This window comes from Silene latifolia, chromosome 2 (genome assembly GCF_048544455.1).
Source record: "Silene latifolia isolate original U9 population chromosome 2, ASM4854445v1, whole genome shotgun sequence".
Taxonomy (NCBI): Eukaryota; Viridiplantae; Streptophyta; class Magnoliopsida; order Caryophyllales; family Caryophyllaceae; genus Silene; species Silene latifolia.
This window is the reverse complement of record NC_133527.1, coordinates 65,503,990-65,648,168: the sequence shown is the minus strand read 5'-3', so window position 1 is coordinate 65,648,168 and position 144,179 is coordinate 65,503,990.

Here is a 144,179-nt window from a genome sequence, read left to right as displayed (position 1 = left end):
AAGAGATGTAAGCATCAAGTACTGCTCTTGTTCATAGTCTCTTGGCATGAAGCGTTTTTGCAAGTGCTTCTTCAACTTATTCCAAGTCTCAATCTTACTCTTTCTTTCACGCCTTCTTTGCTTCTTAAGGTTCTCATACCACAAGGATGCATACTTGGTCATTTTCAAGGTAGCAACCTTGAATTGCTTGTGTTCATCATAGCCTTTATATTCAAAGACTCTCTCCGCTTGTCTCACCCAATCTAGGAATTTTTCAGCATCAAGTTCCCCTTCAAACTCCGGGATATCAAGTTTTAATCCACGATCATCATCATTATTCCTCCTTGGTTCAGGAATGGAATGATGGCTCTCATCGGAATCTGAACTTTCAACGTGCCTCCTCCCCTTCTTTCTAAGAGTATGATTACAAAACTGATCAATCTTGTAATTCATTTGTGCCATTCGTTTTGTTAAGTCATCCATACGTTCCTCCCATGGTTCTTGATATGAACCATCATGAGACATCTTTTTTTTTTTTTCTCACGGGTGAACAGTACCAGACGTGAACAGTAAGTTTTTTTTTCACAGGTGAACAGTACAAGACGTGAACACTAAGTTTTTTTTTTTTTACACTAGCAATGGATCGTCTTGTTTATGGAAAATCAAGAGGCGAAGCTCTGATAACCAATTTGATGTAAAACCGGGTACCAAATCGGTGTGAATTTTAGACACGAAAAGGCCTGATTTGGTGAAGTATTGTGAGTGATATTTTTGGTGTTTTATGAGTTTAAATTGCAGCGGAAAATGTAAAGTAAAATGGATATGGATTAGCTAAGAAACCTCGCAAGATAACTCAACTAAAACTGAAATCTCCAACCAAGACCACACAGGAACAAGGAGGGAAACAAAGGATATTTCAACCAAGAACACACAGTAAACAAGGTTGAAATATGGCGCCGACCTCGCAAGGAAGACAAGAACACTCGCAAGCATTCAAAGTTTGAGAGAAAATCTCTACACTTGGGTTTTTTTTTTCTGAAAATTGGATGATTACAAATGTGGGAGGCTTGGTCCTTATATAGTAAAAGATGTGCTTGGGCTCCAAGGCAACATTAAATGCTAGGGGCAATTTCCTAAGCATGCTTGGGCTCCAAGGCATTATTTAAGACTATATAGAAAAAATATGCTAGATTTTTGTAAAAACTAGGTGAGGAAAACTAGGTGAGGAAGACTAAAATCATCCTCTAATTTGGGCGGCACTCTCCTTGGGCGGCACTCCTTGGACGGCACTTCTCGGATCAGCTAGAGCTCGATGTCCAACTTATCATTGTGACATAACTCGCATTTCTTTTAGCGCCAAAATAAGGACTCGGATCAGCGTTAAGTAAGAGTGCGCTAGAGCTCGACATTGCTCCCGCATCAGTTGTTGTTCTAACCATTTGTCCATGTTCATTAGTCCTTGTGACTTGTTGTGTAAACCATTTGTGCTTGTTCATTAGTCCTTGTGACTCGTTGTGTGAACCGTTTGTCCTTGTTCATTAATCCTTGTGTCTCGTTGTGTGAACCATTTGTCCTTGTTCATTATCCCTTGTGACTCATTGTGTGAACCATTTGTCCTTGTTCATTAATACTTGTGACTCGTTGTGTGAACCATTTGTCCTTGTTCATTAGTCCTTGTGACTCGTTGTGTAAACCATTTGTCCTTCTTCATTAGTCCTTATGACTCGTAGTGTGAACCATTTGTCCATGTTCTTTAGTCCTTGTGACTCGTTGTGTGAACCATTTGTGCTTGTTAATTAGTCCTTGTGATTCGTTGTGTGAAATATTTGTCCTTGTCAAGGTGACTTGTTGTTCTAACCATTTGTCCATATTCATTAGTCCTTATGACTCGTTGTGTAAAATATTTGTCCTTGTTCTTAGTCCTTGTGACTTGTTGTGTAAACCATTTGTCCTTGTTCGTTATTCCTTGTGACACGTTGTGTGAATAATTTTGCCCTTGTCATTGTGACTTGTTGTGCTAACCATTTATCCTTATTCATTAGTCATTGTGACTCGTTGTGTGAACCATTTGTCCTTGTTCATTAATCCTTGTGACTCGTTGTGTGAACCATTTGTCTTTGTTCATTATCCTTTGTGACTCATTGTGTGAACCATTTGTCATTGTTCTTTATTCCTTGTGACTCGTTGTGTGAACAATTTGTGCTTGTTAATTAGTTCTTGTGACTCGTTGTGTGAACCATTTATCCTTGTCATGGTGACTTATTGTTCTAACCATTTGTCCTTGTTAATTAGTCCTTGTGACTCATTGTGTGAACCATTTGTCCTTGTTCATTAGTCCTTGGTCCTTGTGACTCGTTGTGTAAACCATTTGTCCTTATTCATTAGTCCTTGTGACTCGTTGTGTGAACCATTTGTCCATGTTCTTTAATCTTTGTGACTCGTTGTGTGAACCATTTGTGCTTGTTAATTAGTCCTTGTGAGTCGTGTGAACTATTTGTCCTTGTCATGGAGACTTGTTGTTCTAACCATTTCTCAATGTTCATTAGTCCTTGTGACTCGTTGTGTAAAACATTTGTCCTTGTTCTTAGTCCTTGTGACTTGTTGTGTAAACCATTTGTGCTTGTTCATTAGTCCTTGTGACTCGTTGTGTGAACCATTTGTCCTTGATCTTTAGTCCTTGTGACTCGTTGTGTGAACCATTTGTGCTTGTTAATTACTCCTTGTGACTCGTTGTGTGATCCATTTGTCCTTGCAATGGTGACTTGTTGTTCTAACCATTTGTCCTTGTTCATTAGTCTTTGTGACTAACCGTTGTGTGAACCATTTGTCCTTGTTCATTAGTCCCTGTGACTCGTTGTGTAAACCATTTGTCCTTGTTCATTAGTCCTTGTAACTCGTTGTGTGAACCATTTGTCCATGTTCTTTAGTCCTTGTGACTCGTTGTGTGAACCATTTGTGCTGGTTAATTAGTCATTGTGATTCGTTGTGTGAACTATATGTCCTTGTCAGGTGACTTGTTGTTCTAACCATTTGTCCATATTCATTAGTCTTTATGACTCGTTGTGTAAAACATTTGTCCTTGTTCTTAGTCCTTGTGACTTGTTGTGTAAACCATTTGTCCTTGTTCATTAGTCCTTGTGACACGTTGTGTGAATAATTTTGTTCTTGTCATTGTGACTTGTTGTGCTAACCATTTATCCTTGTTCATTAGTCATTGTGACTTGTTGTGTGAACCATTTGTCCTTGTTCATTAATACTTGTGACTCGTTGTGTGAGCCATTTGTCCTTGTTCATTATCCCTTGTGACTCGTTGTGTGAACCATTTGTCCTTTTCATTAGTCCTTGTGACTCGTTGTGTGAACCATTTGTCCATGTTCTTTAGTCCTTGTAACTCGTTGTGTGAACCATTTGTGCTTGTTAATTAGTCCTTGTGATTCGTTGTGTGAACTATTTGTCCTTGTCATGGAGACTTGTTGTTCTAACCATTTCTCCATGTTCTTTAGTTCTTGTGACTCGTTGTGTAAAACATTTGTCCTTGTTCTTAGTCCTTGTGACTTGTTGTGTAAACCATTTGTGCTTGTTCATTAGTCCTTGTGACTCGTTGTGTGAACCGTTTGTCCTTGTTCATTAATCCTTGTGACTCGTTGTGTGAACCATTTGTCCTTGTTCATTATCCCTTGTGACTCATTGTGTGAACCATTTGTCCATGTTCTTTAGTCCTTGTGACTCGTTGTGTGAACCATTTGTGCTTGTTAATTAGTCCTTGTGATTCGTTGTGTGAACTATTTGTCCTTGTCCCTCCATGTTTATTAATCCTTGTGACTTGTTATGTAAAACATTTGTCCTTGTTCTTAGTCCTTGTGACTTGTTGTGTAAACCATTTGTGCTTGTTCATTAGTCCTTGTGACTCGTTGTGTGAACCGTTTGTTCTTGTTCATTAATCCTTGTAACTCGTTGTGTAAACCATTTGTCCTTATTCATTAGTCCTTGTGATTCGTTTTGTGACCTATTTATCCTTGTCATGGTGACTTGTTGTTCTAACCATTTCTCCATGTTCATTAGTCCTTGTGACTCGTTGTGTAAAATATTTGTCCTTGTTCTTAGTCCTTGTGACTTGTTGTGTAAACCATTTGTGCTTGTTCATTAGTCCTTGTGACTCGTTGTGTGAACCGTTTGTCCTTGTTCATTAATCCTTGTGTCTCGTTGTGTGAACCATTTGTCCTTGTTCATTATCCCTTGTGACTCATTGTGTGAACCATTTGTCCTTGTTCATTAATACTTGTGACTCGTTGTGTGAACCATTTGTCCTTCTTCATTAGTCCTTGTGACTCGTTGTGTAAACCATTTGTCCTTCTTCATTAGTCCTTGTGACTCGTAGTGTGAACCATTTGTCCTTCTTCATTAGTCCTTGTTCATTATCCCTTGTGACTCATTGTGTGAACCATTTGTCCTTGTTCATTAATACTTGTGACTCGTTGTGTGAACCATTTGTCCTTGTTCATTAGTCCTTGTGACTCGTTGTGTAAACCATTTGTCCTTCTTCATTAGTCCTTGTGACTCGTAGTGTGAACCATTTGTCCTTCTTCATTAGTCCTTGTTCATTATCCCTTGTGACTAATTGTGTGAACCAATTGTCCTTGTTCATTAATACTTGTTGGAATAAAACTCTAAGAACACAAAAATGGACAGAAAAACAAGTTAAAACCGTGACTCAAAATGCTAAGGATCGAGTGAATTGGATATGAAATAAACCAAGCACAAAGCCAAGGTTTAAGACTAAGAGCTTGTTCAAGCACCTAGCAAAGAACTCACTCAACCCCTAGCACTAAGCATAGGAGGATCTTCTAGCACAAAGCAAAGAATTTAAGAGGAAAAACTAGGTTTTCACTTGTATTAATGTTCATTCAAATCTGAAGTTCTCAAGTGTTTAGCTTGGTTTATATAGACCAAGGCTTACAATCTTGACCCTTGATTACTAGTTACATCTAAGGGCCACAAAAATAGCAGCTAAAGACCAAGAAAAACGGCAGCCAAGGACTATGACAAATCTGAAATGAAAAGGACATAAAGCAAAGAAAGTAAACTAATAGTCCAAACTTCCTTGTTTGTAGCTCAACTTCTTATTTATGATTATATGGACTGAAATGGGGCTTGAGGAACCGTGTAAGAGTCCTTGTTGCAGCCATAAAGTCCCTTGAGCTTTGTTGGTTCAAAAGAGGAAGGTTGATAGCGACATAATGCACAAAAAACTAAGCTTGTTCCAGCCATGGTCCTGATTGCGCGCGGTTCAAAAAGCTTGGCAAACTCTATGATAGGCACGGCTTTGGGATATAAGTTCCTACACAAAAACGTCCCAAACTCACCAAAGATTAATCCCATGCTGGAAAATGGCACGACTTCTTAGACGGAATTCATGTTAGACCTCAATCTAGTGCAAGGTCCAAAACCGGGTGAAATGTGGCCTTTCTCGGTTTGATTTGTTTCAATCTCCCCTTCTTGAAAAGGATTTGCCCTCAAATCCTCGAGCTTATCCTCCTCAATTTCTTCATAATAAGGACTTAAATCCCCAACATTGAAAGTTCCATGGACTCCATATTCTCCGGGAAGGTTTATCTTGTATGCATTGGACCCGAACTTCTCAAGTACTTTGAATGGACCATCAGCTCTAGGCATGAGCTTATTCTTCCTCTTTTCTGGAAATCTTTCCTTCCTCAAGTGTATCCAAACAAGATCTCCGGGTTCAAAGCTTTTGGTTCCCTTAACACCCTTGGATTTGGCCTTGTGAGCCTCATTAGCCTTCTCAATTTGCTTCTTGACTTGTTCATGGACATGGAGCATTTGTTCAACCCTTTTCTTAGCATCATAATCAATGGTATTTCTTTTGATGGGTGCCAAATCAGTAGGCATCATAGGATTCACGCCATAGACCACCTCAAATGGAGACTTGCCCGTGGTTGTGGAAGGGGCTCGGTTGAAGGCAAACTCGGCTTGAGCTAGTTTGAGGTCCCAATCTTTCAATGATCTTGCAACCGTGCACCTAAGGATCCTCCCCAAGGTCTTGTTGGTAACTTCCGTTTGCCCATCAGTTTGGGGGTGATGGGAGGTGCTAAACAAGAGCCTTGTTTTGAGTAGCTTCCATAAGGTTCTCCAAAAATGACTCATGAACTTGGAATCCCTATCCGAGACAATGGACTTAGGAATACCATGTAGCTTGACCACTTCTTTGAAATAGAGCTCGGCCACACTAGTTGCATCTTCGGTTTTCTTGCAAGCAATGAAATGAGCCATTTTGCTGAATCTATCCACAACCACCATGATTGAATCCTTCCCTCTTTGAGTTCTTGGTAAAGCAACAATGAAATCCATGCTTATGTCTTCCCATGGCTGATTTGGAACCGGCAAAGGAGTGTAGGGGCCTGTTTGGAAATAGGACTTTGATTGTTGACAAGGAGCACACCTCTTGATCACATCTTGGACATCCCCAAGCATCTTAGGCCAATAGAATTGCTCTTGGAGTATGTCATAGGTCTTTTGAATGCCAAAGTGCCCGGCAAGACCATTGGAGTGAACTTCCCTTATCAATAAGTTTCTATAAGGTCCCCTAGGCACACACAACTTGTTCCCAAAGAATAAGAACCCATTTTGAACCAAGTATTTGCTCTTGAGCTTGATTTGGCCAGATTGAAGAAGCTCCCATTCTCCCTTAAAATCCGGATCTTCCACATATAATTCTTTCATGTACTCAAACCCAAGGACTCTTTGCTCCATAAAACTCAACATAATGAACCTCCTTGACAATGCATCAGCCACTATGTTATCTTTCCCCTCTATGTACTTGCTTGAGAAGTTGAAGGATTGTAAGAACTCCACCCATTTAGCATGCCTATGATTGAGCTTGTGTTGACCATTAATGTATTTGAGAGCCTCATGATCAGAATGTAGGACGAATGGTCGTGGTTTCAAGTAGTGACTCCAATGGTTTAAGGCTCGAACAATAGCATAGAACTCCTTATCATAAGTTGAGTAATTGAGCTTGGCACCACTCAATTTCTCACTAAAGTAAGCAATTGGCTTGTGCTCTTGAACAAGGACAGCCCCAATGCCAATGCCACTAGCATCACACTCAACTTCAAATAACTTATTGAAATTTGGCAAAGTAAGAATAGGAGACTCACAAAGCTTCTCCTTGATGATATTGAAGGATGATTCAGCCTTGTCTCCCCATTTGAACTCCCCTTTCTTCATACATTCGGTTATAGGAGCCATAAGTGTGCTAAAATCTTTGATGAACCTCCTATAGAATGACGCCAACCCATGGAAACTCCTTACATCCGTGATATTCTTAGGTATAGGCCATGATTTGATTGCCTTAACCTTCTCTTGATCAACCAATATGCCACGGTCAGAAATGATAAAGCCCAAGAATTGGACTTCACTTTGCATAAAAGAACACTTCTCTAGCTTGCCATACAACTTGTGTTCCCTAAGAGTTTCAAACAACACTTGCAAATGCTTGAGGTGCTCTTCCTTGGAAGGACTATAAACCAAGATATCATCAAAGTAAACAACCACAAATCTGCCCAAATAAGGTCTAAGTACCTCGGTCATGAGCCTCATGAAGGTACTTGGTGCATTAGAAAGACCAAATGGCATGACAAGCCATTCATACAACCCATGCTTTGTTTTGAATGCGGTTTTCCACTCATCTCCTTCTTTGATTCTTACTTGGTGATAGCCTTGCCTTAAATCAATCTTTGAAAACAATTGAGCTCCACTAAGCTCATCCAAAATGTCATCAAGCCTAGGTATGGGAAACCTATACTTGATGGTAATGTTGTTGATAGCTCTACTATCCGTACACATCCTCCAAGACCCATCTTTCTTTGGCACTAATAGGGCCGGGACAAAGACACACGGACTAAGGGATTCTCTCACAAAGCCTTTGCTTACAAGTTCTCCAATTTGTTGTTGTAATTCTTGAGTAGCCTTAGGATCACTTCTATAGGCAGCCTTGTTTGGTAATGTAGCTCCCGGAATGAAATCAATTTGATGCTCAATGCCCCTAAGAGGAGGCAAGCCACTTGGGAGCTCATTTGGGAACACATCTTCATAGGATTGGAGGAGCTCTTGGACCTCCTTAGGAAGTGAAACATTCTGCCCAAAGACCACATCTTTTGCAATAAGAGCATAGACATCTTCATCACCCTTTAACTCTTGGAGCATCTCGGCCTCATTGATCAATAATACCTCTTTTGAAGGTTCAAGCATGGATGGTGGTGTAGTATGCTTAAGGACGGGTGGAAGTGGTGTTAGAATGACCTTTCTTGAGCCAAACTTGAAGGTGTAAGTGTTGTCTCTCCCATGGTGTACCGAATCCCTATCAAACTCCCAACGTCTCCCAAGAAGAAGATGACAAGCATCCATAGGTAGAACATCACAAAGGGCCTCATCCGAATAGTTCTTGCCAATGGAGAAGGTTACAAGGCATTGCTTATCCACTCTAACTTCTGCCCCCTTGTTAAGCCACCTTAATTTATAAGGACTAGGGTGGTCTTGTGTGGGTAAAGATAGCTTTTCAATGAGAGTATTAGAGGCTACATTGGTACAACTCCCTCCATCAATGATAAGATTGCAAACTCTTCCCTTAATGGTGCACCTAGACCTAAAGATTTGTTGTCTTTGGTCCATTTCCAAGGGTTGGGGTTGGGTGTGCATCACTCTCCAAGTAACCAAGCTAAGACCCGCATCCGGCATAACCACATCATCCTCTTCATGGTCCGTTCCTCCATTTCCTCATCACACACAAGAATCTCATCATCTCCCCAATGAACCACTTCAAAGCTACTAAGGGCTCTCTTGGTTGGGCATTCTTTGGCAAAGTGACCATAACCTTGGCATTGGTAACATTTTTTGAGAGGCATGGTCTTTTTTTGTGAGGTTTCGGCTGCTTTTCCTTTGTCAAGTATGGTGGTTTTGTTTTGAGAGGGTGGTTCATTAATTTTGAAACTGGTTGGGGGTCTAAAGGTGGCGGTTTTGGTGGTTGGCTTGGTGGTTGTAGCCTTCCCTTTACCCATTTTCTCAACCCTTAAAGCCAAATTAACGGCTTCATCAAAGGACCATACTTGTTGCATTCTAACCCTATGAGCAATCTTAGTATCTAACCCTTCAACAAATCTAGCAATTTTCTGTTCGGGCTTCTCATTAAGTTCACATTGCAAGGTAAGTTGTTCAAAGTCTCTAAGATATGACTCAAGTGGTTGTTGGTCTTGTTTAAGTTGTGTAAGCTTAATGAAAATGTCTTGAGTGTACTCTTTAGGTATAAACTTCTCATTAAGCTTCTTTTTCAGTTTTAACCAAGACTTAATAGGTTCCTTACCATCCCTTCTTCTCTGATTTTTTAAGTTCTCATACCAAAGGGAGGCATAGCCTTTGAGTTTCAAGATTGCAACTTTAAAAGCTTTGCCATCAGAATAACCTTTAAACTCAAAGACTCTTTCAATGGTCCTAAACCAATCTAACAAATCCTCGGGGTTTAAACTACCATGAAAATCAGGAATTTCTACCTTTAAGTCTTTGTTGGGCTCTCCATGAAAGGTCTCGGCCATGGACTCCTCCGAATCAGAATGCTCCTCTTCCTCATGGCCACCATGAGCTCGCCCTCTCCCCATGAGGCCACGGCCTCTACCCCTGCCTCTAGGTGGTCGTCCTCCTCTTGGTGGTGGTGTTGGAATATTAGCCATGATGACATTGAGAGATTCTAGCAACAAATCACATTTTTCAGAAAGTTGAGTAACTTGTGTTTCAATTCCAGCAATCCTTTCTTCACTCATGGTTGTTTTTTGTGTTTTTAATGTAGTTAGGGTATAATGAACTCACAAAGAAAGGATTTTTGTTGTTAACCAAAGCTCTGATAACCAATTTGGAATAAAACTCTAAGAACACAAAAATGGACAGAAAAACAAGTTAAAACCGTGACTCAAAATGCTAAGGATCGAGTGAATTGGATATGAAATAAACCAAGCACAAAGCCAAGGTTTAAGACTAAGAGCTTGTTCAAGCACCTAGCAAAGAACTCACTCAACCCCTAGCACTAAGCATAGGAGGATCTTCTAGCACAAAGCAAAGAATTTAAGAGGAAAAACTAGGTTTTCACTTGTATTAATGTTCATTCAAATCTGAAGTTCTCAAGTGTTTAGCTTGGTTTATATAGACCAAGGCTTACAATCTTGACCCTTGATTACTAGTTACATCTAAGGGCCACAAAAATAGCAGCTAAAGACCAAGAAAAACGGCAGCCAAGGACTATGACAAATCTGAAATGAAAAGGACATAAAGCAAAGAAAGTAAACTAATAGTCCAAACTTCCTTGTTTGTAGCTCAACTTCTTATTTATGATTATATGGACTGAAATGGGGCTTGAGGAACCGTGTAAGAGTCCTTGTTGCAGCCATAAAGTCCCTTGAGCTTTGTTGGTTCAAAAGAGGAAGGTTGATAGCGACATAATGCACAAAAAACTAAGCTTGTTCCAGCCATGGTCCTGATTGCGCGCGGTTCAAAAAGCTTGGCAAACTCTATGATAGGCACGGCTTTGGGATATAAGTTCCTACACAAAAACGTCCCAAACTCACCAAAGATTAATCCCATGCTGGAAAATGGCACGACTTCTTAGACGGAATTCATGTTAGACCTCAATCTAGTGCAAGGTCCAAAACCGGGTGAAATGTGGCCTTTCTCGGTTTGATTTGTTTCACTTGTGACTCGTTGTGTGAACCATTTGTCCTTGTTCATTAGTCCTTCTGACTCGTTGTGTAAACCATTTGTCCTTCTTCATTAGTCCTTGTGACTCGTAGTGTGAACCATTTGTCCATGTTCTTTAGACCTTGTGACTCGTTGTGTGAACCATTTGTGCTTGTTAATTAGTCCTTGTGATTCGTTGTGTGAAATATTTGTCCTTGTCATGGTGACTTTTTGTTCTAACCATTTGTCCATATTCATTAGTCCTTATGACTCGTTGTGTAAAATATTTGTCCTTGTTCTTAGTCCTTGTGAATTGTTGTGTAAATCATTTGTCCTTGTTCATTAGTCCTTGTGACACGTTGTGTGAATAATTTTGTCCTTGTCATTGTGACTTGTTGTGCTAACCATTTATCCTTATTCATTAGTCATTGTGACTCATTGTGTGAACCATTTGTCCTTGTTCATTAATCCTTGTGACTCGTTGTGTGAACCATTTGTCTTTGTTCATTATCCCTTGTGACTCGTTGTGTGAACTATTTGTGCTTGTTAATTAGTCCTTGTGACTCGTTGTGTGAACCATTTATCCTTGTCATGGTGACTTGTTGTTCTAACCATTTGTCCTTGTTCATTAGTCCTTGTTACTCATTGTGTGAACCATTTGTCCTTGTTCATTAGTCCTTGGTCCTTGTGACTCGTTGTGTAAACCATTTGTCCTTATTCATTAGTACTTGTGACTCGTTGTGTGAACCATTTGTCCATGTTCTTTAATCCTTGTGACTCGTTATGTGAACCATTTGTGCTTGTTAATTAGTCCTTGTGAGTCGTGTGAACTATTTGTCCTTGTCATGGAGACTTGTTGTTCTAACCATTTCTCAATGTTCGTTAGTCCTTGTGACTCGTTGTGTAAAACATTTGTCCTTGTTCTTAGTCCTTGTGACTTGTTGTGTAAACCATTTGTGCTTGTTCATTAGTCCTTGTGACTCGTTGTGTGAACCATTTGTCCTTGATCTTTAGTCCTTGTGACTCGTTGTGTGAACCATTTGTGCTTGTTAATTACTCCTTGTGACTCGTTGTGTGATCCATTTGTCCTTGCAATGGTGACTTGTTGTTCTAACCATTTGTCCTTGTTTATTAGTCTTTGTGACTCGTTGTGTGAACCATTTGTCCTTGTTCATTAGTCCTTGTGACTCGTATTGTAATCCATTTGTCCTTGTTCATTAGTCCTTGTAACTCAATGTGTGAACCATTTGTCCATGTTCTTTAGTCCTTGTGACTCGTTGTGTGAACCATTTGTGGTGGTTAATTAGTCATTGTGATTCGTTGTGTGAACTATTTGTCCTTGTCAGGTGACTTGTTAATCTAACCATTTGTCCATGTTCATTAGTCTTTATGACTCGTTGTGTAAATCATTTGTCCTTTTTCTTAGTCCTTGTGACTTGTTGTGTAAACCATTTGTCCTTGTTCATTAGTCCTTGTGACACGTTGTGTGAATAATTTTGTTCTTGTCATTGTGACTTGTTGTGCTAACCATTTATCCTTGTTTATTAGTCATTGTGACTTGTTGTGTGAACCATTTGTCCTTGTTCATTAATACTTGTGACTCGTTGTGTGAACCATTTGTCCTTGTTCATTATCCCTTGTGACTCGTTGTGTGAACCATTTGTCCTTATTCTTTAGTCCTTGTGACTCGTTGTTTGAACCATTTGTCCATGTTCTTTAGTCCTTGTGACTCGTTGTGTGAACCATTTGTGCTTGTTAATTAGTCCTTGTGATTCGTTGTGTGAACTATTTGTCCTTGTCATGGAGACTTGTTGTTCTAACCATTTCTCCATGTTCATTAGTCCTTGTGACTCGTTGTGTAAAACATTTGTCCTTGTTCTTAGTCCTTGTGATTTGTTGTGTAAACCATTTGTGCTTGTTCATTAGTCCTTGTGACTCGTTGTGTGAACCGTTTGTTCTTTTTCATTAATCCTTGTAACTCGTTGTGTAAACCATTTGTCCTTATTCATTAGTCCTTGTGATTGCAGTGTAAACCCCTAGGGTCTTTACGAATTGCAATGGAGCCACCATAGGGTATGCACGAATTTGGCATACTTAAAAAAAACAGTTTCTCCCTTTGTCAAATCCTTTAAAAACAGCGAAAAAAACAAGGTAAAAACAAGGTTCAAAAAAAACAACACGATTGCAACGTTGCAAGGGACCGTTGCAAACTAGTTAAATAACAACTCAAGTCGAGAAACAACACCAAAAACGACTCAAAACAGGCCGTTTACATTGAGGTTTGTCTCGGTTTTGGGCTGTTCAAATTGGGACTCTTATTTCCTTGTTTTGTTGAACATAAAAAGAAAGATATGAATGTGAAATTAATCCCCAAAGCAAGCACATGGTAGAGAAATTACACAAGCTCCTTGATTTGAAAAGTTAAACTAAGCAAGCACAAGTTTAACTCCCCAACTCAAGCACTCGATTTAGAAAGTTAAACTAAGCAAGCACAAGTTTAACTCCCTAAATCAAGCAAGATAAGAATTAAGAACTAAGCTAAGCAAGCACAAGATTAGCTCTTAATTCCGGACAGCAAGTTTAGTTTAATTTAAGCAAGCACAAAATTAAACTATCCTCACTAACAAGAGTAGCCCTTAGGCAAACTCTAAACATTGTGTTTTGACACAACAAACTTTGTTTTTCAATTCATCCAATCTGATTTGTTACAAGGGTTGGAGCTCTTTATATAGAGTCTCAAACTACATCTCAACCATCAATCTAAAAGCTACATCTAAGGGTTACAATTTAAAGAGGAAATGGACAAAATACAAAGTTGAAAATAATGCAAAAAGGAGGACAAAATGGCAGCTCTTGTAGCAGCATAGAGCACGGCTGGCAGCAGCATTTGGAGGGTCTTGGCAGCTTTCAAAAGCTGTCCAATGGTCCTTCAATTGCTTGGCATTTTGCTTGTAAGAAAGGGGGACCATATGAGGTCATTTGTCCTTTGGAATCTTGCATTTTTGAGCTCTTCTTTGCTTCTTGAATGGACCGGCTGCCAAGGATTAATTTCTGGCCAGTTATTGCAAAATGTTGTTGGTAATTGTTGTTGCATACAAAAAATGTGTCCATCCTTCGAGAAATGATAAGAATTGAAAACGGGAATTTGAACACTTTCACGGACTGTTTTTTCCAAGCTCAAAAAAATTGATAGACCCCCCTTATTATTCTACAACACTCCCCTTGTTAAAAGAAATTTGTCCTCAAATTTTGTTGTTCAAAAGAAAGGAAAAAAGGAACAAAACAATTTCAGAAAAATAAAAGTATGGGTGATGAAGAAGACAATAACAAGATCGATTCTAATCAAGCAAGCACAGATTTAGAACTCTCTTGCTAACTATCCTTATCCAAGGCACTAAGCAAGCACAAGCACCCTTAACAGGCATAAGGTAGTACCTACAAACCAAGCAAGCACAGGTTTGAAAGGAAGCTCCGTTGCACACCCACGATCTCTCGTTTTCCAAGACCGTCTTGATTTAAGAAAATGCAAGAGCCTAAGCTCTGATACCAGAATTTGCAGTGTAAACCCCTAGGGTCCTTACGAATTGCAATGGAGCCACCATAGGGTATGCACGAATTTGGCATACTTAAAAAAAACAGTTTCTCCCTTTGTCAAATCCTTTAAAAACAGCGAAAAAAACAAGGTAAAAACAAGGTTCAAAAAAAACAACACGATTGCAACGTTGCAAGGGACCGTTGCAAACTAGTTAAATAACAACTCAAGTCGAGAAACAACACCAAAAACGACTCAAAACAGGCCGTTTACATTGAGGTTTGTCTCGGTTTTGGGCTGTTCAAATTGGGACTCTTATTTCCTTGTTTTGTTGAACATAAAAAGAAAGATATGAATGTGAAATTAATCCCCAAAGCAAGCACATGGTAGAGAAATTACACAAGCTCCTTGATTTGAAAAGTTAAACTAAGCAAGCACAAGTTTAACTCCCCAACTCAAGCACTCGATTTAGAAAGTTAAACTAAGCAAGCACAAGTTTAACTCCCTAAATCAAGCAAGATAAGAATTAAGAACTAAGCTAAGCAAGCACAAGATTAGCTCTTAATTCCGGACAGCAAGTTTAGTTTAATTTAAGCAAGCACAAAATTAAACTATCCTCACTAACAAGAGTAGCCCTTAGGCAAACTCTAAACATTGTGTTTTGACACAACAAACTTTGTTTTTCAATTCATCCAATCTGATTTGTTACAAGGGTTGGAGCTCTTTATATAGAGTCTCAAACTACATCTCAACCATCAATCTAAAAGCTACATCTAAGGGTTACAATTTAAAGAGGAAATGGACAAAATACAAAGTTGAAAATAATGCAAAAAGGAGGACAAAATGGCAGCTCTTGTAGCAGCATAGAGCACGGCTGGCAGCAGCATTTGGAGGGTCTTGGCAGCTTTCAAAAGCTGTCCAATGGTCCTTCAATTGCTTGGCATTTTGCTTGTAAGAAAGGGGGACCATATGAGGTCATTTGTCCTTTGGAATCTTGCATTTTTGAGCTCTTCTTTGCTTCTTGAATGGACCGGCTGCCAAGGATTAATTTCTGGCCAGTTATTGCAAAATGTTGTTGGTAATTGTTGTTGCATACAAAAAATGTGTCCATCCTTCGAGAAATGATAAGAATTGAAAACGGGAATTTGAACACTTTCACGGACTGTTTTTTCCAAGCTCAAAAAAATTGATAGACCCCCCTTATTATTCTACAGTGATTCGTTGTAAGACCTATTTATCCTTGTCATGGTGACTTGTTGTTCTAACCATTTCTGCATGTTCATTAGTCCTTGTGACTTGTTGTGTGAACCATTTGTGCTTGTTAATTAGTCCTTGTGACTTGTTGTGTGATCCATTTGTCCTTGTCATGGTGACTTGTTGTTCTAATCATTTGTTCTTGTTCATTAGTCCTTGTGACTCATTGTGTGTACCATTTGTCCATGTTGTTTAGTCCTTGTGACTCGTTGTGTGAACCATTTGTGTTTGTTAATTAGTCCTTGTGATTAGTTGTGTGAACTATTTGTCCTTGTCATGGTGACTTGTTGTTCTAACCATTTCTCCATGTTCATTAGTGCTTGTGACTCGTTGTGTAAAACATTTGTCCTTGTTCTTAGTCCTTGTGACTTGTTGTGTAAACCATTTGTGCTTGTTCATTAGTCCTTGTGACTCGTTGTGTGAACCGTTTGTCCTTGTTCATTAATCCTTGTGACTCGTTGTGTGAACCATTTGTCCTTGTTCATTATCCCTTGTGACTCATTGTGTGAACCATTTGTCCTTGATCTTTAGTCCTTGTGACTCGTTGTGTGTACCATTTGTGCTTGTTAATTACTCCTTGTGACTCGTTGTGTGATCCATTTGTCCTTGCAATGGTGACTTGTTGTTCTAACCATTTGTCCTTGTTCATTAGTCCTTGTGACTCGTTGTGTGAACCATTTGTCCTTGTTCATTCGTCCTTGTGACCTGTTGTGTAAACCATTTGTCCTTGTTCATTTGTCCTTGTAACTCGTTGTGTGAACAATTTGTCCATGTTCTTTAGTCCTTGTGACTCGTTGTGTGAACCATTTGTGCTTGTTAATTAGTCCTTGTGATTCGTGTGTGAACTATTTGTCCTTGTCAGGTGACTTGTTGTTCTAACCATTTGTCCATGTTCATTAGTCTTTATGACTCGTTGTGTAAAACATTTGTCCTTGTTCTTAGTCCTTGTGACTTGTTGTGTAAACCATTTGTCCTTGTTCATTAGTCCTTGTGACACGTTGTGTGAATAATTTTGTCCTTGTCATTGTGACTTGTTGTGCTAACCATTTATCCTTGTTCATTAGTCATTGTGACTTGTTGTGTGAACCATTTGTCCTTGTTCATTAATACTTGTGACTCGTTGTGTGAACAGTTTGTCCTTGTTCATTATCCCTTGTGACTCGTTGTGTGAACCATTTGTCCTGCTTCTTTCGTCCTTGTGACTCGTTGTGTGAACCATTTGTCCATATTCTTTAGTTCTTGTGACTCGATGTGTGAACCATTTGTGCTTGTTAATTAGTCCTTTTGATTCGTTGTGTGAACTATTTGTCCTTGTCATGGAGACTTGTTGTTCTAACCATTTCTCCATGTTCATTAGTCCTTGTGACTCGTTGTGTAAAACATTTGTCCTTGTTCTTAGTCCTTGTGACTTGTTGTGTAAACCATTTGTGCTTGTTCATTAGCCTTGTGACTCGTTGTGTGAACCGTTTGTCCTTGTTCATTAATCCTTGTGACTCGTTGTGTGAACCATTTGTCCTTGTTCATTATCCCTTGTGACTCATTGTGTGAACCATTTGTCCATGTTCTTTAGTCCTTGTGACTCGTTGTGTGAACCATTTGTGCTTGTTAATTAGTCCTTGTGATTCGTTGTGTGAACTATTTGTCCTTGTCATGGAGACTTGTTGTTCTAACCATTTCTCCATGTTCATTAGTCCTTGTGACTCGTTGTGTAAAACATTTGTCCTTGTTCTTAGTCCTTGTGACTTGTTGTGTAAACCATTTGTGCTTGTACATTATTCCTTGTGACTCGTTGTGTGAACCGTTTGTTCTTGTTCATTAATCCTTGTAACTCGTTGTGTAAACCATTTGTCCTTATTCATTAGTCCTTGTGATTCGTTGTGTGACCTATTTATCCTTGTCATGGTGACTTGTTGTTCTAACCATTTCTCCATGTTCATTAGTCCTTGTGACTCGTTTTGTAAAATATTTGTCCTTGTTCTTAGTCCTTGTGACTTGTTGTGTAAACCATTTGTGCTTGTTCATTAGTCCTTGTGACTCGTTGTGTGAACCGTTTGTCCTTGTTCATTAATCCTTGTGACTCGTTGTGTGAACCATTTGTCCTTGTTCATTATCCCTTGTGACTCATTGTGTGAACCATTTGTCCTTGATCTTTAGTCCTTGTGACTCGTTGTGTGTACCATTTGTGCTTGTTAATTACTCCTTGTGACTCGTTGTGTGATCCATTTGTCCTTGCAATGGTGACTTGTTGTTCTAACCATTTGTCCTTGTTCATTAGTCCTTGTGACTCGTTGTGTGAACCATTTGTCCTTGTTCATTCGTCCTTGTGACCTGTTGTGTAAACCATTTGTCCTTGTTCATTTGTCCTTGTAACTCGTTGTGTGAACCATTTGTCCATGTTCTTTAATCCTTGTGACTCGTTGTGTGAACCATTTGTGCTTGTTAATTAGTCCTTGTGATTCGTTGTGTGAACTATTTGTCCTTGTCAGGTGACTTGTTGTTCTAACCATTTGTCCATGTTCATTAGTCTTTATGACTCGTTGTGTAAAACATTTGTCCTTGTTCTTAGTCCTTGTGACTTGTTGTGTAAACCATTTGTCCTTGTTCATTAGTCCTTGTGACACGTTGTGTGAATAATTTTGTCCTTGTCATTGTGACTTGTTGTGCTAACCATTTATCCTTGTTCATTAGTCATTGTGACTTGTTGTGTGAACCATTTGTCCTTGTTCATTAATACTTGTGACTCGTTGTGTGAACAGTTTGTCCTTGTTCATTATCCCTTGTGACTCGTTGTGTGAACCATTTGTCCTGCTTCTTTCGTCCTTGTGACTCGTTGTGTGAACCATTTGTCCATATTCTTTAGTCCTTGTGACTCGATGTGTGAACCATTTGTGCTTGTTAATTAGTCCTTTTGATTCGTTGTGTGAACTATTTGTCCTTGTCATGGAGACTTGTTGTTCTAACCATTTCTCCATGTTCATTAGTCCTTGTGACTCGTTGTGTAAAACATTTGTCCTTGTTCTTAGTCCTTGTGACTTGTTGTGTAAACCATTTGTGCTTGTTCATTAGCCTTGTGACTCGTTGTGTGAACCGTTTGTCCTTGTTCATTAATCCTTGTGACTCGTTGTGTGAACCATTTGTCCTTGTTCATTATCCCTTGTGACTCATTGTGTGAACCATTTGTCCATGTTCTTTAGTCCTTGTGACTCGTTGTGTGAACCATTTGTGCTTGTTAATTAGTCCTTGTGATTCGTTGTGTGAACTATTTGTCCTTGTCATGGAGACTTGTTGTTCTAACCATTTCTCCATGTTCATTAGTCCTTGTGACTCGTTGTGTAAAACATTTGTCCTTGTTCTTAGTCCTTGTGACTTGTTGTGTAAACCATTTGTGCTTGTTCATTATTCCTTGTGACTCGTTGTGTGAACCGTTTGTTCTTGTTCATTAATCCTTGTAACTCGTTGTGTAAACCATTTGTCCTTATTCATTAGTCCTTGTGATTCGTTGTGTGACCTATTTATCCTTGTCATGGTGACTTGTTGTTCTAACCATTTCTCCATGTTCATTAGTCCTTGTGACTCGTTTTGTAAAATATTTGTCCTTGTTCTTAGTCCTTGTGACTTGTTGTGTAAACCATTTGTGCTTGTTCATTAGTCCTTGTGACTCGTTGTGTGAACCGTTTGTCCTTGTTCATTAATCCTTGTGACTCGTTGTGTGAACCATTTGTCCTTGTTCATTATCCCTTGTGACTCATTGTGTGAACCATTTGTCCTTGATCTTTAGTCCTTGTGACTCGTTGTGTGTACCATTTGTGCTTGTTAATTACTCCTTGTGACTCGTTGTGTGATCCATTTGTCCTTGCAATAGTGACTTGTTGTTCTAACCATTTGTCCTTGTTCATTAGTCCTTGTGACTCGTTGTGTGAACCATTTATCCTTGTTCATTCGTCCTTTTGACCTGTTGTGTAAACCATTTGTCCTTGTTCATTTGTCCTTGTAACTCGTTGTGTGAACCATTTGTCCACGCTCTTTAGTCCTTGTGACTCGTTGTGTGAACCATTTGTGCTTGTTAATTAGTCCTTGTGATTCGTTGTGTGAACTATTTGTCCTTGTCAGGTGACTTGTTGTTCTAACCATTTGTCCATATTCATTAGTCTTTATGACTCGTTGTGTAAAACATTTGTCCTTGTTCTTAGTCCTTGTGACTTGTTGTGTAAACCATTTGTCCTTGTTCATTAGTCCTTGTGACACGTTGTGTGAATAATTTTGTCCTTGTCATTGTGACTGCAGCAGGAGCTGATAACCAGGCCAGCACCTTTTTTATGACAGGCACAATTCAAACCTGTGATTCCATTCAGGCAACCTCAACTGCCAGTCCAACTTCACCAGTCCACAAGAACAGCAGCCAGGCTAGCCACCATCAGCCACCTTGGCCAGCTGAATCCTTATTCAACTAGTCACAAATTAATCCTAGGGAGCCAGGCCAAATTCCTAAAGCATTGCACCAAAAATCAGACTGAAAAGATAAGTTGCAGGGGGGTAAAACAGATAAAGTAAAGTTGCCATTTTTGGCCAAACAAGAGAAAACTCTCAACAAAGAGGAACCTGGCCTATTCAGCATTCATTTTATAGAGCCTTGAGCCATATAAAATGCCTGCACCTAAGCCACTTGACCCACAACAACCAGCTAAAGATTTCAGCAACCAGACAACATGTCACTATCAACCTGCTGACTCTTTTGTTCTTGTTCGGTTTGCCTTAATTTCTTTTGTATCCGTTGTAATATAAGTCCACTACTCTTGTTTGCTTCCTAAGTTTAATCCTGGCCCTTAGATGGAGTTGTCTAGGGTTTATCATGTACTGAACTTCTCACAGAAAGGCCTATATAAGGACCCTTTCTCAGTCTGTTGTACTCAGACTTTGATTAATGAAAAACCTTGAGATTTCTCTCAAAATTTGCAAATCTTTTAACTTTGCTGAGTCTTAGTTATAAGTCAGACTTAATATCTTCTTGTGCTTGCTTAGAAGGTGATTAAGGATCTGTGGTGCTACTTGGAATAGGTCTGTGCTTGCTTGAGCTATTTTAAGTGCATTGTCTGGTTAAGCTTGAATTGGTTCTGTGCTTGCTTGAATAAATTCAATCTTAGTCTTCCTAAATTATCAAATTGATTTCCTGTGCTTGCTTGGGAATTAGTTTGTTAATTATATCCCATTTTCATTTACCAAAATTATCACAAAACAGTCACAGGAGTCTTACCAGGAAACTGTCTGAGATTTCTCTTATTTCAGTCTGGTTTTCTATTTATTAAAATACTTGGAGTGCATGTAAAATCCTGAGAATTGGCACAGTTTTAGTTTACTCTCTTAACTAAATTATCACCAAGTTTCATGATTTTTCAGGGTCATTTACTATTTTTATAAAAATTCCCAAGTTTATTGCATTCCCTGAAAATTACTCCTTTGCCTGTTTCAGGATTTATCCCATTTGTGCTTGTTCCCATAGTTTACACTGCAAATTCTGGTAATCAGAGCTTAGGTTCATAACACAATCCTACCTTGTGTTAGTCCTGAGTGTGAGAGAGGTCAGTTCTTTTCCCAGCTACATCAAAACTACAAAAAATAACCCAATGAGTGAGGAGAGGTTAGCAGGAATGGAAGCAAAGATGGATCAATTAACCAACCTGGTTAATGTGACCCTGGAAGCTGTGAACACTGTGATGGCAAACATTCCCACTCCAGAAAGAGGAAGGCCACCACCCTACAGAGGAAGAGGCAGGGGTAGAGGTATCCTTGGAGCAGGAAGAGGCCAACCACACCATCATAATGAAGAGGAACTCAACTCAGATTCAGAAGAATCCATGATGGAAGAAGGTAACTACTTGGATAGAGATAAGGATGTTAAGGTAGAAATCCCTGATTTCCATGGTAGTTTAAATCCTGAGGACTTGTTAGACTGGCTTAGATCTGTTGAGAGAGTCTTTGAGTTTAAAAATTATGATGACAGAAAAGCTTTTAAGGTTGCTATTTTAAAACTCAAGGGCTATGCATCTCTTTGGTATGAGAATATGAAACACCAAAGGATTAGAGATGGTAAGGAACCAGTTAGGTCTTGGCTTAAGTTAAGAAAAAAGTTGAAGGAGAAATTCATAGCTAAAGACTATACTCAGGATATTTTTATTAAGCTGACCCAGTTGAAACAAGAGCAGTTAACTGTTGAGGCCTACCTTAGGAGCTTTGAACAACTAACCCTACAATGTGAGGTCACTGAAAAACCTGAGCAAAAGATTGCTAGGTTCATTGAGGGTTTAGACCCTAAGATAGCTGGCAAATTGAGAATGCAACAAGTCTGGTCATTTGATGAGGCAATTAACCTAGCCTTAAGAATTGAGAAGCTAGGGAAGGTGAAGCCTGCAACACCCAAATTTCCCACAAGAACAACTTTCAAACCCTATCTTGGTGTCAAAATGACTGAGGTACCTAAACCAGCTACCCAACCAACAAGTAGACAGGGGAAGGCACCCATGTACCCCAGAACCAACCCACCTTTATCCAGGGATAAAATCAAGTGCTTCCAATGTCAGGGCTTTGGCCATTTTAAGAAGGACTGTCCTTCTAACAGAGCTCTCACAGCTATGGAGATTGAGGAATGGGAAAGAGAGGGTCTAGTTGAGTATGAAGAAGAAGAGACACTGGTTCCAACAGGGATGGAAAGCGAGAGGGAAAGCGATCAAGGACAAGTTGTGGCTCACCCCGACACAGGGCACAATTTGGTCCTATGGAGGGTTATGCACTCTCAACCAGCTCCTCTAGAAGCGATCGGAGATCCATGATATTCGGGAGTAGGTGCCTTTGTCCAAGGGAGAGTGTGTAATTTGATCATTGATGGAGGTAGCTGTACCAATGTAGCATCCACTATCATGGTTAGCAAGCTGAGCTTGCCTACTCAGGAGCACCCCAACCCATACAAGCTGAGATGGTTAAGCAAAGGATCTGAAGTTAAAGTTGACAAGCAATGTATTGTTCCCTTTTCAATTGGGAAGGTGTACAAGGATGAAGTGCTGTGTGATGTGGTCCCTATGGATGCCTGCCATCTACTACTAGGGAGACCATGGGAATTTGACAGGAATACCACTCACCAGGGGAAGGAAAATGTCTATGTTTTCAAGCATAATGGAAAGAGAGTCACTCTGACTCCCTTGCCACCAAACCAGAGGGGTTATGGAAGTCCTAACATGCCTGAAGAGGTTAATGGAGTACTATTTCTATCTGAGGCAGCTATGATCAAGGAGCTGAGGCAAGAACAACCTGTGTTGTTCCTCCTATCAAGGGAAACCAACACTGAATGGAACAAAGATGTACCTGCAGAGGTTCAACCCTTAGTTAAGAAGTACAAGGAGGTTTTTCCAGCAGAGTTGCCTAGTGGATTGCCACCCCTGAGAGGCATTGAGCATCACATAGACCTTGTACCTGGTTCTGTACTTCCTAACAGGCCAGCTTACAGGTGTGATCCCACAACAACTAAGGAGCTACAACATCAGATTGAAGAATTAATGACTAAGGGGTTTGTAAGGGAGTCATTGAGCCCCTGTGCAGTACCTGCCTTACTAGTGCCTAAGAAAGATGGAAGTTGGAGAATGTGTGCGATAGCGGGGCTATAAACAACATCACAGTCAAGTACAGATTCCCTATTCCAAGACTAGATGACATGTTGGATGAGCTCAGTGGGGCTCAGATCTTTTCAAAAATCGATCTCAGGCAAGGGTATCATCAGGTGAGAATAAGAGAAGGTGATGAGTGGAAAACAGCTTTCAAAACCAAACATGGCCTGTATGAGTGGCTTGTCATGCCATTTGGATTGTCTAATGCTCCAAGCACCTTCATGAGGCTCATGACTGAGGTTCTAAGACCCTGCCTTGGAAAGTTTGCTGTAGTATACTTTGATGACATACTCATTTACAGCAGAAGTCCATCTGAGCATGTATTACACTTGGAAGTGATTTTTAAAATACTCAGGGAACAGAAGTTGTATGGGAAGCTTGAGAAATGTACCTTCATGGTCAATGAGGTAGCATTTCTGGGATATATTATATCAGGAAGGGGATTTCGGTTGATCGGGAGAAGATTCAGGCTATGCAAACTTGGCGGTCCCACAAACAATCACGAAGTAAGGGGTTCCATGGCCTGGCATCTTTCTACGAAGGTTCATTAAGAATTTCAGCTCAATTGTTGCACCAATTACTGAGTGTATGAGGAAGGAGACTTCAATGGATGAAATCGCTCGTGAGTCCTTTGAGAGGATCAAAAAATTAATGTGTGAGACTCCCATTCTCAAGCTACCTGACTTTGAACAACTATTTGAGGTGGAGTGTGATGCTAGTGGGGTTGGAATAGGAGCTGTCCTAATCCAAGGCCAGAGACCAGTGGCCTATTTCAGTGAGAAGTTGAATGGAGCCAAGCTGAAATATTCAACTTATGACAAAGAGTTCTATGCAATCATAAGGGCTCTTACCCATTGGAGTCACTACTTGAAACCTAAGCCATTTGTGTTGCATTCTGATCATGAGGCCCTGAAATACATCAATGGCCAACACAAGCTGAGCCATAGACATGCTAAGTGGGTAGAATTCCTGCAAGCCTTTAACTTTTCAAGCAAATATAAAGAGGGGAAGCAGAATGTGGTAGCTGATGCCCTATCTAGAAGGCATTCTTTGTTGACTGTCATTAGTAACAAGGTCCTTGGGTTTGAATTCATGAAGGAGATGTATAAGGAGGACCCGACTTCTACGAGGAGTGGATTGTTCTCACAGAAGGAGGCTCAACTCGAGTAAGAAATATATGCTACGGGAAGGTTTTTGTTTCATGGTAACAAGTTGTGTGTACCAAGGGGATCCTACAGGATTTACTGATCGGGGAAGTCCATTCGGGAGGGTTAGGGGGACATTTTGGTGTTCAAAAAACCCTAGATATCTTACAAGACCAATTTTATTGGCCTAGGATGATGGGTGATGTTCAGGCAGTCCTTAGAAGGTGTTCAACATGTCAGAAAGCCAAGAGTTCCTTCCAAGCAGGACCCTACACCCCACTGCCTATCCCTGATAAGCCTTGGGAAGGTGTGAGCCTTGATTTCATTGTGGCATTACCAAGAACACAGAGAGGAAAAGATTCAATCATGGTGGTTGTGGACAGGTTCAGTAAGATGGCTCACTTCATAGCCTGCAAGAAGCGAGGATCTTTGCTAGTGTTCTTTGAGCTATACCTTAAAGAGATTGTGAGACTTCATGGGGTTCCTAAGACAATTGTATCGACGGGGATACAAAATTTATGAGCTACTTTTGGAAGACCCTATGGAAGCTGCTAAAGACAAAGCTTTTGTTCAGTACCTCTCATCACCCACAAACAGATGGCCAAACTGAGGTCACTAACAAAACTTTGGGGAGAATTTTAAGGTGCCTAGTTAGCAAAACCTTGAAGGATTGGGATTTAAAGCTAGCTGCAGCTGAATTTGCATTCAACAGAGCACCATCTCGCAATGGTTACAGTCCTTTTGAGATAGTCTATGGGGTTAATCCACTTATGCCCTTGGACTTATCTTCTGTCCCAAAGGAAGAGATCAATCCTGATGCCAAGAGAACAGCTGAACAACTGCTGAAGTTGCATGAAACCGTAAGAAAACAAATTGAAAGGTCCAATGAGCTGTATAAAAAACAATCCAAGAAGCCTAGGAAAAGGAAGGAGTTTGAGGCAGGAGATATGGTTTGGCTGCACCTTAGGAAGGAAAGATTCCCCTCCAAAAGAAAGAACAAGCTTATGCCTAGAGCAGATGGGCCATTTGAAGTCTTGGAAAGAATTGGTCCAAATGCTTATAAAATTGACTTGCCAGGGGAGTATGGGGTTCATGGCACATTCAATGTGGGTGATCTAAGTCCATTCTATGAAGATTCTGAGGGAGAGGAGGATCCAGGCTTGAGGGCAAGCCCTGTTCAACCAGGGGGATTGCGGCAGGAGCGATAACCAGGCCAAGCACCTTTTTTATGACAGGCACAATTCAAACCTGTGATTCCATTCAGGCAACCTCAACTGCCAGTCCAACTTCACCAGTCCACAAGAACAGCAGCCAGGCTAGCCACCATCAGCCACCTTGGCCAGCTGAATCCTTATTCAACTAGTCACAAATTAATCCTAGGGAGCCAGGCCAAATTCCTAAAGCATTGCACCAAAAATCAGACTGAAAAGATAAGTTGCAGGGGGGTAAAACAGATAAAGTAAAGTTGCCATTTTTGGCCAAACAAGAGAAAACTCTCAACAAAGAGGAACCTGGCCTATTCAGCATTCATTTTATAGAGCCTTGAGCCATATAAAATGCCTGCACCTAAGCCACTTGACCCACAACAACAACTTGACTAAAGATTTGCAACAGACAACATGTCACTATCAACTGCAGACTCTTTTGTTCTTGTTCGGTTTGCCTTAATTTCTTTTGTATCCGTTGTAATATAAGTCCACTACTCTTGTTTGCTTCCTAAGTTTAATCCTGGCCCTTAGATGGAGTTGTCTAGGGTTTATCATGTCTTGAACTTCTCACGAAAGGCCTATATAAGGACCCTTTCTCGTCTGTTGTACTCGGACTTTGATTAATGAAAAACCTTGAGATTTCTCTCAAAATTTGAAAATCTTTTAACTTTTCTTTGAGTCTTAGTTATAAGTCGGACTTAATATCTTCTTGTGCTTGCTTAGAAGGTGATTAAGGATCTGTGGTGCTACTTGGAATAGGTCTGTGCTTGCTTGAGCTATTTTAAGTGCATTGTGCAGTTAAGCTTGAATTGGTTCTGTGCTTGCTTGAATAAATTCAATCTTAGTCTTCCTAAATTATCAAATTGATTTCCTGTGCTTGCTTGGGAATTAGTTTGTTAATTATATCCCATTTTCATTTACCAAAATTATCACAAAACAGTCACAGGAGTCTTACCAGGAAACTGTCTGAGATTTCTCTTATTTCAGTCTGGTTTTCTATTTATTAAAATACTTGGAGTGCATGTAAAATCCTGAGAATTGGCACAGTTTTAGTTTACTCTCTTAACTAAATTATCACCAAGTTTCATGATTTTTCAGGGTCATTTACTATTTTTATAAAAATTCCCAAGTTTATTGCATTCCCTGAAAATTACTCCTTTGCCTGTTTCAGGATTTATCCCATTTGTGCTTGTTCCCATAGTTTACACTGCAGTGACTTGTTGTGCTAACCATTTATCCTTGTTCATTAGTCATTGTGACTTGTTGTGTGAACCATTTGTCCTTGTTCATTAATACTTGTGACTCGTTGTGTGAACAGTTTGTCCTTGTTCATTATCCCTTGTGACTCGTTGTGTGAACCATTTGTCCTGCTTCTTTGGTCCTTGTGACTCGTTGTGTGAACCATTTGTCCATGTTCTTTAGTCCTTGTGATTCGATGTGTGAACCATTTGTGCTTGTTAATTAGTCCTTGGGATTCGTTGTGTGAACTATTTGTCCGTGTCATGGAGACATGTTGTTCTAACCATTTCTCCATGTTCATTAGTCCTTGTGACTCGTTGTGTAAAACATTTGTCCTTGTTTTTAGTCCTTGTGACTTGTTGTGTAAACCATTTGTGCTTGTTCATTAGCCTTGTGACTCGTTGTGTGAACCGTTTGTCCTTGTTCATTAATCCTTGTGACTCGTTGTGTGAACCATTTGTCCTTGTTCATTATCCCTTGTGACTCATTGTGTGAACCATTTGTCCATGTTCTTTAGTCCTTGTGACTCGTTGTGTGAACCATTTGTGCTAGTTAATTAGTCCTTTTGATTCGTTGTGTGAACTATTTGTCCTTGTCATGGAGACTTGTTGTTCTAACCATTTCTCCATGTTCATTAGTCCTTCTGACTCGTTGTGTAAAACATTTGTCCTTGTTCTTAGTCCTTGTGACTTGTTGTGTAAACCATTTGTGCTTGTTCATTAGCCTTGTGACTCGTTGTGTGAACCGTTTGTCCTTGTTCATTAATCCTTGTGACTCGTTGTGTGAACCATTTGTCCTTGTTCATTATCCCTTGTGACTCATTGTGTGAACCATTTGTCCATGTTCTTTAGTCCTTGTGACTCGTTGTGTGAACCATTTGTGCTTGTTAATTAGTCCTTGTGATTCGTTGTGTGAACTATTTGTCCTTGTCATGGAGACTTGTTGTTCTAACCATTTCTCCATGTTCATTAGTCCTTGTGACTCGTTGTGTAAAACATTTGTCCTTGTTCTTAGTCCTTGTGACTTGTTGTGTAAACCATTTGTGCTTGTTCATTAGTCCTTGTGACTCGTTGTGTGAACCGTTTGTTCTTGTTCATTAATCCTTGTAACTCGTTGTGTAAACCATTTGTCCTTATTCATTAGTCCTTGTGATTCGTTGTGTGACCTATTTATCCTTGTCATGGTGACTTGTATTTCTAACCATTTCTCCATGTTCATTAGTCCTTCTGACTCGTTTTGTAAAACATTTGTCCTTGTTCTTAGTCCTTGTGACTTGTTGTGTAAACCATTTGTGCTTGTTCATTAGTCCTTGTGACTCGTTGTGTGAACCGTTTGTCCTTGTTCATTAATCCTTGTGTCTCATTGTGTGAACCATTTGTCCTTGTTCATTATCCCTTGTGACTCATTGTGTGAACCATTTGTCCTTGTTCTTTAGTCCTTGTGACTCGTTGTGTAAACCATTTGTGCTTGTTAATTAGTCCTTGTGACTTGTTGTGTGATCCATTTGTCCTTGTCATGGTGACTTGTTGTTCTAATCATTTGTCCTTGTTCATTAGTCCTTGTGACTAGTTGTGTGTACCATTTGTCCATGTTGTTTAGTCCTTGTGACTCGTTGTGTGAACCATTTGTGTTTGTTAATTAGTCCTTGTGATTCGTTGTGTGAACTATTTGTCCTTATCATGGTGACATGTTGTTCTAACCATTTCTCCATGTTCATTAGTGCTTGTGACTCGTTGTGTAAAACATTTGTCCTTGTTCTTAGTCCTTGTGACTTGTTGTGCAAACCATTTGTGCTTGTTCATTAGTCCTTGTGACTCGTTGTGTGAACCGTTTGTCCTTGTTCATTAATCCTTGTGACTCGTTGTGTGAACCATTTGTCCTTGTTCATTATCCCTTGTGACTCATTGTGTGAACCATTTGTCCTTGATCTTTAGTCCTTGTGACTCGTTGTGTGTACCATTTGTGCTTGTTAATTACTCCTTGTGACTCGTTGTGTGATCCATTTGTCCTTGCAATGGTGACTTGTTGTTCTAACCATTTGTCCTTGTTCATTAGTCCTTGTGACTCGTTGTGTGAACCATTTGTCCTTGTTCATTAGTCCTTGTGACCTGTTGTGTAAACCATTTGTCCTTGTTCATTATCCCTTGTGACTCATTGTGTGAACCATTTGTCCTTGATCTTTAGTCCTTGTGACTCGTTGTGTGTACCATTTGTGCTTGTTAATTACTCCTTGTGACTCGTTGTGTGATCCATTTGTCCTTGCAATGGTGACTTGTTGTTCTAACCATTTGTCCGTATTCATTAGTCTTTATGACTCGCTGTGTAAAACATTTGTCCTTGTTCTTAGTCCTTGTGACTTGTTGTGTAAACAATTTGTCCTTGTGCATTAGTCCTTGTGACACATTGTGTGAATAATTTTGTCCTTGTCATTGTGACTTGTTGTGTTAACCATTTATCCTTGTTCATTAGTCATTGTGACTTGTTGTGTGAACCATTTGTCCTTGTTCATTAATACTTGTGACTCGTTGTGTGAACCATTTGTCCTTGTTCATTATCCCTTGTGACTCGTTGTGTGAACCATTTGTCCTTCTTCTTTAGTCCTTGTGACTCGTTGTGTGAACCATTTGTCCATGTTCTTTAGTCCTTGTGACTCGTTTTGTGAACCATTTGTGCTTGTTAATTAGTCCTTGTGATTCGTTGTGTGAACTATTTGTCCCTGTCATGGAGACTTGTTGTTCTAACCATTTCTCCATGTTCATTAGTCCTTGTGACTCGTTGTGTAAAACATTTGTCCTTGTTATTAGTCCTTGTGACTTGTTGTGTAAACCATTTGTGCTTGTTCATTAGTCCCTGTGACTCGTTATGTGAACCGTTTGTTCTTGTTCATTAATCCTTGTGACTCGTTGTGTAAATCATTTGTCCTTTTCATTAGTCCTTGTGACTCGTTGTGTGAACCATTTGTCCATGTTCTTTAGTCCTTGTAACTCATTGTGTGAACCATTTGTACTTGTTAATTAGTCCTTGTGATTCGTTGTGTGAACTATTTGTCCTTGTCATGGAGGCTTGGTGTTCTAACCATTTCTCCATGTTCATTAGTTCTTGTGACTCGTTATGTAAAACATATGTCCTTGTTCTTAGTCCTTGTGACTTGTTGGGTAAACCATTTGTGCTTGTTCATTAGTCCTTGTGACTCGTTGTGTGAACCGTTTGTCCTTGTTCATTAATCCTTGTGACTCGTTGTGTGAACCATTTGTCCTTGTTCATTATCCCTTGTGACTCATTGTGTGAACCATTTGTCCTTGATCTTTAGTCCTTGTGACTCGTTGTGTGTACCATTTGTGCTTGTTAATTACTCCTTGTGACTCGTTGTGTGATCTATTTGTCCTTGCAATGGTGACTTGTTGTTCTAACCATTTGTCCTTGTTCATTAGTCCTTGTGATCAACAACTCGAGAATTTTAATTAGAATCGCGTCCTAATCAAAACCAGTTTTGTTTCTAAGCAATAAACGATTTTGTAAACACAAGTTTTTCTGGAATTTCTTAGATGTTTTATTCAAGCAAATGAAGGCATTATATAGCCCCCAAGTGAGCCGTGTAAAAGGCTAGCAAAGTGAAGAGTTGCTCATTCACTCATCACTTAATTACAATCATAAACCCTACTAGTTCATTGAACTTAGACAATCATAAATTAAGCTAACATTTTATTTGTAAAACATAATCTGAAAATGTTAAGCAAAAACGTCTTGTGGACCGTCCTCCTTGGAATGCGTGCCTCCCCCATCAGCTCCTATATTCCACACTTAGCAAATTAACAAAAGAAGGATAATTGTAGCTCCTAGGCTGAATATTACGAGCTAACATCAGACCTTCTCCTTGAGTGTTCATAACCAACTCGTCCAGCCCATCAACTAACTCCGAGTCATTAGCTTGGTCATTAGCTTGGTTCGCATCATTAGTCCTTGTGACTCGTTGTATGAACCATTTGTCCATGTTCATTAGTTCTTGTTACTCGTTGTGTAAACTATTTGTCCTTGTCCATTAGTCCTTGTGACTCGTTGTGTGAACCATTTGTCCTTGTTCTTTACTCCTTGTGACTCGTTGTGTGAACCATTTGTGCTTGTTAATTAGTCCTTGTGATTCGTTGTGTGAAATATTTGTCCTTGTCATGGTGACTTGTTGTTCTAACCATTTGTCCATATTCATTAGTCCTTATGACTCGTTGTGTAAAATATTTGTCCTTGTTTTTAGTCCTTGTGACTTGTTGTGTAAACCATTTGTCCTTGTTCATTAGTCCTTGTGACACGTTGTGTGAATAATTTTGTCCTTGTCATTGTAACTTGTTGTGCTAACCATTTATCCTTATTCATTAGTCATTGTGACTCGTTGTGTGAACCATTTGTCCTTGTTTATTAATCCTTGTGACTCGTTGTGTGAACCATTTACCCTTGTGACTCGTTGTGTGAACCATTTGTCCTTGTTCTTTAGTCCTTGTGACTTAGTCCTTGTGACTCGTTGTGTGAACTATTTGTGCTTGTTAATTAGTCCTTGTGACTCGTTGTGTGAACCATTTACCCTTGTGACTCGTTGTGTGAACCATTTGTCCTTGTTCTTTAGTCCTTGTTCTTTAGTCCTTGTGACTCGTTGTGTGAACTATTTGTGCTTGTTAATTAGTCCTTGTGACTCGTTGTGTGAACCATTTATCCTTGTCATGGTGACTTGTTGTTCTAACCATTTGTCCTTGTTCATTAGTCCTTGTGACTCGTTGTGTGAACCATTTGTCCTTGTTCATTAGTCTTTGGTCCTTGTGACTCGTTGTGTAAACCATTTGTGCTTGTTCATTAGTCCTTGTGACTCGTTGTGTGAACCGTTTGTTCTTGTTCATTAATCCTTGTGACTCGTTGTGTAAACCATTTGTCCTTATTCATTAGTCCTTGTGATTCGTTGTGTGAACTATTTATCCTTGTCATGGTGACTTGTTGTTCTAACCATTTCTCCATGTTCATAAGTCCTTGTGACTCGTTGTGTAAAATATTTGTCCTTGTTCTTAGTCCTTGTGACTTGTTGTGTAAACCATTTGTGCTTGATCATTAGTCCTTGTGACTCGTTGTGTGAACCGTTTGTCCTTGTTCATTAATCCTTGTGACTCGTTGTGTGAACCATTTGTCCTTGTTCATTATCCCTTGTGACTCATTGTGTGAACCATTTGTCCTTGTTCTTTAGTCCTTGTAACTCGTTGTGTGAACCATTTGTGCTTGTTAATTAGTCCTTGTGACTCGTTGTGTGATCCATTTGTCCTTGTCATGGTGACTTGTTGTTTTAATCATTTGTCCTTGTTCATTAGTCCTTGTGACTCGTTGTGTGTACGATTTTTCCATGTTCTTTAGTCCTTGTGACTCGTTGTGTGAACCATTTGTGTTTGTTAATTAGTCCTTGTGATTCATTGTGTGAACTATTTGTCCTTGTCATGGTGACTTGTTGTTCTAACCATTTCTCCATGTTCATTAGTGCTTGTGACTCGTTGTGTAAAACATCTGTCCTTGGTCTTAGTCCTTATGACTTGTTGTGTAAACCATTTGTGCTTGTTCATTAGTCCTTGTGACTCGTTGTGTGAACCATTTGTCCATGTTCTTTAGTCCTTGTGACTCGTTGTGTGAACCATTTGTCCTTGTTCATTAGTCCATGTGACCTGTTGTCTAAACCATTTGTCCTTGTTCATTAGTCCTTGTAACTCGTTGCGTGAACCATTTGTCCATGTTCTTTAGTCCTTGTGACTCGTTGTGTGAACCATTTGTGCTGGTTAATTAGTCCTTGTGATTCGTTGTGTGAACTATTTGTCCTTGTCAGGTGACTTGTTGTTCTAACCAATTGTCCATGTTCATTAGTCTTTATGACTCGTTGTGTAAAACATTTGTCCTTGTTCTTAGTCCTTGTGACTTGTTGTGTAAACCATTTGTCCTTGTTTATTAGTCCTTGTGACACGTTGTGTGAATACTTTTGTCCTTGTCATTATGACTTGTTGTGGTAACCATTTATCCTTGTTCATTAGTCATTGTGACTTGTTGTGTGAACCATTTGTCCTTGTTCATTAATACTTGTGACTCGTTGTGTGAACCATTTGTCCTTGTTCTTTATCCCTTGTGACTCGTTGTGTGAACCATTTGTCCTTCTTCTTTAGTCCTTGTGACTCGTTGTGTGAACCATTTGTCCATGTTCTTTAGTCCTTGTGACTCGTTGTGTGAACCATTTGTGCTTGTTAATTAGTCCTTGTGATTCGTTGTGTGAACTATTTGTCCTGGTCATGGAGACTTGTTGTTCTAACAATTTATCCATGTTCATTAGTCCTTGTGACTCGTTGTGTAAAACATTTGTCCTTGTTCTTAGTCCTTGTGACTTGTTGTGTAAACCATTTGTGCTTGTTCATTAGTCCTTGTGACTCGTTGTGTGAACCGTTTGTTCTTGTTCATTAAACCTTGTGACTCGTTGTGTAAACCATTTGTCCTTATTCATTAGTCCTTGTGATTCGTTGTGTGAACTATTTATCCTTGTCATGGTGACTTGTTGTTCTAACCATTCCTCCATGTTCATTAGTCCTTGTGACTCGTTGTGTAAAACATTTGTCCTTGTTCTTAGTCCTTGTGACTTGTGTAAACCATTTGTGCTTGTTCATTAGTCCTTGTGACTCGTTGTGTGAACCGTTTGTTCTTGTTCATTAAACCTTGTGACTCGTTGTGTAAACCATTTGTCCTTATTCATTAGTCCTTGTGATTCGTTGTGTGAACTATTTATCCTTGTCATGGTGACTTGTTGTTCTAACCATTTCTCCATGTTCATAAGTCCTTGTGACTCGTTGTGTAAAATATTTGTCCTTGTTCTTAGTCCTTGTGACTTGTTGTGTAAACCATTTGTGCTTGATCATTAGTCCTTGTGACTCGTTGTGTGAACCGTTTGTCCTTGTTCATTAATCCTTGTGACTCGTTGTGTGAACCATTTGTCCTTGTTCATTATCCCTTGTGACTCATTGTGTGAACCATTTGTCCTTGTTCTTTAGTCCTTGTAACTGGTTGTGTGAACCATTTGTGCTTGTTAATTAGTCCTTGTGACTCGTTGTGTGATCCATTTGTCCTTGTCATGGTGACTTGTTGTTCTAATCATTTGTCCTTGTTCATTAGTCCTTGTGACTCGTTGTGTGTACGATTTTTCCATGTTCTTTAGTCCTTGTGACTCGTTGTGTGAACCATTCGTGTTTGTTAATTAGTCCTTGTGATTCATTGTGTTAACTATTTGTCCTTGTCATGGTGACTTGTTGTTCTAACCATTTCTCCATGTTCATTAGTGCTTGTGACTCGTTGTGTAAAACATTTGTCCTTGGTCTTAGTCCTTGTGACTTGTTGTGTAAACCATTTGTGCTTGTTCATTAGTCCTTGTGACTCGTTGTGTGAACCATTTGTCCATGTTCTTTAGTCCTTGTGACTCGTTGTGTGAACCATTTGTCCTTGTTCATTAGTCCTTGTGACCTGTTGTCTAAACCATTTGTCCTTGTTCATTAGTCCTTGTAACTCGTTGCGTGAACCATTTGTCCATGTTCTTTAGTCCTTGTGACTCGTTGTGTGAACCATTTGTGCTGGTTAATTAGTCCTTGTGATTCGTTGTGTGAACTATTTGTCCTTGTCAGGTGACCTTTTGTTCTAACCAATTGTCCATGTTCATTAGTCTTTATGACTCGTTGTGTAAAACATTTATCCTTGTTCTTAGTCCTTGTGACTTGTTGTGTAAACCATTTGTCCTTGTTTATTAGTCCTTGTGACACGTTGTGTGAATAATTTTGTCCTTGTCATTATGACTTGTTGTGGTAACCATTTACCCTTGTTCATTAGTCATTGTGACTTGTTGTGTGAACCATTTGTCCTTGTTCATTAATACTTGTGACTCGTTGTGTGAACCATTTGTCCTTGTTCATTATCCCTTGTGACTCGTTGTGTGAACCATTTGTCCTTCTTCTTTAGTCCTCGTGACTCGTTGTGTGAACCATTTGTCCATGTTCTTTAGTCCTTGTGACTCGTTGTGTGAACCATTTGTGCTTGTTAATTAGTCCTTGTGATTCGTTGTGTGAACTATTTGTCCTGGTCATGGAGACTTGTTGTTCTAACAATTTATCCATGTTCATTAGTCCTTGTGACTCGTTGTGTAAAACATTTGTCCTTGTTCTTAGTCCTTGTGACTTGTTGTGTAAACCATTTGTGCTTGTTCATTAGTCCTTGTGACTCGTTGTGTGAACCGTTTGTTCTTGTTCATTAAACCTTGTGACTCGTTGTGTAAACCATTTGTCCTTATTCATTAGTCCTTGTGATTCGTTGTATGAACTATTTATCATTGTCATGGTGACTTGTTGTTCTAACCATTCCTCCATGTTCATTAGTCCTTGTGACTCGTTGTGTAAAACATTTGTCCTTGTTCTTAGTCCTTGTGACTTGTGTAAACCATTTGTGCTTGTTCATTAGTCCTTGTGACTCGTTGTGTGAACCGTTTGTCCTTGTTCATTAATCCTTGTGACTTGTTGTGTGAACCATATGTCCTTCTTCATTATTGAAACAAATCAAACCGAGAAAAGCCACAATTCACCCGGTTTTGGACCTTGCACTAGATTGAGGTCTAACATGAATTCCGTCTAAGAAGTCGTGCCATTTTCCAGCATGGGATTAATCTTTGGTGAGTTTGGGACGTTTTTGTGTAAGAACTTATATCCCAAAGCCGTTCCTATCATAGAGTTTGCCAAGCTTTTAAAACCGTGCGCATTCAGGACCATGGCTGGAACAAGCTTAGTTTTTTGTGCATTATGTCGCTATCAACCTTCCTCTTTTGAACCAACAAAGCTCAAGGGACTTTATGGCTGCAGCAAGGACTCTTACACGGTTTCCTCAAGCCCCATTTCAGTCCATATAATCATAAATAAGAAGTTGAGCTACAAACAAGGAAGTTTGGACTATTAGTTTACTTTCTTTGCTTTATGTCCTTTTCATTTCAGATTTGTCATAGCCTAGGCTGCCGTTTTCTTGGTTGTTAGCTGCTATTTTTGTGACCTTTAGATGTACTTAGTAATCAAGGGTCAAGATTGTAAGCCTTGGTCTATATAAACCAAGCTAAACACTTGAGAACTTCAGATTTGAATGAACATTAATACAAGTGAAAACCTAGTTTTCTCTCTTATCATTCTTTGCTTTGTGCTAGAAGAACCTCCTTTGCTTAGTGCTAGGGGCTGAGTAAGTTCATTGCTTTGTGCTTGAACCAACTCTTAGTCTTAAACCTTCGCTTTGTGCTTGGTTTAGGTCATATCCCCATACTCAATCCTTAGCATTTGGCAATCGTTTTTAGCACTCAAATTCTGTCCAAATTCGAGTTCTTAGAGTTTTATTCCAAATTGGTTATCAGAGCTTTGGTTAACAACAAAAATCCTTTCTTTGTGAGTTCATTATACCCTAACCACATTAAAAACACAAAAAACAACCATGAGTGAAGAAAGGATTGCTGGAATCGAAACACAAGTTACTCAACTTTCTGAAAAATGTGATTTGTTGCTAGAATCTCTCAATGTTATCATGGCTAATATTCCAACACCACCACCAAGAGGAGGACAACCACCTAGAGGCAGGGGTAGAGGCCGTGGCTTCATGGGTAGAGGACGAGCTCATGGTGGCCGTGAGGAGGAGGAGCTTTCTGATTCGGAGGAGTCCATGGCCGAGGCCTTTCATGGAGAGCCCAACAAAGACTTAAAGGTAGAAATTCCTGATTTTCATGGTAGTTTAAACCCTGAGGATTTGTTAGATTGGTTTAGGACCATTGAAAGAGTCTTTGAGTTTAAAGGTTATTCTGATGGCAAAGCTTTTAAAGTTGCAATCTTGAAACTCAAAGGCTATGCTTCCCTTTGGTATGAGAACTTAAAAATCAGAGAAGAAGGGATGGTAAGGAACCTATTAAGTCTTGGTTAAAACTGAAAAAGAAGCTTAATGAGAAGTTTATACCTAAAGAGTACACTCAAGACATTTTCATTAAGCTCACACAACTTAAACAAGACCAACAACCACTTGAGTCATATCTTAGAGACTTTGAACAACTTACTTTGCAATGTGAACTCAATGAGAAGCCCGAACAGAAAATTGCTAGATTTGTTGAAGGGTTAGATACTAAGATTGCTCATAGGGTTAGAATGCAACAAGTATGGTCCTTTGATGAAGCCGTTAATTTGGCTTTAAGGGTTGAGAAAATGGGTAAAGGGAAGGCTACAACCACCAAACCAACCACCAAAACCGCCACCTTTAGACCCCCAACCAGTTTCAAAATTAATGAACCACCCTCTCAAAACAAAACCACCATACTTGACAAGGGAAAAGCAGCCGAAACCTCACAAAAAAAGACCATGCCTCTCAAAAAATGTTACCAATGCCAAGGTTATGGTCACTTTGCCAAAGAATGCCCAACCAAGAGAGCCCTTAGTAGCTTTGAAGTGGTTCATTGGGGAGATGATGAGATTCTTGTGTGTGATGAGGAAATGGAGGGAACGGACCATGAAGAGGATGATGTGGTCATGCCGGATGCGGGTCTTAGCTTGGTTACTTGGAGAGTGATGCATACCCAACCCCAACCCTTGGAAATGGACCAAAGACAACAAATCTTTAGGTCTAGGTGCACCATTAAGGGAAGAGTTTGCAATCTTATCATTGATGGAGGGAGTTGTACCAATGTAGCCTCTAGTACTCTCATTGAAAAGCTATCTTTACCCACACAAGACCATCCTAGTCCTTATAAATTAAGGTGGCTTAACAAGGGGGCAGAAGTTAGAGTGGATAAGCAATGCCTTGTAACCTTCTCCATTGGCAAGAACTATTCGGATGAGGCCCTTTGTGATGTTCTACCTATGGATGCTTGTCATCTTCTTCTTGGGAGACCTTGGGAGTTTGATAGGGATTCGGTACACCATGGGAGAGACAACACTTACACCTTCAAGTTTGGCTCAAGAAAGGTCATTCTAACACCACTTCCACCCGTCCTTAAGCATACTACGCCACCATCCATGCTTGAGCCTTCAAAAGAGGTATTATTGATCAATGAGGCCGAGATGCTCCAAGAGTTAAAGGGTGATGAAGATGTCTATGCTCTTATTGCAAAAGATGTGGTTTTTGGGCAGAATGTTTCACTTCCTAAGGAGGTCCAAGAGCTCCTCCAATCCTATGAAGATGTGTTCCCAATTGAGCTCCCAAGTGGCTTGCCTCCTCTTAGGGGCATTGAGCATCAAATTGATTTCATTCTGGGGGCTACATTAGCAAACAAGGCTGCCTATAGAAGTGATCCTAAAGCTACTCAAGAATTACAACAACAAATTGGAGAACTTGTGAGCAAGGGCTTTGTGAGAGAGTCCCTTAGTCCGTGTGCTGTCCCGGCCCTCTTAGTGCCAAAGAAAGATGGGTCTTGGAGGATGTGTACGGATAGTAGAGCTATCAACAACATTACCATCAAGTATAGGTTTCCCATACCTAGGCTTGATGACATCTTGGATGAGCTTAGTGGAGCTCAATTGTTTTCAAAGATTGATTTAAGGCAAGGCTATCACCAAGTAAGAATCAAAGAAGGAGATGAGTGGAAAACCGCATTCAAAACAAAGCATGGGTTGTATGAATGGCTTGTCATGCCATTTGGTCTTTCTAATGCACCAAGTACCTTCATGAGGCTCATGACCGAGGTACTTAGACCTTATTTGGGCAGATTTGTGGTTTTTTACTTTGATGATATCTTGGTTTATAGTCCTTCCAAGGAAGAGCACCTCAAGCATTTGCAAGTGTTGTTTGAAACTCTTAGGGAACACAAGTTGTATGGCAAGCTAGAGAAGTGTTCTTTTATGCAAAATGAAGTCCAATTCTTGGGCTTTATCATTTCTGACCGTGGCATATTGGTTGATCAAGAGAAGGTTAAGGCAATCAAATCATGGCCTATACCTAAGAATATCACGGATGTAAGGAGTTTTCATGGGTTGGCATCATTCTATAGGAAGTTCATCAAAGATTTTAGCACACTTATGGCTCCTATAACCGAATGTATGAAGAAAGGGGAGTTCAAATGGGGAGATAAGGCTGAATCATCCTTCAATATCATCAAAGAGAAGCTTTATGAGTCTCCTATTCTTACTTTGCCAAATTTCAATAAGTTGTTTGAAGTTGAGTGTGATGCTAGTGGCATTGGCATTGGGGCTGTCCTTGTTCAAGAGCACAAGCCAATTGCTTACTTTAGTGAGAAATTGAGTGGTGCCAAGCTCAATTACTCAACTTATGATAAGGAGTTCTATGCTATTGTTCGAGCCTTAACCCATTGGAGTCACTACTTGAAACCACGACCATTCGTCCTACATTCTGATCATGAGGCTCTCAAATACATTAATGGTCAACACAAGCTCAATCATAGGCATGCTAAATGGGTGGAGTTCTTACAATCCTTCAACTTCTCAAGCAAGTACATAGAGGGGAAAGATAACATAGTGGCTGATGCATTGTCTAGGAGATTCATTATGTTGAGTTTCATGGAGCAAAGGGTCCTTGGGTTTGAGTATATGAAAGAATTATATGTGGAAGATCCGGATTTTAAAGGAGAATGAGAGCTCCTTCAATCTGGCCAAATCAAGCTCAAGAGCAAATACTTGGTTCAAAATGGGTTCTTATTCTTTGGAAACAAGTTGTGTGTGCCTAGGGGACCTTATAGAAACTTATTGATAAGGGAAGTTCACTCCAATGGTCTTGCCGGACACTTTGGCATTCAAAAGACCTATGACATACTCCAAGAGCAATTCTATTGGCCTAAGATGCTTGGGGATGTCCAAGATGTGATCAAGAGGTGTGCTCCTTGTCAACAATCAAAATCCTATTTCCAAACAGGCCCCTACACTCCTTTGCCGGTTCCAAATCAGCCATGGGAAGACATAAGCATGGATTTCATTGTTGCTTTACCAAGAACTCAAAGAGGGAAGGATTCAATCATGGTGGTTGTGGATAGATTCAGCTAAATGGCTCATTTCATTGCTTGCAAGAAAACCGAAGATGCAACTAGTGTGGCCGAGCTCTATTTCAAAGAAGTGGTCAAGCTACATGGTATTCCTAAGTCCATTGTCTCGGATAGGGATTCCAAGTTCATGAGTCATTTTTGGAGAACCTTATGGAAGCTACTCAAAACAAGGCTCTTGTTTAGCACCTCCCATCACCCCCAAACTGATGGGCAAACGGAAGTTACCAACAAGACCTTGGGGAGGATCCTTAGGTGCACGGTTGCAAGATCAATGAAAGATTGGGACCTCAAACTAGCTCAAGCCGAGTTTGCCTTCAACCGAGCCCCTTCCACAACCACGGGCAAGTCTCCATTTGAGGTGGTATATGGCGTGAATCCTATGATGCCTACTGATTTGGCACCCATCAAAAGAAATACCATTGATTATGATGCTAAGAAAAGGGTTGAACAAATGCTCCATGTCCATGAACAAGTCAAGAAGCAAATTGAGAAGGCTAATGAGGCTCACAAGGCCAAATCCAAGGGTGTTAAGGGAACCAAAAGCTTTGAACCCGGAGATCTTGTTTGGATACACTTGAGGAAAGAAAGATTTCCAGAAAAAAGGAAGAATAAGCTCATGCCTAGAGCTGATGGTCCATTCGAAGTACTTGAGAAGTTTGGGTCCAATGCATACAAGATAAATCTTCCCGGAGAATATGGAGTCCATGGAACTTTCAATGTTGGGGATTTAAGTCCTTATTATGAAGAGATTGAGGAGAATAAGCTCGAGGATTTGAGGGTAAATCCTTTTCAAGAAGGGGAGATTGAAACAAATCAAACCGAGAAAAGCCACAATTCACCCGGTTTTGGACCTTGCACTAGATTGAGGTCTAACATGAATTCCGTCTAAGAAGTCGTGCCATTTTCCAGCATGGGATTAATCTTTGGTGAGTTTGGGACGTTTTTGTGTAGGAACTTATATCCCAAAGCCGTTCCTATCATAGAGTTTGCCAAGCTTTTAAAACCGTGCGCATTCAGGACCATGGCTGGAACAAGCTTAGTTTTTTGTGCATTATGTCGCTATCAACCTTCCTCTTTTGAACCAACAAAGCTCAAGGGACTTTATGGCTGCAGCAAGGACTCTTACACGGTTTCCTCAAGCCCCATTTCAGTCCATATAATCATAAATAAGAAGTTGAGCTACAAACAAGGAAGTTTGGACTATTAGTTTACTTTCTTTGCTTTATGTCCTTTTCATTTCAGATTTGTCATAGCCTAGGCTGCCGTTTTCTTGGTTGTTAGCTGCTATTTTTGTGACCTTTAGATGTACTTAGTAATCAAGGGTCAAGATTGTAAGCCTTGGTCTATATAAACCAAGCTAAACACTTGAGAACTTCAGATTTGAATGAACATTAATACAAGTGAAAACCTAGTTTTCTCTCTTATCATTCTTTGTTTTGTGCTAGAAGAACCTCCTTTGCTTAGTGCTAGGGGCTGAGTAAGTTCATTGCTTTGTGCTTGAACCAACTCTTAGTCTTAAACCTTGGCTTTGTGCTTGGTTTAGGTCATATCCCCATACTCAATCCTTAGCATTTGGCAATCGTTTTTAGCACTCAAATTCTGTCCAAATTCGAGTTCTTAGAGTTTTATTCCAAATTGGTTATCAGAGCTTTGGTTAACAACAAAAATCCTTTCTTTGTGAGTTCATTATACCCTAACCACATTAAAAACACAAAAAACAACCATGAGTGAAGAAAGGATTGCTGGAATCGAAACACAAGTTACTCAACTTTCTGAAAAATGTGATTTGTTGCTAGAATCTCTCAATGTTATCATGGCTAATATTCCAACACCACCACCAAGAGGAGGACAACCACCTAGAGGCAGGGGTAGAGGCCGTGGCTTCATGGGTAGAGGACGAGCTCATGGTGGCCGTGAGGAGGAGGAGCTTTCTGATTCGGAGGAGTCCATGGCCGAGGCCTTTCATGGAGAGCCCAACAAAGACTTAAAGGTAGAAATTCCTGATTTTCATGGTAGTTTAAACCCCGAGGATTTGTTAGATTGGTTTAGGACCATTGAAAGAGTCTTTGAGTTTAAAGGTTATTCTGATGGCAAAGCTTTTAAAGCTTTGAGTTTAAAGTTGCAGTCCTTGTGACTCGTTGTGTGAACCATTTGTGTTTGTGATGCGTATAGAGGGGGGGTAAAAATTATAATAAATTTCAGCGGGAATCCCGAATAAATTCAGTCCAAATAAGCCCCAAAGATGATGCGGATATAGACCCAATAGAAGAGGTTGTGCTCAACTTAGAAGACCAAGCAAGACCAAGCCCAAGTAATACATTATTTATGCACGAAAATTGGATGGGCTCAAGTAAAGAAATGGAAATCTGCGCAATCGAAACCCGAGACCCGTGGGAACCATGAGAACCGTGTGGGAATGGGGAGAATGGCGGCATCAAGAAATGGGGAGGAATTCCTACTTAGTTTTTAGTATTTTCAAACTAGGTTGAATAAATAGTTGACAAAAGAGTCTAAGTTGTAAGTTCTATGCACCTAATCATCCTAGAACTTGCAAACTAGCATTTAATGTTTACTTGGAGGCCAAGGCTTTTTGTCCTATATAAGGACCTAGCCTCCCTCATTTGTAATCACCCAATTTTGAAGTAAAAACTTGAGAGTATTCTCTAAAACTTGTCTTGTCTTCTTGTGTTGTTACACGAGTAGTTTGGCTTAAGAGGTCGAAACGAGTATTTCGCACCTTGCTTGAACTAAGGACGCGCTCCGCGGTTTAAGTTGAATTACTTGACGCGTTTTCGAGTAATTCCCCATTGTTATCGCTATAGGTCTAGTGATAGCAAATATCCCATTGGTTCGATCTCTTCATAAGGAATCGAAACAAATATCCTTTATCTTTTGCACAACATAAACACAAAAAAACCAAACAAAAAGACTTCCGCTTCGCTAATATCACGCCAAGTGACACGAACTGGTCGGGTTGCACCTAGTGCATTCGGATCTTTCGCCTCACTTGATTTCACAATTAAGTCTTCCGCTCCGTATACGCTTCAAATGGTATCAGAGCTTCGGCTCTTGATCACCCCAAAAAAATCAAGACGGTCCTAAGGAGGTCCCAATCAGTTGATAGTTGAATATCCAACGCGCTTGGTATTCAAAGATTAAACTCGGCGAGGTAGTTGAGGTTTAATCGGTTGGATCTTGAAGGCACGGATTGAACAAAAAAAAAAACAAAAAAAAAATAATAAAAAAAAAAAATCACTGTTCACGACGGTACTGTTCACGGTACTGTTCATCCGCGAAAAAAAAAAAAAAAAGGGGGACAAAAGATGGAACAATACAAAGATGAAATTTTGTTCATCTTGAGACGGTCACGAGAAATTGAGTGTCTAAGGATTGGGAGAGAAGATTTGGCACGTTGTACTATGTGTCATGGATTTGGACATTCATATATCTCTTGCCCTAATGAGGAGTACATATCCTTTGAACAATATCGATGCTTGAAACGATTACGAATTCAAGAAAAGCATGGAGAGACGCCACAGAACAGTCCAGACGACTGTCAGATTGTAGAAATGCCTGATCTAGTTGAAACAAACGGTGGAGTAGACTGTCAGATAAGCGACTGTCAGTTTCAGGATGATGAACCAAAAGAAGAGGACAGGATTATCATAATAGAGCCATTAAGTGATGATGATCAGATTAAAGATGTGATTGAAGATGACATATTTTCTTTTGAAGATGGATCTCATACAAAAGATACTTCTTTATTTGATCTAAATCTACCAATTGTTTTTGATGAAGAATTTGAAGAAGTTTATGATGAAGCTCAAGTGGAAGAAAGTGATCACACAAGTTATGACGATACAAATCAAAATAAACTTAATCTTATACCAATCTTGGATGAGGAGTTTCTGGGCAATCACATTAAATCAGATTCTCATGCTAAAGAACCGTATCAATCACCAATTGATAAATATATTGATGAGAAGCTATATGGTGGGAACTCTAACTTCTTATTGCAGTCAATTTTTATGGAAGCTCATGATGATCTTGTTGTTTCGAGCAACGATTATTTGGATTTTAGTAGAATTGTGCACGGAGGATGGAGGGGAGGAAATCACAAGCAAAGATGGCACAAAATGGTTTTAATTTACAATACACATTACAAATTCAATTCACTGGAGATGGATAAACATGAAGACTATATTGAAGATGATGAGTTGAAGAAGAGATCAACGATGTGTGCAAATAGCTCCATGTTCATAATCAAGTTGAATCTAACTTCAAGATTTGTTTTTGACCCCGGTGGCATCAAGTATTTCCTAGAATCGGATCGATTCTTCTGGAAGATGGGGAGTGTTGATTTCGATTCTCAACAATCATCGAAGGTGTTCAAACCAGGCATTGGGTAGCAAAGGATGAACACAAGGCAGCATCTCTCCTCGACACTTAAAGGTACAAGAATCGGGGCGATTCTTTTTGAAGAAAGGGAGAGTTGATGCGTATAGAGGGGGGGTAAAAATTATAATAAATTTCAGCGGGAATCCCGAATAAATTCAGTCCAAATAAGCCCCAAAGATGATGCGGATATAGACCCAATAGAAGAGGTTGTGCTCAACTTAGAAGACCAAGCAAGACCAAGCCCAAGTAATACATTATTTATTCACGAAAATTGGATGGGCTCAAGCAAAGAAATGGAAATCTGCGCAATCGAAACCCGAGACCCGTGGGAACCATGAGAACCGTGTGGGAATGGGGAGAATGGCGGCATCAAGAAAGGGGGAGGAATTCCTACTTAGTTTTTAGTATTTTCAAACTAGGTTGAATAAATAGTTGACAAAAGAGTCTAAGTTGTAAGTTCTATGCACCTAATCATCCTAGAACTTGCAAACTAGCATTTAATGTTTACTTGGAGGCCAAGGCTTTTTGTCCTATATAAGGACCTAGCCTCCCTCATTTGTAATCACCCAATTTTGAAGTAAAAACTTGAGAGTATTCTCTAAAACTTGTCTTGTCTTCTTGTGTTGTTACACGAGTAGTTTGGCTTAAGAGGTCGAAACGAGTATTTCGCACCTTGCTTGAACTAAGGACGCGCTCCGAGGTTTAAGTTGAATTACTTGACGCGTTTTCGAGTAATTCCCCATTGTTATCGCTATAGGTCTAGTGATAGCAAATATCCCATTGGTTCGATCTCTTCATAAGGAATCGAAACAAATATCCTTTATCTTTTGCACAACATAAACACAAAAAAACCAAACAAAAAGACTTCCGCTTCGCTAATATCACGCCAAGTGACACGAACTGGTCGGGTTGCACCTAGTGCATTCGGATCTTTCGCCTCACTTGATTTCACAATTAAGTCTTCCGCTCCGTATACGCTGCAGTTTGTTAATTAGTCCTTGTGATTCGTTGTGTGAACTATTTGTCCTTGTCATGGTGACTTGTTGTTCTAACCATTTCTCCATGTTCATTAAAGCTTGTGACTCGTTGTGTAAAATATTTGTCCTTATTCTTAGTCCTTGTGACTTGTTGTGTAAACCATTTGGGCTTGTTCATTAGTCCTTGTGAGTCGTTGTGTGAACCGTTTGTCCATGTTCTTTAGTCCTTGTGACTCGTTGTGTGAACCATTTGTGCTTGTTAATTAGTCCTTGTGATTCGTTGTGTAGTCCATTTGTCCTTGTCATGGTGACTTGTTGTTCTAACCATTTGTCCTTGTTCATTAGTCCTTGTGACTCGTTGTGTGAACCATTTGTCCTTGTTCATTAGTCCTTGTGACTCATTGTGTAAACCATTTGTCCTTCTTCATTAGTCCTTGTGACTCGTTGTGTGAACCATTTGTCCATGTTCTTTAGTCCTTGTGACTCGTTGTGTGAACCATTTGTGCTTGTTAATTAGTCCTTGTGATTCGTTGTGTGAAATATTTGTCCTTGTCATGGTGACTTGTTGTTCTAACCATTTGTCCATATTCATTTGTCCTTATGACTCGTTGTGTAAAATATTTGTCCTTGTTTTTAGTCCTTGTGACTTGTTGTGTAAACCATTTGTCCTTGTGACACGTTGTGTGAATAATTTTGTCCTTGTCGTTGTAACTTGTTGTGCTAACCATTTATCCTTATTCATTAGTCATTGTGACTCGTTGTGTGAACCATTTGTCCTTGTTTATTAATCCTTGTGACTCGTTGTGTGAACCATTTGTCTTTGTTCATTATCCCTTGTGACTCGTTGTGTGAACCATTTGTCCTTGTTCTTTAGTCCTTGTGACTCGTTGTGTGAACTATTTGTGCTTGTTAATTAGTCCTTGTGACTCGTTGTGTGAACCATTTACCCTTGTGAATCGTTGTGTGAACCATTTGTCCTTGTTCTTTAGTCCTTGTGACTCGTTGTGTGAACTATTTGTGCTTGTTAATTAGTCCTTGTGACTCGTTGTGTGAACCATTTATCCTTGTGATGGTGACTTGTTGTTCTAACCATTTGTCCTTGTTCATTAGTCCTTGTGACTCGTTGTGTGAACCATTTGTCCTTGTTCATTAGTCTTTGGTCCTTGTGACTCGTTGTGTAAACCATTTGTGCTTGTTCATTAAGTCATTGTGACTCGTTGTGTGAACCATTTGTCCTTGTTTATTAATCCTTGTGACTCGTTGTGTGAACCGTTTGTTCTTGTTCATTAATCGTTGTGACTCGTTGTGTAAACCATTTGTCCTTATTCATTAGTCCTTGTGATTCGTTGTGTGAACTATTTATCCTTGTCATGGTGACTTGTTGTTCTAACCATTTCCCCATGTTCATTAGTCCTTGTGACTAGTTGTGTAAAATATTTGTCCTTGTTCTTAGTCCTTGTGACTTGTTGTGTAAACCATTTGTGCTTGATCATTAGTCCTTGTGACTAGTTGTGTGAACCGTTTGTCCTTGTTCATTAATCCTTGTGACTCGTTGTGTGAACCATTTGTCCTTGTTCATTATCCCTTGTGACTCATTGTGTGAACCATTTGTCCTTGTTCTTTAGTCCTTGTGACTCGTTGTGTGAATCATTTGTGCTTGTTAATTAGTCCTTGTGACTCGTTGTGTGATCCATTTGTCCTTGTCATGGTGACTTATTGTTCTAATCATTTGTCCTTGTTCATTAGTCCTTGTGACTCGTTGTGTGTATGATTTTTCCATGTTCTTTAGTCCTTGTGACTCGTTGTGTGAACCATTTGTGTTTGTTAATTAGTCCTTGTGATTCATTGTGTGAACTATTTGTCCTTGTCATGGTGACTTGTTGTTCTAACCATTTCTCCATGTTCATTAGTGCTAGTGACTCGTTGTGTAAAACATTTGTCCTTGTTCTTAGTCCTTGTGACTTGTTGTGTAAACCATTTGTGCTTGTTCATTAGTCCTTGTGACTCGTTGTGTGAACCATTTGTCCTTGTTCATTAATCCTTGTGACTCGTTGTGTGAACCATTTGTCCTTGTTCATTATCCCTTGTGACTCATTGTGTGAACCATTTGTCCTTGATCTTTAGTTCTTGTGACTCGTTGTGTGAACCATTCGTGCTTGTTAATTACTCATTGTGACTCGTTGTGTGATCCATTTGTCCTTGCAACGGTGACTTGTTGTTCTAACCATTTGTCCTTGTTCATTAGTCCTTGTGACTCGTTGTGTGAACCATTTGTCCTTGTTCATTAGTCCTTGTGACCTGTTGTGTAAACCATTTGTCCTTGTTCATTAGTCCTTGTAACTCATTGTGTGAACCATTTGTCCATGTTCTTTAGTCCTTGTGACTCGTTGTGCGAACCATTTGTGCTGGTTAATTAGTCCTTGTGATTCGTTGTGTGAACTATTTGTCCTTGTCAGGTGACTTGTTGTTCTAACCATTTGTCCATGTTCATTAGTCTTTATGACTCGTTGTGTACAACATTTGTCCTTGTTCTTAGTCCTTGTGACTTGTTGTGTAAACCATTTGTCCTTGTTCATTAGTCCTTGGGACACGTTATGTGAATAATTTTGTCCTTGTCATTGTGACTCGTTCTGTGAACCATTTGTCCTTCTTCTTTAGTCCTTGTGACTCGTTGTGTGAACCATTTGTCCATGTTCTTTAGTCCTTGTGACTCGTTGTGTGAACCATTTGTGCTTGTTAATTAGTCCTTGTGATTCGTTGTGTGAACTATTTGTCCTTGTCTTGGAGACTTGTTGTTCTAACCATTTCTCCATGTTCATTAGTCCTTGTGACTCGTTGTGTAAAACATTTGTCCTAGTTCTTAGTCCTTGTGACTTGTTGTGTAAACCATTTGTGCTTGTTCATTAGTCCTTGTGACTCGTTGTGTGAACCGTTTGTTCTTGTTCATTAATCCTTGTGACTCGTTGTGTAAACCATTTGTCTTTAATCATTAGTCCTTGTGACTCGTTGTGTGAACCATTTGTCCATGTTCTTTAATCCTTGTGACTCGTTGTGTGAACCTTTTGTGCTTGTTAATTAGTCCTTGTGACGCGTTGTGTGATCCATTTGTCCTTGTCATGGTGACTTGTTGTTCTAACCATTTGTCTTTGTTCATTAGTCCTTGTGACTCATTGTGTGAACCATTTGTCCTTGTTCATTAGTCCTTGTGACTCGTTGTGTAAACCATTTGTCCTTCTTCATTAGTTCTTGTGACTCGTTGTGTGAACCATTTGTCCATGTTCTTTAGTCCTTGTGACTCGTTGTGTAAAACATTTGTCCTTGTTCTTAGTCCTTGTGACTTGTTGTGTATACCATTTATGCTTGTTCATTAGTCCTTGTGACTCGTTGTGTGAACCGTTTGTCCTTGTTTATTAATCCTTGTGACTCATTGTGTGAACCATTTGTCCTTGTTCATTATCCCTTGTCTCATTGTGTGAAACATTTGTCCTTGTTCTTTAGTCCTTGTGACTCATTGTGTGAACCATTTGTGCTTGTTAATTAGTCCTTGTGACGCGTTGTGTGATCCATTTGTCCTTGTCATGGTGACTTGTTGTTCCAACCATTTGTCCTTGTTCATTAGTCCTTGTGACTCGTTGTGTGAACCATTTGTCCTTGTTCATTAGTCCTTGTGACTCATTGTGTAAACCATTTGTCCTTCTTCATTAGTTCTTGTGACTCGTTGTGTGAACCATTTGCCCATGTTCTTTAGTCCTTGTGACTCCTTGTGTGAACCATTTGTGCTTGTTAATAAGTCCTTGTGATTCGTTGTGTGAAATATTTGTCCTTGTTTTTAGTCCTTGTGACTTGTTGTGTAAACCATTTGTCCTTGTTCATTAGTCCTTGTGACACGTTGTGTGAATAATTTTGTCCTTGTCATTGTAACTTGTTGTGCTAACCATTTATCCTTATTCATTAGTCATTGTGACTCGTTGTGTGAACCATTTGTCCTTGTTCATTAATCCTTGTGACTCGTTGTGTGAACCATTTGTCTTTGTTCATTATCCCTTGTGACTCGTTGTGTGAACCATTTGTCCTTGTTCTTTAGTCCTTGTTACTCGTTGTGTCAACTATTTGTGCTTGTTAATTAGTCCTTGTGACTCGTTGTGTGAACCATTTGTCCTTGTTCATTAGTCTTTGGTCCTTGTGACTCGTTGTGTAAACCATTTGTGCTGTTTCATTAGTCCTTGTGACTCGTTGTGTGAACCGTTGGTCCTTGTTCATTAATCCTTGTGACTCATTGTGTGAACCATTTGTCCTTGTTCATTATCCCTTGTGACTCATTGTGTTAACCATTTGTCCTTGTTCTTTAGTCCTTGTGACTCGTTGTGTGAACCATTTGTGTTTGTTAATTAGTCCTTGTGACTCATTGTGTGATCCATTTGTCTTTGTCATGGTGACTTGTTGTTCTAACCATTTCTCCATGTTCATTAGTCCTTGTGAATCGTTGTGTAAAACATTTGTCCTTGTTCTTAGTCCTTGTGACTTGTTTTGTAAACCATTTGTGCTTGTTCATTAGTCCTTGTGACTCGTTGTGTGAACCATTTGTCTTTTTTATTAGTCCTTGTGACTCGTTGTGTGAACCATTTGTCCTTGTTCATTATCCCTTGTGACTCATTCTGTGAACCATTTGTCCATGTTCTTTAGTCCTTGTTACTCATTTTGTGAACCATTTGTGCTTGTTAATTAGTCCTTGTGATTCGTTGTGTGAACTATTTGTCCTTGTCATGGAGACATGTTGTTCTAACCATTTCTACATGTTCATTAGTCCTTGTGACTCGTTGTGTAAAACATTTGTCCTTGTTTTAAGTCCTTGTGACTTGTTGTGTAAACCATTTGTGCTTGTTCATTAGTCCTTGTGACTCGTTGTGTGAACCGTTTGTTCTTGTTCATTAATCCTTGTGACTCGTTGTGTAAACCATTTGTCCTTATTCATTAGTCATTGTGATTCGTTGTGTGAACTATTTATCCTTGTCATGGTGACTTGTTGTTCTAACCATTTCTCCATGTTCATTAGTCCTTGTGACTCATTGTGTAAAACATTTGTCCTTGTTCTTAGTCCTTGTGACTTGTTGTGTAAACCATTTGTGCTTGATCATTAGTCCTTGTGACTCGTTGTGTGAACCGTTTGTCCTTGTTCATTAATCCTTGTGACTCGTTGTGTGAACCATTTGTCCTTGTTCATTATCCCTTGTGACTCATTGTGTGAACCATTTGTCCTTGTTATTCAGTCCTTGTGACTCGTTGTGTGAACCATTTGTGCTTGTTAATTAGTCCTTGTGACTCATTGTGTGATCCATTTGTCCTTGTCATGGTACCTTGTTGTTCTAATCATTTGTCCTTGTTCATTAGTCCTTGTGACTCGTTGTGTGTACGATTTGTCCATGTTCTTTAGTCCTTGTGACTCGTTGTGTGAACCATTTGTGTTTGTTAATTAGTCTTTGTGATTCGTTGTGTGAACTATTTGTCCTTGTCATGGTGACTTGTTGTTCTAACCATTTCTCCATGTTCATTAGTGCTTGTGACTCGTTGTGTAAAACATATGTCCTTGTTCTTAGTCCTTGTGACTTGTTGTGTAAACCATTTGTGCTTGTTCATTAGTCCTTGTGACTCGTTGTGTGAACCGTTTGTCCTTGTTCATTAGTCCTTGTGACTCGTTGTGCGAACCATTTGTCCTTGTTCATTAGTCCTTGTGACCTGTTGTGTAAACCATATGTCCTTGTTCATTAGTCCTTGTAACTCGTTGTGTGAACCATTTGTCCATGTTCTTTAGTCCTTGTAACTCGTTGTGTGAACCATTTGTGCTGGTTAATTAGTCCTTGTGATTCGTTGTGTGAACTATTTTTCCTTGTCAGGTGACTTGTTGTTCTAACCATTTGTCCATGTTCATTAGTCTTTATGACTCGTTGTGTAAAACATTTGTTCTTGTTCTTAGTCCTTGTGACTTGTTGTGTAAACCATTTGTCCTTGTTCATTAGTCCTTGTGACACGTTGTGTGAACAATTTTGTCCTTGTCATTATGACTTGTTTTGCTAACCAATTATCCTTGTTCATTAGTCATTGTGACTTGTTGTGTGAACCATTTGTCCTTGTTCATTAATACTTGTGACTCGTTGTGTGAACCATTTGTCCTTGTTAATTAGTCATTGTGACTCGTTGTGTAAACCATTTGTCTTTCTTCATTAGTCCTTGTGACTCGTTGTGTGAACCATTTGTTCATGTTCTTTAGTCCTTGTGACTCGTTGTGTGAACCATTTGTGCTTGTTAATTAGTCTTTGTGATTCGTTGTGTGAAATATTTGTCCTTGTCATGGTGACTTGTTGTTCTAACCATTTGTCCATATTCATTAGTCCTTATGACTCGTTGTGTAAAATATTTGTCCTTGTTCTTAGTCTTGTGACTTGTTGTGTAAACCATTTGTCCTTGTTCATTAGTCCTTGTGACACGTTGTGTGAATAATTTTGTCCTTGTCATTGTGAATTGTTGTGCTAACCATTTATCCTTATTCATTAGTCATTGTGACTCGTTGTGTGAACCATTTGTCTTTGTTCATTATCCCTTGTGACTCGTTGTGTGAACAATTTGTCATTGTTCTTTAGTCCTTGTGACTCGTTGTGTGAACTATTTGTGCTTGTTAATTAGTCCTTGTGACTCGTTGTGTGAACCATTTGTCTTTGTTCATTATCCCTTGTGACTCGTTGTGTGAACAATTTGTCATTGTTCTTTAGTCCTTGTGACTCGTTGTGTGAACTATTTGTGCTTGTTAATTAGTCCTTGTGACTCATTGTGTGAACCATTTATCCTTGTCATGGTGACTTGTTGTTCTAACCATTTGTCCTTGTTCATTAGTCCTTGTGACTCGTTGAGTGAACCATTTGTCCTTGTTCATTATTCCTTGTGACTCGTTGTGTAAACCATTTGTCCTTGTTCATTAGTCATTGTGACTCGTTGTGTGAACCATTTGTCCATGTTCTTTTGTCCATGTGACTCGTTGTGTGAACCATTTGTGTTTGTTAATTAGTCCTTGTGATTCGTTGTGTGAACTATTTGTCCTTGTCATGGTGACTTGTTGTTCTAACCATTTCTCCATGTTCATTAGTGCTTGTGACTCGTTGTGTAAAACATATGTCCTTGTTCTTAGTCCTTGTGACTTGTTGTGTAAACCATTTGTGCTTGTTCATTAGTCCTTGTGACTCGTTGTGTGAACCGTTTGTCCTTGTTCATTAGTCCTTGTGACTCGTTGTGCGAACCATTTGTCCTTGTTCATTAGTCCTTGTGACCTGTTGTGTAAACCATATGTCCTTGTTCATTAGTCCTTGTAACTCGTTGTGTGAACCATTTGTCCATGTTCTTTAGTCCTTGTAACTCGTTGTGTGAACCATTTGTGCTGGTTAATTAGTCCTTGTGATTCGTTGTGTGAACTATTTTTCCTTGTCAGGTGACTTGTTGTTCTAACCATTTGTCCATGTTCATTAGTCTTTATGACTCGTTGTGTAAAACATTTGTTCTTGTTCTTAGTCCTTGTGACTTGTTGTGTAAACCATTTGTCCTTGTTCATTAGTCCTTGTGACACGTTGTGTGAACAATTTTGTCCTTGTCATTATGACTTGTTTTGCTAACCAATTGAAGCAAATATGGTAGGCCGACATTTTGTGTTAAAACAGCCAGTTTTCTCAAGAGAAATGAAGAGCACAATTGCAAGATTCCATGGACAAAATGACATCATATGGTCCCCTTTTTGTACAAGCAAAAGGCCAAAGCAATTGAAGAAGCAAAAACAACAAAATGGACAGCATTTTGTCACGCCTAAACAGGCTGCCAAGCTTGTTTATTTGGTCCCATTTGTTGTGCTTTTTTGTGTAAAATATCTACTTGTACTTTTGTCCATTTATGCTTTCAATTGTAGCCTTTAGATTTACTTTTAGATGGATGGTTTAGATTCATTTTGAGCCTCTATTTAAAGAGCACCTATCCCATGTAAACATTCAGATTTGAAGTTTAAGAGAAATGAAAATGAGAGGTTTTGAAAACCCTTTGTTTAGTTCTTTGCTTAGTGCTAGAACAACCTCCTTTGCTTAGTGCTTGGAGATGACTCTTTCCATTTGCTTAGTGCTTTGGAAGAGTATTATCCTAGGCTTAAACATGCTTTGTGATCTTGTTTAAGTCATATCTTTCATTTTATATTTCAAATAAAACCTTACAAAACAACCCAAAACCGAGAGCAAGCAAACTCCCAAAAACAGCCTGTTTTGTGTCTCTTAAACAGTCCGTTGGACTGTTAATTCTCGTTTTTATCCCTTGTTGTGTCGTTTAAACAGTCCTTCGGTCTGTTGTTTTCATGGTTATTTCAAGTTCTTGTAATGTTATTTTCTTGTTTTAAGTTGTTGAATGCAACGGTCCATTGCATTGTTGCATTCCGTGCGTTTTTAAACCTTGTTCTAGCTTGCTTTTTGTTGGTGTTCTTGCTGCGTTTTTGAAACTGTTTTGGGCTGATTATGGACCACCTCACCGTTTCAGTGCAAAGTGGTATCAGAGCTTCGGCTCTTGCGTTTTCTTAAACCAAGACGATCTTGGGAAATGGTGGTCCTTGGTGTTCTAGGGTGTGACACCGCAAATCTGTGCGTGGCTTGATTTGTGGGTGTTGGCTTTGGTTCGAGCACTTGTGTGTTGCTCGGGTCGAGTTGGCTAACAAGAGGGTTCGGTCTTTGCTAAGTGCTTGACTAGAATGGGCTCTTGTTGTTTCCCTCTTTAACATCTATACTACATTTTTCTGAAATTGTATTTGTTTTTGAAATTGTCTTTTGTTATACCATGTTCTTAACCGCGAAAGTTTGAGGACAAACTTTTCTCAACAAAGGGAGTTTGAAGCAAATATGGTAGGCCGACATTTTGTGTTAAAACAGCCAGTTTTCTCAAGAGAAATGAAGAGCACAATTGCAAGATTCCATGGACAAAATGACATCATATGGTCCCCTTTTTGTACAAGCAAAAGGCCAAAGCAATTGAAGAAGCAAAAACAACAAAATGGACAGCATTTTGTCACGCCTAAACAGGCTGCCAAGCTTGTTTATTTGGTCCCATTTGTTGTGCTTTTTTGTGTAAAATATCTACTTGTACTTTTGTCCATTTATGCTTTCAATTGTAGCCTTTAGATTTACTTTTAGATGGATGGTTTAGATTCATTTTGAGCCTCTATTTAAAGAGCACCTATCCCATGTAAACATTCAGATTTGAAGTTTAAGAGAAATGAAAATGAGAGGTTTTGAAAACCCTTTGTTTAGTTCTTTGCTTAGTGCTAGAACAACCTCCTTTGCTTAGTGCTTGGAGATGACTCTTTCCATTTGCTTAGTGCTTTGGAAGAGTATTATCCTAGGCTTAAACATGCTTTGTGATCTTGTTTAAGTCATATCTTTCATTTTATATTTCAAATAAAACCTTACAAAACAACCCAAAACCGAGAGCAAGCAAACTCCCAAAAACAGCCTGTTTTGTGTCTCTTAAACAGTCCGTTGGACTGTTAATTCTCGTTTTTATCCCTTGTTGTGTCGTTTAAACAGTCCTTCGGTCTGTTGTTTTCATGGTTATTTCAAGTTCTTGTAATGTTATTTTCTTGTTTTAAGTTGTTGAATGCAACGGTCCATTGCATTGTTGCATTCCGTGCGTTTTTAAACCTTGTTCTAGCTTGCTTTTTGTTGGTGTTCTTGCTGCGTTTTTGAAACTGTTTTGGGCTGATTATGGACCACCTCACCGTTTCAGTGCACCAATTATCCTTGTTCATTAGTCATTGTGACTTGTTGTGTGAACCATTTGTCCTTGTTCATTAATACTTGTGACTCGTTGTGTGAACCATTTGTCCTTGTTAATTAGTCATTGTGACTCGTTGTGTAAACCATTTGTTTTTCTTCATTAGTCCTTGTGACTCGTTGTGTGAACCATTTGTTCATGTTCTTTAGTCCTTGTGACTCGTTGTGTGAACCATTTGTGCTTGTTAATTAGTCCTTGTGATTCGTTGTGTGAAATATTTGTCCTTGTCATGGTGACTTGTTGTTCTAACCATTTGTCCATATTCATTAGTCCTTATGACTCGTTGTGTAAAATATTTGTCCTTGTTCTTAGTCTTGTGACTTGTTGTGTAAACCATTTGTCCTTGTTCATTAGTCCTTGTGACACGTTGTGTGAATAATTTTGTCCTTGTCATTGTGAATTGTTGTGCTAACCATTTATCCTTATTCATTAGTCATTGTGACTCGTTGTGTGAACCATTTGTCTTCGTTCATTATCCCTTGTGACTCGTTGTGTGAACAATTTGTCATTGTTCTTTAGTCCTTGTGACTCGTTGTGTGAACTATTTGTGCTTGTTAATTAGTCCTTGTGACTCGTTGTGTGAACCATTTGTCTTTGTTCATTATCCCTTGTGACTCGTTGTGTGAACAATTTGTCATTGTTCTTTAGTCCTTGTGACTCGTTGTGTGAACTATTTGTGCTTGTTAATTAGTCCTTGTGACTCATTGTGTGAACCATTTATCCTTGTCATGGTGACTTGTTGTTCTAACCATTTGTCCTTGTTCATTAGTCCTTGTGACTCGTTGAGTGAACCATTTGTCCTTGTTCATTATTCCTTGTGACTCGTTGTGTAAACCATTTGTCCTTGTTCATTAGTCATTGTGACTCGTTGTGTGAACCATTTGTCCATGTTCTTTTGTCCATGTGACTCGTTGTGTGAACCATTTGTGTTTGTTAATTAGTCCTTGTGATTCGTTGTGTGAACTATTTGTCCTTGTCATGGTGACTTGTTGTTCTAACCATTTCTCCATGTTCATTAGTGCTTGTGACTCGTTGTGTAAAACATATGTCCTTGTTCTTAGTCCTTGTGACTTGTTGTGTAAACCATTTGTGCTTGTTCATTAGTCCTTGTGACTCGTTGTGTGAACCGTTTGTCCTTGTTCATTAGTCCTTGTGACTCGTTGTGCGAACCATTTGTCCTTGTTCATTAGTCCTTGTGACCTGTTGTGTAAACCATATGTCCTTGTTCATTAGTCCTTGTAACTCGTTGTGTGAACCATTTGTCCATGTTCTTTAGTCCTTGTAACTCGTTGTGTGAACCATTTGTCTTTGTTAATTAGTCCTTGTGACTCGTTGTGTGAACCATTTTTCCTTGTCGGGTGACTTGTTGTTCTAGCCATTTGTCCATGTTCATTAGTCTTTATGACTCGTTGTGTAAAACATTTGTTCTTGTTCTTAGTCCTTGTGACTTGTTGTGTAAACCATTTGTCCTTGTTCATTAGTCCTTGTGACACGTTGTGTGAACAATTTTGTCCTTGTCATTATGACTTGTTTTGCTAACCAATTATCCTTGTTCATTAGTCATTGTGACTTGTTGTGTGAACCATTTGTCCTTGTTCATTAATACTTGTGACTCGTTGTGTGAACCATTTGTCCTTGTTAATTAGTCATTGTGACTCGTTGTGTAAACCATTTGTCTTTCTTCATTAGTCCTTGTGACTCGTTGTGTGAACCATTTGTTCATGTTCTTTAGTCCTTGTGACTCGTTGTGTGAACCATTTGTGCTGGTTAATTAGTCCTTGTGATTCGTTGTGTGAACTATTTTTCCTTGTCAGGTGACTTGTTGTTCTAACCATTTGTCCATATTCATTAGTCCTTATGACTCGTTGTGTAAAATATTTGTCCTTGTTCTTAGTCTTGTGACTTGTTGTGTAAACCATTTGTCCTTGTTCATTAGTCCTTGTGACACGTTGTGTGAATAATTTTGTCCTTGTCATTGTGAATTGTTGTGCTAACCATTTATCCTTATTCATTAGTCATTGTGACTCGTTGTGTGAACCATTTGTCTTTGTTCATTATCCCTTGTGACTCGTTGTGTGAACAATTTGTCATTGTTCTTTAGTCCTTGTGACTCGTTCTGTGAACTATTTGTGCTTGTTAATTAGTCCTTGTGACTCGTTGTGTGAACCATTTGTCTTTGTTCATTATCCCTTGTGACTCGTTGTGTGAACAATTTGTCATTGTTCTTTAGTCCTTGTGACTCGTTGTGTGAACTATTTGTGCTTGTTAATTAGTCCTTGTGACTCATTGTGTGAACCATTTATCCTTGTCATGGTGACTTGTTGTTCTAACCATTTGTCCTTGTTCATTAGTCCTTGTGACTCGTTGAGTGAACCATTTGTCCTTGTTCATTATTCCTTGTGACTCGTTGTGTAAACCATTTGTCCTTCTTCATTAGTCCTTGTGACTCGTTGTGTGAACCATTTGTCCGTGTTCTTTAGTCCTTGTGACTCGTTGTGTAAAACATTTGTCCTTGTTCTTAGTCCTTGTGACTTGTTGTGTAAACCGTTTGTCCTTGCTCATTAATCCTTGTGACTCGTTGTGTGAACCATTTGTCCTTGTTCATTATCCCTTGTCTCATTGTGTGAAACATTTGTCCTTGTTCTTTAGTCCTTGTGACTCGTTGTGTGAACCATTTGTGCTTGTTAATTAGTCCTTGTGACGCGTTGTGTGATCCATTTGTCCTTGTCATGGTGACTTGTTGTTCCAACCATTTGTCCTTGTTCATTAGTCCTTGTGACTCGTTGTGTGAACCATTTGTCCTTGTTCATTAGTCCTTGTGACTCGTTGTGTGAACCATTTGTCCTTGTTCATTAGTCCTTGTGACTCATTGTGTAAACCATTTGTCCTTCTTCATTAGTCCTTCTGACTCATTGTGTGAACCATTTGTCCATGTTCTTTAGTCCTTGTGACTCGTTGTATGAACCATTTGTGCTTGTTAACTAGTCCTTATGATTCGTTGTGTGAAATATTTGTCCTTGTCATGGTGACATGTTTTTCTAACCATTTGTCCATATTCATTAGTCCTTATGACTCGTTGTGTAAAATATTTGTCCTTGTTTTTAGTCCTTGTGACTTGTTGTGTAAACCATTTGTCCTTGTTCATTAGTCCTTGTGACACGTTGTGGGAATAATTTTGTCCTTGTCATTGTAACTTGTTGTGCTAACCATTTATCCTTATTCATTAGTCATTGTGACTCGTTGTGTGAACCATTTGTCCTTGTTCATTAATCCTTGTGACTCGTTGTGTGAACCATTTGTCTTTGTTCATTATCCCTTGTGACTCGTTGTGTGAACCATTTGTCCTTGTTCTTTAGTCCTTGTGACTCGTTGTGTCAACTATTTGTGCTTGTTAATTAGTCCTTGTGACTCGTTGTGTGAACCATTTATCCTTGTCATGGTGACTTGTTATTCTAACCATTTGTCCTTGTTCATTAGTCCTTGTGACTCGTTGTGTGAACCATTTGTCCTTGTTCATTAGTCTTTGGTCCTTGTGACTCGTTGTGTAAACCATTTGTGCTTGTTCATTAGTCCTTGTGACTCGTTGTGTGAACCGTTGGTCCTTGTTCATTAGTCCTTGTGACTCGTTGTGTGAACCGTTGGTCCTTGTTCATTATCCCTTGTGACTCATTGTGTGAACCATTTGTCCTTGTTATTTAGTCCTTGTGACTCGTTGTGTGAACCATTTGTGCTTGTTAATTACTACTTGTGACTCGTTGTGTGATCCATTTGTCCTTGTCATGGTGACTTGTTGTTCTAACCATTTCTCCATGTTCATTAGTCCTTGTGACTCGTTGTGTATGACATTTGTCCTTGTTCTTAGTCCTTGTGACTTGTTTTGTTAACCATTAGTGCTTGTTCATTAGTCCTTGTGACTCGTTGTGTGAACTATTTGTCCTTGTTCATTAATCCTTGTGACTCGTTGTGTGAACCATTTGTCCTTGTTCATTATCCCTTGTGACTCATTGTGTGAACCATTTGTCCATGTTCTTTAGTCCTTGTGACTCATTGTGTGAACCATTTGTGCTTGCTAATTAGTCCTTGTGATTCGTTGTGTGAACTATTTGTCCTTGTCATGGAGAGTTGTTGTTCTAACCATTTCTACATGTTCATTAGTCCTTGTGACTCGTTGTGTAAAACATTTGTCCTTGTTCTGAGTCCTTGTGACTTGTTGTGTCAACCATTTGTGCTTGTTCATTAGTCCTTGTGACTCGTTGTGTGAACCGTTTGTTCTTGTTCATTAATCCTTGTGACTCGTTGTGTAAACCATTTGTCCTTATTCATTTGTCCTTGTGATTCGTTGTGTGAACTATTTATCCTTGTCATGGTGACTTGTTGTTCTAACCATTTCTCCATGTTCATTAGTCCTTGTGACTCGTTGTGTAAAACATCATTAGTCCTTGTGACTCGTTGTGTGAACCATTTGTCCTTGTTCATTAATCCTTGTGACTCGTTGTGTGAACCATTTGTCCTTGTTCATTATCCCTTGTGACTCATTGTGTGAACCATTTGTCCTTGATCTTTAGTCCTTGTGACTCGTTCTGTGAACCATTTGTGCTTGTTAATTACTACTTGTGACTCGTTGTGTGATCCATTTGTCCTTGCAATGGTGACTTGTTGTTCTAACCATTGGTCCTTGTTCATTAGTCCTTGTGACTCGTTGTGTGAACCATTTGTCCTTGTTTATTAGTCCTTTTGCCCTGTTGTGTAAACCATTTGTCCTTGTTCATTAGTCATTGTAACTCGTTGTGTGAACCATTTGTCCATGTTCTTTAGTCCTTGTGACTCGTTGTGTGAACCATTTGTGCTTGTTAATTAGCCCTTGTGATTTGTTGTGTGAACTATTTGTCCTTGTCATGGAGACTTGTTGTTCTAACCATTTCTCCATGTTCATTAGTCCTTGTGACTTGCTGTGTAAACCATTTGTCCTTGTTCATTAGTCCTTGTGACTCGTTGTGTAAATCATTTGTCCTTCTTCATTAGTCCTTGTGACTCGTTGTGTGAAACATTTGTCCATGTTCTTTAGTCCTTGTGACTCTATGTGTGAACCATTTGTCCATGTTCTTTAATCCTTGTGACTCGTTGTGTGAACCATTTGTGCTTGTTAATTAGTCCTTGTGAGGCGTTGTGTGATCCATTTGTCCTTTTCATGGTGACTTATTGTTCTAACCATTTGTCCTTGTTCATTAGTCCTTGTGACTCGTTGTGTGAACCATTTGTCCTTGTTCATTAGTCCTTGTGACTCGTTGTGTAAATCATTTGTCCTTCTTCATTAGTCCTTGTGACTTGTTGTGTGAAACATTTGTCCATGTTCTTTAGTCCTTGTGACTCGTTGTGTAAAACATTTGTCCTTGTTCTTAGTCCTTGTGACTTGTTGTGTAAACCATTTGTGCTTGTTCATTAGTCCTTGTGACTCGTTGTGTGAACCGTTTGTCCTTGTTCATTAATCCTTGTGACTCATTGTGTGAACCATTTGTCCTTGTTCATTATCCCTTGTCTCATTGTGTGAAACATTTATCCTTGTTCTTTAGTCCTTGTGACTCGTTGTGTGAACCATTTGTGCTTGTTAATTTGTCCTTGTGACGCGTTGTGTGATCCATTTGTCGTTGTCATGGTGACTTGTTGTTCTAACCATTTGTCCTTATTCATTAGTCCTTGTGACTCGTGTGAACCATTTGTCCTTGTTCATTAGTCCTTGTGACTCGTTGTGTAAACCATTTGTCGTTCTTCATTAGTCCTTGTGACTCGTTGTGTGAACCATTTGTCCATGTTCTTTAGTCCTTGTGACTCGTTGTGTGAACCATTTGTGCTTGTTATTTAGTCGTTGTGATTCGTTGTGTGAAATATTTGTCTTTGTCATGGTGACTTGTTGTTCTAACCATTTGTCCATATTCATTAGTCCTTATGACTCGTTGTGTAAAATATTTGTCCTTGTTTTTAGACCTTGTGACTTGTTGTGTAAACCATTTGTCCTTGTTCATTAGTCCTTGTGACACGTTGTGTGAATAATTTTGTCCTTGTCATTGTAACTTGTTGTGCTAACCCTTTATCCTTATTCATTAGTCATTGTGACTCGTTGTGTGAACCATTTGTCCTTGTTCATTAATCCTTGTGACTCGTTGTGTTAATCATTAATCCTTGTGACTCGTTGTGTGAACCATTTGTCTTTGTTCATTATCCCTTGTGACTCGTTGTGTGAACCATTTGTCCTTGTTCTTTAGTCCTTGTGACTCGTTGTGTCAACTATTTGTGCTTGTTAATTAGTCCTTGTGACTCGTTGTGTGAACCATTTATCCTTGTCATGGTGACTTGTTGTTCTAACCATTTGTCCTTGTTCATTAGTCCTTGTGACTCGTTGTGTGAACCATTTGTCCTTGTTCATTAGTGTTTGGTCCTTGTGACTCGTTGTGTAAACCATTTGTGCTTGTTCATTAGTCCTTGTGACTCGTTGTGTGAGCCGTTTGTCCTTGTTCATTAATCCTTGTGACTCGTTGTGTGAACCATTTGTCCTTGTTCATTATCCCTTGTGACTCATTGTGTGAACCATTTGTCCTTGATCTTTAGTCCTTGTGACTCGTTGTGTGAACCATTTGTGTTTGTTAATTACTACTTGTGACTCGTTGTGTGATCCATTTGTCCTTGCAATGGTGACTTGTTGTTCTAACCATTGGTCCTTGTTCATTAGTCCTTGTGACTCGTTGTGTGAACCATTTGTCCTTGTTTATTAGTCCTTGTGCCCTGTTGTGTAAACCATTTGTCCTTGTTCATTAGTCCTTGTAACTCGTTGAGTGAACCATTTGTCCATGTTCTTTAGTCCTTGTGACTCGTTGTGTGAACCATTTGTGCTGGTTAATTAGTCCTTGTGATTCATTGTGTGAACTATGTGTCTTTGTCAGGTGACTTGTTGTTCTAACCATTTGTCCATGTTCATTAGTCTTTATGACTCGTTGTGTAAAACATTTGTCCTTGTTCGTAGTCCTTGTGACTTGTTGTGTAAACCATTTGTCCTTGTTCATTAGTCCTTGTGACACGTTGTGTGAGTAATTTTGTCCTTGTCATTGTGACTTGTTGTGCTAACCATTTATCCTTGTTCATTAGTCATTGTGACTTGTTGTGTGAACCATTTGTCCTTGTTCATTAATACTTGTGACTCGTTGTGTGAACCATTTGTCCTTGTTCATTATCCCTTGTGACTCGTTGTGTGAACCATTTGTCCTTCTTCTTTAGTCCTTGTGACTCGTTGTGTGAACCATTTGTCCATGTTCTTTAGTCCTTGTGACTCGTTGTGTGAACCATTTGTGCTTGTTAATTAGCCCTTGTGATTCGTTGTGTGAACTATTTGTCCTTGTCATGGAGACTTGTTGTTCTAACCATTTCTCCATGTTCATTAGTCCTTGTGACTTGCTGTGTAAACAATTTGTCCTTTTTCATTAGTCCTTGTGACTCGTTGTGTGAACCATTTGTCCTTGTTCATTAGTCCTTGTGACTCGTTGTGTAAATCATTTGTCCTTCTTCATTAGTCCTTGTGACTCGTTGTGTGAAACATTTGTCCATGTTCTTTAGTCCTTGTGACTCGTTGTGTAAAACATTTGTCCTTGTTCTTAGTCCTTGTGACTTGTTGTGTAAACCATTTGTGCTTGTTCATTAGTCCTTGTGACTCGTTGTGTGAACCGTTTGTCCTTGTTCATTAATCCTTGTGACTCATTGTGTGAACCATTTGTCCTTGTTCATTATCCCTTGTCTCATTGTGTGAAACATTTATCCTTGTTCTTTAGTCCTTGTGACTCGTTGTGTGAATCATTTGTGCTTGTTAATTAGTCCTTGTGACGCGTTGTGTGATCCATTTGTCGTTGTCATGGTGACTTGTTGTTCTAACCATTTGTCCTTATTCATTAGTCCTTGTGACTCGTGTGAACCATTTGTCCTTGTTCATTAGTCTTTGTGACTCGTTGTGTAAACCATTTGTCGTTCTTCATTAGTCCTTGTGACTCGTTGTGTGAACCATTTGTGCTTGTTATTTAGTCCTTGTGATTCGTTGTGTGAAATATTTGTCTTTTTATGGTGACTTGTTGTTCTAACCATTTGTCCATATTCATTAGTCCTTATGACTCGTTGCGTAAAATATTTGTCCTTGTTTTTAGTCCTTGAAACAAATCAAACCGAGAAAAGCCACAATTCACCCGGTTTTGGACCTTGCACTAGATTGAGGTCTAACATGAATTCCGTCTAAGAAGTCGTGCCATTTTCCAGCATGGGATTAATCTTTGGTGAGTTTGGGACGTTTTTGTGTAGGAACTTATATCCCAAAGCCGTTCCTATCATAGAGTTTGCCAAGCTTTTAAAACCGTGCGCATTCAGGACCATGGCTGGACCAAGCTTAGTTTTTTGTGCATTATGTCGCTATCAACCTTCCTCTTTTGAACCAACAAAGCTCAAGGGACTTTATGGCTGCAGCAAGGACTCTTACACGGTTTCCTCAAGCCCCATTTCAGTCCATATAATCATAAATAAGAAGTTGAGCTACAAACAAGGAAGTTTGGACTATTAGTTTACTTTCTTTGCTTTATGTCCTTTTCATTTCAGATTTGTCATAGCCTAGGCTGCCGTTTTCTTGGTTGTTAGCTGCTATTTTTGTGACCTTTAGATGTACTTAGTAATCAAGGGTCAAGATTGTAAGCCTTGGTCTATATAAACCAAGCTAAACACTTGAGAACTTCAGATTTGAATGAACATTAATACAAGTGAAAACCTAGTTTTCTCTCTTATCATTCTTTGCTTTGTGCTAGAAGAACCTCCTTTGCTTAGTGCTAGGGGCTGAGTAAGTTCATTGCTTTGTGCTTGAACCAACTCTTAGTCTTAAACCTTGGCTTTGTGCTTGGTTTAGGTCATATCCCCATACTCAATCCTTAGCATTTGGCAATCGTTTTTAGCACTCAAATTCTGTCCAAATTCGAGTTCTTAGAGTTTTATTCCAAATTGGTTATCAGAGCTTTGGTTAACAACAAAAATCCTTTCTTTGTGAGTTCATTATACCCTAACCACATTAAAAACACAAGAAACAACCATGAGTGAAGAAAGGATTGCTGGAATCGAAACACAAGTTACTCAACTTTCTGAAAAATGTGATTTGTTGCTAGAATCTCTCAATGTTATCATGGCTAATATTCCAACACCACCACCAAGAGGAGGACAACCACCTAGAGGCAGGGGTAGAGGCCGTGGCTTCATGGGTAGAGGACGAGCTCATGGTGGCTGTGAGGAGGAGGAGCTTTCTGATTCGGAGGAGTCCATGGCCGAGGCCTTTCATGGAGAGCCCAACAAAGACTTAAAGGTAGAAATTCCTGATTTTCATGGTAGTTTAAACCCCGAGGATTTGTTAGATTGGTTTAGGACCATTGAAAGAGTCTTTGAGTTTAAAGGTTATTCTGATGGCAAAGCTTTTAAAGTTGCAATCTTGAAACTCAAAGGCTATGCTTCCCTTTGGTATGAGAACTTAAAAAATCAGAGAAGAAGGGATGGTAAGGAACCTATTAAGTCTTGGTTAAAACTGAAAAAGAAGCTTAATGAGAAGTTTATACCTAAAGAGTACACTCAAGACATTTTCATTAAGCTCACACAACTTAAACAAGACCAACAACCACTTGAGTCATATCTTAGAGACTTTGAACAACTTACTTTGCAATGTGAACTCAATGAGAAGCCCGAACAGAAAATTGCTAGATTTGTTGAAGGGTTAGATACTAAGATTGCTCATAGGGTTAGAATGCAACAAGTATGGTCCTTTGAGAAGCCGTTAATTTGGCTTTAAGGGTTGAGAAAATGGGTAAAGGGAAGGCTACAACCACCAAACCAACCACCAAAACCGCCACCTTTAGACCCCCAACCAGTTTCAAAATTAATGAACCACCCTCTCAAAACAAAACCACCATACTTGACAAGGGAAAAGCAGCCGAAACCTCACAAAAAAAAGACCATGCCTCTCAAAAAATGTTACCAATGCCAAGGTTATGGTCACTTTGCCAAAGAATGCCCAACCAAGAGAGCCCTTAGTAGCTTTGAAGTGGTTCATTGGGGAGATGATGAGATTCTTGTGTGTGATGAGGAAATGGAGGGAACGGACCATGAAGAGGATGATGTGGTCATGCCGGATGCGGGTCTTAGCTTGGTTACTTGGAGAGTGATGCATACCCAACCCCAACCCTTGGAAATGGACCAAAGACAACAAATCTTTAGGTCTAGGTGCACCATTAAGGGAAGAGTTTGCAATCTTATCATTGATGGAGGGAGTTGTACCAATGTAGCCTCTAGTACTCTCATTGAAAAGCTATCTTTACCCACACAAGATCATCCTAGTCCTTATAAATTAAGGTGGCTTAACAAGGGGGCAGAAGTTAGAGTGGATAAGCAATGCCTTGTAACCTTCTCCATTGGCAAGAACTATTCGGATGAGGCCCTTTGTGATGTTCTACCTATGGATGCTTGTCATCTTCTTCTTGGGAGACCTTGGGAGTTTGATAGGGATTCGGTAAACCATGGGAGAGACAACACTTACACCTTCAAGTTTGGCTCAAGAAAGGTCATTCTAACACCACTTCCACCCGTCCTTAAGCATACTACACCACCATCCATGCTTGAGCCTTCAAAAGAGGTATTATTGATCAATGAGGCCGAGATGCTCCAAGAGTTAAAGGGTGATGAAGATGTCTATGCTCTTATTGCAAAAGATGTGGTTTTTGGGCAGAATGTTTCACTTCCTAAGGAGGTCCAAGAGCTCCTCCAATCCTATGAAGATGTGTTCCCAAATGAGCTCCCAAGTGGCTTGCCTCCTCTTAGGGGCATTGAGCATCAAATTGATTTCATTCCGGGGGCTACATTACCAAACAAGGCTGCCTATAGAAGTGATCCTAAAGCTACTCAAGAATTACAACAACAAATTGGAGAACTTGTGAGCAAGGGCTTTGTGAGAGAGTCCCTTAGTCCGTGTGCTGTCCCGGCCCTCTTAGTGCCAAAGAAAGATGGGTCTTGGAGGATGTGTACGGATAGTAGAGCTATCAACAACATTACCATCAAGTATAGGTTTCCCATACCTAGGCTTGATGACATCTTGGATGAGCTTAGTGGAGCTCAATTGTTTTCAAAGATTGATTTAAGGCAAGGCTATCACCAAGTAAGAATCAAAGAAGGAGATGAGTGGAAAACCGCATTCAAAACAAAGCATGGGTTGTATGAATGGCTTGTCATGCCATTTGGTCTTTCTAATGCACCAAGTACCTTCATGAGGCTCATGACCGAGGTACTTAGACCTTATTTGGGCAGATTTGTGGTTTTTTACTTTGATGATATCTTGGTTTATAGTCCTTCCAAGGAAGAGCACCTCAAGCATTTGCAAGTGTTGTTTGAAACTCTTAGGGAACACAAGTTGTATGGCAAGCTAGAGAAGTGTTCTTTTATGCAAAATGAAGTCCAATTCTTGGGCTTTATCATTTCTGACCGTGGCATATTGGTTGATCAAGAGGAGTTTTATGCTATTGTTCGAGCCTTAACCCATTGGAGTCACTACTTGAAACCACGACCATTCGTCCTACATTCTGATCATGAGGCTCTCAAATACATTAATGGTCAACACAAGCTCAATCATAGGCATGCTAAATGGGTGGAGTTCTTACAATCCTTCAACTTCTCAAGCAAGTACATAGAGGGGAAAGATAACATAGTGGCTGATGCATTGTCTAGGAGATTCATTATGTTGAGTTTCATGGAGCAAAGGGTCCTTGGGTTTGAGTACATGAAAGAATTATATGTGGAAGATCCGGATTTTAAAGGAGAATGGGAGCTCCTTCAATCTGGCCAAATCAAGCTCAAGAGCAAATACTTGGTTCAAAATGGGTTCTTATTCTTTGGAAACAAGTTGTGTGTGCCTAGGGGACTTTATAGAAACTTATTGATAAGGGAAGTTCACTCCAATGGTCTTGCCGGACACTTTGGCATTCAAAAGACCTATGACATACTCCAAGAGCAATTCTATTGGCCTAAGATGCTTGGGGATGTCCAAGATGTGATCAAGAGGTGTGCTCCTTGTCAACAATCAAAATCCTATTTCCAAACAGGCCCCTACACTCCTTTGCCGGTTCCAAATCAGCCATGGGAAGACATAAGCATGGATTTCATTGTTGCTTTACCAAGAACTCAAAGAGGGAAGGATTCAATCATGGTGGTTGTGGATAGATTCAGCAAAATGGCTCATTTCATTGCTTGCAAGAAAACCGAAGATGCAACTAGTGTGGCCGAGCTCTATTTCAAAGAAGTGGTCAAGCTACATGGTATTCCTAAGTCCATTGTCTCGGATAGGGATTCCAAGTTCATGAGTCATTTTTGGAGAACCTTATGGAAGCTACTCAAAACAAGGCTCTTGTTTAGCACCTCCCATCACCCCCAAACTGATGGGCAAACGGAAGTTACCAACAAGACCTTGGGAAGGATCCTTAGGTGCACGGTTGCAAGATCATTGAAAGATTGGGACCTCAAACTAGCTCAAGCCGAGTTTGCCTTCAACCGAGCCCCTTCCACAACCACGGGCAAGTCTCCATTTGAGGTGGTATATGGCGTGAATCCTATGATGCCTACTGATTTGGCACCCATCAAAAGAAATACCATTGATTATGATGCTAAGAAAAGGGTTGAACAAATGCTCCATGTCCATGAACAAGTCAAGAAGCAAATTGAGAAGGCTAATGAGGCTCACAAGGCCAAATCCAAGGGTGTTAAGGGAACCAAAAGCTTTGAACCCGGAGATCTTGTTTGGATACACTTGAGGAAAGAAAGATTTCCAGAAAAAAGGAAGAATAAGCTCATGCCTAGAGCTGATGGTCCATTCAAAGTACTTGAGAAGTTTGGGTCCAATGCATACAAGATAAATCTTCCCGGAGAATATGGAGTCCATGGAACTTTCAATGTTGGGGATTTAAGTCCTTATTATGAAGAGATTGAGGAGGATAAGCTCGAGGATTTGAGGGCAAATCCTTTTCAAGAAGGGGAGATTGAAACAAATCAAACCGAGAAAAGCCACAATTCACCCGGTTTTGGACCTTGCACTAGATTGAGGTCTAACATGAATTCCGTCTAAGAAGTCGTGCCATTTTCCAGCATGGGATTAATCTTTGGTGAGTTTGGGACGTTTTTGTGTAGGAACTTATATCCCAAAGCCGTTCCTATCATAGAGTTTGCCAAGCTTTTAAAACCGTGCGCATTCAGGACCATGGCTGGAACAAGCTTAGTTTTTTGTGCATTATGTCGCTATCAACCTTCCTCTTTTGAACCAACAAAGCTCAAGAGACTTTATGGCTGCAGCAAGGACTCTTACACGGTTTCCCCAAGCCCCATTTCAGTCCATATAATCATAAATAAGAAGTTGAGCTACAAACAAGGAAGTTTGGACTATTAGTTTACTTTCTTTGCTTTATGTCCTTTTCATTTCAGATTTGTCATAGCCTAGGCTGCCGTTTTCTTGGTTGTTAGCTGCTATTTTTGTGACCTTTAGATGTACTTAGTAATCAAGGGTCAAGATTGTAAGCCTTGGTCTATATAAACCAAGCTAAACACTTGAGAACTTCAGATTTGAATGAACATTAATACAAGTGAAAACCTAGTTTTCTCTCTTATCATTCTTTGCTTTGTGCTAGAAGAACCTCCTTTGCTTAGTGCTAGGGGCTGAGTAAGTTCATTGCTTTGTGCTTGAACCAACTCTTAGTCTTAAACCTTGGCTTTGTGCTTGGTTTAGGTCATATCCCCATACTCAATCCTTAGCATTTGGCAATCGTTTTTAGCACTCAAATTCTGTCCAAATTCGAGTTCTTAGAGTTTTATTCCAGTCCTTGTGACTTGTTGTGTAAACCATTTGTCCTTGTTCATTAGTCCTTGTGACACGTTGTGTGAATAATTTTGTCCTTGTCATTGTAACTTGTTGTGCTAACCATTTATCCTTATTCATTAGTCATTGTGACTCGTTGTGTGAACCATTTGTCCTTGTTCATTAATCCTTGTGACTCGTTGTGTTAATCATTAATCCTTGTGACTCGTTGTGTGAACCATTTGTCTTTGTTCATTATCCCATGTGACTCGTTGTGTGAACCATTTGTCCTTGTTCTTTAGTCCTTGTGACTCGTTGTGTCAACTATTTGTGCTTGTTAATTAGTCCTTGTGACTCGTTGTGTGAACCATTTATCGTTGTCATGGTGACTTGTTGTTCTAACCATTTGTCCTTGTTCATTAGTCCTTGTGACTCGTTGTGTGAACCATTTGTCCTTGTTCATTAGTCTTTGGTCCTTGTGACTTGTTGTGTAAACCATTTGTGCTTGTTCATTAGTCCTTGTGACTCGTTGTGTGAGCCGTTTGTCCTTGTTCATTAATCCTTGTGACTCGTTGTGTGAACCATTTGTCCTTGTTCATTATCCCTTGTCTCATTGTGTGAAACATTTATCCTTGTTCTTTAGTCCTTGTGACTCGTTGTGTGAATCATTTGTGCTTGTTAATTAGTCCATGTGACGCGTTGTGTGATCCATTTGTCGTTGTCATGGTGACTTGTTGTGCTAACCATTTGTCCTTATTCATTAGTCCTTGTGACTCGTGTGAACCATTTGTCCTTGTTCATTAGTCCTTGTGACTCGTTGTGTAAACCATTTGTCGTTCTTCATTAGTCCTTGTGACTCGTTGTGTGAACCATTTGTCAATGTTCTTTAGTCCTTGTGACTCGTTGTGTGAACCATTTGTGCTTGTTATTTATTCCTTGTGATTCGTTGTGTGATATATTTGTCTTTGATATGGTGACTTGTTGTTCTAACCATTTGTCCATATTCATTAGTCCTTATGACTCGTTGCGTAAAATATTTGTCCTTGTTTTTAGTCCTTGTGACTTGTTGTGTAAACCATTTGTCCTTGTTCATTAGTCCTTGTGACACGTTGTGTGAATAATTTTGTCCTTGTCATTGTAACTTGTTGTGCTAACCATTTATCCTTATTCATTAGTCATTGTGACTCGTTGTGTGAACCATTTGTCCTTGTTCATTAATCCTTGTGACTCGTTGTGTTAATCATTAATCCTTGTGACTCGTTGTGTGAACCATTTGTCTTTGTTCATTATCCCTTGTGACTCGTTGTGTGAACCATTTGTCCTTGTTCTTTAGTCCTTGTGAGTCGTTGTGTCAACTATTTGTGCTTGTTAATTAGTCCTTGTGACTCGTTGTGTGAACCATTTATCCTTGTCATGGTGACTTGTTGTTCTAACCATTTGTCCTTGTTCATTAGTCCTTGTGACTCGTTGTGTGAACCATTTGTCCTTGTTCATTAGTCTTTGGTCCTTGTGACTTGTTGTGTAAACCATTTGTGCTTGTTCATTAGTCCTTGTGACTCGTTGTGTGAGCCGTTTGTCCTTGTTCATTAATCCTTGTGACTCGTTGTGTGAACCATTTGTCCTTGTTCATTATCCCTTGTGACTCATTGTGTGAACCATTTGTCCTTGATCTTTAGTCCTTGTGACTCGTTGTGTGAACCATTTGTGCTTGTTAATTACTACTTGTGACTCGTTGTGTGATCCATTTGTCCTTGCAATGGTGACTTGTTGTTCTAACCATTGGTCCTTGTTCATTAGTCCTTGTGACTCGTTGTGTGAACCATTTGTCCTTGTTTATTAATCCTTGTGCCCTGTTGTGTAAACCATTTGTCCTTGTTCATTAGTCCTTGTAACTCTTTGAGTGAACCATTTGTCCATGTTCTTTAGTCCTTGGGACTCGTTGTGTGAACCATTTGTGCTGGTTAATTAGTCCTTGTGATTCATTGTGTGGACTATTTGTCTTTGTCAGGTGACTTGTTGTTCTAACCATTTGTCCATGTTCATTAGTCTTTATGACTCGTTGTGTAAAACATTTGTCCTTGTTCGTAGTCCTTGTGACTTGTTGTGTAAACCATTTGTCCTTGTTCATTAGTCCTTGTGACACGTTGTGTGAGTAATTTTGTCCTTGTCATTGTGACTTGTTGTGCTAACCATTTATCCTTGTTCATTAGTCATTGTGACTTGTTGTGTGAACCATTTGTCCTTGTTCATTAATACTTGTGACTCGTTGTGTGAACCATTTGTCCTTGTTCATTATCCCTTGTGACTCGTTGTGTGAACCATTTGTCCTTCTTCTTTAGTCCTTGTGACTCGTTGTGTGAACCATTTGTCCATGTTCTTTAGTCCTTGTGACTCGTTGTGTGAACCATTTGTGCTTGTTAATTAGCCCTTGTGATTCGTTTTGTGAACCATTTGTCCTTGTCATGGTGACTTGTTGTTCTAACCATTTCTCCATGTTCATTAGTCCTTGTGACTCGTTGTGTAAAACATTTATCCTTGTTCTTAGTCCTTGTGACTTGTTGTGTAAACCATTTGTGCTTGTTCATTAGTCCATGTGACTCGTTGTGTGAACCGTTTGTTCTTGTTCATTAATCCTTGTGACTCGTTGTGTAATCCATTTGTCCTTATTCATTAGTCCTTGTGACTCTATGTGTGAACCATTTGTCCATGTTATTTAATCCTTGTGACTCGTTGTGTGAACCATTTGTGATTGTTAATTAGTCCTTGTGACGCGTTGTGTGATCCATTTGTCCTTGTCATGGTGACTTGTTGTTCTAACCATTTGTCCTTGTTCATTAGTCCTTGTGACTCGTTGTGTGAACCATTTGTCCTTGTTCATTAGTCCTTGTGACTCGTTGTGTAAATCATTTTTCCTTCTTCATTAGTCCTTGTGACTCGTTGTGTGAAACATTTGTCCATGTTCTTTAGTCATTGTGACTCGTTGTGTAAAACATTTGTCCTTGTTCTTAGTCCTTGTGACTTGTTGTGTAAACCATTTGTGCTTGTTCATTAGTCCTTGTGACTCGTTGTGTGAACCGTTTGTCCTTGTTCATTAATCCTTGTGACTCATTGTGTGAACCATTTGTCCTTGTTCATTATCCCTTGTCTCATTGTGTGAAACATTTATCCTTGTTCTTTAGTCCTTGTGACTCGTTGTGTGAACCATTTGTGCTTGTTAATTAGTCCTTGTGACGCGTTGTGTGATCCATTTGTCGTTGTCATGGTGACTTGTTGTTCTAACCATTTGTCCTTATTCATTAGTCCTTGTGACTCGTGTGAACCATTTGTCCTTGTTCATTAGTCCTTGTGACTCGTTGTTTAAACCATTTGTCGTTCTTCATTAGTCCTTGTGACTCGTTGTGTGAACCATTTGTCCATGTTCTTTAGTCCTTGTGACTCGTTGTGTGAACCATTTGTGCTTGTTATTTAGTCCTTGTGATTCGTTGTGTGAAATATTTGTCTTTGTCATGGTGACTTGTTGTTCTAACCATTTGTCCATATTCATTAGTCCTTATGACTCGTTGTGTAAAATATTTGTCCTTGTTTTTAGTCCTTGTGACTTGTTGTGTAAACCATTTGTCCTTGTTCATTAGTCCTTGTGACACGTTGTGTGAATAATTTTGTCCTTGTCATTGTAACTTATTGTGCAAACCATTTATCCTTATTCATTAGTCATTGTGACTCGTTGTGTGAACCATTTGTCCTTGTTCATTAATACTTGTGACTCGTTGTGTGAACCATTTGTCCTTGTTCATTATCCCTTGTGACTCGTTGTGTGAACCATTTGTCCTTCTTCTTTAGTCCTTGTGACTCGTTGTGTGAACCATTTGTCCATGTTCTTTAGTCCTTGTGACTCGTTGTGTGAACCATTTGTGCTTGTTAATTAGCCCTTGTGATTCGTTGTGTGAACTATTTGTCCTTGTCATGGAGACTTGTTGTTCTAACCATTTCTCCATGTTCATTAGTCCTTGTGACTTGCTGTGTAAACCATTTGTCCTTGTTCATTAGTCCTTGTGACTCGTTGTGTGAACCATTTGTCCTTGTTCATTAGTCCTTGTGACTCGTTGTGTAAATCATTTGTCCTTCTTCATTAGTCCTTGTGACTCGTTGTGTGAAACATTTGTCCATGTTCTTTAGTCCTTGTGACTCGTTGTGTAAAACATTTGTCCTTGTTCTTAGTCCTTGTGACTTGTTGTGTAAACCATTTGTGCTTGTTCATTAGTCCTTGTGACTCGTTGTGTGAACCGTTTGTCCTTGTTCATTAATCCTTGTGACTCATTGTGTGAACCATTTGTCCTTGTTCATTATCCCTTGTCTCATTGTGTAAAATATTTATCCTTGTTCTTTAGTCCTTGTGACTCGTTGTGTGAATCATTTGTGCTTGTTAATTAGTCCTTGTGACGCGTTGTGTGATCCATTTGTCGTTGTCATGGTGACTTTCTGTTCTAACCATTTGTCCTTGTTCATTAATCCTTGTGACTCGTGTGAACCATTTGTCCTTGTTCATTAGTCCTTGTGACTCGTTGTGTAAACCATTTGTCGTTCTTCATTAGTCCTTGTGACTCGTTATGTGAACCATTTGTCAATGTTCTTTAGTCCTTGTGACTCGTTGTGTGAACCATTTGTGCTTGTTATTTAGTCCTTGTGATTCGTTGTGTGAAATATTTGTCTTTGTTATGGTGACTTGTTGTTCTAACCATTTGTCCATATTCATTAGTCCTTATGACTCGTTGCGTAAAATATTTGTCCTTGTTTTTAGTCCTTGTGACTTGTTGTGTAAACCATTTGTCCTTGTTCATTAGTCCTTGTGACACGTTGTGTGAATAATTTTGTCCTTGTCATTGTAACTTGTTGTGCTAACCATTTATCCTTATTCATTAGTCATTGTGACTCGTTGTGTGAACCATTTGTCCTTGTTCATTAATCCTTGTGACTCGTTGTGTTAATCATTAATCCTTGTGACTCGTTGTGTGAACCATTTGTCTTTGTTCATTATCCCTTGTGACTCGTTGTGTGAACCATTTGTCCTTGTTCTTTAGTCCTTGTGAGTCGTTGTGTCAACTATTTGTGCTTGTTAATTAGTCCTTTTGACTCGTTGTGTGAACCATTTATCCTTGTCATGGTGACTTGTTGTTCTAACCATTTGTCCTTGTTCATTAGTCCTTGTGACTCGTTGTGTGAACCATTTGTCCTTGTTCATTAGTCTTTGGTCCTTGTGACTTGTTGTGTAAACCATTTGTGCTTGTTCATTAGTCCTTGTGACTCGTTGTGAGAGCCGTTTGTCCTTGTTCATTAATCCTTGTGACTCGTTGTGTGAACCATTTGTCCTTGTTCATTATCCCTTGTGACTCATTGTGTGAACCATTTGTCCTTGATCTTTAGTCCTTGTGACTCGTTGTGTGAACCATTTGTGCTTGTTAATTACTACTTGTGACTCGTTGTGTGATCCATTTGTCCTTGCAATGGTGACTTGTTGTTCTAACCATTGGTCCTTGTTCATTAGTCCTTGTGACTCGTTGTGTGAACCATTTGTCCTTGTTTATTAGTCCTTGTGCCCTGTTGTGTAAACCATTTGTCCTTGGTCATTAGTCCTTGTAACTCGTTGAGTGAACCATTTGTCCATGTTCTTTAGTCCTTGTGACTCGTTGTGTGAACCATTTTGTCTTTGGTTAATTAGTCCTTGTGATTCATTGTGTGGACTATTTGTCTTTGTCAGGTGACTTGTTGTTCTAAACATTTGTCCATGTTCATTAGTCTTTATGACTCGTTGTGTAAAACATTTGTCCTTGTTCGTAGTCCTTGTGACTTGTTGTGTAAACCATTTGTCCTTGTTCATTAGTCCTTGTGACACGTTGTGTGAGTAATTTTGTCCTTGTCATTGTGACTTGTTGTGCTAACCATTTATCCTTGTTCATTAGTCATTGTGACTTGTTGTGTGAACCATTTGTCCTTGTTCATTAATACTTGTGACTCGTTGTGTGAACCATTTGTCCTTGTTCATTATCCCTTGTGACTCGTTGTGTGAACCATTTGTCCTTCTTCTTTAGTCCTTGTGACTCGTTGTGTGAACCATTTGTCCATGTTCTTTAGTCCTTGTGACTCGTTGTGTGAACCATTTGTGCTTGTTAATTAGCCCTTGTGATTCGTTGTGTGAACTATTTGTCCTTGTCATGAAGACTTGTTGTTCTAACCATTGCTCCATGTTCATTAGTCCTTGTGACTCGTTGTGTAAAACATTTGTCCTTGTTCTTAGTCCTTGTGACTTGTTGTGTAAACCATTTGTGCTTGTTCATTAGTCCATGTGACTCGTTGTGTGAACCGTTTGTTCTTGTTCATTAATCCTTGTGACTCGTTGTGTAATCCATTTGTCCTTATTCATTAGTCCTTGTGACTCTATGTGTGAACCATTTGTCCATGTTCTTTAATCCTTGTGACTCGTTGTGTGAACCATTTGTGCTTGTTAATTAATCCTTGTGACGCGTTGTGTGATCCATTTGTCCTTGTCATGGTGACTTGTTGTTCTAACCATTTGTCCTTGTTCATTAGTCCTTGTGACTCGTTGTGTGAACCATTTGTCCTTGTTCATTAGTCCTTGTGACTCGTTGTGTAAATCATTTGTCCTTCTTCATTAGTCCTTGTGACTCGTTGTGTGAAACATTTGTCCATGTTCTTTAGTCCTTGTGACTCGTTGTGTAAAACATTTGTCCTTGTTCTTAGTCCTTGTGACTTGTTGTGTAAACCATTTGTGCTTGTTCATTAGTCCTTGTGACTCGTTGTGTGAACCGTTTGTCCTTGTTCATTAATCCTTGTGACTCATTGTGTGAACCATTTGTCCTTGTTCATTATCCCTTGTCTCATTGTGTAAAACATTTATCCTTGTTCTTTAGTCCTTGTGACTCGTTGTGTGAATCATTTGTGCTTGTTAATTAGTCCTTGTGACGCGTTGTGTGATCCATTTGTCGTTGTCATGGTGACTTTCTGTTCTAACCATTTGTCCTTGTTCATTAATCCTTGTGACTCGTGTGAACCATTTGTCCTTGTTCATTAGTCCTTGTGACTCGTTGTGTAAACCATTTGTCGTTCTTCATTAGTCCTTGTGACTCGTTATGTGAACCATTTGTCAATGTTCTTTAGTCCTTGTGACTCGTTGTGTGAACCATTTGTGCTTGTTATTTAGTCCTTGTGATTCGTTGTGTGAAATATTTGTCTTTGTTATGGTGACTTGTTGTTCTAACAATTTGTCCATATTCATTAGTCCTTATGACTCGTTGCGTAAAATATTTGTCCTTGTTTTTAGTCCTTGTGACTTGTTGTGTAAACCATTTGTCCTTGTTCATTAGTCCTTGTGACACGTTGTGTGAATAATTTTGTCCTTGTCATTGTAACTTGTTGTGCTAACCATTTATCCTTATTCATTAGTCATTGTGACTCGTTGTGTGAACCATTTGTCCTTGTTCATTAATCCTTGTGACTCGTTGTGTTAATCATTAATCCTTGTGACTCGTTGTGTGAACCATTTGTCTTTGTTCATTATCCCTTGTGACTCGTTGTGTGAACCATTTGTCCTTGTTCTTTAGTCCTTGTGAGTCGTTGTGTCAACTATTTGTGCTTGTTAATTAGTCCTTTTGACTCGTTGTGTGAACCATTTATCCTTGTCATGGTGACTTGTTGTTCTAACCATTTGTCCTTGTTCATTAGTCCTTGTGACTCGTTGTGTGAACCATTTGTCCTTGTTCATTAGTCTTTGGTCCTTGTGACTTGTTGTGTAAACCATTTGTGCTTGTTCATTAGTCCTTGTGACTCGTTGTGTGAGCCGTTTGTCCTTGTTCATTAATCCTTGTGACTCGTTGTGTGAACCATTTGTCCTTGTTCATTATCCCTTGTGACTCATTGTGTGAACCATTTGTCCTTGATCTTTAGTCCTTGTGACTCGTTGTGTGAACCATTTGTGCTTGTTAATTACTACTTGTGACTCGTTGTGTGATCCATTTGTCCTTGCAATGGTGACTTGTTGTTCTAACCATTGGTCCTTGTTCATTAGTCCTTGTGACTCGTTGTGTGAACCATTTGTCCTTGTTTATTAGTCCTTGTGCCCTGTTGTGTAAACCATTTGTCCTTGGTCATTAGTCCTTGTAACTCGTTGAGTGAACCATTTGTCCATGTTCTTTAGTCCTTGTGACTCGTTGTGTGAACCATTTGTGCTGGTTAATTAGTCCTTGTGATTCATTGTGTGGACTATTTGTCTTTGTCAGGTGACTTGTTGTTCTAAACATTTGTCCATGTTCATTAGTCTTTATGACTCGTTGTGTAAAACATTTGTCCTTGTTCGTAGTCCTTGTGACTTGTTGTGTAAACCATTTGTCCTTGTTCATTAGTCCTTGTGACACGTTGTGTGAGTAATTTTGTCCTTGTCATTGTGACTTGTTGTGCTAACCATTTATCCTTGTTCATTAGTCATTGTGACTTGTTGTGTGAACCATTTGTCCTTGTTCATTAATACTTGTGACTCGTTGTGTGAACCATTTGTCCTTGTTCATTATCCCTTGTGACTCGTTGTGTGAACCATTTGTCCTTCTTCTTTAGTCCTTGTGACTCGTTGTGTGAACCATTTGTCCATGTTCTTTAGTCCTTGTGACTCGTTGTGTGAACCATTTGTGCTTGTTAATTAGCCCTTGTGATTCGTTGTGTGAACTATTTGTCCTTGTCATGAAGACTTGTTGTTCTAACCATTGCTCCATGTTCATTAGTCCTTGTGACTCGTTGTGTAAAACATTTGTCCTTGTTCTTAGTCCTTGTGACTTGTTGTGTAAACCATTTGTGCTTGTTCATTAGTCCATGTGACTCGTTGTGTGAACCGTTTGTTCTTGTTCATTAATCCTTGTGACTCGTTGTGTAATCCATTTGTCCTTATTCATTAGTCCTTGTGACTCTATGTGTGAACCATTTGTCCATGTTCTTTAATCCTTGTGACTCGTTGTGTGAACCATTTGTGCTTGTTAATTAATCCTTGTGACGCGTTTTGTGATCCATTTGTCCTTGTCATGGTGACTTGTTGTTCTAACCATTTGTCCTTGTTCATTAGTCCTTGTGACTCGTTGTGTGAACCATTTGTCCTTGTTCATTAGTCCTTGTGACTCGTTGTGTAAATCATTTGTCCTTCTTCATTAGTCCTTGTGACTCGTTGTGTGAAACATTTGTCCATGTTCTTTAGTCCTTGTGACTCGTTGTGTAAAACATTTGTCCTTGTTCTTAGTCCTTGTGACTTGTTGTGTAAACCATTTGTGCTTGTTCATTAGTCCTTGTGACTCGTTGTGTGAACCGTTTGTCCTTGTTCATTAATCCTTGTGACTCATTGTGTGAACCATTTGTCCTTGTTCATTATCCCTTGTCTCATTGTGTGAAACATTTATCCTTGTTCTTTAGTCCTTGTGACTCGTTGTTTGAACCATTTGTGCTTGTTAATTAGTCCTTGTGACGCGTTGTGTGATCCATTTGTCGTTGTCATGGTGACTTGTTGTTCTAACCATTTGTCCTTATTCATTAGTCCTTGTGACTCGTGTGAACCATTTGTCCTTGTTCATTAGTCCTTGTGACTCGTTGTTTAAACCATTTGTCGTTCTTCATTAGTCCTTGTGACTCGTTATGTGAACCATTTGTCCATGTTCTTTAGTCCTTGTGACTCGTTGTGTGAACCATTTGTGCTTGTTATTTAGTCCTTGTGATTCGTTGTGTGAAATATTTGTCTTTGTCATGGTGACTTGTTGTTCTAACCATTTGTCCATATTCATTAGTCCTTATGATTCGTTGTGTAAAATATTTGTCCTTGTTTTTAGTCCTTGTGACTTGTTGTGTAAACCATTTGTCCTTGTTCATTAGTCCTTGTGACACGTTGTGTGAATAATTTTGTCCTTGTCATTGTAACTTGTTGTGCTAACCATTTATCCTTATTCATTAGTCATTGTGACTCGTTGTGTGAACCATTTGTCCTTGTTCATTAATCCTTGTGACTCGTTGTGTTAATCAATAATCCTTGTGACTCGTTGTGTGAACCATTTGTCTTTGTTCATTATCCCTTGTGACTCGTTGTGTGAACCATTTGTCCTTGTTCTTTAGTCCTTGTGACTCGTTGTGTCACACAATGAGTCACACAATGAGTCACAAGGGATAATGAACAAGGACAAATGGTTCACACAACGAGTCACAAGGATTAATGATTAACACAACGAGTCATAAGGATTAATGAACAAGGACAAATGGTTCACACAACGAGTCACAAGGGATAATGAACAAGGACAAATGGTTCACACAACGAGACACAAGGATTAATGAACAAGGACAAACGGTTCACACAACGAGTCACAAGGACTAATGAACAAGCACAAATGGTTTACACAACAAGTCACAAGGACTAAGAACAAGGACAAATGTTTTACACAACGACTCACAAGGACTAATGAACATGGAGAAATGGTTAGAACAACAAATCACCATGACAAGGATAAATAGGTCAAAAAATGAATCACAAGGACTAATGAACAAGGACAAATGGTTTACACAACGAGTTACAAGGATTAATGAACAAGAACAAACGGTTCACACAACGAGTCACAAGGACTAATGAACAAGCACTAATGGTTTACACAACAAGTCACAAGGACTAAGAACAAGGACAAATGCTTTACACAACGAGTCACAAGGACTAATGAACATGGAGAAATGGTTAGAACAACAAGTCTCCATGACAAGGACAAATAGTTCACACAACGAATCACAAGGACTAATTAACAAGCACAAATGGTTCACACAACGAGTTACAAGGACTAAAGAACATGGACAAATCGTTCACACAACGAGTCACAAGGACTAATGAAAAGGACAAATGGTTTACACAACGAGTCACAAGGATTAATGAACAAGAACAAACGGTTCACACAATGAGTCACAAGGACTAATGAACAAGCACAAATGGTTTACACAACAAGTCACAAGGACTAAGAACAAGGACAAATGTTTTACACAACGAGTCATAAGGACTAATGAACAAGGAGAAATGGTTAGAACAACAAGTCTCCATGACAAGGACAAATATTTCACACGACTCACAAGGACTAATTAACAAGTACAAATGGTTCACACAACGAGTCACAAGGATTAAAGAACATGGACAAATGGTTCACACAACGAGTCACAAGGACTAATGAATAAGGACAAATGGTTTACACAACGAGTCACAAGGACCAAGGACTAATGAACAAGGACAAATGGTTCACACAATGAGTCACAAGGACTAATGAACAAGGACAAATGGTTAGAACAACAAGTCACCATGACAAGGATAAATGGTTCACACAACGAGTCACAAGGACTAATTAACAAGCACAAATAGTTCACACAACGAGTCACAAGGAATAAAGAACAATGACAAATGGTTCACACAACGAGTCACAAGGGATAATGAACAAAGACAAATGGTTCACACAACGAGTCACAAGGATTAATGAACAAGGACAAATGGTTCACACAACGAGTCATAATGACTAATGAATAAGGATAAATGGTTAGCACAACAAGTCACAATGACAAGGACAAAATTATTCACACAACGAGTCACAAGGACTAATGAACAAGCACAAATGGTTTACACAACAAGTCACAAGGACTAAGAACAAGGACAAATGTTTTACACAACAAGTCACAAGGACTAATGAACATGGAGAAATGGTTAGAACAACAAGTCACCATGACAAGGATAAATAGGTCACACAACGAATCACAAGGACTAATGAATAAGGACAAATGGTTTACACAACGAGTTACAAGGATTAATGAACAAGAACAAACGGTTCACACAACGAGTCACAAGGACTAATGAAGAAGGACATATGGTTTACACAACGAGTCACAAAGACTAATGAACAAGGACAAATGGTTCACACAACGAGTCACAAGTATTAATGAACAAGGACAAATGGTTCACACAATGAGTCACAAGGGATAATGAACAAGGACAAATGGTTCACACAACGAGACACAAGGATTAATGAACAAGGACAAACGTTTCACACAACGAGTCACAAGGACTAATGAACAAGCACAAATGGTTTACACAACAAGTAACAAGGACTAAGAACAAGGACAAATGTTTTACACAACGAGTCACAAGGACTAATGAACATGGAGAAATGGTTAGAACAACAAGTCACCATGACAAGGATAAATAGGTCACACAACGAATCACAAGGACTAATGAATAAGGACAAATGGTGATATAGAATTAGTAGGTTTTAGGCGAATTCTATAGGTTAGAAATTATGCAGCGGAATTGTTATGATCTGACTATGGAATTGACGTAAAAACAGCGAACTAAATAGGCAAACAGAAGGTAAAACCGTGAATTGACAAAAGAACAAGATAGATAAGTGAATCTCGCTCAATACCTCGCAAGGTAATCACTCGAAGCACTCAGGGTAACCTCGCAAGGCCTGGTTCGTGTATCTCGCAAGAATGACGAATAAAGCATAAAACTGGAAGTTTTATTGTATTTCTGTAATCTGAATATTATTAGGTTACAAGGCTTTAATTTATAGTAACCTAAAACCTAATCATACTTGGACAACAAGCAAACTAGTTTCCTTAACTAATTAGGAAACAAATAATCTGAAAAGAACAACTAAGACTTCAGCTAGGATTAGGAAATATTAGGCTTTCCTAATTTTATTTGTAATAGATTAATTAGCTAAATAATACTAATAATTTGGACCAGCTAGTACACCTACACGGTTGGATTAACCGTGCACTTCTGGGCCTTTATCCACCCAAGTGAGCATCGTCAAATAACTTGACCCAATCTTGAAGCCTTCGACCAAATGAGTTGCATTTCGACTAAGTAGCACTTCATTTTCAGTTTCCATCAATGCTCCTGCATCATTCTCTCCCTCTTTTTGAGAATTTGACCTCAAATTGTCGTCGTCGAGATATGGGGACAGGTCACCAACATTAAACGTTGCACTCACACCACCGTACTCACTTGGTAATTCCAACTTGTAAGCATTCGAACCGTAGCATTCTATGACCTTGAATGGGCCATCTGCTCGCGGCATCAACTTGTTCTTTCGCTTAGCTGGAAAACGCTCCTTCCTTAAATGAAGCCACACGAGATCCACTACTTTGAACACGGGCTGTTTTCGATGCTTATTGTCCTTCTCTTTGTATTTAGCATTCGATTTCTCAATTTGGGCTCTCACTTGCTCACAAGTCCTTAGAAATGTAGCCTGCCTCTCCTTTGCTTCAAAGCTCATAAGGTCTTTCTTCGGAATTGGAACTAGATCAATAGGCAAAAATGGATTAATGCCATACACAATTTCGAATGGAGCACGCCCTGTAGTCACTGATGGAGTCCGGTTATACGCAAATTCAGCATGTGCAAGTTTAGTATCCCAATCCTTCGTAGTCTTGCTCACTAGGCCACGCAATAAACTCCCCAAAGTACGATTAGTGACCTCCGTCTGCCCATCTGTTTGAGGATGGTGCGAAGTACTGAACAGCAACTTTGTACCCATCAAACGCCATAAAGTCTTCCAAAAATAACTAAGGAACTTCACATCACGGTCTGAGACAATAGTAAGGGGAATACCGTGTAAACGAACTACCTCCTTATAGTACAAATCAGCAACATTCGTAGCATCATCCGTCTTGTGACAAGGAATAAAATGAGCCATCTTTGAAAACCGATCAACAACAACCATGATCGAGTCTTTACCCCTTTGTGTTCGTGGCAAACCAAGTATGAAATCCATGCTCACTTCGCTCCAAGGCTGTTTTGGCACGAGTAAAGGCGTGTCTGACCCTTTGACAAACGAGCTCTTTGCTTTTCGACACACAACGCACTTGCCCACAATTTCTTGGACATCCTTACTCATCTTGGGCCAATAGAAATGTTCACTTACAATGTCATAAGTCTTATTCGAACCGAAATGACCAGCCAAAGCTCCTCCGTGAGCTTCTCTAATAATCAACTCCTGAATGGACCCTTGTGGAATGCAAAGGCGATTTCCCTTAAACAAAAATCCGTCTTGCATTGTATAAAGTCCAGTAGGTTCAATCACCTCTTTAGCAAACGCCGGATCAGCCTTATATAATTCTTTAATATGCTCAAAACCCAACAATCTTGCATCTAATTCAACCAACAAACAGTGTCTTCTGGATAACGCATCAGCTACAATATTAGAATTACCTGTTTTGTACTTGGATGAAAACGTGAATGATTGTAAAAACTCGACCCACTTCGCGTGCCTTATGTTCAATTTTTGCTGTCCATGAATATGTTTAAGAGCTTCGTGATCAGAATGTAGCACGAATGGTTTCGGACGCAAATAATGACTCCAATGCTCCAATGCTCGTACAATAGCATAAAACTCTTTGTCATAGGTTGAATAGTTCAGCCTTGCACCTCCAAGTTTCTCACTGAAATAAGCAATGGGTCGTTTCTCTTGGATCAACACGGCACCAATCCCAACGCCACTCGCATCACACTCGACTTCAAATAATTTCTCAAAGTTGGGCAGCGCTAAAACAGGTCCAGAACACAACTTTGTCTTCACTTCTTCAAATGCCTTTTGAGCACTCGGAGTCCAAACAAACTCCCCTTTCTTGGTTAGCTCGGTAATTGGAGCCATAATTGAGCTAAACCCCTGGATAAAACGTCTATAAAACGATGCCAAACCATGAAAACTACGGACTTCAGTCGTGGATTTAGGCACTGGTCAGGCTTGAATAGCTTCGACCTTGGATGGGTCCATGCTTACTCCTTCTTTTCCTACAATGTAACCAAGAAAAACAACACTTGACACCATAAAAGTGCACTTTTCGAGCTTTCCATACAGCTTCTGCGTTCTCATGACTTCAAATACAGCTCTAAGATGGAACTTGTGCTCTTCTTCACTCTTGCTATAGATGAGAATGTCATCAAGATAGACAACAACAAACTTGTTAAGGAACGGCCTTAACACTTCATTCATGAGTCTCATAAACGAACTAGGTGCATTACACAATCCAAACGGCATGACAAGCCACTCATACAACCCCTGTTTCGTTTTGAAAGCGGTCTTCCACTCATCCCCTTCACGAATCCGCATTTGGTGGTTGCCACTCCTCAAATCCAGTTTAGAAAACACACATGAACCGGATAGCTCATCTAGCATATCATCAAGTCTTGGCATAGGAAAACGGTATTTAATAGTGATGTTATTCACGGCTCTGCTATCTATACACATTCGCCAAGTTCCCTCTTTTTTTGGTACCAAAAGAGCTGGTACAGCACACGGACTCAAGCTTTCTTTCACATATCCTCTGTCTATCAGTTCTTGCACTTGTCTCTCTAATTCCTTAGCCTCTTCAGGATTACATCGATAGGCTGGTTTATTAGGTAACGCAGCCCCGGGAAGTAAGTCAATTTGGTGCTCAATCCCTCTCTTCGGTGGTAACCCATCAGGTAACTCGTCGGGAAACACATCACTGAACTCAACTAATAACTCCCGAATCCTCGCATCATTACTCTCCATTTTTGTCACCTCTCGAACAACCAGTAGGTATGCTAGTTCCCCTCGCGCCACAACCTCCTCGGCCTCGTTTGCATCTAAAAACAAACTGTCTTTTGCAATAGGTTTGTTATATTTGGTTGGTGACAATGGTTTCAAATGATACTTAGCTTTCCCTTTAGAAACAACATAAACATTACTTCGTCCGTCATGTTCCACCTTCCTATCATATTGCCACGGTCTGCCCAGCAAAATATGGCAGGCATTCATCGGGATTACGTCACATAATATCTCATCTTTATACGGTCCCAATTGCAAAGAAATTAAAGCCTGTTTCTTTACCATAACCCCATTATTCCCATCAAGCCAATGTAGTTTATATGGTTTAGGATGGTTCTTAGTAGGCAATTTCAGTTTAGCAACGACATCCTTAGCTATAACATTGGTACAAGAGCCACTATCAATAATAAGAGTGCAAATCTGGCTGTTTACCTTACAACGGGAATGAAACAATTGCTCCCTTTGCTCGTGCTCGATTTGAGCAGCCTCGGTGTGGAGGTTTCTAAGCACCAATGCTCCTTTTCTCCTCGTCTTTGTAAGGCTCCACCTCATGTACTTCTTCCCCACCACTCTCATCTTCGACATCAATAGGCCCCGATTCAGAATCTGGGACAACGAAATTTGGAATTAAGTTAATCAATTCTTGAATTGTCAGAGCTTTCTTTTGCGGACATTCATTGGCAATGTGCCCATATCCCTGGCACTTGAAGCAACGCCTCAACCGTGTCTCCTTAGCTTCCACCACCGTGCCTTTTCCTTTATCTTTAGGATCCTCATGTCGTGGTTCCTTGCTACTAGATGTGGTAGCTGCTGATTTCGAGTATGTGCTCGAATTCTTTGCATAGTCACGAGTATAGGACTTCTTGCTCTTATCCTGCTTCTCAAATTTAAGAGCCAATCTGCAAGCATCATCAAAGTTATCATAATGTTGAATTTCCACCCTTTGCGCCAAATTAGTGTTAAGACCACGAATAAATCGTGCAGTCCTCAACTCTTGCTTTTCCTCTAGATCACATACGATACTCATCTTTTCAAACTCATTTATGTAATCAGAGACACTTGAACTCTCTTGTGACAGAGATGTTAGTTTCAGATAATTGTCCTGCTCATAGTCTCTAGGAAGGAATCTCTTTGTGAGGTGCTTCTTGAGTTTCTCCCATGTTTCAATTTTTGGCTTCCTATCCTTCTTACGCCGCCTCTTCATGTTTTCGTACCACAAAGATGCGTATTTGGTCAATTTTAAGGTAGCCACCTTGAATTGCTTGTTTTCATCATAATTTTTGTACTCAAAGATCCTCTCTGCCTGACGAATCCAATCCAAGAATTTTTCAGCATCTCCATCTCCGTTAAACTCGGGAATGTCGAGTTTCAGGCCTCTATCATCATCATTCCTTTTTTTGGTTGATTTTGGCTGTCCGTCATCTTCAGATTCAGATTGGGTGTCTGACTCTGACCCGTTCAATTTCTTCTTCTTTTTTCTGGCTAAATCCGTAGCTATGCTCTTTACTACGTAAGAAATCTGGCCAATCTCTGCCCTAATTGCATCCATATCTTCCTTCCATGGTTTATCTCCTTCTCCATTCACCATCTTCTCCCAAGACTGATTTATTAAGCAATAAATCGAAAACCTCAGCTCTGGTAACACTTTGATATAGAATTAGTAGGTTTTAGGCGAATTCTATAGGTTAGAAATTATGCAGCGGAATTGTTATGATCTGACTGTGGAATTGACGTAAAAACAGCGAACTAAATAGGCAAACAGAAGGTAAAAACGTGAATTGACAAAAGAACAAGATAGATAAGTGAATCTCGCTCAATACCTCGCAAGGTAATCACTCGAAGCACTCAGGGTAACCTCGCAAGGCCTGGTTCGTGTATCTCGCAAGAATGACGAATAAAGCATAAAACTGGAAGTTTTATTGTATTTCTGTAATCTGAATATTATTAGGTTACAAGGCTTTAATTTATAGTAACCTAAAACCTAATCATACTTGGACAACAAGCAAACTAGTTTCCTTAACTAATTAGGAAACAAATAATCTGAAAAGAACAACTAAGACTTCAGCTAGGATTAGGAAATATTAGGCTTTCCTAATTTTATTTGTAATAGATTAATTAGCTAAATAATACTAATAATTTGGACCAGCTAGTACACCTACACGGTTGGATTAACCGTGCACTTCTGGGCCTTTATCCACCCAAGTGAGCATCGTCAAATAACTTGACCCAATCTTGAAGCCTTCGACCAAATGAGTTGCATTTCGACTAAGTAGCACTTCATTTTCAGTTTCCATCAATGCTCCTGCATCAAATGGTTTACACAACGAGTTACAAGGATTAATGAACAAGAACAAACGGTTCACACAACGAGTCACAAGGACTAATGAACAAGCACAAATGGTTTACACAACAAGTCACAAGGACTAAGAACAAGGACAAATATTTTACACAACGAGTCAAAAGGACTAATGAATATGGACAAATGGTTAGAAAAACAAGTCACCATGACAAGGATAAATAGGGCACACAACGAATCACAAGGACTAATGAATAAGGACAAATGGTTTACACAACGAGTTACAGGGATTAATGAACAAGAACAAACGGTTCACACAACGAGTCACAAGGACTAATGAACAAGCACAAATGGTTTACACAACAAGTCACAAGGACTAAGAACAAGGACAAATATTTTACACAACGAGTCATAAGGACTAATGAATATGGACAAATGGTTAGAACAACAAGTCACCATGACAAGGATAAATATTTCACACAACGAATCACAAAGACTAATTAACAAGCATAAATGGTTCACACAACGAGTCACAAGGACTAAAGAACATGGACAAATGGTTCACACTCCGAGTCACAAGGACTAATGAAGAAGGACAAATGGTTTACACAACGAGTCACAAAGACTAATGAACAAGGACAAATGGTTCACACAACGAGTCACAAGTATTAATGAACAAGGACAAATGGTTCACACAACGAGTCACAAGGACTAATGAACAAGCACTAATGGTTTACACAACAAGTCACAAGGACTAAGAACAAGGACAAATGTTTTACACAACGAGTCACAAGGACTAATGAACATGGAGAAATGGTTAGAACAACAAGTCACCATGACAAGGATAAATAGGTCACACAACGAATCACAAGGACTAATGAATAAGGACAAACGGTTTACACAACGAGTTACAAGGATTAATGAACAAGAACAAACGGTTCACACAACGAGTCACAAGGACTAATGAAGAAGGACAAATGGTTTACACAACGAGTCACAAAGACTAATGAACAAGGACAAATGGTTCACACAACGAGTCACAAGTATTAATGAACAAGGACAAATGGTTCACACAATGAGTCACAAGGGATAATGAACAAGGACAAATGGTTCACACAACCAGACACAAGGATTAATGAACAAGGACAAACGTTTCACACAACGAGTCACAAGGACTAATGAACAAGCACAAATGGTTTACACAACAAGTCACAAGGACTAAGAACAAGGACAAATGTTTTACACAACGAGTCACAAGGACTAATGAACATGGAGAAATGGTTAGAACAACAAGTCTCCATGACAAGGACAAATAGTTCACACAACGAATCACAAGGACTAATTAACAAGCACAAATGGTTCACACAACGAGTCACAAGGACTAAAGAACATGGACAAATGGTTCACACAATGAGTCACAAGGGATAATGAACAAGGACAAATGGTTCACACAACGAGTCACATGGATTAATGAACAAGGACAAACGGTTCACACAACGAGTCACAACGACTAATGAACAAGCACAAATGATTTACACAACAAGTCACAAGGACTAAGAACAAGGACAAATGTTTTACACAACGAGTCACAAGAACTAATGAACATGGAGAAATGGTTAGAACAACAAGTCTCCATAACAAGGACAAATAGTTCACACAACGAATCACAAGGACTAATTAACAAGCACAAATGGTTCACACAACGAGTTACAAGGACTAAAGAACATGGACAAATGGTTCACACAACGAGTCACAAGGACTAATGAAAAGGACAAATGGTTTACACAACGAGTCACAAGGATTAATGAACAAGAACAAACGGTTCACACAACGAGTCAGAAGGACTAATGAACAAGCACAACTGGTATACACAACAAGTCACAAGGACTAAGAACAAGGACAAATATTTTACACAACGAGTCACAAGGACTAATGAACATGGAGAAATGGTTAGAACAACAAGTCTCCATGACAAGGACAAATAGTTCACACGACTCACAAGGACTAATTAACAAGCACAAATGGTTCACACAACGAGTCACAAGGATTAAAGAACATGGACAAATGGTTCACACAACGAGTCACAAGGACTAATGAATAAGGACAAATGGTTTACACAACGAGTCACAAGGACCAAGGACTAATGAACAAGGACAAATGGTTCACACAATGAGTCACAAGGACTAATGAACAAGGACAAATGGTTAGAACAACAAGTCACCATGACAAGGATAAATGGTTCACACAACGAGTCACAAGGACTAATTAACAAGCACAAATAGTTCACACAACGAGTCACAAGGAATAAAGAACAATGACAAATGGTTCACACAACGAGTCACAAGGGATAATGAACAAAGACAAATGGTTCACACAACGAGTCACAAGGACTAATGAACAAGGACAAATGGTTCACACAACGAGTCACAATGACTAATGAATAAGGATAAATGGTTAGCACAACAAGTCACAATGACAAGGACAAAATTATTCACACAACGTGTCACAAGGACTAATGAACAAGAACAAATGGTTTACACAACAAGTCACAAGGACTAAGAACAAGGACAAATATTTTACACAACGAGTCATAAGGACTAATGAATATGGACAAATGGTTAGAACAACAAGTCACCATGACAAGGATAAATATTTCACACAACGAATCACAAGGACTAATTAACAAGCACAAATGGTTCACACAACGAGTCACAAGGACTAAAGAACATGGACAAATGGTTCACACTACGAGTCACAAGGACTTATGAAGAAGGACAAATGGTTTACACAACGAGTCACAAAGACTAATGAACAAGGACAAATGGTTCACACAACGAGTCACAAGTATTAATGAACAAGGACAAATGGTTCACACAATGAGTCACAAGGGATAATGAACAAGGACTAATGGTTCACACAACGAGACACAAGGATTAATGAACATGGACAAACGGTTCACACAACAAGTCACAAGGACTAATGAACAAGCACAAATGGTTTACACAACAAGTCACAAGGACTAAGAACAAGGACAAATGTTTTACACAACGAGTCACAAGGACTAATGAACATGGAGAAATGGTTAGAACAACAAGTCTCCATGACAAGGACAAATAGTTCACACAACGAATCACAAGGACTAATTAACATGCACAAATGGATCACACAACGAGTCACAAGGACTAAAGAACATGGACAAATGGTTCACACAATGAGTCACAAGGGATAATGAACTAGGACAAATGGTTCACACAACGAGTCACAAGGATTAATGAACAAGGACAAACGGTTCACACAACGTGTCACAACGACTAATGAACAAGCACAAATGATTTACACAACAAGTCACAAGGACCTTAAGAACAAGGACAAATGTTTTACACAACGAGTCACAAGAACTAATGAACATGGAGAAATGGTTAGAACAACAAGTCTCCATGACAAGGACAAATAGTTCACACAACGAATCACAAGGACTAATTAACAAGCACAAATGGTTCACACAACGAGTTACAAAGACTAAAGAACATGGACAAATGGTTCACACAACGAGTCACAAGGACTAATGAAAAGGACAAATGGTTTACACAACGAGTCACAAGGATTAATGAACAAGAACAAACGGTTCACACAACGAGTCAGAAGGACTAATGAACAAGCACAAATGGTTTACACAACAAGTCACAAGGACTAAGAACAAGGACAAATGTTTTACACAACGAGTCACAAGGACTAATGAACATTGAGAAATGGTTAGAACAACAAGTCTCCATGACAAGGACAAATAGTTCACACGACTCACAAGGACTAATTAACAAGCACAAATGGTTCACACAACGAGTCACAAGGATTAAAGAACATGGACAAATGGTTCACACAACGAGTCTGAAGGACTAATGAATAAGGACAAATGGTTTACACAACGAGTCACAAGGACCAAGGACTAATGAACAAGGACAAATGGTTCACACAATGAGTCACAAGCACTAATGAACAAGGACAAATGGTTAGAACAACAAGTCACCATGACAAGGATAAATGGTTCACACAACGAGTCACAAGGACTAATTAACAAGCACAAATAGTTCACACAATGAGTCACAAGGAATAAAGAACAATGACAAATGGTTCACACAAAGAGTCACAAGGGATAATGAACAAAGACAAATGGTTCACACAACGAGTCACAAGGACTAATGAACAAGGACAAATGGTTCACACAACGAGTCACAATGACTAATGAATAAGGATAAATGGTTAGCACAACAAGTCACAATGACAAGGACAAAATTATTCACACAACATGTCACAAGGGCTAATGAACAAGGACAAATGGTTTACACAACAAGTCACAAGGACTAAGAACAAGGACAAATATTTTACACAACGAGTCATAAGGACTAATGAATATGGACAAATGGTTAGAACAACAAGTCACCATGACAAGGATAAATATTTCACACAACGAATCACAAGGACTAATTAACAAGCACAAATGGTTCACACAACGAGTCACAAGGACTAAAGAACATGGACAAATGGTTCACACTACGAGTCACAAGGACTAATGAAGAAGGACAAATGGTTTACACAACGAGTCACAAAGACTAATGAACAAGGACAAATGGTTCACACAACGAGTCACAAGTATTAATGAACAAGGACAAATGGTTCACACAATGAGTCACAAGGGATAATGAACAAGGACAAATGGTTCACACAACGAGACACAAGGATTAATGAACATGGACAAACGGTTCACACAAGTAGTCCCAAGGACTAATGAAGAAGCACAAATGGTTTACACAACAAGTCACAAGGACTAAGAACAAGGACAAATGTTTTACACAACGAGTCACAAGGACTAATGAACATGGAGAAATGGTTAGAACAACAAGTCTCCATGACAAGGCTAAATAGTTCACACAACGAATCACAAGAACTAATTAACAAGCACAAATGGATCACACAACGAGTCACGAGGACTAAAGAACATGGACAAATGGTTCACACAATGAGTCACAAGGGATAATGAACTAGGACAAATGGTTCACACAACGAGTCACAAGGATTAATGAACAAGGACAAACGGTTCACACAACGAGTCCCAACGACTAATGAACAAGCACAAATGATTTACACAACAAGTCACAAGGACCTTAAGAACAAGGACAAATGTTTTACACAACGAGTCACAAGAACTAATGAACATGGAGAAATGGTTAGAACAACAAGTCTCCATGACAAGGACAAATAGTTCACACAACGAATCACAAGGACTAATTAACAAGCACAAATGGTTCACACAACGAGTTACAAGGACTAAAGAACATGGACAAATGGTTCACACAACGAGTCACAAGGACTAATGAAAAGGACAAATGGTTTACACAACGAGTCACAAGGATTAATGAACAAGAACAAACGGTTCACACAACGAGTCAGAAGGACTAATAAACAAGCACAAATGGTTTACACAACAAGTCACAAGGACTAAGAACAAGGACAAATGTTTTACACAACGAGTCACAAGGACTAATGAACATGGAGAAATGGTTAGAACAACAAGTCTCCATGACAAGGACAAATAGTTCACACGACTCACAAGGACTAATTAACAAGCACAAATGGTTCACACAACGAGTCACAAGGATTAAAGAACATGGACAAATGGTTCACACAACGAGTCACAAGGACTAATGAATAAGGACAAATGGTTTACACAACGAGTCACAAGGACCAAGGACTAATGAACAAGGACAAATGGTTCACACAATGAGTCACAAGGACTAATGAACAAGGACAAATGGTTAGAACAACAAGTCACCATGACAAGGATAAATGGTTCACACAACGAGTCACAAGGACTAATTAACAAGCACAAATAGTTCACACAACGAGTCACAAGGAATAAAGAACAATGACAAATGGTTCACACAACGAGTCACAAGGGATAATGAACAAAGACAAATGGTTCACACAACGAGTCACAAGGACTAATGAAGAAGGACAAATGGTTCACACAACGAGTCACAATGATTAATGAATAAGGATAAATGGTTAGCACAACAAGTCACAATGACAAGGACAAAATTATTCACACAACGTGTCACAAGGACTAATGAACAAGGACAAATGGTTTACACAACAAGTCACAAGGACTAAGAACAAGGACAAATATTTTACACAACGAGTCATAAGGACTAATGAATATGGATAAATGGTTAGAACAACAAGTCACCATGACAAGGATAAATATTTCACACAACGAATCACAAGGACTAATTAACAAGCACAAATGGTTCACACAACGAGTCACAAGGACTAAAGAACATGGACAAATGGTTCACACTACGAGTCACAAGGACTAATGAAGAAGGACAAATGGTTTACACAACGAGTGATGCGTATGGCGGGACGATTAATAAACGACCTGATGCGAATATCGACCACATGAAAGAGGTTGTGCTCAATTTGGAGGACTAAGCAAAACCACGCCCAAGTAATGCATATTCGCACACAAAAATTGGATGGGCTCAAATAAAAGATAGGAAATATGTGCGATTAAAGCTCAAGGCCGTGGGAACGCTGAAACCGTGTGGGAACAATGGAAGTGGCGGCATCAAGCAAGGGGAGAGGGAAGTGGCGGCATCCACAAGGGGAGAAGAATCCTATTCTTAGTTTTTTGCATTTTCAAACTAGGTAGAATAAAAGTTGACAAAATAGTCTAGTTTGTGAGTTCTATGTTCATTCATCCTAGAAACTTACAAACTAGCATTAAATGCTTGCTTGGAGGCCAAGGTTTTTTATCCTATATAAGGACCTAACCTCCTCATTTGTAGATGATCCAAGGGGAAGAAAAAACCTTTTAGAGAGAGAAACTTGTTGTTTCAATCTTTTCAAAGAGTCGATGATTTCGAGTCTTGCCTTAAACTAAGGACGCGCTCCGCAGTTTAAGTTGAATTACTTGACGCGTTTTCGAGTAATTCCCCATTGTTATCGCTATAGGTCTAGTGATAGCAAATATCCCATTGGTTCGATCTCTTCACAAGAAATCGAAGCAAATATCCTTTTATTCTTGCACAACATAAACACAAAAACCAAACAAAAAAGACTTCCGCTTCGCCCATATCACGCCAAGTGACACGAACTGGTCGGGTTGCACCTAGTGCATTCGGATCTTTCGCCTCACTTGAATCCACAATAAAGTCTTCCGCTCCGTATACGCTCTAAATGGTATCAGAGCTTCGGCTCTTGATCACCTCAAAAAAATCAAGACGGTCCTAAGGAAGTCCCAATCAGTTGATAGTTGAATATCCAACGCGCTTGGTATTCAAAGATTAAACTCGGCGAGGTAGTTGAGGTTTAATCGATTGGATCTTGAAGGCACGAATTGAACAAAAAAAAAAAAAAAAACACAAAAATCACTGTTCACGGTACTGTTCACCATCAAAAAAAAAAAAAAGAGAGAGCTTCGAAATTTCAAACAACCAACATCAAAATGAACTTCGACGATCCCAACTTTCTTGAGAATCTTCAAAGAGGCTTGAAAAGGTTACAAGAAAACGATTCCAAGTGGTTGCCTAGACGAGAACGAACCGTTGAAGAGTTCGAAGTGAGTGAACTACCCGAGTTCACGGGAGGCACGGACCCAAAGGACTACCTTGAATGGGAACGGAAAATCGAACGAATGTTTGATTTTGAAGTTCTGGATGACGCGAAACGCTGCAAGTACGCTATTCAAAGACTTAGTGGAGGGGCTTCACTATGGTACGAGAGTTTGAAAGCAAGGCGTGCTCGCGCTGGGAAAAGGAAATTATCTTCTTGGGATTCTCTTAAACGCAAGTTGCGTAAGAAATATGTTCCAGCAACTTATACGCTTACGACTTATCGTAAGATCGCCAATCTCAAACAATGGAGCACGACGAATAGTGTTGGCGAACCCAAGTCGGCTGCCACCCCAAGTTCCGAGGCAAGAACGCCCGATTCCAAGGAAACAAGTCTCTCCAAAGTACGATGTTTAAAGTGTCCGGGGTGTGGGCACTATCAAAGCGCGTGTCCAAATGAACGATTGAACACCTTGAGAGACACCGTTGCTTATCAGGATGAGTTGTTTGATGAGGAGGAACGATTGGGCGATGTGTTCAATTTCGAAGAAAGAGAAAAGGACGAGATTATAGAGCTATTGAGTGACGATGATCAAATTAAAGATGTGATTGAAGATGACATATTTGCCAACTTGGATGAACCTCATGCGGAAGGTACTTCTTTATTTGATCCAAATCTACCAATTGTTTTTGATGAAGAATTGGAAGAAGTTTATGACGAAACTCACATGGAAGAAAGTGATCATACAAGTTATGACGATGCAACTCAAGAAAATCTTAATCTTGTGCCAAACACGGATGAGGAATTCAGGGATGTCTTTCCCAAGGAACTACCCGCTAGTTTACCATCTATTAGAGGGATCGAACGCCAAATTGCTCTCACTCCCGAAACTTCATTACCGAACAAAGCGGCCTATCGATGCAATCCAATGAAAACAAAAGAGTTGCAATGACAAATGGAGGAGCGAATGGATCGAGGCTATGTTCGTGAAAACCTGATTCCATGTGCCGTCCCTACTCTACTTGTCCCAAAGAAGGATGGGACGTGGCGAATGTGCATTGATAGTCAAGCCATGACCAACATAACTATCAAATATCGTTTTCCTACCACAAGGCTTGACGACATGCTGGATGAGTTACATGGATCCAAAACCTTTTCTAGAATCGACTTGAGGAGTGGTTATCACCAAATGCGAATGAGAGAAAAGGATAAGTGGAAAACCGTGTTCCAGGCTAGACATGGGTTATACGAGTGGACCGTCATGCCATTCGGATTAACCAATGCTCCGAGTACTTTTATGCGACTCATGAACGAGGTACTCAAACCTTTCTTGAGCAGATTTGTTGTCGTCTATTTGGATGACATTTTGGGGTACAATCGAACTGAGAAAGAACATTCCCTACACCTTCGAGAGGTGTCCGACATACTTCGAGGGCAGAAACTCTATGAAAAGAAGGAGAAGTGGTCGTTGTGGGTCGAGAGTGTCATCTTTCTCGACTATATGGTATCTAAAGATGGGGTTTCGGCGGATCAAATCAAACTTGAAGCAATCAAGTCATGGCCTACTCCCGAGACCACCACCACGGCGGTCCGATCATTTCATGGACTCGCATCATTCTATCGGAGGTTCATTCGGGACTTTAGTACCATTACTAGTCCTATCACCGAGTGTACGAAAAGGGGAACCTTCGTATGGACCCTGACTGCTCAAAAGGAGTTCGAAACCATTATTCCGAAACTTTGCGAGGCACCGTTATTGGCACTCCCGGATTTCACTCAACCATTTGAGATGGAATGTGACGCAAGCGGTGTTAGAATTGGAGCCATACTAATACAAGGAAAGCGACCCATCGCTTATTTCTCCGAGAAATTGAATGGAGCCCGGCTCAATTACTCGACGTACGACAAAGAATTTTATGCTATCGTGAGAGCTCTTCAACGTTGGAGTCACTACCTTTGGCCGAGTCATTTCATATTCCACTCGGACCACGAATCACTGAAGCACATCAATGGACAACAAAAGTTAAATCCACGGCATGCCAAGTGGGTGGAGTTCCTACAATCCTTTCACCTTTCATCAAAGTGTAAACGTGGCAAGAGTAATGTGGTGGCCGATGCTCTCTCACGACGGTACTCATTATTGAATGTGCTCGATGTCCGATCACTTGGATTTGAGGCATGCCAAGAGCTGATGGCCCCTTTGAAATTATTGAGAGGATTGGTCCAAATGCCTACAAAGTGGATCTACCAGGAGAGTATGAGGTGCATGGCACTTTCAATGTAGGTGACCTAAGTCCATATTATGAAGATGCTGAGGGGGAGGAGTCACCAGGCTTGAGGACAAGCCCTGTTCAAACAGGGGAGGTTGCGGCGCAGGAGCCACCGACCAGGACACCCCACAAATGCAAGCGAGGCCAAGACAAAGCACCACACCCACTTCAGGAAGCAACCAAACTGGGCTAAGTTTAGTGGCTAATGGATACGAGTACAAGCCCAACCACCAGCTGCCACCATGGCCAGCTGGTTGGTCACTAAACTAGGCTCAGAAAAGTCCTAGGGGTCCAAGGGAAAATCACAATGCAAGTCCTAGAAATCCAAGTGGACAGAATCGCAAAGAAAATGACAAACAACAAAAGCAACCTTTCCATTTCTGGCTAAACCATGAGGAAAAAGCACTCAAAGAACTTTTGGCTTGTCTTCCCATATACCAGATACAACCTAGAGCCAATTTTGATACCAAGGACTCAATCATTTCGTCCTCAAGTGCCTACATTCAATAGAAAAGCCAGCAATGCAAAGAAAGGACCACAAACATCTTTGTCACCTGCATTTCTCTTTTGTTTTCATTCCAGTTTACAATTAAGAGCTTTTAAACCGTTGTAATATTGTACTTGGACTCTTACCAGCATGTGAGGAGGGATCCTGACCCTTGGATGTAGTTTATTTTCAAGTTTGTAACCTAAAAAGGCCTATATAAGGACCTCAACTCAGACTGTTGTAACACAGCTGATTTATGAATGAAACCCGAGATTTCTCTCAAATTTAAACCTCTTAATCTTGTGCTTAGTCTGTAGATTAGAGTCAGGCTTGATAATAACCTGTGCTTAGACTGTGGTTATTGATTAAGTACCTGTTAGTAGAGTATAAACTTTCTGTCGAGACTGTGGTTAGTTTAGCTTTTTGTTTGTTTTTGATTGAGTCTTTCCTGTGTTAATCTGTGGAATCTCTTAACTCTAACACCCCAAATTGTTAGCTTAATTCCCTGTGAGAATTCTGTGGGTTTTATAGTTGATAATTATATCCAAAGTTCCCTCATTTCAGTCAAATCCCAGAACTATCTCATTCACTGTCCATTTGTGTCTATCAGTCAGTTCAGTGGAGTATTTATGCTACTTTGAGTCTCCTACAAATCCTAGAAATTTACTCAGAGTTAGTTCTCATATCAAAGTAATTTATTGCTAAGTTTCATGATTTTAGGAGGTCAATTCATAATTTTATTAAATAGCACAAGTTTACTGCATTCCTGAGAACTTGTCTTATTTCTGCTGGTTTGTTTGTTGTTTTTGTCTAAACCCTTGGACATTACACTGCACCATTTGTCCATGTTCATTAGTCTTTATGACTCGTTGTGTAAAACATTTGTCCTTGTTCTTAGTCCTTGTGACTTGTTGTGTAAACCATTTGTCCTTATTCATTAGTCCTTGTGAGACGTTGTGTAAATAATTTTGTTCTTGTCATTGTGACTTGTTGTGCTAACCATTTATCCTTGTTCATTAGTCATTGTGACTTGTTGTGTGAACCATTTGTCCTTGTTCATTAATACTTGTGACTCGTTGTGTAAACCATTTGTCCTTGTTCATTATCCCTTGTGACTCGTTGTGTGAACCATTTGTCCTTCTTCTTTAGTCCTTGTCACTCGTTGTGTGAACCATTTGTCCATGTTCTTTAGTCCTTGTGACTCGTTGTGTGAACCATTTGTGCTTGTTAATTAGTCCTTGTGATTCGTTGTGTGAACTATTTGTCCTTGTCATGGAGACTTGTTGTTCTAACCATTTCTCCATGTTCATTAGTCCTTTTGACTCGTTGTGTAAAACATTTGTCCTTGTTCTTAGTCCTTGTGACTTGTTGTGTAAACCATTTGTGCTAGTTCATTAGTCCTTGTGACTCGTGAACCGTTTGTCCTTGTTCATTAATCCTTGTGTCTCGTTGTGTGAACCATTTGTCCTTGTTCATTATCCCTTGTGACTCATTGTGTGAACCATTTGTCCTTGTTCATTAATACTTGTTACTCGTTGTGTAAAACATTTGTCCTTGTTCTTAGTCCTTGTGACTTGTTGTCTAAAACATTTGTGCTTGTTCAGTAGTTCTTGTGACTCGTTGTGTGAACCGTTTGTTCTTGTTCATTAATCCTTGTGACTCGTTGTGTAAACCATTTGTCCTTTTCTTTAGTCCTTGTGACTCGTTGTGTGAACCATTTGTCCATGTTCTTTAGTCCTTGTGACTCGTTGTGTGAACCATTTGTGCTGGTTAATTAGTCATTGTGATTCGTTGTGTGAACTATTTGTCCTTGTCCGGTGACTTGTTGTTCTATCCATTTGTCCATGTTCATTAGTCTTTATGACTCGTTGTGTAAAACATTTGTCCTTGTTCTTAGTCCTTGTGACTTGTTGTGTAAACCATTTGTCCTTATTCATTAGTCCTTGTGAGACGTTGTGTGAATAATTTTGTTCTTGTCATTGTGACTTGTTGTGCTAACCATTTATCCTTGTTCATTAGTCATTGTGACTTGTTGTGTGAACCATTTGTCCTTGTTCATTAATACTTGTGACTCGTTGTGTAAACCATTTGTCCTTGTTCATTATCCCTTGTGACTCGTTGTGTGAACCATTTGTCCTTCTTCTTTAGTCCTTGTCACTCGTTGTGTGAACCATTTGTCCATGTTCTTTAGTCCTTGTGACTCGTTGTGTGAACCATTTGTGCTTGTTAATTAGTCCTTGTGATTCGTTGTGTGAACTATTTGTCTTTGTGATGGAGACTTGTTGTTCTAACCATTTCTCCATGTTCATTAGTCCTTTTGACTCGTTGTGTAAAACATTTGTCCTTGTTCTTAGTCCTTGTGACTTGTTGTGTAAACCATTTGTGCTAGTTCATTAGTCCTTATGACTCGTTGTGTGAACCGTTTGTCCTTGTTCATTAATCCTTGTGTCTCGTTGTGTGAACCATTTGTCCTTGTTCATTATCCCTTGTGACTCATTGTGTGAACCATTTGTCCTTGTTCATTAATACTTGTTACTCGTTGTGTAAAACATTTGTCCTTGTTCTTAGTCCTTGTGACTTGTTGTCTAAAACATTTGTGCTTGTTCAGTAGTTCTTGTGACTCGTTGTGTGAACCGTTTGTTCTTGTTCATTAATCCTTGTGACTCGTTGTGTAAACCATTTGTCGCTTTCTTTAGTCCTTGTGACTCGTTGTGTGAACCATTTGTCCATGTTCTTTAGTCCTTGTGACTCGTTGTGTGAACCATTTGTGCTGGTTAATTAGTCATTGTGATTCGTTGTGTGAACTATTTGTCCTTGTCCGGTGACTTGTTGTTCTATCCATTTGTCCATGTTCATTAGTCTTTATGACTCGTTGTGTAAAACATTTGTCCTTGTTCTTAGTCCTTGTGACTTGTTGTGTAAACCATTTGTCCTTATTCATTAGTCCTTGTGAGACGTTGTGTGAATAATTTTGTTCTTGTCATTGTGACTTGTTGTGCTAACCATTTATCCTTGTTCATTAGTCATTGTGACTTGTTGTGTGAACCATTTGTCCTTGTTCATTAATACTTTTGACTCGTTGTGTAAACCATTTGTCCTTGTTTATTATCCCTTGTGACTCGTTGTGTGAACCATTTGTCCTTCTTCTTTAGTCCTTGTCACTCGTTGTGTGAACCATTTGTCCATGTTCTTTAGTCCTTGTGACTCGTTGTGTGAACCATTTGTGCTTGTTAATTAGTCCTTGTGATTCGTTGTGTGAACTATTTGTCTTTGTGATGGAGACTTGTTGTTCTAACCATTTCTCCATGTTCATTTGTCCTTTTGACTCGTTGTGTAAAACATTTGTCCTTGTTCTTAGTCCTTGTGACTTGTTGTGTAAACCATTTGTGCTAGTTCATTAGTCCTTGTGACTCGTTGTGTGAACCGTTTGTCCTTGTTCATTAATCCTTGTGTCTCGTTGTGTGAACCATTTGTCCTTGTTCATTATCCCTTGTGACTCATTGTGTGAACCATTTGTCCTTGTTCATTAATACTTGTTACTCGTTGTGTAAAACATTTGTCCTTGTTCTTAGTCCTTGTGACTTGTTGTCTAAAACATTTGTGCTTGTTCAGTAGTTCTTGTGACTCGTTGTGTGAACCGTTTGTTCTTGTTCATTAATCCTTGTGACTCGTTGTGTAAACCATTTGTCCTTTTCTTTAGTCCTTGTGACTCGTTGTGTGAACCATTTGTCCATGTTCTTTAATCCTTGTGACTCGTTGTGTGAACCATTTGTGCTGGTTAATTAGTCATTGTGATTCGTTGTGTGAACTATTTGTCCTTGTCCGGTGACTTGTTGTTCTATCCATTTGTCCATGTTCATTAGTCTTTATGACTCGTTGTGTAAAACATTTGTCCTTGTTCTTAGTCCTTGTGACTTGTTGTGTAAACCATTTGTCCTTATTCATTAGTCCTTGTGAGACGTTGTGTGAATAATTTTGTTCTTGTCATTGTGACTTGTTGTGCTAACCATTTATCCTTGTTCATTAGTCATTGTGACTTGTTGTGTGAACCATTTGTCCTTGTTCATTAATACTTGTTACTCGTTGTGTAAACCATTTGTCCTTGTTCATTATCCCTTGTGACTCGTTGTGTGAACCATTTGTCCTTCTTCTTTAGTCCTTGTGACTCGTTGTGTGAACCATTTGTCCATGTTCTTTAGTCCTTGTGACTCGTTGTGTGAACCATTTTTGCTTGTTAATTAGTCCTTGTGATTCGTTGTGTGAACTATTTGTCCTTGTCATGGAGACTTGTTGTTCTAACCATTTCTCCATGTTCATTAGTCCTTTTGACTCGTTGTGTAAAACATTTGTCCTTGTTCTTAGTCCTTGTGACTTGTTGTGTAAACCATCTGTGCTAGTTCATTAGTCCTTGTGACTCGTTGTGTGAACCGTTTGTCCTTGTTCATTAATCCTTGTGTCTCGTTGTGTGAACCATTTGTCCTTGTTCATTATCCCTTGTGACTCATTGTGTGAACCATTTGTCCTTGTTCATTAATACTTGTGACTCGTTGTGTAAAACATTTGTCCTTGTTCTTAGTCCTTGTGACTTGTTGTATAAACCATTTGTGCTTGTTCAGTAGTCCTTGTGACTCGTTGTGTGAACCGTTTGTTCTTGTTCATTAATCCTTGTGACTCGTTGTGTAAACCATTTGTCCTTTTCTTTAGTCCTTGTGACTCGTTGTGTGAACCATTTGTCCATGTTCTTTAGTCCTTGTGACTCGTTGTGTGAACCATTTGTGATGGTTAATTAGTCATTGTGATTCGTTGTGTGAACTATTTGTCCTTGTCAGGTGACTTGTTGTTCTAACCATTTGTCCATGTTCATTAGTCTTTATGACTCGTTGTGTAAAACATTTATCCTTGTTCTTAGTCCTTGTGACTTGTTGTGTAAACCATTTGTCCTTGTGAGACGTTGTGTGAATAATTTTGTTCTTGTCATTGTGACTTGTTGTGCTAACCATTTATCCTTGTTCATTAGTCATTGTGACTTGTTGTGTGAACCATTTGTCCTTGTTCATTAATACTTGTGACTCGTTGTGTGAACCATTTGTCCTTGTTCATTATCCCTTGTGACTCGTTGTGTGAACCATTTGTCCTTCTTCTTTAGTCCTTGTGACTCGTTGTGTGAACCATTTGTCCATGTTCTTTAGTCCTTGTGACTCGTTGTGTGAACCATTTGTTCTTGTTAATTAGTCCTTGTGATTCGTTGTGTGAACTATTTGTCCTTGTCATGGAGACTTGTTGTTTTAACCATTTCTCCATGTTCATTAGTCCTTGTGACTCGTTGTGTAAAACATTTGTCCTTGTTCTTAGTCCTTGTGACTTGTTGTGTAAACCATTTGTGCTTGTTAATTATTCCTTGTGACTCGTTGTGTGAAACGTTTGTTCTTATTCATTTATCCTTGTAACTCGTTGTGTAAACCATTTGTCCTTATTCATTAGTCCTTGTGATTCGTTGTGTGACCTATTTATCCTTGTCATGGTAACTTGTTATTCTAACCATTTCTCCATGTTCATTAGTCCTTGTGACTCGTTGTGTAAAACATTTGTCCTTGTTCTTAGTCCTTGTGGCTTGTTGTGTAAACCATTTGTGCTTGTTCATTAGTCCTTGTGACTCGTTGTGTGAACCGTTTGTCCTTGTTCATTAATCCTTGTGTCTCATTGTGTGAACCATTTGTCCTTGTTCATTATCTCTTGTGACTCATTGTGTGAACCATTTGTCCTTGTTGTTTAGTCCTTGTGACTCGTTGTGTGAACCATTTGTGCTTGTTAATTAGTCCTTGTGACTTGTTGTGTGATCCATTTGTCCTTGTCATGGTGAGTTGTTGTTCTAATCATTTGTCCTTGTTCATTAGTCCTTGTGACTAGTTGTGTGTACCATTTGTCCATGTTGTTTAGTCCTTGTGACTCGTTGTGTGAACCATTTGTGTTTGTTAATTAGTCCTTGTGATTCGTTGTGTGAACTATTTGTCCTTATCATGGTGACTTGTTGTTCTAACCATTTCTCCATGTTCATTAGTGCTTGTGACTCGTTGTGTAAAACATTTGTCCTTGTTCTTAGTCCTTGTGACTTGTTGTGTAAACCATTTGTGCTTGTTCATTAGTCCTTGTGACTCGTTGTGTGAACCGTTTGTCCTTGTTCATTAATCCTTGTGACTCGTTGTGTGAACCATTTGTCCTTGTTCATTATCCCTTGTGACTCATTGTGTGAACCATTTGTCCTTGATTTTTAGTCCTTGTGACTCGTTGTGTGTACCATTTGAGCTTGTTAATTACTCCTTGTGACTCGTTGTGTGATCCATTTGTCCTTGCAATGGTGACTTGTTGTTCTAACCATTTGTCCTTGTTCATTAGTCCTTGTGACTCGTTGTGTGAACAATTTGTCCTTGTTCATTAGTCCTTGTGACCTGTTGTGTAAACCATTTGTCCTTGTTCATTTGTCCTTGTAACTCGTTGTGTGAACCATTTGTCCATGTTCTTTAGTCCTTGTGACTCGTTGTGTGAATCATTTGTGCTGGTTAATTAGTCCTTGTGATTCGTTGTGTGAACTATTTGTCCTTGACAGGTGACTTGTTGTTCTAACCTTTTGTCCATATTCATTAGTCTTTATGACTCGTTGTGTAAAACATTTGTCCTTGTTCTTAGTCCTTGTGACTTGTTGTGTAAACCATTTGTCCTTGTTCATTAGTCCTTGTGACACATTGTGTGAATAATTTTGTCCTTGTCATTCTGACTTGTTGTGCTAACCATTTATCTTGTTCATTAGTCATTGTGACTTGTTGTGTGAACCATTTGTCCTTGTTCATTAATACTTGTGACTCGTTCTGTGAACCATTTGTCCTTGTTCATTATCCCTTGTGACTCGTGTGAACCATTTGTCCTTCTTCTTTAGTCCTTGTGACTCGTTGTGTGAACCATTTGTCCATGTTCTTTAGTCCTTGTGACTCGTTGTGTGAACCATTTGTGCTTGTTAATTAGTCCTTGTGATTCGTTGTGTGAACTATTTGTCCTTGTCATGGAGACTTGTTGTTCTAACCATTTCTCCATGTTCATTAGTCCTTGTGACTCGTTGTGTAAAACATTTGTCCTTGTTCTTAGTCCTTGTGACTTGTTGTGTAAACCATTTGTGCTTGTTCATTATTCCTTGTGACTCGTTGTGTGAACCGTTTGTTCTTGTTCATTAATCCTTGTAACTCGTTGTGTGAACCATTTGTCCTTGTTCATTATCCCTTATGACTCGTTGTGTGAACCATTTGTCCGTCTTCCTTAGTCCTTGTGACTCGTTGTGTGAACCATTTGTGCTTGTTAATTAGTCCTTGTGATTCGTTGTGTGAACTATTTGTCCTTGTCATGGAGACTTGTTGTTCTAACCATTTCTCCATGTTCATTAGTCCTTGTGACTCGTTGTGTAAAACATTTGTCCTTGTTCTTAGTCCTTGTGACTTGTTGTGTAAACCATTTGTGCTAGTTCATTAGTCCTTGTGACTCGTTGTGTGAACCGTTTGTCCTTGTTCATTAATCCTTGTGTCTCGTTGTGTGAACCATTTGTCATTGTTCATTATCCCTTGTGACTCATTGTGTGAACCATTTGTCCTTGTTCATTAATACTTGTGACTCGTTGTGTAAAACATTTGTCCTTGTTCTTAGTCCTTGTGACTTGTTGTATAAACCATTTGTGCTTGTTCAGTAGTCCTTGTGACTCGTTGTGTGAACCGTTTGTTCTTGTTCATTAATCCTTGTGACTCATTGTGTAAACCATTTGTCCTTTTCTTTAGTCCTTGTGACTCGTTGTGTGAACCATTTGTCCATGTTCTTTAGTCCTTGTGACTCGTTGTGTGAACCATTTGTACTGGTTAATTAGTCATTGTGATTCGTTGTGTGAACTATTTGTCCTTGTCAGGTGACTTGTTGTTCTAACCATTTGTCCATGTTCATTAGTCTTTATGACTCGTTGTGTAAAACATTTGTCCTTGTTCTTAGTCCTTGTGACTTGTTGTGTAAACCATTTGTGCTTGTTCATTATTCCTTGTGACTCGTTGTGTGAAACGTTTGTTCTTGTTGATTAATCCTTGTAACTCGTTGTGTAAACCATTTGTCCTTATTCATTAGTCCTTGTGATTCGTTGTGTGACCTATTTATCCTTGTCATGGTGACTTGTTGTTCTAACCATTTCTCCATGTTCATTAGTCCTTGTGACTCGTTGTGTAAAACATTTGTCCTTGTTCTTAGTCCTTGTGACTTGTTGTGTAAACCATTTGTGCTTGTTAATTATTCCTTGTGACTCGTTGTGTGAAACGTTTGTTCTTGTTCATTAATCCTTGTAACTCGTTGTGTAAACCATTTGTCCTTATTCATTAGTCCTTGTGATTCGTTGTGTGACCTATTTATCCATGTCATGGTAACTTGTTGTTCTAACCATTTCTCCATGTTCATTAGTCCTTGTGACTCGTTGTGTAAAACATTTGTCCTTGTTCTTAGTCCTTGTGACTTGTTGTGTAAACCATTTGTGCTTGTTTATTAGTCCTTCTGACTCGTTGTGTGAACCGTTTGTTCTTGTTCATTAATCCTTGTAACTCGTTGTGTAAACCATTGGTCCTTATTCATTAGTCCTTGTGATTCGTTGTGTGACCTATTTATCCTTGTCATGGTAACTTGTTGTTCTAACCATTTCTCCATGTTCATTAGTCCTTGTGACTCGTTGTGTAAAACATTTGTCCTTGTTCTTAGTCCTTGTGACTTGTTGTGTAAACCATTTGTGCTTGTTCATTAGTCCTTGTGACTCGTTGTGTGAACCGTTTGTCCTTGTTCATTAATCCTTGTGTCTCATTGTGTAAACCATTTGTCCTTGTTCATTATCCCTTGTGACTCATTGTGTGAACCATTTGTCCTTGATCTTTAGTCCTTGTGACTCGTTGTGTGTACCATTTGTGCTTGTTAATTACTCCTTGTGACTCGTTGTGTGATCCATTTGTCCTTGCAATGGTGACTTGTTGTTCTAACCATTTGTCCTTGTTCATTAGTCCTTGTGACTCGTTGTGTGAACAATTTGTCCTTGTTCATTAGTCCTTGTGACCTGTTGTGTAAACCATTTGTCCTTGTTCATTTGTCCTTGTAACTCGTTGTGTGAACCATTTGTCCATGTTCTTTAGTCCTTGTGACTCGTTGTGTGAATCATTTGTGCTGGTTAATTAGTCCTTGTGATTCGTTGTGTGAACTATTTGTCCTTGACAGGTGACTTGTTGTTCAAACCTTTTGTCCATATTCATTAGTCTTTATGACTCGTTGTGTAAAACATTTGTCCTTGTTCTTAGTCCTTGTGACTTGTTGTGTAAACCATTTGTCCTTGTTCATTAGTCCTTGTGACACATTGTGTGAATAATTTTGTCCTTGTCATTGTGACTTGTTGTGCTAACCATTTATCTTGTTCATTAGTCATTGTGACTTGTTGTGTGAACCATTTGTCCTTGTTCATTAATACTTGTGACTCGTTGTGTGAACCATTTGTCCTTGTTCATTATCCCTTGTGACTCGTGTGAACCATTTGTCCTTCTTCTTTAGTCCTTGTGACTCGTTGTGTGAACCATTTGTCCATGTTCTTTAGTCCTTGTGACTCGTTGTGTGAACCATTTGTGCTTGTTAATTAGTCCTTGTGATTCGTTGTGTGAACTATTTGTCCTTGTCATGGAGACTTGTTGTTCTAACCATTTCTCCATGTTCATTAGTCCTTGTGACTCGTTGTGTAAAACATTTGTCCTTGTTCTTAGTCCTTGTGACTTGTTGTGTAAACCATTTGTGCTTGTTCATTATTCCTTGTGACTCGTTGTGTGAACCGTTTGTTCTTGTTCATTAATCCTTGTAACTCGTTGTGTGAACCATTTGTCCTTGTTCATTATCCCTTGTGACTCGTTGTGTGAACCATTTGTCCGTCTTCCTTAGTCCTTGTGACTCGTTGTGTGAACCATTTGTCCATGTTCTTTAGTCCTTGTGACTCGTTGTGTGAACCATTTGTGCTTGTTAATTAGTCCTTGTGATTCGTTGTGTGAACTATTTGTCCTTGTCATGGAGACTTGTTGTTCTAACCATTTCTCCATGTTCATTAGTCCTTGTGACTCGTTGTGTAAAACATTTGTCCTTGTTCTTAGTCCTTGTGACTTGTTGTGTAAACCATTTGTGCTAGTTCATTAGTCCTTGTGACTCGTTGTGTGAACCGTTTGTCCTTGTTGATTAATCCTTGTGTCTCGTTGTGTGAACCATTTGTCCTTGTTCATTATCCCTTGTGACTCATTATGTGAACCATTTGTCCTTGTTCATTAATACTTGTGACTCGTTGTGTAAAACATTTGTCCTTGTTCTTAGTCCTTGTGACTTGTTGTATAAACCATTTGTGCTTGTTCAGTAGTCCTTGTGACTCGTTGTGTGAACCGTTTGTTCATGTTCATTAATCCTTGTGACTCATTGTGTAAACCATTTGTCCTTTTCTTTAGTCCTTGTGACTCGTTGTGTGAACCATTTGTCCATGTTCTTTAGTCCTTGTGACTCGTTGTGTGAACCATTTGTACTGGTTAATTAGTCATTGTGATTCGTTGTGTGAACTATTTGTCCTTGTCAGGTGACTTGTTGTTCTAACCATTTGTCCATGTTCATTAGTCTTTATGACTCGTTGTGTAAAACATTTGTCCTTGTTCTTAGTCCTTGTGACTTGTTGTGTAAACCATTTGTGCTTGTTCATTATTCCTTGTGACTCGTTGTGTGAAACGTTTGTTCTTGTTGATTAATCCTTGTAACTCGTTGTGTAAACCATTTGTCCTTATTCATTAGTCCTTGTGATTCGTTGTGTGACCTATTTATCCTTGTCATGGTGACTTGTTGTTCTAACCATTTCTCCATGTTCATTAGTCCTTGTGACTCGTTGTGTAAAACATTTGTCCTTGTTCTTAGTCCTTGTGACTTGTTGTGTAAACCATTTGTGCTTGTTCATTAGTCCTTGTGACTCGTTGTGTGAACCGTTTGTCCTTGTTCATTAATCCTTGTGTCTCGTTGTGTGAACCATTTGTCCTTGTTCATTATCCTTTGTGACTCATTGTGTGAACCATTTGTCCTTGTTCTTTAGTCCTTGTGACTCGTTGTGTGAACCATTTGTGCTTGTTAATTAGTCCTTGTGACTTGTTGTGTGATCCATTTGTCCTTGTCATGGTGACTTGTTGTTCTAATCATTTGTCCTTGTTCATTAGTCCTTGTGACTAGTTGTGTGTACCATTTGTCCATGTTGTTTAGTCTTTGTGACTCGTTGTGTGAACCATTTGTGTTTGTTAGTTAGTCCTTGTGATTCGTTGTGTGAACTATTTGTCCTTATCATGGTGACTTGTTGTTCTAACCATTTCTCCATGTTCATTAGTGCTTGTGACTCGTTGTGTAAAACATTTGTCCTTGTTCTTAGTCCTTGTGACTTGTTGTGTAAATGATACAAAATAAAGGTTTTCCATAAACCATTAGGACTAGTTTATTTCCTAGTTAGATTATTACTAGTTTATTTATTTCCTAATTCCAGTTAGAATAAGTAAGGTAATTGTATTAGCCTTAGGAAAGTCAATTTTAGGAAAAGATTAACTTGTGAAGCAAGGCAGCACTAGGTCGTTTATTTTCTAGTATAAATAAGAGGGTCGTTGTATGTTATTGACAGATTGACAATTAATAAAAAAAACAGAACTTTGCTTTGCTGCGTGCAATTGTGAATTTCGGATCGACGCGTTCGTTCCAAGCTTTGTTATTGTTTGACGCGTTTTCAAACTCTAACCCGATTGATAGCAATAGGTCTTGCGATTCAATCACCATTGTTCGATCTATAGGTCTAGATCGCGCAAATATCCCATTGTTTCGATTTCAAAACAGATTTCGAAACAAATATCCTTTTTAATTATTGTTCCTTATTCTATTAAACCGCTTCCGCGCGATTTTCGTATCATAAGTGGTATCAGAGCTTCGGCTCTTGATTTCCCTAAATCTAGACGGTCCTAGGCGTGTCAAAGCCAAGTTGTTAGTTGAATTTCTGATTGCGATTGGAGTTCAAGGGTTAAACTCGTACAGGTAGTTCGAGGGTTAATCGGTTTTGATCCAAAGAGGTTCTAGTAACTTGCTACTCAAGGCGTGAAGGTTGCAAAAAAAAAAAAAAAAAAAAAAAAAAAAAAAAAAAAAATTAAAAAAAAAAGTTACTGTTCACGACGCGGTACTGTTCATCCGCGAAAAAAAAAAAAAAAACTGAAAAAAAAGGGGCAAAAAGTAGAAGACATGTCGGGAGTATTCTCAAGTCAAAGCACCTACCAGGAGAATGTTAAGTTTGATCCGACATCACCTCCTATATTTGATGAATATGATCATGAGGAGGCGTGGTACTTTATTGAGATTAAGGACTTGTTGAATTTTAGGACGGTTGATTTTAAAATAGAGGAGCATGATAGAAGTGTTGAGAAGTTGTTCTTTCAAGTTGAATCTGTTATCAAAATGATTCATAACAATCTGGCTGATAGAGAATTGTCGAGACTTGTGCATGGAGGGAGGAGAAGTGGTAGGCACGAGCTCATATGGGAAAAGATGGATAAGCTTGAAGGCTGCATTGAAGATGACGAACTGAAAAGGAGAGCAATGATTTTCACGAATAATTTCATGTTCTTAGTCAATTTTGCATCTGAATTTGCTAGGATTGTATTCGATCCCGGTGGATTCCATGGTTCTAAGAATCGGGACGATTCTTTTGAAGAAAGGGAGTATGATACAAAATAAAGGTTTTCCATAAACCATTAGGACTAGTTTATTTCCTAGTTAGATTATTACTAGTTTATTTATTTCCTAATTCCAGTTAGAATAAGTAAGGTAATTGTATTAGCCTTAGGAAAGTCAATTTTAGGAAAAGATTAACTTGTGAAGCAAGGCAGCACTAGGTCGTTTATTTTCTAGTATAAATAAGAGGGTCGTTGTATGTTATTGACAGATTGACAATTAATAAAAAAAACAGAACTTTGCTTTGCTGCGTGCAATTGTGAATTTCGGATCGACGCGTTCGTTCCAAGCTTTGTTATTGTTTGACGCGTTTTCAAACTCTAACCCGATTGATAGCAATAGGTCTTGCGATTCAATCACCATTGTTCGATCTATAGGTCTAGATCGCGCAAATATCCCATTGTTTCGATTTCAAAACAGATTTCGAAACAAATATCCTTTTTAATTATTGTTCCTTATTCTATTAAACCGCTTCCGCGCGATTTTCGTATCATAAGAAATGATACGAAAATTACTCAAAAGAACAAAATTCGTTAGAGTTGCAGCGGAATTAACGAAACTGGACAGTGCTGAAGACTGAACGTGAACTTAGTTATTTTTATGTGTTTTTTTGTAATATAAACGAACAAGAAAATAAAAGGATATTTGCTTGAGCTAGACCTATAGCTCAACCAATGGTGAATTATAATCAAGACCTATTGATTATAACTCGTGTTAATGCTTGAAAACGCGTCAAACAATAACAATTTGGAACGAAACGCGTCGAACCTAGGGTTTACAAAACTTGCAAACACAATAAAGCAACAGCTTCAATTTTCTTAATTCAATATATCATGCTTAAAATAAGAATACAATGACTCCTATTTATACTAACTAGAATGACTCCTAAACCGATTAAGGAAACAAGCTTCCTTAAACCGATCTCCTAGATCTACTCGTGTAGATTAAGACTTCTATGGCAATTCTAATTGCCTTATTACACACTCCTTCAAGATATAAAAATACTTCTCTAAAACATAATAGGAAAACTGAATTTAGGAAACTAGTAAACTTTCCTAAAACCGAATAAGCTACTAATTAGGAAAGTAGAACTTCTAATATAAATAGGAAATAAATAACTTATACTAATTCAATTAAGATATGACTTCTTTTAGGAAAGAAGTCTCGACACCTCTTCCTTGGGCGCCAAGTAAACGAGTAAACAGCTGGGGAAATTGCCTTCTGACTGAACAGTCGTGGAGACTGTTTATTTCGTCTAATCTCTGCATCAATTTCGTATCATTCCCTCCCCCTTTGAAAGGAATTGTCCTCAATTCATGACGCTTTAATCCTCCGGGATCAAATATGAACTTCACAAACCTGGATGCAAATTCATTTATAAGAAATAGTAATAAACTTGAATCATCTTTTAACTCATCATCTTTGATAAAAACTTCAGGCTCATCTATCTTGTTTGCTTCCAAACTCCTCTCGTGCCTTTTTAGTTTGTGCCTTCCACCCCTCCTCCCTCCGTGCACATGCCTTGATAGACTACTACAAAACCCATTGACGTTAAGCAATGTAAACAAGAGAGATCCCTCAAAGTTGCAGCATCCTTTTGTACTTGAAAATCAGCCAAATAATAAACTTGCCGAATCTGAAACTCGTTAGAACTAATTGTACTCTCGATTGGCTTCTCAAATAATTCGAATTCCTGGCTAGAAGCAAACAAATGACAAGGCTCCTTGACCAAAGAAACAACTGTATCCCCATCACCATAAACATCAAATTTTGGAGGCCGATTGAAATCAATTGAAGAACTAACGTTGTAAACAGCACGTTCTCCACCCTTATGCAACAACGGCTCATCATAATCATCAAAGAACGGAGGTAAATCCAGATTTAAGAAGTAGTTACCTTCCATTTGAATTTCTTCGTGAAAGAATAAATCTTTGTAGCCTTCCATCTCGATCATCCCCATAAGACCGTCTTAATTTAAGGAAATCAAGAGCCGAAGCTCTGATACCAAATGATACGAAAATTACTCAAAAGAATAAAATTCGTTAGAGTTGCAGCGGAATTAACGAAACTGGACAGTGCTGAAGACTGAACGTGAACTTAGTTATTTTTATGTGTTTTTTTGTAATATAAACGAACAAGAAAATAAAAGGATATTTGCTTGAGCTAGACCTATAGCTCAACCAATGGTGAATTATAATCAAGACCTATTGATTATAACTCGTGTTAATGCTTGAAAACGCGTCAAACAATAACAATTTGGAACGAAACGCGTCGAACCTAGGGGTTACAAAACTTGCAAACACAATAAAGCAACAGCTTCAATTTTCTTAATTCAATATATCATGCTTAAAATAAGAATACAATGACTCCTATTTATACTAACTAGAATGACTCCTAAACCGATTAAGGAAACAAGCTTCCTTAAACCGATCTCCTAGATCTACTCGTGTAGATTAAGAATTCTATGGCAATTCTAATTGCCTTAGTACACACTCCTTCAAGATATAAAAATACTTCTCTAAAACATAATAGGAAAACTGAATTTAGGAAACTAGTAAACTTTCCTAAAACCGAATAAGCTACTAATTATGAAAGTAGAACTTCTAATATAAATAGGAAATAAATAAATTATACTAATTCAATTAAGATATGACTTCATTTAGGAAAGAAGTCTCGACACCTCTTCCTTGGGCGCCAAGTAACGGAGTAAACAGCTGGGGAAATTGCCTTCTGACTGAACAGTCGTGGAGACTGTTTATTTCGTCTAATCTCTGCATCAATTTCGTATCAATAAACCATTTGTGCTTGTTCATTAGCCCTTGTGTCTCGTTGTGTGAACCATTTGTCCTTGTTCATTAGTGTTTGGTCCTTGTGACTCGTTGTGTGAACCATTTGTCCTTGTTCATTATCCCTTGTGACTCATTGTGTGAACCATTTGTCCTTGATCTTTAGTCCTTGTGACTCGTTGTGTGTACCATTTGTGCTTGTTAATTACTCCTTGTGACTCGTTGTGTGATCCATTTGTCCTTGCAATGGTGACTTGTTGTTCTAACCATTTGTCCTTGTTCATTAGTCCTTGTGACTCGTTATGTGAACCATTTGTCCTTGTTCATTAGTCCTTGTGACCTGTTGTGTAAACCATTTGTCCTTGTTCATTTGTCCTTGTAACTCGTTGTGGGAACCATTTGTCCATGTTCTTTAGTCCTTGTGACTCGTTGTGTGAACCATTTGTGCTGGTTAATTAGTCCTTGTGATTCGTTGTGTGAACTATTTATCCTTGACAGGTGACTTGTTGTTCTAACCATTTGTCCATATTCATTAGTCTTTATGACTCGTTGTGTAAAACATTTGTCCTTGTTTTTAGTCCTTGTGACTTGTTGTGTAAACCATTTATCCTTGTTCATTAGTCCTTGTGACACATTGTGTGAATAATTTTGTCCTTGTCATTGTGACTTGTTGTGCTAACCATTTATCCTTGTTCATTAGTCATTGTGACTTGTTGTGTGAACCATTTGTCCTTGTTCATTAATACTTGTGACTCGTTGTGTGAACCATTTGTCCTTGTTCATTATCCCTTGTGACTCGTGTGAACCATTTGTCCTTCTTCTTTAGTCCTTGTGACTCGTTGTGTGAACCATTTGTCCATGTTCTTTAGTCCTTGTGACTCGTTGTGTGAACCATTTGTGCTTGTTAATTAGTCCTTGTGATTCGTTGTGTGAACAATTTGTCCTTGTCATGGAGACTTGTTGTTCTAACCATTTCTCCATGTTCATTAGTCCTTGTGACTCGTTGTGTAAAACATTTGTCCTTGTTCTTAGTCCTTGTGACTTGTTGTGTAAACCATTTGTGCTTGTTCATTATTCCTTGTGACTCGTTGTGTGAACCGTTTGTTCTTGTTCATTAATCCTTGTAACTCGTTGTGTAAACCATTTGTCCTTATTCATTAGTCCTTGTGATTCGTTGTGTGACCTATTTATCCTTGTCATGGTGACTTGTTGTTCTAACCATTTCTCCATGTTCATTAGTCCTTGTGACTCGTTGTGTAAAACATTTGTCCTTGTTCTTAGTCCTTGTGACTTGTTGTGTAAACCATTTGTGCTTGTTCATTAGTCCTTGTGACTCGTTGTATGAACCGTTTGTCCTTGTTCATTAATCCTTGTGTCTCGTTGTGTGAACCATTTGTCCTTGTTCATTATCCCTTGTGACTCATTGTGTGAACCATTTGTCCTTGTTCTTTAGTCCTTGTGACTCGTTGTGTGAACCATTTGTGCTTGTTAATTAGTCCTTGTGACTTGTTGTGTGATCCATTTGTCCTTGTCATGGTGACTTGTTGTTCTAATCATTTGTCCTTGTTCATTAGTCCTTGTGACTAGTTGTGTGTACCATTTGTCCATGTTGTTTAGTCCTTGTGACTCGTTGTGTGAACCATTTGTGATATGTAAACACCCACCCCTTACAATATTTTGACAATTTGTGAAATTGCAGGAAAAGGACTAACTTCTAAATTTGGTTTGAGCACTCTAAAGGACTCCTAAATTCATGAAAATTTGCAGTAATTAACCTTGAGGCCTTAGCTAAATTCTGCTAAAATTATAGGATTTTAGGAGACTCAGAAGTAATTTAAATAAATTACTAAACCTGAACTGACAGAGAAAGGAGCAGTTTGACAGTGTGGGTGTAAAAATGGAATAAAGGAGGTAAATTTGAGATATAATTGTTTAACTACCTTCCACAGCAAGCACAGGAAGTTAACTTAACAATTTAGGTTGTTTAACTCAAGAAAACCACAGCTTAACACAGGAATACTCGAGTTGAAACAGACAATAAAGCTCAAACAATCCACAGCAAGCACAGGACTGTTCTCACCCTATTACCAGGTCCTTATTCAATACTCACAGCAAGCACAGAGTATTAATAAGCCTGACTCTACCCTATGTTTCTAACATAAGATTTAAGAGATTTGAATTGAGAGTAAAAACTCAGGTTTCATTCATAAAATCATTTGCCTCTATGATCGATGCAAGGGTCCTTATATAGGCCTTGCTTTTAGGTTAAACATGAAATAAAAGGTTCATCTAAGGGCCAGGATTGTCCCATAAGTCAGGACAAGAGTCTAAATAATATATTACAACGGCAAAAAGATCATAAATGTAAACTAGAGTGAAAACAAATTGAGTTTGTAGAGGACAGTCAGGTGACAGTGACATCTTTGTTGCCTTTCAAGCTTTTCTGTGGTAGTTGTTGCTATTCCTGCTCATGTGAGGACGAGTGGTCTCCTTGGTCTTGACTTGGTGTCCAAGTACCCTCTGATTTATGGAAACTTAAGCCAAAGAAGCCTCCCACACAGCTTTTCCTTGGTTTGTCCAAAAATGGCAATGTTACTTTTTGGAATCTCCCTTTTCGCAACTTGTTTTGACTGGTTTTTTCAATACTTTGCAATGAGAATTTGGCCTGGCTCCCTAGGACTTTTTGATGCTCACATGAGTGTTCTATCAGCTGGCCATGGTGGCGGTGATGATTTGCCTTGTCTTTGGTACTTATGACCCCGCAAAGTAGACCGATCGGTGGCCGAGGTAGGAGTGGTTGTGGCCTGTAGTTGCTCGAGTTGCTTGACCATGGGATAGTTGATTGTCCTGGTTACTAGCTCCTGCATCAACCCCTCCTGGTTGAACAGGGCTTGTCCTCAAGCCTATAACCTCCTCATCTCCGGAATCTTCATAGTATGGACTGAGATCACCCACATTAAAAGTCCCATGCACCCCATAGTCACCTGGTAGGTCAATCTTGTATGCATTTGGCCCAATCTTTTCAACAACTTCAAATGGACCATCTGATCTTGACATGAGTTTATTTTTCCTTTTTGCTGAAAATCTTTCCTTCCTCAGATGTATCCATACCAGATCTCCTGGTTCAAACTCTTTCTTCCCCTTAGACACCTTAAGATGTTTCTGGTATTGCTCATTTGTTCTTTCAATCTGCCTTGTCACTGTCTCATGTAGTTTCAGCAATTGCTCAGCTCTTTTCTTGGCATCCAGGTTGATGTTTTCCTTGGGTACAGAAGATAAATCTAGGGGCATCAGTGGATTGACCCCATAGACTACCTCAAAAGGACCGTGTCCGATTTGCGAGATGATGGTGCTCTGTTGAATGCAAACTCTCTGCTGCTGCTAACTTTAGGTCCCAATCTTTTAGGGTCTTGCTGACAAGACACCTTAAAATCCTCCCCAATGTTCTGTTAGTGACCTCAGTTTGGCCATCTGTTTGTGGGTGGTGAGAGGTGCTGAACAAGAGCTTGGTTTTAAGCAACTTCCATAGAGTCTTCCAAAAATATCCCATGAATTTTGTATCCCTGTCTGATACAATGGTTTTTGGAACTCCATGGAGCCTCACAATCTCCTTTAAGAATAGCTCAGCAACACTTGCTGCATCCTCTGTCTTTTTGCAAGCTACAAAGTGAGCCATCTTGCTGAACCTGTCCACCACAACCATTACAGAATCTTTCCCTCTCTGTGTTCTTGGTAGGGCCACAATGAAGTCCATGCTTAAGTCTTCCCATGGCTTGCTTGGCACTGGTAGGGGAGTGTATGGACCAGGTTGGAAATATTTGCGCGATCTAGACCTATAGATCGAACAATGGTGATTGAATCGCAAGACCTATTGCTATCAATCGGGTTAGAGTTTGAAAACGCGTCAAACAATAACAAAGCTTGGAACGAACGCGTCGATCCGAAATTCACAATTGCACGCAGCAAAGCAAAGTTCTGTTTTTTTATTAATTGTCAATCTGTCAATAACATACAACGACCGTCTTATTTATACTAGAAAATAAACGACCTAGTGCTGCCTTGCTTCACAAGTTAATCTTTTCCTAAAATTGACTTTCCTAAGGCTAATACAATTACCTTACTTATTCTAACTGGAATTAGGAAATACATAAACTAGTAATAATCTAACTAGGAAATAAACTAGTCCTAATGGTTTATGGAAAACCTTTATTTTGTATCATTTGTCCAAAAATGGCAATGTTACTTTTTGGAATCTCCCCTTTTCTGCAACTTGTTTTCAGACTGGTTTTTTCAATACTTTGCAATGAGAATTTGGCCTAGCTCCCTAGGACTTTTTGATGCTCACATGAGTGTTCTATCAGCTGGCCATGGTGGCAGCTGATGATTTGCCTTGTGCTGGTACTTATGACCCTGCAAAGTAGACTGATCAGTGGCCAGGTAGGAGTGGTTGTGGCCTGTAGTTGCCTGAGTTGCTTGACCATGGGATAGTTGATTGTCCTGGTTACTAGCTCCTGCATCAATTTGTGTTTGTTAATTAGTCCTTGTGATTCGTTGTGTGAACTATTTGTCCTTATCATGGTGACTTGTTGTTCTAACCATTTCTCCATGTTCATTAGTGCTTGTGACTCGTTGTGTAAAACATTTGTCCTTGTTCTTAGTCCTTGTGACTTGTTGTGTAAACCATTTGTGCTTGTTCATTAGTCCTTGTGACTCGTTGTGTGAACCGTTTGTCCTTGTTCATTAATCCTTGTGACTCGTTGTGTGAACCATTTGTCCTTGTTCATTATCCCTTGTGACTCATTGTGTGAACCATTTGTCCTTGATTTTTAGTCCTTGTGACTCATTGTGTGTACCATTTGTGCTTGTTAATTACTCCTTGTGACTCGTTGTGTGATCCATTTGTCCTTGCAATGGTGACTTGTTGTTCTAACCATTTGTCCTTGTTCATTAGTCCTTTTGACTCGTTGTGTGAACCATTTGTCCTTGTTCATTAGTCCTTGTGACCTGTTGTGTAAACCATTTGTCCTTGTTCATTTGTCCTTGTAACTCGTTGTGTGAACCATTTGTCCATGTTCTTTAGTCCTTGTGACTCGTTGTGTGAACCATTTTGTCTTTGGTTAATTAGTCCTTGTGATTCGTTGTGTGAACTATTTGTCCTTGACAGGTGACTTGTTGTTCTAACCATTTGTCCATATTCATTAGTCTTTATGACTCGTTGTGTAAAACATTTGTCCATGTTCTTAGTCCTTGTGACTTGTTGTGTAAACCATTTGTGCTTGTTAATTAGTCCTTGTGATTCGTTGTGTGAACTATTTGTCCTTGTCATGGAGACTTGTTGTTCTAACCATTTCTCCATGTTCATTAGTGCTTGTGACTCGTTGTGTAAAACATTTGTCCTTGTTCTTAGTCCTTGTGACTTGTTGTGTAAACCATTTGTGCTTGTTCATTAGTCCTTGTGACTCGTTGTGTGAACCGTTTGTCCTTGTTCATTAATCCTTGTGAGTCGTTGTGTGAACCATTTGTCCTTGTTCATTATCCCTTGTGACTCATTGTGTGAACCATTTGTCCTTGATCTTTAGTCCTTGTGACTCGTTGTGTGTACCATTTGTGCTTGTTAATTACTCCTTGTGACTCGTTGTGTGATCCATTTGTCCTTGCAATGGTGACTTGTTGTTCTAACCATTTGTCCTTGTTCATTAGTCCTTGTGACTCGTTGTGTGAACCATTTGTCCTTGTTCATTAGTCCTTGTGACCTGTTGTGTAAACCATTTGTCCTTGTTCATTTGTCCTTGTAACTCGTTGTGTGAACCATTTGTCCATGTTCTTTAGTCCTTGTGACTCGTTGTGTGAACCATTTGTGCTGGTTAATTAGTCCTTGTGATTCGTTGTGTGAACTATTTGTCCTTGACAGGTGACTTGTTGTTCTAACCATTTGTCCATATTCATTAGTCTTTATGACTCGTTGTGTAAAACATTTGTCCATGTTCTTAGTCCTTGTGACTTGTTATGTAAACCATTTGTCCTTGTTCATTAGTCCTTGTGACACATTGTGTGAATAATTTTGTCCTTGTCATTGTGACTTGTTGTGCTAACCATTTATCCTTGTTCATTAGTCATTGTGACTTGTTGTGTGAACCATTTGTCCTTGTTCATTAATACTTGTGACTCGTTGTGTGAACCATTTGTCCTTGTTCATTATCCCTTGTGACTCGTGTGAACCATTTGTCCTTCTTCTTTAGTCCTTGTGACTCGTTGTGTGAACCATTTGTCCATGTTCTTTAGTCCTTGTGACTCGTTGTTTGAACCATTTGTGCTTCTTAATTAGTCCTTGTGATTCGTTGTGTGAACTATTTGTCCTTGTCATGGAGACTTGTTGTACTAACCATTTCTCCATGTTCATTAGTCCTTGTGACTCGTTGTGTAAAACATTTGTCCTTGTTCTTAGTCCTTGTGACTTGTTGTGTAAACCATTTGTGCTTGTTCATTATTCCTTGTGACTCGTTGTGTGAACCGTTTGTTTTTGTTCATTAATCCTTGTAACTCGTTGTGTAAACCATTTGTCCTTATTCATTAGTCCTTGTGATTCGTTGTGTGACCTATTTATCCTTGTCTTGGTGACTTGTTGTTCTAACCATTTCTCCATGTTCATTAGTCCTTGTGACTCGTTGTGTAAAACATTTGTCCTTGTTCTTAGTCATTGTGACTTGTTGTGTAAACCATTTGTGCTTGTTCATTAGTCCTTGTGACTCGTTGTGTGAACCGTTTGTCCTTGTTCATTAATCCTTGTGTCTCGTTGTGTGAACCATTTGTCCTTGTTCATTATCCCTTGTGACTCATTGTGTGAACCATTTGTCTTTGTTCTTTAGTCCTTGTGACTCGTTGTGTGAACCATTTGTGCTTGTTAATTAGTCCTTGTGACTTGTTGTGTGATCCATTTGTCCTTGTCATGGTGACTTTTTGTTCTAATCATTTGTCCTTGTTCATTAGTCCTTGTGACTAGTTGTGTGTACCATTTGTCCATGTTGTTTAGTCCTTATGACTCGTTGTGTGAACCATTTGTGTTTGTTAATTAATCATTGTGATTCGTTGTGTGAACTATTTGTACTTATCATGGTGACTTGTTGTTCTAACCATTTCTCCATGTTCATTAGTGCTTGTGACTCGTTGTGTAAAACATTTGTCCTTGTTCTTAGTCCTTGTGACTTGTTGTGTAAACCATTTGTGCTTGTTCATTAGTCCTTGTGACTCGTTGTGTGAACCGTTTGTCCTTGTTCATTAATCCTTGTGACTCGTTGTGTGAACCATTTGTCCTTGTTCATTATCCCTTGTGACTCATTGTGTGAACCATTTGTCCTTGATCTTTAGTCCTTCGACTCGTTGTGTGTTCCATTTGTGCTTGTTAATTACTCCTTGTGACTCGTTGTGTGATCCATTTGTCCTTGCAATGGTGACTTGTTGTTCTAACCATTTGTCCTTGTTCATTAGTCCTTGTGACTCGTTGTGTGAACCATTTGTCCTTTTTCATTAGTCCTTGTGACCTGTTGTGTAAACCATTTGTCCTTGTTCATTTGTCCTTGTAACTCGCCGTGTGAACCATTTGTCCATGTTCTTTAGTCCTTGTGACTCGTTGTGTGAACCATTTGTGCTGGTTAATTAGTCCTTGTGATTCGTTGTGTGAACTATTTGTCCTTGACAGGTGACTTGTTGTTCTAACCATTTGTCCATATTCATTAGTCTTTATGACTCGTTGTGTAAAACATTTGTCCTTGTTCTTAGTCCTTGTGACTTGTTGTGTAAACCATTTGTCCTTGTTCATTAGTCCTTGTGACACATTGTGTGAATATATTTGTCCTTGTCATTGTGGCTTGTTGTGCTAACCATTTATCCTTGTTCATTAGTCATTGTGACTTGTTGTGTGAACCATTTGTCCTTGTTCATTAATACTTGTGACTCGTTGTGTGAACCATTTGTCCTTGTTCATTATCCCTTGTGACTCGTTGTGTGAACCATTTGTCCTTCTTCTTTAGTCCTTGTGACTCGTTGTGTGAACCATTTGTCCATGTTCTTTAGTCCTTGTGACTCGTTGTGTGAACCATTTGTGCTTGTTAATTAGTCCTTGTGACTTGTTGTGTGATCCATTTGTCCTTGTCATGGTGACTTGTTGTTCTAATCATTTGTCCGTGTTCATTAGTCCTTGTGACTCGTTGTGTGAACCATTTGTGCTTGTTCATTAGTCCTTGTGACTCGTTGTGTGAACCGTTTGTCCTTGTTCATTAATCCTTGTGACTCGTTGTGTGAACCATTTGTCCTTGTTCATTATCCCTTGTGACTCATTGTGTGAACCATTTGTCCTTGATCTTTAGTCCTTGTGACTCATTGTGTGTACCATTTGTGCTTGTTAATTACTCCTTGTGACTCGTTGTGTGATCCATTTGTCCTTGCAATGGTGACTTGTTGTTCTAACCATTTGTCCTTGTTCATTAGTCCTTGTGACTCGTTGTGTGAACCATTTGTCCTTGTTCATTAGTCCTTGTGACCTGTTGTGTAAACCATTTGTCCTTGTTCATTTGTCCTTGTAACTCGTTGTGTGAACCATTTGTCCATGTTCTTTAGTCCTTGTGACTCGTTGTGTGAACCATTTGTGCTGGTTAATTAGTCCTTGTGATTCGTTGTGTGAACTATTTGTCCTTGACAGGTGACTTGTTGTTCTAACCATTTGTCCATATTCATTAGTCTTTATGACTCGTTGTGTAAAACATTTGTCCATGTTCTTAGTCCTTGTGACTTGTTGTGTAAACCATTTGTGCTTGTTAATTAGTCCTTGTGATTCGTTGTGTGAACTATTTGTCCTTGTCATGGAGACTTGTTGTTCTAACCATTTCTCCATGTTCATTAGTGCTTGTGACTCGTTGTGTAAAACATTTGTCCTTGTTCTTAGTCCTTGTGACTTGTTGTGTAAACCATTTGTGCTTGTTCATTAGTCCTTGTGACTCGTTGTGTGAACCGTTTGTCCTTGTTCATTAATCCTTGTGAGTCGTTGTGTGAACCATTTGTCCTTGTTCATTATCCCTTGTGACTCATTGTGTGAACCATTTGTCCTTGATCTTTAGTCCTTGTGACTCGTTGTGTGTACCATTTGTGCTTGTTAATTACTCCTTGTGACTCGTTGTGTGATCCATTTGTCCTTGCAATGGTGACTTGTTGTTCTAACCATTTGTCCTTGTTCATTAGTCCTTGTGACTCGTTGTGTGAACCATTTGTCCTTGTTCATTAGTCCTTGTGACCTGTTGTGTAAACCATTTGTCCTTGTTCATTTGTCCTTGTAACTCGTTGTGTGAACCATTTGTCCATGTTCTTTAGTCCTTGTGACTCGTTGTGTGAACCATTTGTGCTGGTTAATTAGTCCTTGTGATTCGTTGTGTGAACTATTTGTCCTTGACAGGTGACTTGTTGTTCTAACCATTTGTCCATATTCATTAGTCTTTATGACTCGTTGTGTAAAACATTTGTCCATGTTCTTAGTCCTTGTGACTTGTTATGTAAACCATTTGTCCTTGTTCATTAGTCCTTGTGACACATTGTGTGAATAATTTTGTCCTTGTCATTGTGACTTGTTGTGCTAACCATTTATCCTTGTTCATTAGTCATTGTGACTTGTTGTGTGAACCATTTGTCCTTGTTCATTAATACTTGTGACTCGTTGTGTGAACCATTTGTCCTTGTTCATTATCCCTTGTGACTCGTGTGAACCATTTGTCCTTCTTCTTTAGTCCTTGTGACTCGTTGTGTGAACCATTTGTCCATGTTCTTTAGTCCTTGTGACTCGTTGTTTGAACCATTTGTGCTTCTTAATTAGTCCTTGTGATTCGTTGTGTGAACTATTTGTCCTTGTCATGGAGACTTGTTGTACTAACCATTTCTCCATGTTCATTAGTCCTTGTGACTCGTTGTGTAAAACATTTGTCCTTGTTCTTAGTCCTTGTGACTTGTTGTGTAAACCATTTGTGCTTGTTCATTATTCCTTGTGACTCGTTGTGTGAACCGTTTGTTTTTGTTCATTAATCCTTGTAACTCGTTGTGTAAACCATTTGTCCTTATTCATTAGTCCTTGTGATTCGTTGTGTGACCTATTTATCCTTGTCTTGGTGACTTGTTGTTCTAACCATTTCTCCATGTTCATTAGTCCTTGTGACTCGTTGTGTAAAACATTTGTCCTTGTTCTTAGTCCTTGTGACTTGTTGTGTAAACCATTTGTGCTTGTTCATTAGTCCTTGTGACTCGTTGTGTGAACCGTTTGTCCTTGTTCATTAATCCTTGTGTCTCGTTGTGTGAACCATTTGTCCTTGTTCATTATCCCTTGTGACTCATTGTGTGAACCATTTGTCTTTGTTCTTTAGTCCTTGTGACTCGTTGTGTGAACCATTTGTGCTTGTTAATTAGTCCTTGTGACTTGTTGTGTGATCCATTTGTCCTTGTCATGGTGACTTGTTGTTCTAATCATTTGTCCTTGTTCATTAGTCCTTGTGACTAGTTGTGTGTACCATTTGTCCATGTTGTTTAGTCCTTATGACTCGTTGTGTGAACCATTTGTGTTTGTTAATTAATCATTGTGATTCGTTGTGTGAACTATTTGTACTTATCATGGTGACTTGTTGTTCTAACCATTTCTCCATGTTCATTAGTGCTTGTGACTCGTTGTGTAAAACATTTGTCCTTGTTCTTAGTCCTTGTGACTTGTTGTGTAAACCATTTGTGCTTGTTCATTAGTCCTTGTGACTCGTTGTGTGAACCGTTTGTCCTTGTTCATTAATCCTTGTGACTCGTTGTGTGAACCATTTGTCCTTGTTCATTATCCCTTGTGACTCATTGTGTGAACCATTTGTCCTTGATCTTTAGTCCTTCGACTCGTTGTGTGTTCCATTTGTGCTTGTTAATTACTCCTTGTGACTCGTTGTGTGATCCATTTGTCCTTGCAATGGTGACTTGTTGTTCTAACCATTTGTCCTTGTTCATTAGTCCTTGTGACTCGTTGTGTGAACCATTTGTCCTTTTTCATTAGTCCTTGTGACCTGTTGTGTAAACCATTTGTCCTTGTTCATTTGTCCTTGTAACTCGCCGTGTGAACAATTTGTCCATGTTCTTTAGTCCTTGTGACTCGTTGTGTGAACCATTTGTGCTGGTTAATTAGTCCTTGTGATTCGTTGTGTGAACTATTTGTCCTTGACAGGTGACTTGTTGTTCTAACCATTTGTCCATATTCATTAGTCTTTATGACTCGTTGTGTAAAACATTTGTCCTTGTTCTTAGTCCTTGTGACTTGTTGTGTAAACCATTTGTCCTTGTTCATTAGTCCTTGTGACACATTGTGTGAATATATTTGTCCTTGTCATTGTGGCTTGTTGTGCTAACCATTTATCCTTGTTCATTAGTCATTGTGACTTGTTGTGTGAACCATTTGTCCTTGTTCATTAATACTTGTGACTCGTTGTGTGAACCATTTGTCCTTGTTCATTATCCCTTGTGACTCGTTGTGTGAACCATTTGTCCTTCTTCTTTAGTCCTTGTGACTCGTTGTGTGAACCATTTGTCCATGTTCTTTAGTCCTTGTGACTCGTTGTGTGAACCATTTGTGCTTGTTAATTAGTCCTTGTGACTTGTTGTGTGATCCATTTGTCCTTGTCATGGTGACTTGTTGTTCTAATCATTTGTCCGTGTTCATTAGTCCTTGTGACTAGTTGTGTGTACCATTTGTCCATGTTGTTTAGTCCTTGTGACTCGTTGTGTGAACCATTTGTGTTTGTTAATTAGTCCTTGTGATTCGTTGTGTGAACTATTTGTCCTTATCATGGTGACTTGTTATTCTAACCATTTCTCCATGTTCATTAGTGCTTGTGACTCATTGTGTAAAACATTTGTCCTTGTTCTTAGTCCTTGTGACTTGTTGTATAAACCATTTGTGCTTGTTCATTAGTCCTTGTGACTCGTTGTGTGAACCGTTTGTCCTTGTTCATTAATCCTTGTGACTCGTTGTGTGAACCATTTGTCCTTGTTCATTATCCCTTGTGACTCATTGTGTGAACCATTTGTCCTTGATCTTTAGTCCTTCGACTCGTTGCGTGTACCATTTGTGCTTGTTAATTACTCCTTGTGACTCGTTGTGTGATCCATTTGTCCTTGCAATGGTGACTTGTTGTTCTAACCATTTGTCCTTGTTCATTAGTCCTTGTGACTCGTTGTGTGAACCATTTGTCCTTGTTCATTAGTCCTTGTGACCTTTTGTGTAAACCATTTGTCCTTGTACATTTGTCCTTGTAACTCGCTGTGTAAACCATTTGTCCAAGTTCTTTAGTCCTTGTGACTCGTTGTGTGAACCATTTGTGCTGGTTAATTAGTCCTTGTGATTCGTTGTGTGAACTATTTGTCCTTAACAGGTGACTTGTTGTTCTAACCATTTGTCCATATTCATTAGTCTTTATGACTCGTTGTGTAAAACATTTGTCCTTGTTCTTAGTCCTTGTGACTTGTTGTGTAAACCATTTGTCCTTGTTCATTAGTCCTTGTGACACATTGTGTGAATAATTTTGTCCTTGTCATTGTGGCTTGTTGTGCTAACCATTTATCCTTGTTCATTAGTCATTGTGACTTGTTGTGTGAACCATTTGTCCTTGTTCATTAATACTTGTGACTCGTTGTGTGAACCATTTGTCCTTGTTCATTATCCCTTGTGACTCGTTGTGTGAACCATTGGTCCTTCTTCTTTAGTCCTTGTGACTCGTTGTGTGAACCATTTGTCCATGTTCTTTAGTCCTTGTGACTCGTTGTGTCAACCATTTGTGCTTGTTAATTAGTTCTTGTGACTTGTTGTGTGATCCATTTGTCCTTGTCATAGTGACTTGTTGTTCTAATCATTTGTCCTTGTTCATTAGTCCTTGTGACTAGTTGTGTGTACCATTTGTCCATGTTGTTTAGTCCTTGTGACTCGTTGTGTGAACCATTTGTGTTTGTTAATTAGTCCTTGTGATTCGTTGTGTGAACTATTTGTCCTTATCATGGTGACTTGTTGTTCTAACCATTTCTCCATGTTCATTAGTGCTTGTGACTCGTTGTGTAAAACATTTGTCCTTGTTCTTAGTCCTTGTGACTTGTTGTGTAAACCATTTGTGCTTGTTCATTAGTCCTTGTGACTCGTTGTGTGAACCGTTTGTCCTTGTTCATTAATCCTTGTGACTCGTTGTGTGAACCATTTGTCCTTGTTCATTATCCCTTGTGACTCATTGTGTGAACCATTTGTCCTTGATCTTTAGTCCTTCGACTCGTTGTGTGTACCATTTGTGCTTGTTAATTACTCCTTGTGACTCGTTGTGTGATCCATTTGTCCTTGCAATGGTGACTTGTTGTTCTAACCATTTGTCCTTGTTCATTAGTCCTTGTGACTCGTTGTGTGAACCATTTGTCTTTGTTCATTAGTCCTTGTGACCTGTTGTGTAAACCATTTGTCCTTGTTCATTTGTCCTTGTAACTCATTTGTGTGAACCATTTGTCCATGTTCTTTAGTCCTTGTGACTCGTTGTGTGAACCATTTGTCTTTGTTAATTAGTCCTTGTGATTCGTTGTGTGAACTATTTGTCCTTGACACGTGACTTGTTGTTCTAACCATTTGTCCAAATTCATTAGTCTTTATGACTCGTTGTGTAAAACATTTGTCCTTGTTCTTAGTCCTTGTGACTTGTTGTGTAAACCATTTGTCCTTGTTCATTAGTCCTTGTGACACATTGTGTGAATAATTTTGTCCTTGTCATTGTGGCTTGTTGTGCTAACCATTTATCCTTGTTCATTAGTCATTGTGACTTGTTGTGTGAACCATTTGTCCTTGTTCATTAATACTTGTGACTCGTTGTGTGAACCATTTGTCCTTGTTCATTATCCCTTGTGACTCGTTGTGTGAACCATTTGTCCTTCTTCTTTAGTCCTTGTGACTCGTTGTGTGAACCATTTGTCCATGTTCTTTAGTCCTTGTGACTCGTTGTGTGAACCATTTGTGCTTGTTAATTAGTCCTTGTGATTCGTTGTGTGAACTATTTGTCCTTGTCATGGAGACTTGTTGTTCTAACCATTTCTCCATGTTCGTTAGTCCTTGTGACTCGTTGTGTAAAACATTTGTCCTTGTTCTTAGTCCTTGTGACTTGTGTGTAAACCATTTGTCCTTGTTCATTAGTCCTTGTGACACATTGTGTGAATAATTTTGTCCTTGTCATTGTGGCTTGTTGTGCTAACCATTTATCCTTGTTCATTAGTCATTGTGACTTGTTGTGTGAACAATTTGTCCTTGTTCATTAATACTTGTGACTCGTTGTGTGAACCATTTGCCCTTGTTCATTATCCCTTGTGACTCGTTGTGTGAACCATTGGTCCTTCTTCTTTAGTCCTTGTGACTCGTTGTGTGAACCATTTGTCCATGTTCTTTAGTCCTTGTGACTCGTTGTGTGAACCATTTGTGCTTGTTAATTAGTCCTTGTGACTTGTTGTGTGATCCATTTGTCCTTGTCATAGTGACTTGTTGTTCTAATCATTTGTCCTTGTTCATTAGTCCTTGTGACTAGTTGTGTGTACCATTTGTCCATGTTGTTTAGTCCTTGTGACTCGTTGTGTGAACCATTTGTGTTTGTTAATTAGTCCTTGTGATTCGTTGTGTGAACTATTTGTCCTTATCATGGTGACTTGTTGTTCTAACCATTTCTCCATGTTCATTAGTGCTTGTGACTCGTTGTGTAAAACATTTGTCCTTGTTCTTAGTCCTTGTGACTTGTTGTGTAAACCATTTGTGCTTGTTCATTAGTCCTTGTGACTCATTGTGTGAACCGTTTGTCCTTGTTCATTAATCCTTGTGACTCGTTGTGTGAACCATTTGTCCTTGTTCATTATCCCTTGTGACTCATTGTGTGAACCATTTGTCCTTGATCTTTAGTCCTTCGACTCGTTGTGTGTACCATTTGTGCTTGTTAATTACTCCTTGTGACTCGTTGTGTGATCCATTTGTCCTTGCAATGGTGACTTGTTGTTCTAACCATTTGTCCTTGTTCATTAGTCCTTGTGACTCGTTGTGTGAACCTTTTGTCCTTGTTCATTAGTCCTTGTGACCTGTTGTGTAAACCATTTGTCCTTGTTCATTGGTCCTTGTAACTCGCTAAGTGAACCATTTGTCCAAGTTCTTTAGTCCTTGTGACTCGTTGTGTGAACCATTTGTGCTGGTTAATTAGTCCTTGTGATTCGTTGTGTGAACTATTTGTCCTTAACAGGTGACTTGTTGTTCTAACCATTTGTCCATATTCATTAGTCTTTATGACTCGTTGTGTAAAACATTTGTCCTTGTTCTTAGTCCTTGTGACTTGTTGTGTAAACCATTTGTCCTTGTTCATTAGTCCTTGTGACACATTGTGTGAATAATTTTGTCCTTGTCATTGTGGCTTGTTGTGCTAACCATTTATCCTTGTTCATTAGTCATTGTGACTTGTTGTGTGAACCATTTGTCCTTGTTCATTAATACTTGTGACTCGTTGTGTGAACCATTTGTCCTTGTTCATTATCCCTTGTGACTCGTTGTGTGAACCATTGGTCCTTCTTCTTTAGTCCTTGTGACTCGTTGTGTGAACCATTTGTCCATGTTCTTTAGTCCTTGTGACTCGTTGTGTGAACCATTTGTGCTTGTTAATTAGTTCTTGTGACTTGTTGTGTGATCCATTTGTCCTTGTCATAGTGACTTGTTGTTCTAATCATTTGTCCTTATTCATTAGTCCTTGTGACTAGTTGTGTGTACCATTTGTCCATGTTGTTTAGTCCTTGTGACTCGTTGTGTGAACCATTTGTGTTTGTTAATTAGTCCTTGTGATTCGTTGTGTGAACTATTTGTCCTTATCATGGTGACTTGTTGTTCTAACCATTTCTCCATGTTCATTAGTGCTTGTGACTCGTTGTGTAAAACATTTGTCCTTGTTCTTAGTCCTTGTGACTTGTTGTGTAAACCATTTGTGCTTGTTCATTAGTCCTTGTGACTCGTTGTGTGAACCGTTTGTCCTTGTTCATTAATCCTTGTGACTCGTTGTGTGAACCATTTGTCCTTGTTCATTATCCCTTGTGACTCATTGTGTGAACCATTTGTCCTTGATCTTTAGTCCTTCGACTCGTTGTGTGTACCATTTGTGCTTGTTAATTACTCCTTGTGACTCGTTGTGTGATCCATTTGTCCTTGCAATGGTGACTTGTTGTTCTAACCATTTGTCCTTGTTCATTAGTCCTTGTGACTCGTTGTGTGAACCATTTGTCTTTGTTCATTAGTCCTTGTGACCTGTTGTGTAAACCATTTGTCCTTGTTCATTTGTCCTTGTAACTCGCTGTGTGAACCATTTGTCCATGTTCTTTAGTCCTTGTGACTCGTTGTGTGAACCATTTGTGCTGGTTAATTAGTCCTTGTGATTCGTTGTGTGAACTATTTGTCCTTGACAGGTGACTTGTTGTTCTAACCATTTGTCCAAATTCATTAGTCTTTATGACTCGTTGTGTAAAACATTTGTCCTTGTTCTTAGTCCTTGTGACTTGTTGTGTAAACCATTTGTCCTTGTTCATTAGTCCTTGTGACACATTGTGTGAATAATTTTGTCCTTGTCATTGTGGCTTGTTGTGCTAACCATTTATCCTTGTTCATTAGTCATTGTGACTTGTTGTGTGAACCATTTGTCCTTGTTCATTAATACTTGTGACTCGTTGTGTGAACCATTTGTCCTTGTTCATTATCCCTTGTGACTCGTTGTGTGAACCATTTGTCCTTCTTCTTTAGTCCTTGTGACTCGTTGTGTGAACCATTTGTCCATGTTCCTTAGTCCTTGTGACTCGTTGTGTGAACCATTTGTGCTTGTTAATTAGTCCTTGTGATTCGTTGTGTGAACTATTTGTCCTTGTCATGGAGACTTGTTGTTCTAACCATTTCTCCATGTTCGTTAGTCCTTGTGACTCGTTGTGTAAAACATTTGTCCTTGTTCTTAGTCCTTGTGACTTGTGTGTAAACCATTTGTCCTTGTTCATTAGTCCTTGTGACACATTGTGTGAATAATTTTGTCCTTGTCATTGTGGCTTGTTGTGCTAACCATTTATCCTTGTTCATTAGTCATTGTGACTTGTTGTGTGAACAATTTGTCCTTGTTCATTAATACTTGTGACTCGTTGTGTGAACCATTTGCCCTTGTTCATTATCCCTTGTGACTCGTTGTGTGAACCATTGGTCCTTCTTCTTTAGTCCTTGTGACTCGTTGTGTGAACCATTTGTCCATGTTCTTTAGTCCTTGTGACTCGTTGTGTGAACCATTTGTGCTTGTTAATTAGTCCTTGTGACTTGTTGTGTGATCCATTTGTCCTTGTCATAGTGACTTGTTGTTCTAATCATTTGTCCTTGTTCATTAGTCCTTGTGACTAGTTGTGTGTACCATTTGTCCATGTTGTTTAGTCCTTGTGACTCGTTGTGTGAACCATTTGTGTTTGTTAATTAGTCCTTGTGATTCGTTGTGTGAACTATTTGTCCTTATCATGGTGACTTGTTGTTCTAACCATTTCTCCATGTTCATTAGTGCTTGTGACTCGTTGTGTAAAACATTTGTCCTTGTTCTTAGTCCTTGTGACTTGTTGTGTAAACCATTTGTGCTTGTTCATTAGTCCTTGTGACTCATTGTGTGAACCGTTTGTCCTTGTTCATTAATCCTTGTGACTCGTTGTGTGAACCATTTGTCCTTGTTCATTATCCCTTGTGACTCATTGTGTGAACCATTTGTCCTTGATCTTTAGTCCTTCGACTCGTTGTGTGTACCATTTGTGCTTGTTAATTACTCCTTGTGACTCGTTGTGTGATCCATTTGTCCTTGCAATGGTGACTTGTTGTTCTAACCATTTGTCCTTGTTCATTAGTCCTTGTGACTCGTTGTGTGAACCATTTGTCCTTGTTCATTAGTCCTTGTGACCTGTTGTGTAAACCATTTGTCCTTGTTCATTGGTCCTTGTAACTCGCTAAGTGAACCATTTGTCCATGTTCTTTAGTCCTTGTGACTCGTTGTGTGAACCATTTGTGCTGGTTAATTAGTCCTTGTGATTCGTTGTGTGAACTATTTGTCCTTGACAGGTGACTTGTTGTTCTAACCATTTGTCCAAATTCATTAGTCTTTATGACTCGTTGTGTAAAACATTTGTCCTTGTGACTTGTTGTGTAAACCATTTGTCCTTGTTCATTAGTCCTTGTGACACATTGTGTGAATAATTTTGTCCTTGTCATTATGGCTTGTTGTGCTAACCATTTATCCTTGTTCATTAGTCATTGTGACTTGTTGTGTGAACCATTTGTCCTTGTTCATTAATACTTGTGACTCGTTGTGTGAACCATTTGTCCTTGTTCATTATCCCTTGTGACTCGTTGTGTGAACCATTTGTCCTTCTTCTTTAGTCCTTGTGACTCGTTGTGTGAACCATTTGTCCATGTTCTTTAGTCCTTGTGACTCGTTGTGTGAACCATTTGTGCTTGTTAATTAGTCCTTGTGATTCGTTGTGTGAACTATTTGTCCTTGTCATGGAGACTTGTTGTTCTAACCATTTCTCCATGTTCGTTAGTCCTTGTGACTCGTTGTGTAAAACATTTGTCCTTGTTCTTAGTCCTTGTGACTTGTGTGTAAACCATTTGTCCTTGTTCATTAGTCCTTGTGACACATTGTGTGAATAATTTTGTCCTTGTCATTGTGGCTTGTTGTGCTAACCATTTATCCTTGTTCATTAGTCATTGTGACTTGTTGTGTGAACCATTTGTCCTTGTTCATTAATACTTGTGACTCGTTGTGTGAACCATTTGTCCTTGTTCATTATCCCTTGTGACTCGTTGTGTGAACCATTGGTCCTTCTTCTTTAGTCCTTGTGACTCGTTGTGTGAACCATTTGTCCATGTTCTTTAGTCCTTGTGACTCGTTGTGTGAACCATTTGTGCTTGTTAATTAGTCCTTGTGACTTGTTGTGTGATCCATTTGTCCTTGTCATAGTGACTTGTTGTTCTAATCATTTGTCCTTGTTCATTAGTCCTTGTGACTAGTTGTGTGTACCATTTGTCCATGTTGTTTAGTCCTTGTGACTCGTTGTGTGAACCATTTGTGTTTGTTAATTAGTCCTTGTGATTCGTTGTGTGAACTATTTGTCCTTATCATGGTGACTTGTTGTTCTAACCATTTCTCCATGTTCATTAGTGCTTGTGACTCGTTGTGTAAAACATTTGTCCTTGTTCTTAGTCCTTGTGACTTGTTGTGTAAACCATTTGTGCTTGTTCATTAGTCCTTGTGACTCATTGTGTGAACCGTTTGTCCTTGTTCATTAATCCTTGTGACTCGTTGTGTGAACCATTTGTCCTTGTTCATTATCCTTTGTGACTCATTGTGTGAACCATTTGTCCTTGATCTTTAGTCCTTCGACTCGTTGTGTGTACCATTTGTGCTTGTTAATTACTCCTTGTGACTCGTTGTGTGATCCATTTGTCCTTGCAATGGTGACTTGTTGTTCTAACCATTTGTCCTTGTTCATTAGTCCTTGTGACTCGTTGTGTGAACCATTTGTCCTTGTTCATTAGTCCTTGTGACCTGTTGTGTAAACCATTTGTCCTTGTTCATTGGTCCTTGTAACTCGCTAAGTGAACCATTTGTCCATGTTCTTTAGTCCTTGTGACTCGTTGTGTGAACCATTTGTGCTGGTTAATTAGTCCTTGTGATTCGTTGTGTGAACTATTTGTCCTTGACAGGTGACTTGTTGTTCTAACCATTTGTCCAAATTCATTAGTCTTTATGACTCGTTGTGTAAAACATTTGTCCTTGTGACTTGTTGTGTAAACCATTTGTCCTTGTTCATTAGTCCTTGTGACACATTGTGTGAATAATTTTGTCCTTGTCATTATGGCTTGTTGTGCTAACCATTTATCCTTGTTCATTAGTCATTGTGACTTGTTGTGTGAACCATTTGTCCTTGTTCATTAATACTTGTGACTCGTTGTGTGAACCATTTGTCCTTGTTCATTATCCCTTGTGACTCGTTGTGTGAACCATTTGTCCTTCTTCTTTAGTCCTTGTGACTCGTTGTGTGAACCATTTGTCCATGTTCTTTAGTCCTTGTGACTCGTTGTGTGAACCATTTGTGCTTGTTAATTAGTCCTTGTGATTCGTTGTGTGAACTATTTGTCCTTGTCATGGAGACTTGTTGTTCTAACCATTTCTCCATGTTCGTTAGTCCTTGTGACTCGTTGTGTAAAACATTTGTCCTTGTTCTTAGTCCTTGTGACTTGTGTGTAAACCATTTGTCCTTGTTCATTAGTCCTTGTGACACATTGTGTGAATAATTTTGTCCTTGTCATTGTGGCTTGTTGTGCTAACCATTTATCCTTGTTCATTAGTCATTGTGACTTGTTGTGTGAACCATTTGTCCTTGTTCATTAATACTTGTGACTCGTTGTGTGAACCATTTGTCCTTGTTCATTATCCCTTGTGACTCGTTGTGTGAACCATTGGTCCTTCTTCTTTAGTCCTTGTGACTCGTTGTGTGAACCATTTGTCCATGTTCTTTAGTCCTTGTGACTCGTTGTGTGAACCATTTGTGCTTGTTAATTAGTCCTTGTGACTTGTTGTGTGATCCATTTGTCCTTGTCATAGTGACTTGTTGTTCTAATCATTTGTCCTTGTTCATTAGTCCTTGTGACTAGTTGTGTGTACCATTTGTCCATGTTGTTTAGTCCTTGTGACTCGTTGTGTGAACCATTTGTGTTTGTTAATTAGTCCTTGTGATTCGTTGTGTGAACTATTTGTCCTTATCATGGTGACTTGTTGTTCTAACCATTTCTCCATGTTCATTAGTGCTTGTGACTCGTTGTGTAAAACATTTGTCCTTGTTCTTAGTCCTTGTGACTTGTTGTGTAAACCATTTGTGCTTGTTCATTAGTCCTTGTGACTCGTTGTGTGAACCGTTTGTCCTTGTTCATTAATCCTTGTGACTCGTTGTGTGAACCATTTGTCCTTGTTCATTATCCCTTGTGACTCATTGTGTGAACCATTTGTCCTTGATCTTTAGTCCTTCGACTCGTTGTGTGTACCATTTGTGCTTGTTAATTACTCCTTGTGACTCGTTGTGTGATCCATTTGTCCTTGCAATGGTGACTTGTTGTTCTAACCATTTGTCCTTGTTCATTAGTCCTTGTGACTCGTTGTGTGAACCATTTGTCCTTGTTCATTAGTCCTTGTGACCTGTTGTGTAAACCATTTGTCCTTGTTCATTTGTCCTTGTAACTCGCTAAGTGAACCATTTGTCCATGTTCTTTAGTCCTTGTGACTCGTTGTGTGAACCATTTGTGCTGGTTAATTAGTCCTTGTGATTCGTTGTGTGAACTATTTGTCCTTGACAGGTGACTTGTTGTTCTAACCATTTGTCCAAATTCATTAGTCTTTATGAATCGTTGTGTAAAAATTTGTCCTTGTTCTTAGTCCTTGTGACTTGTTGTGTAAACCATTTGTCCTTGTTCATTAGTCCTTGTGACACATTGTGTGAATAATTTTGTCCTTGTCATTGTGGCTTGTTTTGCTAACCATTTATCGTTGTTCTTTAGTCATTGTGACTTGTTGTGTGAACCATTTGTCCTTGTTCATTAATACTTGTGACTCGTTGTGTGAACCATTTGTCCTTCTTCATTATCCCTTGTGACTCGTAGTGTGAACCATTTGTCCTTCTTCTTTAGTCCTTGTGACTCGTTGTGTGAACCAATTGTCCATGTTCTTTAGTCCTTGTGACCCGTTGTGTGAACCATTTGTGCTTGTTAATTAGTCCTTGTGATTCGTTGTGTGAACTATTTGTCCTTGTCATGGAGACTTGTTGTTCTAACCATTTCTCCATGTTCGTTAGTCCTTGTGACTCGTTGTGTAAAACATTTGTCCTTGTTCTTAGTCCTTGTGACTTGTGTGTAAACCATTTGTCCTTGTTCATTAGTCCTTGTGACACATTGTGTGAATAATTTTGTCCTTGTCATTGTGGCTTGTTGTGCTAACCATTTATCCTTGTTCATTAGTCATTGTGACTTGTTGTGTGAACCATTTGTCCTTGTTCATTAATACTTGTGACTCGTTGTGTGAACCATTTGCCCTTGTTCATTATCCCTTGTGACTCGTTGTGTGAACCATTGGTCCTTCTTCTTTAGTCCTTGTGACTCGTTGTGTGAACCATTTGTCCATGTTCTTTAGTCCTTGTGACTCGTTGTGTGAACCATTTGTGCTTGTTAATTAGTCCTTGTGACTTGTTGTGTGATCCATTTGTCCTTGTCATAGTGACTTGTTGTTCTAATCATTTGTCCTTGTTCATTAGTCCTTGTGACTAGTTGTGTGTACCATTTGTCCATGTTGTTTAGTCCTTGTGACTCGTTGTGTGAACCATTTGTGTTTGTTAATTAGTCCTTGTGATTCGTTGTGTGAACTATTTGTCCTTATCATGGTGACTTGTTGTTCTAACCATTTCTCCATGTTCATTAGTGCTTGTGACTCGTTGTGTAAAACATTTGTCCTTGTTCTTAGTCCTTGTGACTTGTTGTGTAAACCATTTGTCCTTGTTCATTAGTCCTTGTGACACATTGTGTGAATAATTTTGTCCTTGTCATTGTGGCTTGTTGTGCTAACCATTTATCCTTGTTCTTTAGTCATTGTGACTTGTTGTGTGAACCATTTGTCCTTGTTCATTAATACTTGTGACTCGTTGTGTGAACCATTTGTCCTTCTTCATTATCCCTTGTGACTCGTTGTGTGAACCATTTGTCCTTCTTCTTTAGTCCTTGTGACTCGTTGTGTGAACCATTTGTCCATGTTCTTTAGTCCTTGTGACTCGTTGTGTGAACCATTTGTGCTTGTTAATTAGTCCTTGTGATTCGTTGTGTGAACTATTTGTCCTTGTCATGGAGACTTGTTGTTCTAACCATTTCTCCATGTTCGTTAGTCCTTGTGACTCGTTGTGTAAAACATTTGTCCTTGTTCTTAGTCCTTGTGACTTGTGTGTAAACCATTTGTCCTTGTTCATTAGTCCTTGTGACACATTGTGTGAATAATTTTGTCCTTGTCATTGTGGCTTGTTGTGCTAACCATTTATCCTTGTTCATTAGTCATTGTGACTTGTTGTGTGAACCATTTGCCCTTGTTCATTAATACTTGTGACTCGTTGTGTGAACCATTTGCCCTTGTTCATTATCCCTTGTGACTCGTTGTGTGAACCATTGGTCCTTCTTCTTTAGTCCTTGTGACTCGTTGTGTGAACCATTTGTCCATGTTCTTTAGTCCTTGTGACTCGTTGTGTGAACCATTTGTGCTTGTTAATTAGTCCTTGTGACTTGTTGTGTGATCCATTTGTCCTTGTCATAGTGACTTGTTGTTCTAATCATTTGTCCTTGTTCATTAGTCCTTGTGACTAGTTGTGTGTACCATTTGTCCATGTTGTTTAGTCCTTGTGACTCGTTGTGTGAACCATTTGTGTTTGTTAATTAGTCCTTGTGATTCGTTGTGTGAACTATTTGTCCTTATCATGGTGACTTGTTGTTCTAACCATTTCTCCATGTTCATTAGTGCTTGTGACTCGTTGTGTAAAACATTTGTCCTTGTTCTTAGTCCTTGTGACTTGTTGTGTAAACCATTTGTGCTTGTTCATTAGTCCTTGTGACTCGTTGTGTGAACCGTTTGTCCTTGTTCATTAATCCTTGTGACTCGTTGTGTGAACCATTTGTCCTTGTTCATTATCCCTTGTGACTCATTGTGTGAACCATTTGTCCTTGATCTTTAGTCCTTCGACTCGTTGTGTGTACCATTTGTGCTTGTTAATTACTCCTTGTGACTCGTTGTGTGATCCATTTGTCCTTGCAATGGTGACTTGTTGTTCTAACCATTTGTCCTTGTTCATTAGTCCTTGTGACTCGTTGTGTGAACCATTTGTCCTTGTTCATTAGTCCTTGTGACCTGTTGTGTAAACCATTTGTCCTTGTTCATTTGTCCTTGTAACTCGCTAAGTGAACCATTTGTCCATGTTCTTTAGTCCTTGTGACTCGTTGTGTGAACCATTTGTGCTGGTTAATTAGTCCTTGTGATTCGTTGTGTGAACTATTTGTCCTTGACAGGTGACTTGTTGTTCTAACCATTTGTCCAAATTCATTAGTCTTTATGACTCGTTGTGTAAAACATTTGTCCTTGTGACTTGTTGTGTAAACCATTTTTCCTTGTTCATTAGTCCTTGTGACACATTGTGTGAATAATTTTGTCCTTGTCATTATGGCTTGTTGTGCTAACCATTTATCCTTGTTCATTAGTCATTGTGACTTGTTGTGTGAACCATTTGTCCTTGTTCATTAATACTTGTGACTCGTTGTGTGAACCATTTGTCCTTGTTCATTATCCCTTGTGACTCGTTGTGTGAACCATTTGTCCTTCTTCTTTAGTCCTTGTGACTCGTTGTGTGAACCATTTGTCCATGTTCTTTAGTCCTTGTGACTCGTTGTGTGAACCATTTGTGCTTGTTAATTAGTCCTTGTGATTCGTTGTGTGAACTATTTGTCCTTGTCATGGAGACTTGTTGTTCTAACCATTTCTCCATGTTCGTTAGTCCTTGTGACTCGTTGTGTAAAACATTTGTCCTTGTTCTTAGTCCTTGTGACTTGTGTGTAAACCATTTGTCCTTGTTCATTAGTCCTTGTGACACATTGTGTGAATAATTTTGTCCTTGTCATTGTGGCTTGTTGTGCTAACCATTTATCCTTGTTCATTAGTCATTGTGACTTGTTGTGTGAACCATTTGTCCTTGTTCATTAATACTTGTGACTCGTTGTGTGAACCATTTGTCCTTGTTCATTATCCCTTGTGACTCGTTGTGTGAACCATTGTTCCTTCTTCTTTAGTCCTTGTGACTCGTTGTGTGAACCATTTGTCCATGTTCTTTAGTCCTTGTGACTCGTTGTGTGAACCATTTGTGCTTGTTAATTAGTCCTTGTGACTTGTTGTGTGATCCATTTGTCCTTGTCATAGTGACTTGTTGTTCTAATCATTTGTCCTTGTTCATTAGTCCTTGTGACTAGTTGTGTGTACCATTTGTCCATGTTGTTTAGTCCTTGTGACTCGTTGTGTGAACCATTTGTGTTTGTTAATAAGTCCTTGTGATTCGTTGTGTGAACTATTTGTCCTTATCATGGTGACTTGTTGTTCTAACCATTTCTCCATGTTCATTAGTGCTTGTGACTCGTTGTGTAAAACATTTGTCCTTGTTCTTAGTCCTTGTGACTTGTTGTGTAAACCATTTGTGCTTGTTCATTAGTCCTTGTGACTCGTTGTGTGAACCGTTTGTCCTTGTTCATTAATCCTTGTGACTCGTTGTGTGAACCATTTGTCCTTGTTCATTATCCCTTGTGACTCATTGTGTGAACCATTTGTCCTTGATCTTTAGTCCTTCGACTCGTTGTGTGTACCATTTGTGCTTGTTAATTACACCTTGTGACTCGTTGTGTGATCCATTTGTCCTTGCAATGGTGACTTGTTGTTCTAACCATTTGTCCTTGTTCATTAGTCCTTGTGACTCGTTGTGTGAACCATTTGTCCTTGTTCATTAGTCCTTGTGACCTGTTGTGTAAACCATTTGTCCTTGTTCATTTGTCCTTGTAACTCGCTAAGTGAACCATTTGTCCATGTTCTTTAGTCCTTGTGACTCGTTGTGTGAACCATTTGTGCTGGTTAATTAGTCCTTGTGATTCGTTGTGTGAACTATTTGTCCTTGACAGGTGACTTGTTGTTCTAACCATTTGTCCAAATTCATTAGTCTTTATGACTCGTTGTGTAAAAATTTGTCCTTGTTCTTAGTCCTTGTGACTTGTTGTGTAAACCATTTGTCCTTGTTCATTAGTCCTTGTGACACATTGTGTGAATAATTTTGTCCTTGTCATTGTGGCTTGTTGTGCTAACCATTTATCCTTGTTCTTTAGTCATTGTGACTTGTTGTGTGTGAAGGAAATGTATATTCATATACATATTAACATACTCATATATGTCATAATTAATTTGTCATAAAATTAAAACGGATTTTATGCATGCAAACAATAATATAAGAGAAGAGAAATCAAGTCCTTACATTGTAGATTTCGGTTATATTGGGCACAAGAGATGTAACACCCCCGTTTATTTAAGGGCCTGAACTAGGACTCCTCAGATAAATGACGGTGTTACCATCTCGGTTTCCCGAGGTAGTGAATAACAAATTAAACTCCAAGGCAACTTATATAAATCCTTTAACTTAATTACTACAACTTCTTTTACAACAACTATAAAGAACTACATAAATGGAAGTGGAAGTCTTCTAAATAATGATCTAACTACTATGTCTTCTGATCCAGTGTCTCACGCCCATCAAGCTCCCGTCCTATCTTTTAAACCTGTCAAGTCTGCTCCCCATAAAACGGTTCATCACAGGTGTTCACGAATACACAGGGTCAACCACGAGGTTGAGTAGGGAAAACAATAAAACAGTAAATATGATATGCATGATACTCCGTCACCTCCATCTCCATCTCAACTCATCACACACAACCCCGGCACGCCCAGCCATACCGATCCCCGGTAGACTATATATATCGACCGTAGTCGATCTGCCCGCTCGCAGCGGAGGACACCAGGGCAAGTCCTGCAGAACCCGCCTGGGCCTTATCACAACATCACATCGTATCTCAACATCGTCACCACCACATCATCCTCCAACTCCAATGCATATGCAATGCTCAACAGTAAACAATGCAACATGATATGTATATCAATGAATGAAATCATGCCAGCTATCGAAATAACGAAGTAACATAATCAACCTGAACAGTTCAGTCAACCACACTCCAGTATATGAATCATAACATAAATTACAACCACACACAATTCATCGATCACAGCTCGGTCACATGTAACACAACAACTCAACACAATTTAACAACACCGGTAAGACAAGTGTATTTCCCTACCTCAGAACTGCAGTCAATTAGTCGGAAGCTCAGTGATAATCCACAATAATTCGCCCTCTGAAAGATAATGAAATGATAACCAATTACTTAACTATTCCCGTTCCCAAAATGGAAATCACTAAAAATAGAATTTCTTAAAAAGGAAACTTCCCGATATAGAAACTTTTCTCTTTTAACAATCCCGACACAAAACCTGTTTCCAATTATTTAAACGACTCGGGAATTAAATTTAAATAGCTAATGTGATAATAACATATTAAACGAATTAAACGTTTTAAGAAGACCCGAATCAAACATAAAACAATTCAAGCATCCCGACTCAAACCCGTCTTTAATCATTTTAATGCACTCGGGAAATAATTAAATTATGAACAAGACCAAATAACGAATTATAACGATCAAACTCATGGAAAAAAACCCGTTTCGAAAACAAAACAGCCCGTCGACAACCCTACCCTCTTCACACGCACCCCCACTCCTCACGCACCACCTATCCCACCGCGACAACCACGGACCTGCTCCCCACTTCGACCCCACCACCAACAACCACCACCACCTGGTCGATCGATCGTCACGGCGAGTCGAACCGGGTCGCATCCGCCTGGTTCACCGCCAAGCCCCACCAAACACCCCCGTTTATCTCCTACCACCACCGCAACCAAAGAACCACCCCCGCCACATAACCACCATCCTACTCGCCGTCACCACGAACCCAGGACACCGTGGCACCACCATTTCGACCTCCCCCGAGTCCACGGTGGTGCCACCTCAAACCCAGCCGTCTAAAACTCGCCTGAAAACAACCCAAAACCCGTTTTGGCTACCCCTGTCGCTGCCGCCTCTCACAACCACTACCACCACCCAAAACCTCCCTATCCACCACCAATACACTCGTCACCGACCACCCTTTACGTATACCCAGACACCAGCCACCATTATCCCCTCCCTACGACACACAACAACCGCCAAAACCCGACATAAAACAAAAAAGAAAAGGGAGTTTAACTTCTTACCTTGCCGCCACCACAACAGCCACCACGGCCAACCCACGGCCGTCGACAAAAGTCCCTAGCCCTTCCTTGCTCTCGTCAACACTCACGGCCACACCCTCTCCCTCTCTAGGCGTGAAATCTGGTGTTTTGGTGTTGGTGAAGAGAGGTGGACGGTTGAGGGAATAGGGTTTCCAAATGTTAGGGTAAAATTAGGTTAAATTTAGGTTAAATGGTTAATTGGGTCATGGGTAATTAATTCTGGGTAAATGGGTAAACGTCATGGTCCGCGTGGTTGGTAAACGAGTTGGTTAACGGGACTTCGTTCAGTTAAACCCGTCTTAACAAGCTCACGAATAACTTAATCCTACGATATCAATACGACCCAACAATTACTCGACTCAACTATTATCCCGACATAATTAGTAAAATAATATATAATAATTATATATAACAATATCCGTTTAATTAATTATATTATATAAAATACGGGGTATTACAGTCTTCCCCCCTTAAAATGAACTTCGTCCCGAAGTTCGCTCATCTATCAGACCTCCAAGCATCGCCGTGATTACCAAAACAGATTCTCGAGTACAAGAACTCATGAACTTAAGCGGGTGAAACGGAATGTTACATTCTACCCTCCTCAAAAGAAAGTTACGTCCCGGAACTTACTTCATGCAAACCCATCACCACTCATGAACTCATGCAACTATCAGAGCACCATAACAGCAGCAGTTTAATTACACAACATAGAGAACTCATTTGTATGGGTACCACGCAACGAAACATCAGCGAAACATCAGCTTGAACAAACTACGATCTACAACTTGATCAAAACCACAATCTATAAACAAGTGGAACATAAACATTAAGATTTTACAATCCTACCCAACTAAAAACATGGTTACGTCCTCGTAACCTCTTTTCAAATGTCATATTCCTATGCAACAAACTCACTGTCAACAACAGGTAACAGAAAAGAACACATGACCAAAAGATTGCGCAGCAACATTAAAGTTGAAAACAAGGTTTTATTATGAACTTAACTGATTGTCAACAAGTATCACTTATTACTTAGTTCATGCTTGACTTAAAACACAACATCGAACTAAAAGAACAACAAGAAGGAACCAAAGGTTTACACGGGTTCACAACAGACCGATCATGGTGTTACTAGCCCTAACCTAACGGTCCTTAGGTCGCGCTTCCTCTGATTCTGGTGACTTCTATGTCATTCCCTTTCTGGTTTACCTCTTCCCCGAAGTCTGGCATGGGTGGTTCAGTCGTACTTTCGGCATCAGGTACATTAGCGTAAAATTCGTGTCTCAGGTCGCCTGCTATGAAGTCAAAGGTATGCTCGGGCGGGTATTTGGCCCCGCCGCAGTAATTGGGGTCACGGAATAGCCTCATGCAATGGGTGGTCAACTCTCTCATATAAAATCGTTTGCTGTCCTTTAGTATGCCAGAGTCAGGAATAGAATCGATAAGGGTATACGCTCTTAGCTGAGTATTGGTTAAATACTCAGGGTGCCCATTATGGCCATACATGTCCATGGCAGCACAAAGTCTCTCACAATGCTCATTAAAGTCAGCATCAAGTGACATGTAACAGTCTTGCGGGTGTACGTTGTAGGGATCCATCCTACAAAATGGAAAGTTGACAAATTTAGACACAAGGGTGTTAAGACAAAGGATTCATCCTCGAGGTTTAAGTGTGCGGAAGATATATAACAAGTTTCCAGGGCAACTGTAATACGTAATACCAGGGTTTTGGTCAACTCAAGATCATCACAATTCGCATTATCTACCAGAGAACAATCATTTTAGAAATATCAACTGCAAGAATACACGTAAACCAGCATACAATCTCCATTGACTCCACCAATTACTCTCCCAAGTCGAAACTATTACCAATTCCGAACAATTGTCCCGCCCTACCACTAATAAATCACCAGGAGTATTAAAACATGCGGTACATAAGCACTACTTAACACCTTGAAACCATAGAAAACTCAACACGTAATCAAAACCTTTTGGCTCATCAGACATACAACACGAATTAGTCAATTTGTTTGATATAAATTCTGAAACATACTCGCTAATAAAAGTAACAACATATGATTCCTGACAACGACCACATTAATTTCATATCACACATGTGTTCGACATTTTAGCAACCATATCGTTCAATTGTGTCCAGCAACTTAGTACAACTCATTTCCAGCAAAGCAAACGATATCGCATAACTAGTTTAAACATACGTTTGCCATAATATATTTTGTAGAATTCTAGCTATGGTAAAAGATTAGCAACTTGGGCACTTCACTGATTTGCACGACTTAAATACTGGGGCAACTTGTAGACTCAATTAGATGTAACTATATCGACTATCATTTAAACCAAAGCATATCATGTGAATCATCAAAGGATTATCCTATTATAATTGGCAACATAGTTATCATAACAATCTTTATTTTAATGTAATTGATAGTAACGACTCGAGGATATAAATATGCCAATCGTCGCGTTATATCAACAGTTTCCTTTATATCACACTCATGCAATTGCAAGAATCACTTTAGTATTTTTTTTTTTTTTTTTTTTTTTTTTTTTTTTTTTTTTCGATATTGTAATAACGAACATATTCAATAACAAAAATAACAACACTGTTTATTATCATGTTATAGGTTTAGGTTCAACCGAAATAATTTAATGCAATGGAAGCAATAGGTATAACTATAGGCACACAGGCTCACAAAAGGACCTTAGGACTCAGAGGACATCCTACATGTGGTAATATTTAGGCATAACCATTACTACCGTTCGTGTGTAGACATTTAGACCTAATTATTATAATTATTCATGCGTGTATGTTAGAACAGTCAATTAACTTTTAACGCCATCAACTTACCAAGATATGACAATATAGCTCCATATTTATATATATCCGACCACCATGCAAATATGATGAACATACTAGAGATATTACAACATGCCAAACATACATAAATTATGCAACAACCGGACTCGTTTAAAATATTTCACCCTTGATTAAGAGTCAATTTAAGCTATCCAATTTTACTCATGCTATCATGTCAACAATGTTATCAACTAAGTTTTAATTTTATCACTTGTTAAGATATATAACTACTGAACATGCGTGCTACTATCATCATATAGAACATTATAATTTCACCTTACTAAGGCTCATGAATTAATCAAACAACTGTGTGAAAACTTAGCATAGAACGCACATTTTACAGGTCATGATTCACGTTGTAACTTTCAAAAATCACAATTAAATAACCGTCCAACGAATACTTGAGTTAGATTACTTTTCATAACA